This window comes from Pteronotus mesoamericanus, unplaced genomic scaffold (genome assembly GCF_021234165.1).
Source record: "Pteronotus mesoamericanus isolate MK-2021 breed Mesoamerican mustached bat unplaced genomic scaffold, CSHL_Meso_final contig_173, whole genome shotgun sequence".
Lineage (NCBI taxonomy): Eukaryota > Metazoa > Chordata > Mammalia > Chiroptera > Mormoopidae > Pteronotus > Pteronotus mesoamericanus.
This window is the reverse complement of record NW_026555072.1, coordinates 12,624,368-12,768,546: the sequence shown is the minus strand read 5'-3', so window position 1 is coordinate 12,768,546 and position 144,179 is coordinate 12,624,368. Positions and strand designations below refer to the sequence as shown.

The following is a 144,179-nucleotide window of genomic DNA, read 5'->3' as shown; positions in this document are numbered from 1 at the left end:
TGTATGAGTTAATTTTAAGTTGATATTCATGAGACTTATGGCCAAGATGGAGGCATAGATAGACTCACTTCACCTCCTCGCACAATCATAAGAACGATAACAACCAACCTAAAAACAAAAAACAATTAGAACTGCCAGAAAAGTGAACTGTATGGAAGTCTGACAACCAACAATTTAAAGAAGAAACATTCATATAGATGGGTAGGAGGGGTGGGGAGGACTGGTGTGGCATAGTGAGAGGGTGGTGGCCAGAGGAATGGGCAGTACCACATTCATGTGTAGTGGATAAAAACTGGGAGGGACAACTCGGGAGCCAGCATTCCCAGCCCCACGCCAGACTGCTTAGCCCAGAGTTCCAGTGCCAGGAAAATACGGTTTCATAAACTCTAACTATAAAACCAGTGGGTGCTGAGGGGACAGAATAAACTGCCAGTCACTCTGGAGAGTCTGTTTAAAGGGCCCACAGGGCCCTAGAACATTGCAAACCCACCCCCTCGGAGAAGCAGCGCAAGGGCAGCGGCTAGAAGGGCACCAGTCACTTACGGGAAATGACTGGAAACAGGGCAAGAGCCAAGCAAGAAGCATTGTTCCCTCTCTGACCACTCCTCCACATATAGAGCCACAAAGTGGCAAAGCCAGTTGCACCACCCTGGGGAATACCTAAGGCTCCACCCCTTACAACACAGTAGGTCTGCCAACAGGGAGTCAAAGCAACTCTACCTAATACACAGAAACACAGGGAGGCAGCCAAACTGAGGAGACAAAGAAACATGGCCCAAACAAAAGAACAGAACAAAACTCCAGAAAAAGAACTAAGTGACATGGAGATAGCTAACCTATAGATGCAGAGTTCAAAACACTGGTGATCTGCATGCTCAAAGAAATGATTCAGTACGGCTACAAAATAAAGTAAGAAGTGAAGGCTATACAAAATGAAATAATGAAAAATACACAGGGAACTAACAGTGAAGAGAAGGAAGCCAGGATTCAAATCAATGATTTGGAACAAAAAGAAGAAATAAATTTTCAACTGGAATAGAAAGAAGAAACAAGAATTCAGAAGAAACAAGAATTCAGAAGAACCAAAATGGCGGAGGAGTGAGTGAAAGTCACACTGACCTCTTCCCAGGACCAACTTGGAATTACAACTAAATTGTGGAGAAATCACCCGGAACAAGCAACTGAACAATACTGAGAGAGGAGCCTTATAACCTTGGACAGACAGAAGAATTAGCTTTAGCACAACCTAACTAGTAAGGAGTGTGGCACACACTCAAGAAGGTGGGTGGGATGCCCATGGCTGGCAGCGCCAGAAGGATAGTGAAACAGCCAGTTGGATACTCCTGAGAAGAGTAGGGTCTACACCATAAGTGAGCAGCTGACTTCTCAACAGAAACATTACAAGCCAGAAGAGAATGGCAAGAAATATTCCAAGTATTGGAAAGCAAAGGCCTGCAACCAAGACTGCTCTACCCAGCAAGGCTCTCAATTATAATAGAAGGTGAAATAAGGAGGTTCCCTGATAAAATAAAGGTAAAAGAATACATCTCCATCAAACCAGCGCTGCAAAATATGCTAAAGGGACTGCTTTAAGAAGATAAAGAAAAAGAGCCTATGAATACCCAATTCCTTTCACGGTCACCAAGACTTGATATTACCAATATTTTTTAATACTTATTAATCTGATTGTGACAATTCTATATTTTAATTGTTCCTTTATTATTTGTTGAAACTAAACCTGTTTTTGTAGATTTCTTGCCTATTTCTATTATTTTTAAAAAGCTTTAAACGACTTTTTGGTATTCTTTAGCCATTTTTTGATTAAAGGTTTGTAGAATTTTTTCCCTAAAAACAAACCCTATTAACTCTGTTTCAGATGTGCTGCAAATACTTTCCTATTCTATTACTTGTCCTTTAACTTTTTTTATAGGTATATTACTATATAGTCTTAAATGTTTAATATAGTCATATTGTCAATATTTTACTTTGTAGCTTCTGGGTTTGAATATGTTATTTCAGAATAATATTATTTTCAATTTTCTCAGAAAACTCCTTAGATTTTAACATATTGATTTTTAACTCACCTGAATATTTCTTATATAATGTGTAAAATAGGGCTCTATATTGGTTTTATTTCAAGTAATTGTGGTCTATGCAATTTATTTGTTGAATAAGCCTTATTTTCCCCATTGATTTGAAATATCAATTTAATCATATGTTACACTGTTAGACAGATATATATATATACACATTTGTTTCTAGAATGCTCATTTTATTTCATTGATCTACTTGATTATTTCGCTGCTGGTGTCATGTTATTTTAATTGCTGAGACTTTATAATGGATTTAAATTTTTTAATATTTTATAATGGATCTTGACATTTAAAAAAGTAAATAAATAGAACCAGTCTGCATCTAAAACAAAGAAAGAAAGAAAGAAAGAAAGAAAGAAAGAAAGAAAGAAAGAAAGAAAGAAAGAAAGAAAGGAAGGAAGGAAGGAAGGAAGGAAGGAAGGAAGGAAGGAAGGAAGAAAGAAAGAAAGAAAGAAAGAAAGAAAGAAAGAAAGAAAGAAAGAAAGAAAGAAAGAAAGAAAGAAAGAAAGAATCTCCTACCTTTTGCAACAACATGGATGGAACTGGAGAATATTATGCTAAGAGAAATAAGCCAGTTGGTGAAAGACAAATACCATATGACCTCACCTATAAGTGGAATCTATTCAACAAAATAAACTAAGAAACAAAATAAACTACAGGCAAGGAAACATGGAGCAGTCTGAAAGTGACCAGAGGGGATGGGGAAAGAGGACAATGGTGGAAAGAAGGAGAAGGAGCTAAACAAAGAACATGTATGAATGACCCATGGAAATAGAAAACAGAGTGGGAATTGACTGTGGGGGAGGGGGGAGGGGGGTGGGTGGAGGAGGGCAAAGGGGGAAAATTGAGACAACTGTAATAGAATACACATGATTTAAAAAAAGAAAGAAACAAGAATTCAAAACAGACAAAAAAATGAGGAGAGGCTTAGGAACTTCTGGGATAACTTTAAACCTACAAACATCTGAATCATAGGGGTGGGTACCGGAAGGAGAAGAGGAATAGTAAAAAAATTGAAAACTTATTTGAAAAAATAATGGAAGAAAACTTCCCCAATTTGGTGAAGGAAATAGACATACAAGTCTAGGAACCTCAAAGAGTTCCAAACAAGTTGGACTCAAAGAGGACCACACCAAGATACATCATGATTAAAATCCCAAACGTAAAAGATAAAGAGAGAATCTTAAAAGCAGCAGGAGGAAAGCAGAGAGTTACCTACAAAGGAGTTCCCATAAGACTGTTAGTTGATTTCTCAAAAGAAACCTTACAGGTAAGAAGGGACTGGCAAGAAGTACCCAAAGAGATGAAAAATAAGGACCTACATCGAAGATTACTCTACCCAGCAAAGCTATCATTGAGAATTGAAGGGTAGATAGAGTGCTTCCCAGAAAAGGTAAAGTTAAAAGAGCTCATCATCACCAAGCCCTTATTATATGAAATGTTAAATGGACTTATCTAAGAAAAGAAGAAGATCAAACTATGAACCGTAAAATGACAACAAACTTACAACTATCAATAACTGAACCTTAAAAAAACAACAAAAACAAAAACAAACTAACCAAACAACTAGAACGGGAATAGAATCACAGGAATGGAGATAACATAGAGTGTTATCAGCTGGGAGGGGGAGGCAGTACCATGGGGGGAAAGGCACATGAAAGAAGCATAATTGGTAGGTACAAAATAGACAGGGGGAGGTGAAGAATAGTATAGGAAATGGAGAAGCCAAAGAACTCATATGTACAACCCATAGATATGAACTAAGGGGTGGGAGGAATGCTGGAGGGAATGCGGGTACTGGACAGAGCAGGGCAAATAGAAAAAATGGGACAACTGTAATAGCATAATCAATAAAACATACTTAATAAAAAATAAATAAAATAAATTGATACTCATGAAATGCAAAGATTAATTGCACTTGTGAGGTACGTGAGGTTATTTGAGGTTGCTGGGTAGTTTTACTCACACATCTATTTTGTATACTAGACTTTTGGGACTTGAAGCTCCATGCTGTTCTGGACCCATATTACTTGATATGGAAACACACTTTCAAAATGAATTTTTATGAATAAGTGAAAATTTTTAAACATATTTAATTGGTAGGTATGATAACACAAAAGAACTAAAATATCTCCTATAATTTTGATAAATAGTTTTCAATTTGGTTTCAGGCCTTGGTGCAATCCTAACCAAGGAGATAACAATTTCATTATTGAGTGAGACTAAATTTTTTTTATTCTGTACAATTACTTTGAGATTCATCCCATGTTGTAGCTGACATAACAAGACCTTTTTAAGTAAATCTTATATTTATGGTTTTATTTTTATTTATTTAATGTCCAGCACTGGTTGCAGAGGAGGTTTCATTTTTATTTTATTTTGCATTTTTTTGTTAAGTACAGTTTTCTCCATTTTCCTGCTACCACTTTCACCTGCCCCACCCACCCTCACCTCCCACCCTCAATCCTTCCCCCTTTTGGCTCTGTATATGGGTCCTCTATACATGTTCCTTGATGACCCTTCCCCCTTTTTCCCTTCATTATCCCCCTCCCCTCTCCCCTCTGGTTACTTTCAGTTTGTTCTTTATTTCCATGTCTCTGGTTATATTTTGCTTGTTTGTATGGTTTTTTTTTTTTTTTTACAAATAATTGGTATAAGAGTGTAATATTTACAATATTATAAAAATGTGAGAAGACTATATGTGAATATTGATTTCATAGTTGGTAAAATACATAAAATATTGATGAACCCAAGCAGAAGTTCATTTAGAAATTTTTATTAGCATTAGGGGTTAAATTTACAGATGCTGTGAAATCAAAGTTGTACATACACTGTGAGACATTCAAGAATTCTGACTGATGCTAAAATGACAGAGAGAAAACAGTGAAGTAAGTAGTGAATAGAAAATGGTCTAATAATCTCCCCATGGATCATCAGGTATTTTTGAGAGGAGTTTGATTACTCAGTGTATAGGAGTCTTAACAGAATCATAAGTCCATTTCTTCCTGAAGAACAACTTCTGAAGCACACCTGGCATCTCGTAGCCCTTGCTTATAATGAAGTCTTTAAAGGTGATTGGTCCATAAAGATCATCAATAATGTCCAGTTCAAGATGTCTTCCATAGCGCCAATATTCCTCTTCTTGTAAGACCTTGGGGTCAATCAAAGGTTCATCATTTACTAGCTTTTTCCAGGTTTTGGGGTTCAGATACCATGCTCCATACCTTATCTTCACCTGCTTGGGTTTATTCGGATCAGGTGGTTTCCTGAGTTTCCTCTCCCAGTTCCATTCCCCTAGGGAGAACTGTCTTGTCTCAATGTCATCTAGCTGTTTGGTGTAGTTTAGCTCCAAAGGGATCTCAGTTACTTTCTTTATTTTGCCTGTACTATGGGTGGGTGTTCACTTGTAGTCAATTTCAAACAGTTTCATGATGAACTCTTCAATAATGCCCATATCTCCAAAAGTATTAGTCCATCAGCAGAATTCATTAACTTCTCTCCGTTCATTTTTGTACATCACAGGACCTTTGGGGAAACCCTTTCTGCTTGACATCTTTTTTTTTTCCTTTCCTCGCAAATTAACCTGTTTAAATATGACAAGAATGACTCCCTGGGAGCTCTCGGGTTGTCTTGCTCCGGAGGTCCCGAGGTGACTTGGCTAGGAGATTCCTGGTTGTCTTGCTCAGGAGGTTCCGGGTTGACTTGGCCAGGAGGTTCCTGGTTGTCTTGCTCAGGAGGTCCCAGAGTGACTTCGTCAGGACATTCTCCATCAAGCTTTCTAGGACATTGTCGACCAAGCTTTCTGGGGGACTTCTTTCTGAGCCTCGTGCCCTCACGTTCAGCCCAGGCGGCCTCCAGCTCCCCTTCAGGGTCGAGCAGCTCCAGCAGCTTGGCTAGGAGGTCTGCAGGCAGACTGTCCTTCAGCTCCGGGTAGGGAGCCAACGGATGTTGGCTCAGGCTGGCTTCGATCTGCTCTACGTAAGCTTTCCGTGCTCGCTGGGCTGCCGAGAGCCTGGAGAGCAGTTCCGCCCCCTTGGGCAGCTTTCCTTGAGTATTTCTCGGGGGAGGCCGGGGAACTCGATGAGCAATCGTGGGGAGAAAGCCCTCCCGACGGCCCCGAACGGTCGCAGTATCCGCGCTCGGGCGGCCCGCGCTGAAATCGCCCGCCCCGTCTCTCACGAATACCCAGCGCCGGCTGTCCAGGGCGGTGGGGCACTTCAGGAGCCTGTGCCTGTGCTTCGCCAAATAGCTGGGGGGTGCCGGCTCCTTGTCCCTGTACCAGCGCTTACAGTGCGGGCCCTGGGGCACCGGTTCCAGGGGCTCCGGCCCGAACAGCCGGTCCCTGTTCAGCCGAGGCAGGGGCGGCCTCTTCTTGTCCGCCATGGTGCCGCTGGCCCCAAGGCGACCGGCGACGTCCGGGCTTTGTGTCCCGCGCCGGTTGCTAGGAGACCGGTACGCGCCGCTGCCGGACTCTTTCCGGGCGCTGGGCCAGGGCGGGCTCGCTGCGCCCCGCGGCGTCCTCCCAAGATGGGCCGGGAAGACGCACTGCAGGCTCTGTCGTGGTAGAGAACTGTTGCAGTGAACGGACACCCCACGGTAGGCTTATCCACCCACCTTTGGGTGAACTTTTGGGTTGTTCCCCGTTGGAACCTGTTGCAAATCAAGCTGCCACAAACACTTCACGTATTCATGTCTGTGTACACACACTTTCATTTCTCTTGGGTGAATTTTAGCTAGGAATTGAATGGTGGGAGCCTATGATACCTGGGGTTTTTCTTTAATATATGTGCTCACAGCTATCCAGTTTTAATATTGGCCCAAATATGGGTGAGGTGAGTGAGGCATTCCCCTTGGGTATAAAATTTAAGGTGGCTCCAAAGGAAAAAAAACCCTCAGCAATCAAGATCACTTATGTTTTAAAGATAATCTCACCTATAAGTGGAACCTAGCAGACAAAACAAACAAATGAACAAAATAGAACCAGAGACATGGAAATAAGAAACAAACTGACAGGGACCAGAGGGGAAGGGAGGAGGGAGGAGGATAACGGGGAAAGCAGGGGAAGAGTCTAGTCAAGGAACATGTATAAAGGGCCCATGGTCATGGACAACAGGGAGGGGGCTGACGGGGCGTGGGGGATGGGCAGGGGCGAGCAATGGGGGAAAATGGGACAACTGTAATTGAACAGCAATTTAAAAGAATCAGAAAAACTGCCATGCTGAGCCATCTTAATGCCTGAGGACAAAGGATAGACCCATAATGCTACTGATCTGTCTTTATTTGAAACCGATGTTTTGTTCACTGTGGACTTTTGGAAGTAACTTTGTTTTGTTTAAATTTTTATTGAATTTATTGGGGTGACATTGGTTAATAAAATTATGTAGGTTTCAAGTGTGCAATTCTGTAATACATCATATGTACATTGTACTGGGTGTTCACCACCTAAAGTTGATAGGTGTTGGTTTAAATTTTAAGAAACTACCAACCTTTTTCAAAGCGGTTGTAGTATTTAATATTCTTTCCAGTAGTGCATGAGAATTGCACTTCCGGCACATACCCCCCAACACATGGTATGGTTGGTTAGTCATTTTAATTTGGGCTATTCAAATAGATGTGTAGTTGTAGCTCATTGTGGATTTAATTTGCATTTTCCTCATACTAGTGTTGAGCATCTATTTACATGCTTATTTGCCATTTATATCTCTCCTTCGGTGAAGTGTTCAAATTTTTTGTACAATTTAAAATTGTATCACTTTTTATCTCATTGAGTCTTTAAAAAAATTTAGAGATGGGGAAAAGGAAGGAGAAAGAGAGGGAGAGAAATGATGTGAGAGTGAAACACTGATCAGTTGCCTCTCACATGTGCCCCAAACAGGCCTGCACCCAGGCACGTACCCTGACCAAGAATCGAACCTTTTGCTTTGTGAGCTGATGCTCAACCAACTAAGCCAAGTCAGTCAGGGCTCTCATTGAGGCTTGAGGGTTCTTTGTGTATTCTGGATGGAAGTATATGATTTGTACAATTTTCTCTCCATCTATGGCTTGCCTTTTAACATCTTAACAGTCTTTCAAAGAGCTAAGTTTTTATGTTTGATGAAGTCCAATTTATCAATTTGTTCTTTGATGGGTTGTTTTCTGTGTTGTAGCTAAGGAAACTTTGCCTAGCCAAAGGTCATAAAGGTTTTATTTTTATTTTTTCCATTCTGCTAAAAGCTTTATAATCTTAGGTTTTACAGTTAGATCTGTCATCTATTTAAATTTAATTTTTTAGATGAGGTAAGATACAAGACAAGGTTTTTATTTTTATCTTTTGCCTGTGGATATCCAATAGTTCCAGATTTTCATTTGGAAAAGAGATTTCTCCACTGAATTCAGTACCTTTGTTACTTTGTAGGTGTAAGGTGTCTATATTTCTGGGGGTTCATTTCTGAACATTCTTTTCTGTTCCATTGATTTCTCTGTGTTATAACAATTCCATGCTATGTTAATTACAATTTACAATAAGCCTGAAATTAGACTCTATTAGTCCTCCATATCCTTTCTTCTTTTACAAAGTTGTTTTGATTCTTGTAGGTCCTTTGAATTTCCATAGGAATTTTAGAATCAGTTCATCAGTGTCTACTAAAAACAAAAGGCTTTTAGGATTTGATTAGGTTTCTGTGGAATCTATTGATATAAAGCAGTTTTGAGGTAATTGACATCTTAACAATACTGAGCTTTCTGACCCATGGGAAATGTTTATTTCTCCATTTAGGTATGTGTTCTTTCATTTATCTTGGCAAAATGTTGTAGTTGTTGATATATAAGACTTTCACAACTTTTACCTCTAGATTTTTCCCTAAATATTTAATGTGTTTGATACTATTGTGAGTAGTATTATATTCTTAATTTCCATGTTCTTTGTTAATATATAGAAATATAATTGATTTGTATATTGATCTTGTATCATGTAACCTTTGTAAACTCACTTTTTAATTCTAGTAGCCTCATTTATAGTCTGACAAATTTTCTGTATCAATAGTCATGACATCTGTTAATAAAGACCATTTTACTTCTGCCTTTTAAATCATAATAACTTTGTTATTATGAAGTGTAGGCCTTATAGGCCTGAAATTGTTGACTAGAAGTGATGAGAGTGGACATTTTATTCTCATTACTTATGTTACAGGAAAAGCCATTGAGTATGATGCTAGCTTTCAGTTTTTTGTACAAACTCTTTTTCTTTTTTTCTTTTATTTTCTTTTTATTGTTCAAATACATTTGTCTCCATTTTCCCACCACCACTTTCCCCTGCCCCACCCACCCCCATTATGCTAAGTGAAATGAGCCAGGGGGTGAAAGACAAATACCCTATGATCTCACCTATAAGTGGAACCTAATCGACAAAACAAACAAGTAAGGAAAATATAACCAGCAACATTGAAAGAAAAACAGAAACTGACTGCACATACCCTTTTTCAGTTTAAGTTCCCTCTTACTTCTAATATTCTAAGGCTTTGTGAAAAATACTTTGTGTCAGGTACTTGGATTGTGTCAAATGTTTTTTCTGCATCCATTAAGATGCTCATATGGCTTTTACTTTTTAGCTTGTTAAAACAATAAATTACAATGACTGATTTCCAAGTGGTAACAATACCTCAAATTACAGAGACAAATCCCACTTGATCATGTGGTATTATCTTATATATATACTGTTAGATTAGGCTTGCCAAAATATTACAAAATATGTTTTCATATATGTTTATGGGGTATATCTGGTGTCTCCTTCCCTTGAATTCCTTTCTTTAGCTTTTTTTCAGGGTAATACTGGCTTCATAGAATGATTTGGGAAGCATCTCACCCTCTTCATTTTTCTGGAACTGTTTGTTTAGGATTGGTATTATTCCTTACATATTTTGTAGAAGTCACCAGTGAAGCCATCTAGGCCTGAGATTTTCTTCGTGGGAAGGATTTTTAACTTCAAATTCAACCTCTTTAGTAGATATAGGGATATTCAGATTACCTAATTTTTCTTGAATCAGTTTGGTTAATTGTATGTTTCAAGTAATATGTTTTATCTATGTTGTCTAAATTATCGCTGTAAAGTGCCCATACTATTTTCTTGCTAGCCTTTAAATATCAGTGGAATATAGTCACCTCTTCTGTTGTTGATTTTTATAATTTGTATCTTTTTTCTTGTTTTCTTTTTCCCCTAATCAAACTGGCTAGAGAAAAATACATTTTATTGCTCTCTTTAAGGTAAGGGGGATTTTTTGTTCCATTGACTTTCCCCACTATTTTTGCTGTTTTCTACTTGACTGATTTTTCCTCCCTACTTTGAACTGTTTTTATGTTGCCTTTAATGATCTGTTCACATTAACATAGGCTTTTTCCAGCATGCACCTCAAAAGTCTTCTAGCCTCTACTCATCATCCGATTCCAAAGCTACTTCCTTATTTTTAGGTATTTGTTACAGCAACACCCCATTTCTTAGTACCAATTTCTGTCTTAGTCCTTTCAGGTTGCTATAAGAGAACACCATCAACTAAGTGACTCGTATACAAAAGAGATGTGTTTTTCACAGTTCTTAAGGCTGAGAAGTCCATGTTCAAGGTACAGGCAGATTTGGTGTCTGGTCCATAGACAGCCATCCTTTTATTTATTTATTTATTTACTTACTTACTTACTTATTTTTAGAGGGGAAGGGAAGAAAAGAGGGAGAGAAACATCAGTGTGTGGTTGCCTCTCACACCCCCGACTGGGGACACAGCCTGCAACCCAGGCATGTGCCCTGAATGGGAATCAAACTGGCGACCCTTTGGTTTGCAGGCTGGCACTCAATCCACTGAGCCACACCAGCCAGGGCAGACAGCCATCCTTTTGATGGGTCTTCCATGGCAGAAGGGGTGAAGGATCTCTCTAGGACCTCATTTATAGGTCACTAATTCCATTCATTAAGATCCACCCTGATGAACTAATCATTCCCCTAGCATCCTTATCTTCAGATACTGTCACACTGGAAATTACGTTTCAAATATGAATTTGGTGGCAACACAAACATTCAGCCTATAACATGTTGACCCTCATTAGTTTTTATATATTTTATAACCTTTATACTATTTTTTAAATTACTCCTGCTTAAAATTCTTCAGTAGATTTTTACTTATAAAAATCTTATGTATTTACCCATGTAATTCAATTCCATTATTCTTCACTCCTTTGTGTTGATCAATATTTCCATCTGGTATTTTCCTTTAGAGGAAAAGTAAAATGTACTGCACTATACTACATGTTCACTGATGATGAATTTGTTCTTCTCTTATATGTCTAAAACTTCCCTTATTTTGCCTTGGGTTTTAAAAAAGATTTTATTTATTTATTTTTAAAGAGACAGGAAGGGAGGGAGAGAAACATAGATGTGCAAGGGAAACATCAATCAGTTGCCTCTCATATGCACTCCAACCAGGGAATGAACCCTCAACCCAGGTATATGCCCTGACCAGGAATTGAACCAGCGACTTTTTACTTCATGGATTGGTCCACTACCAACTCAGCCACACCTGTCGGGCTTTGCCTTGATTTTTAGAAGATTTTTTTAAAGATGTTTTCTCTGTGTATGGAAGTTTGGGATGATAGGTTTGTATTTTTCTTGCAGTACTTCATAAAAGATGGCTCTACTGTTTTCTCACTTCTTTGTTTTGGATGAGAAGTCTAATCTCACCTTGATTTTTGTTTGTTTGCACCTAATATGTCATTTTTCCCCTGGCTGTTCTCTTTATCATCATTATCAATCAAATTGATTATAATGTGTCGTGGTGTTGTTTTAATTTTTTTCTTGTGACTGGAGTTTGTTGAACATCTTGAATTTGTGTGTTTGTATTTTCCATCAAATTTGCATGTAGGGGGTGGTGAGGGGAGGTATTGCCATAATTTCTTCTGGTAACAATCCCTTTGTTCCCCATTTCTATGAGTCTGTTCTTTCTTTGTTCTGTTATTTTAGGTTCTACACATAAGTGAAACCATGTGGCATCTGACTTTCCCTATCTGACTTATTTCACTTAGCATAATACCACCTAGATACCTTCACATTGTTGCAAAGGACAAGATTTGGTTCTTTTTTATTGTTGTGTAATATTCCATTGTCTATATATTCTACCACTCTTCTTTATCCATTCATCAGTATAGTGCAACAATTTAAATGAATAATCTCATCCTTAGCTTATTTAAGGAAGTCATATTGATGTTTGGTTGCTATGCATAAAATGCTTGTATAAAAGATTTAAAAGTTTATTTTTATTCTTTCAAAAGAAAATCTTATATCAGAGAATCATATTCTACAAATCTGAAACCTGGGAAATCTAAATTTAAGAAAATACAAACTAGAGTGTATCTGACATGAGAATTGCTTGGGTGAATTAATGTAAGGTTGTCAGATGATGAAGAACTATGATTAAGGGGAAAGGGTGGGAAGAAGCCAGTGAAAACTACTTTCATTGCAGACTCAAGCCCATCCTCTGCAGCAGATCAGATATTGTTATTCCCTAACTCAATCCTCACATTAATGCTGACAATAAGAGCAAAATATAGGGATTTCTGGTGGCTCACAAACAAAATTATAATAATAGCCTAATTTACAACAATTAATGCTTTTCATGAAAATGTTTTAGTAATTTGTAGACTGTAGTTCCATTAGGAAACGTTCTGCTTTTAGTTTAAAGCTAACAAACTCAAATACCCACATAGGTCAAGGAGGTCATTTCAATGTGTAAAATGGGTCAAGGGTTTACTAAGAAATTACTAGGATGGTGATAAAATAGCAAGTGCAGGCCTCATATAAAAGCATTCAATGCAAAGTGTTTTTAAAATACTATGCAGGCCATATAAAATATGTCTCCTGGCCAACCACCTTTGTGGACATCTGATTTAATTAATTAGCCATTTCAATGAGGAAGAAAGTTAGTCTGTCTTTATCACACTCAGGCTGCCTTACCTCACATTTAACTTCCACATTTTTGGATTCATGGGGAATCTCTGCATATCAGATCACCAATGGAGAGATACTACAGTCAGCAGTGACTATAAGACATGATGGTTTGCCTCAGGAATTTTTGATCTCAGGAATATTAAAATTAATAGGCAGATTTGAAAAGGGTTCAAAAAGTTCTAAGCAAATAGTTAATTTTACTTTAAAATATGTTACTTTATTCTATTCCATATATGAGCATTCTTTCAACTCAAGAATGGCATCATTAATTTAATACATGTATATATTTTCTCTAAATCAGGAGGTCAGTAAATTTTTCTGTAGTGGTTCATATAGTAAATATTTTAGGCTTGCTGGCCACATAACCTCTGACACAATTACTAAATTCTCTCTTTGTAGTGCAAAAGTAGCCATAGACAATATATAAACAAATGGGTGTGACTGTGTTCCAATAAAACTTTATGAACACAGACTTGGACTTTGCAAAGAAAAGTGATATTTTCAAAGAAACATTTTCAGCATTATTTGTTTTAAAGGTAATCCATTAATAGTTATCAAAATCTTTAATGCTTAGCCAAAATTGACAAATCAATATGGATCTTGTTTTTGAACTTTAAAGTGGTCTCAATTTACCATAAGACTCCCACAGAATACATTCAAGTTGTGTTGGAAAAAAGGCAATATTATGCCTAAAGGCAACCCCAGTGTTGTACAAAGGCCAGGAAATGGAAGCATCTGCTCCCATGGGAAGGCTTACTACTTTCACTGTTTCACTCTGTATTGTGATAATAAAATACAGATAGACTTTAGTTGGTTTCATTAATATTTTAAATTGGCTATAGTCACTAAACTATTTTTTCATGAACTTATTGCCTACCCCCAAGGGGCAGATAGTTTCCACTGCCCCATTCTTGTAACTCTACTAGGGGCCAGCCTACATGGCATCTGCCCACATGGTTAATTTGAGAGCTATAGGAAAGCCTCAAACAGGTATATGATGAATACCTGAAATTCTACCATTAGTGATAGAAATAATAATAATTCTAGAAATGGCTAAGTATTATCATGTGCCACAGTGGTGTTAAAAGCTTTACTTATATTTCAGAGAGGCTGAATAACTTGTCCAATGACACAGAACAAATACCTGGGGAATCCAGGATTAGGTACAGGAAGCAAGGAGGCTGGAGAAGGCTGTGTAGGAAAAAGGATGCTTGGGTGGTGATAAAAGAGAGGGTTGCATGAGAAAAACATGAAAGGATAGGGCTGAAATGAGAGGATGTTTTTTGTTCCCATCCTCCCCCAACCCTCTTTCATTTGGCAGCCATCAGTTTATTCTCTGTATATATGGGTCTGTTGAAAACAGAGAGGGTATTTCACAAGTTTCCCCATGACTACTTTTGTTCCCTAATATATCCTTTTTCTTTAGCAGTTAATTTATTGCTCAAAATATGCAGAATGCTTCCAATATTGCTACTATGATAGTAGCCATGGTTTTGTGTCAGCTGAACCTGAGGAACACTCACTTGTTCAGTTTGTAAGATGTACTACAAACAAAAAAATATAAACCATGATACCCAAAATGATAAGTGATTGTCATATAAAATTGCTTAGAAAGAAAGCTTACTCTGCACACCTTTATGGAGAATCTTTTTTAAAAATCCTCACCCAAGGATATGTTTAGAGAGAGGAAGGGGGTGGGGGAGAGAGAGACAGATAGAGAAAGAGAGAGAGAAACATCGATGTGAGAGAGAAACATTGATTGGTTGCCTCCCACATGGTCCCCAACTGGGGACTGAACCTGCAACCTTTTGGTGTACAGGGTGATGCTCCAACCAACTGAGTCACCTGGCCAGGGCTGAAGAGTCTTAAATAATTATTTAAACCTTCTTAATAAGCACTTTGACACAATATTAAAAAATACTGAAACAACATTCACAAACATCACCATATTCTGTAATAATTAATTACCATAGTTTGTTATTTACTTTAAAACTGATTAATTTTAATTTATTAGAAATACTTTTTAAAAATTATATTTTATTGTTTGTGCTATTATAGTTGTTCCAATTTTTCCCCTTTGTCCCCCTCCACACATCCCCACCACTCCCTCATGCAATCCCCACACCATTGTCCATGTCCATGGATCATGCATATATGCTCTTTGGCTCCTCTATTCCCTATACTGTACTTACATCCCTGTGACTATTCTGTAACTACCAATTTGTACTTCTTAATCCCTTCACCTTTTTCATGCATCTCCCTGACCTCCTCCTATCTGGCAACCATCAAAACGTTCTCTGTATCTATGATTCTATTTCTGTTCTGCTTGTTTGTTTATTTTGTTTTTTAGATTAAATTGTTAATATGTATTTATTGCCATTTTATTGTTCTTCTTCTTCTCCTTCTCCTTCTTCTTCTTCTCCTCCTCCTCCTCCTCCTCCTCCTCCTCCTCCTCCTCCTCCTCCTCCTCCTTCTTCTTCTTCTTCTTCTTCTTCTTCTTCTTCTTCTTCTTCTTCTCCTTCTCCTTCTCCTTCTCCTTCTTCTTCTTCTTCTTCTTCTTCTTCTTCTTCTTCTTCTTCTTCTTCTTCTTCTTCTTCTCCTTCTTCTTCTCCTTCTTCTTACTTTTATTCTTATTCTTTTTCTACAAGACCCTTCTTTAAGGTGGAGGTGATGAACTTCTTTAGCTTTTTCTTGTCTGGGATGCTCTTCACCTGTCCTTCAGTTCTACATGACAGCTTTGCTGGGTAGAGTAATCTTCATTGTAGGTCCTTGCTTTTCATCACTTTAAATATGTCTTGCTAATCCCTTCTAGCCTGAAAAGTTTCTTTTGAGAAATCAGCTGACAGTCTTACGGGAGCTCCCTTGTAGGTAACTGTTTTTCTCTTGCTGCTTTTAAGATTCTCTGTGTATTTTACCTTTGACATTTTAGTTATGATGTGACTTGGTGTGGGCCTCTTTAGGTTCATCTTCTTTGGGACTCTCTGCACTTCCTGGGCTTGTATGTCTATGTCCTTTGCCAAGCTAGGGAACTTTCCTGTCATTATTTTTTCAAATAGGTTTCCAATTTCTTGTTCTCTCTCCTCCTTCCAACACCCCCATGATGCAAATGTTGGTATGTTTGAAGTCATCCCTGAGGCCCCTTATGCTCTCCTCATTTTGGGGGGGTTCTTTTTTCTTCTTGCTGTTCTTATTGGTTGTTTTTATTGCTTCTTTATATTCCAAATTGCTGACTTGATTCTTGGCTTCATCCACTCTACTGTTTGTTCCCTGTAAATTGTTTTTTATTTCAGTTAGTGTATCCTTTGTTTCTGACTAGATCTTTTTATGCTGTTGAGGTTCTCATTAAGTTCACTTATTATTCTTACAACCAGTGTTTTGAACTTTGCATCTAGTCAGTTGCTTGTCTCCATTTGACTTAGTTCTTTTTCTGGAGTTTTGATCTGTTCTTTCATTTGGGCCATGTTTCTTTGTCTCCTCATTTGGTGGCCTCCCTGTGTTTGCTTCTATGTATTAGGTAGAGCTTTTGTGTCTCCCTGGCTTAGCAGAGTGGCCTAATATAAGTGGGTATCCGGTAAGGTCTAATGGCATAGCCTCACCTATTACCCAAGGTGGGTACTCAGTGTTCGCCTACCATATGGACTGTGTACACTCTCCTGTTGTAGTTGAGCCTTGATTGCTTCTGGCACATTTATGGTCAGCCACTGCCTGCATTCTGTCTGGGGTCACACAGCTACAAAGTGATCTGCAAATGGCTGCTGCTTGTGCTGGGCTTGGAGGTGCCCAAGGGAGGCCAAGCTCTGAACCAAGGCTGGCTGCTGCTAGTCCTGTGCCTGGGGTCACTTAGCGAGAGGTACAGGGCTTGCTGATGCCAGATGCTGCTTATTCTGGAGCAAGTGTGGCAAGTGCTACCATCTAATACTCCTACCTAATAGGTAGGAGTTACATTGGTAATTTTTATACTATTATCTACATTTATTTTGTGTATTTGAAAGAGTTGCAGAAAGAAAAGTTACATCTTTGTTCAGGGAGTACGTCACTTATGAACCCTGCTATGAGGTGCTGAGAAAGACTCAGGGCAGTCTGTCATATTGAAAATTCCCCCAAATACTTGACATTGGGGTCCTTTTATTCAGGGGGAGTCTTGTGGAATGAAAGGTCTCAGAATATGTTTGGGAAGCACTGCTTTACTGAATGGCAGACACCATCATCAAATATTCAGTGTCATTATTAGTCACCCCAAATGAGTGAAGACATAGAGTTATGCTTATAAAGGGTGGACTGTCATAGTCATCCTTGAGCTCTCACCCCTGCTGGATAGTAGGAATCAGGCAATTTAGGTCTGCAGGTAGTTCAAAGTCAAGAGGTGTAGCAGGGTTCTCAGTACAAAACCCACATTCAGAGATTCACTACAAGGACTCATGGAAAAAGATTCATGAGACTCAGTATACAGTACTACTCGGAGCTAAGATTTATCACAGCCATCTAGTAAAGATACAGGGCCAGGTCCTAAGGGGAAAAGAAATTGGTGCGGTCTGGAGGGATCCATGTGCAAGCATCCTTATGCTCTCTTCCACCCACTAGGGGTTACATAGAACATCTCTCACCCCAGCTATTAAAATGCAGCATCTGTTCATAGCAGCACAATTTACAATAGCCAAGTGTTGAAAGCAGCCTAAATGCCCATCAGTAGATGATTGGATCAAAAAATTATGGTACATTTACAGAATGGAATACTACGCAGCAGAAAGAAAAAAAGTACTATACTTCGCAACAGCATGGATGGAACTAGAGAGCATTATGCTAAACGAAATAAGCCAGGGGGTGAAAGACAAATACCGTATAATCTCATCAATAAGTGGAACCTAACCAACAAAACAAAGATTCAAGGTAAGTAAGACCAGCAACACTGAAAGAAAAAGAAACCAATAGAGACAAGAGGGAAGGAGGGAAGGGTGGGTGGGGGAAAAGGAAGGGAAGGGGCAAGTTGAGGAACAAATAGCCAGGACTCATGGACAAAGCCAAAGTGGGGAAGGATTTAGGGAGAAAGGGGGGAAGGGGGTGGAGACAAATGTATTTGAAAAAATTGATTAATTTTAAAAAAAGAAAGAAACATGAAGTAAAACTTGCTAGCATTTTAAAAAATGCAGCAACATGTGTGTAGTGTTTCTGCTCAGGGTAACCCTTTGAGCTGCAATTTAGGGGTTTTACTGGAGGCTGGTCACATAGGTACCCTCTGCCTGTCCTGCAGCAAAAGTCCAGACTTCCAGAAGGAAGGTAGGTGCTCAGAATAAACCATATTGTTTGGATAACAAACAGTAGTATGGGCAACAGTAAACATTCTTATCAATTAGGTAGTGTTCAGATCCCTCCTGAAATCCTAGCTCCCACACATTAGCCAAGGGCCAAGTTTGCAAGCAGGCCTTTCTAAGAAGGCCTGTTTCAAACCTGCTATGTTAACTTTTCTGCAGAGGACAGTTGCATGAAATGTCAGATAATGCAATCAAGAGTATTATAGAACCCTATGGAATAGAATGATGAGGTGAAAATAAGAAGGTGAAGTCTATTAAGGGAAAACAGGAGCTTTGTGTTAAAGTCCAAAAGATCAATTACTGGCACTGAATGGAGGAAGGAGACTCGGCTTGACAGCAATTAAAGTGAAAATCACCTGAGGAGAGGGTGGGGGTTGTTGCTCAATATGAATTAGCAATGTGAACTCAGCCATTGGAAAAAACTAATGGAATCTTATTCTAAAGCAATTGGAGAGTCCTGTCCAGATCAAAGGATGTAGAACTCCCATGGTATTCTGAAATGATCAAACATCATTTGGGAAATATATGCATTTCTAAAGTCCTGGTTCTAATACAGATGTAAGTAAATAAGGGAGGCGCAGGGAGCAGTGTGGGCCACTAGAGTAACACTGACACGTGAGCAGTCTCACTGTTTTTGAAATGAGGTTTTGAGAACTTTGAAATGAGTCATAGTTATTCTCTTTTGCTCCATTTGGCAGAAGTGAGAACAATGGGGGCAGCTTTAGGGAGACAGATGCAGAGGCAACAGAAAAAGAAGTTAGAACAGCCCAAGTATGGAATCAGCTGACTTGGACAGAAATGTGTTCCCCATTAGTACAAATATTCACACTGCTGGATTAACATGTATCGATATCTCTAGGCTGGTTGTAAGGTTTTTTTCAGATGATCTAATAATCATAGACAAGAGACAGATTAACAAGAGAAAATGACTACATTCAATTGCATACATATGTTTTGGAACCCTGCCTACACAGGAGAGTCAGAGACCCCACATACATGAGAGCTTCAGAGACAGAAAGGGAAAACGAGGTATGCGTGACATTCCGAGCTAAGAATTACATTGGGGCTGCAGAGAGGAAGAAGGTCATTGTGGTATTTGATGGCTTTTTAAGGTTTGTCATTTATCACAGTTTTTTGCCACTCTGCATAAATCTGATTTTGTGCCTTATTTTGTATTTGTACATTTTAATTATTTCTCTTAAAGAGGAGCCCAAAATTATATAAGATTCGGGACCCAGAAAACCTGAATCTGCTTCTGCTCTGATATCTCATCCCCACTCTCTACACACTTGCCCTGAGCTCTTGGCATACTGTCTGTCTCACTGTTCCTCACACAACTCTGACATTCCCCAGTCTCTGCACCAGTGATTTGCTCTCTGTAGTCCTCTTCCTTCAGACATCCACATCACTTGCTTCCTCCCTCTTTGAAAGTGTTTTCTCAAAATGCAATTTCCCCATAAGGCCTTCCATGTCTTGTCCTTTCCTTTTAAATAGACAGCCCATATCTATACACATTCCCAAAAATTCTTACTGCATTTTAATTTTCTCTGTGCTATAGAATTTTCACACACTAAAGTAGGTGGATTAGTAACAATTGATTAATATATGCATGACAGGCTTTATTGATAATTAGTCACATTATTGTGCTTAGAGTTTATTGCCTGCCCCTCCACTAGAATATACTCAATAAATAATTTGTTAAATAAATGAAGCTCTCCTTATATCAAAATTTGTGGATTGCTGTGGAAGATGGTGGCCAAGTAGGTACCAACTGGGTCCACTTGCTCTTGCACCCAACTCAGACACTTAGCTGATCTTCCGAAAAATGAAGTGAACAGTCAACAGAATCTAAGCTGATATGAAGTTTGGAAGCCAAAGAGTACAGAAGACACTTCAAAATGGGTAGTAAGGAGGTTTTATACGTGGACAGGGAAACTCCCCTGGCATGGCATCAGCAGTCATGGTGCCTGCAGTTGCAGCACCTGCCTCCGGAGGAGAGCCTAGTCAGAGATAACAGCTTAGCGTCGCCCTCCTTCCCAGGGCAGGGGATCCCCCAGACCCAGGCCAGGAGCAACCTAGATACACAAAGTCATCAGAGAGAACGGAGCTACACACACACACACACACACACCCACCCACCCCTCACCCCCCACAGCATGCCCATAGCTGCAGTGGCAAACACCAACCGGGAGAGTGCGGGAGAGTGAGAGATACTATCTGCACCTGGATCTGGTGAAAGAGGGGGAGGGGGACCGCGGCTATCCATGACTGTGATAGACTCTTGATTTTTTGGAGAGGTGGTGTGTATGGAAAGCCGGACAGTGACTCAGCACTGCAGTGGAAGCTCCCAGAGAGATTTTTTCAAAAGGGGAGCTGAAGCACGCTGGGCCGGGATCCCGCACACATAGTTGCCCTGCCAACAAGGATAAAGGATTGTGGGCATTACTTGCTCCCACACAGCACAGCAGGGCAGATTGATCAAAAAGGTGCAAAGCAAGGTGATTCCTCAGCCCCAGCCCAGCGCAGCTGCACAGAATGGAGAGTGTGGGCCGCTACATATTGTGAGGGCACTGGGCTGGGAACTGTGCACCTGTGATTATTTAAAGCCAGACTGGAAGGTTGCGCCCAGCCCCCTACCTCCTGCAGGAGCAAGGGAAGATCTGCAAAACCAGCTCGGCAGGCTTAACAACCATGCAAGGGGCATTTCTGCAAGAGAAAGACAGCAAGATTTTAGGAATGCCTAAAAGAGCCCATTTTGAACTCCTCACACGGAGGCAAAGTACAGTGGGTCCTAGGGCCTTGTTTCACTGAGGCCATCAAAGAAGGGAGTTCAGAAAGTGGTGCAACGAAGGGGATTCAGGGCTCTGCCCAGCCTCAGCGTGCACACAGAGTTGCCATCTACACTAAGCAGGAGAGAGCTGATCCTCTTACGCAGATTGTCCCCCACCCCGTGAAACGGACAGCTATTTAATCAGAAACTATACAGTATTGGAAACAAACTGGGACAGACTAAGGAGGTGTAGGGGCAGGGAGAACACACTCACAATTTTCCCAGAAGACCGAACAGTGCCTCCCGGAGGAGACACCGAGGTCCCAACCTCTCGATTGCAACAGAAGCTCCCTCTAGAGGCAGGTGAAGGAGATACTGGTGGTTATGCAAGAAGTTGGACAACCCACCCTGGTACCTTGAGGTGATAAAAAGACAGATGGATCCAGAAAGAAGTCAGAAGGTGAACACCAACAGCTGAGATGAATTTCACCTTGCTCTTCCTCAGAACTTATGTGTGTTTTCATCTTTTTTCCTTTCACATAGACTTTTAATATTTCTTTAATGTCAATTGTGTTCTAACTCACTCACTACTCTTGGTCTTTTATTTTTTATTCTCTTTATTCAGATTATATACTTTTTCATATTATTGTTATTTCAAATCCCACATACCACCTTTCCCTGGCCTTACTCCATTTTGCCTTTTTCCTGACCTTTCTTATTGCTGCTGTAAACTTTATTTTCCCCCATGCTATGCCATGTTCCTATTCCTTAGTCTTGCTATTTCTCCTCCATCTATCTTTGCAAAAGCATTCTTCCTTCCTTAAGTCAGCTAACATTCTTTTTCCCCCTCTTATAACAGTCTTATTTCCTTTCCACCTTTATAAATTGTGGCTAATTGGGTGAGGATATTATGGTTATTGCTGTTCTTCTCTAACCGTATTCCTATCTGTTCACTATTTGTACTTCAAATCCCATAGCATACTCTCCCTCTGTCTTACTTCATTTTGCCTTCCCTCTGCCCTTGATCAGTTGAGTTAGGAATTTTATTTTATTTTTTTCCTTTCTTATCCTGGGTTCTATTCCTTACTTTTATTAGTTTTCCTCCCCCATCCTCTCAAAATCATTTTTCTTTACTGTAGAAATCTATCATTCATTTTTCTCTTTTGTATAATATTCTTATTCCCTTTCCAGCTTTATTAGTATTCACTCAGCTGTTGTTGTCATTGACCCTGCTCTAGTTTTTCTGCAATTTTGTTCCTATTGGTTCTATACATTTTTAAATTTTACTTCAAACCTCATAGTATACTCTTCCCTTTTCTTACTCTGTATTTGCCATCACCCTTCCCTGTTTTACTTACATTTTTAATTTTATTCTCTTCCTTTCTTCACCTCCTTTCTATTCCCTTCTCTTATTATTTCTCCTCCCTCTTCCCACTCAAAATCATTTTCCCTCTTTTAATCATCTCATACTGCCTTTTTCCTATCTTATATTATTCTTAAAACTCTCCAATTTTATTAATCTTTGCTCAATTGCTGTGGATATTGCTGATGTGCTAGAGTTTTGGTTTGTTTTTTGCTGGTGTGGGTTTGTTTTTCTGATAATGTTGCTTTTTCAACCAATACCTGTATAACAGCATATAAGACAAGACAGGAATTGTGACTACCAGTCAGCCAGCTGGAGGGGAGAACCCATCAATGAATGAGACACCAACAAGCAAAGCTCAAGTACAACAAAACAGCCCACACAAACTGAATAAGGGGCAACCCTAGAGCATCCAGATCAGGAGACCAAACAGATGGCATCACTGAGTCCCCCAGAACTCCTACCATAGACGTCCACCCCATGAAGACAAGCAGGCAAAGAAGAGCATCCTGAGATGCAGAAACAAACAAAAGGAGTCACCTAAAATGGGGAGACAAAGAAAGAACCCCCAGTTGAAAGGAAGAGGGGAATCCCCAGAAAAAGAGTTAATGAAATTGAGGCAAGCAATCTATCAGAAATAGAATTCAAAAAACTGATTATAAGGATGTTCAAGGAACTTAGTGACAACTACAGGGAACTTAGTGGGAACTACAACAGCATGAAAAAGGAAATAGAAACTAAGAACAAGAACCAGGAAGAAATGAAGGCTACAATATCTGAAATGAAAAATACACTGGAAGGAATTAAAAGTAGGCTGGATGAAGCAGAAGACTGTATTAGCGAGCTGGAAGACAAGGTAGAAGGAAATACCCAGGTGGAGCAACAAAATGAAAAAAGACTCAAAAAGAAAAAAGGGTAGTTTAAGGGAACTTCAGGACAGCATGAAACATAACACATTCACGTCATAGAAATATCAGAAGGAGAAGAAAAGGAGCAAGGGATAGAAAACATGTTTGAAAAAGTAATGACAGAACACTTCCTTAACTTGGTGAGGGGAAAAGTCATGCAAGTTCAGGAAGCACAGAAGGTCCCCTTCAAGATGAACCCAAAGAAGGCTACTCTAAGACACATTATAATTAAAATGCCAAATGTAGTATACTACGCAGCAGAAAGAAAAAAAGAACTAAACTTCGCGACAGCATGGATGGAACTGGAGAGCATTATGCTAAGCGAAATAAGCCAGGGGGTGAAAGACAAATACCATATGATCTCACCTATAAGTGGAACCTAACCAACAATACAAAGATGCAAGGAAAATAAGACCAGCAACACTGAAAGGAAAAGAAATCAACAGAGACAAGAGGGAAGGAGGGAGGGGGGAGCGGGGAAAAGGAAGGGAAGGGGAAAGTCAAGGAACATATAGCAAGGACTCATGGACAAAACCAAAGGGGAAGAGCTGAGGGAGGGAAGGAGGGAGGGGGCACGGGAAAGTGGTGGGGGGTAGGCAGAGACAAATGTATTTGAAAAAATAAATTAAAAAAAAAGACAAAGAATTTACATAGGTCTTCAACTATGTAAGCATTTTTATTTGTTGTTTTGAGAAATAAGTAAATGAGAAATACCTCTGCATCTAAACTCCAGAATGAGTTACAGTTTCCCTGTAAATAAAGTTATCAGTGGATAAAAATAAAATAAAATAAAATAAAATGCCAAATGTAAAAGACAAAGAGAGAATCTTAAAGGCACAAAGGGAGAAACAGCAAGTAACATACAAGAGAGCTCCAATAAGGCTAGCAGTAGATTACTCAACAGAAACACTACAAGCCAGAAAAGGTTGGCATGAAAGGTTATCTGGCAAAAGGTTGTCCAGATAATGAAAAATAAGGACCTTCAATCAAGACTACTCTATCCAGCAAGGCTCTCATTGAAAGTAGATGGTGAAAAAAAGAGCTTCCCAGACAAAAGCAGGCTAAAAGAGTATGCCTCCACCAAGCCATCACTGCCAAAGATGCTAAAGGGAGTGCTATAAAAAGAAGAAAGAGAGAGGGAGACAAGGAGGGAGAGAGAGAGAGAGCAAGAGAGAGAGAGAAACACAGGTACAGAAAAAAATGACAATAAGTGCCTACCAATAATAACTTTAAATGTAAATGGATTAGATGCTCTAATCAAAAGACATAGGGTTGCTGAGTGGATAAGAAAACATGAGCTGCATATATGCTGTCTTCAAGAGACTCACCTCAGAAAAAAAGATCTACATGGAGTGAAAGTGGAGGGATGGAAAAATATTCCAAGCAAATGAACACGATGGAAAAATCTGGGATAACAATACTTATATCAGACAAAATAGATTTCAAAACAAAGGCCATAATAAGAGACACAGAAGGACACTTAAGGGAAAAATAATTAAGGGAAGCAATAAGATACAACCATTGTAAACATATGTGCACCCAACATAGGAGCACCCAAATATATAAGGAAAATCTTGGAGGTCTTCAAGAAAGAAAGACAACTCATTTATCATAGCATATTTTAACACCCCACTGTGAAGAATGGATAAATCTTCCAAACAAAGAATCAAGAAGGATATTGTGGCACTGAACAACACTCTATATCAATTCGCCTTAGTTGATATGTACAGAAGCTTTCACCCCAAAGAAACAAAAAGTACATTCTTTTCAAATGCTCATGGGAAATTTTTAAGGATAGACCACATGGTAGGACATAAAACAAACCTCAATAAATAAGAAAAATTTAAATCATATCAAGCATTTTCTCAGATCACAATGGCTTGAACCTAGAAACCAACCTCAAGGAAAAAAAAACTTAAAAACAATCAAATTCACAGAGACTGAATAGCATACTATTAAACAATGAATGGGTTAATAATGAGATCAAAGAAGAAATAAAAAATTTCTTGAAACAAATAAAAATGAATACACAGTAACCCAAAACGTATGGGACACAGTGAAGGCAGTCCTCAGGGGTAAGTTCATAGCAATACAGGCCTACCTTGAAAAGATAGAAAATTTTCAAATAAACAACCTAACCCTGTATCTACAAGAACTAGAGAAACAATAAGAAACAAAGCCCAGAATGAGTAGAAGGAAGGAAATAATCAAGATCAGAGAATCAAATGACATAGAGACTAAAAGAACAATTCAAAGGATCAGTAAATCCAGGAGCTGGCTTTTTGAAAAGATAAACAAAATCGACAAGCCTTTAACCAGACTCATCAAGAAAGAGAGAGAGAGAGGGCCTAAATAAATAATATCAGAAATGAAAGAGGAAAAATTACACTTGATACCACAGAAATATAAAGGATTGTCAGAAGTTACTATGAACAACTATATGACAAAAAATTTGACATCCTGAATGAAATGATAAACTTCTATAAACATATCACTTTCCAAAACTGAATCAAGAAGAAGCAGAAAGCCTGAATAGATTGATAACCACTAGTGTAACTGAAGCAGTAATAAAAAAAAACTCCTCGCACACAAAAGCTCTGGACCGGACAGTTTCACAGGCAAATTTTACCAAACATTTAGGGAAGAGCTAACTCCTATCCTTCTCAAAATATTCCAAAAAATTCAAGAATAGGGAAGGCTCCGAAACTCCTTCTGGTGTGGGATTCATCCCAGGGATGCAAGGATGGTACAATAATTGCAAATCAATAAATGTAATACATCACATAAACAAAAGGAAAGACAAAGCTTACATGATCATATCAATAGATGTTGAAAAAGCATTTGATAAAGTACAGTACCCATTTATAATAAAAACACTCAGCAAAGTGGGAGTAGAGGGAGCATATATCAAAATAACAAAGGCCATATACGAGAAACCTACAGCCAAAATCACACTCAATGGGCAAAATCTAAGAGCTTTCCCCCTAAGATCAGGCATAAGACAAGGGTGTGCCCTTTCATTATATCTATTCACTATAGTGTGGAAGTTCTAGCCACAGTGGTCAGACAAGAAAAAGAAATACAAGGAATCCAAATTGGAAAGGAGGAAGTAAAACTGTCATTATTTACAGATGATATGGTACTGTACATAGAAAACCCTACAGACTCCACCAAAAAGCTCCTTGACCTAATAAGTGAATTTGGCACAACAGCAGGATAAAAAGTCAATATTCATAAATCAAAGGCATTTTTGTGCGCCACCAATAAAATACCAGAAACAGAAACTAGGGAAAAAATCCCATTTGCTATAGCAACAAGAAAAATAAAGTAACTAAGAATTAACTTAGCCAAGGAGGAGAAAGACCTGTACTCAGAAAACTACACTACACTGAAGAAAGAAATTAAGGAAGACACAAATCAATAGAAGCATATACCGTGTTCATGGATTGGAAGACTTAATATCATTAAAATGTCCATACTACCCAAAGTAATCTATAAATTTAATGCAAACCCTATCAAAATACCAATGACATATTTCAGAGATATAGAACAATTATTTCAAAAATTTATATGGAACCACAAATGACCCTGAATAGCCTCAGCAATTTTGAGAAAAAAGAACAAAGTAGAAGAGATTACAATACCTGATATCAATTTATATTATAGGGCCACTGTAATCAAAACAGTCTGGTACTGAGCTCTGGCTGGTGTGGCTCAGTTGATTGAGTGCCGATCTGCAAACCAAAGGGTCACCGGTTTGATTCCGAGTCGGGGCACATGCCTGGGTTGTGGACCAGGTCCCCAGCAGGGGGCGTGTGAGAGACAACCACACATTAATGTTTCTCTTACTCTATTCATCCCTTCCCCTCTCTCTAAAATCAATAAATAAAATATTTAGAAAACACTGGTATTGGCATAAGAAGAGACACATGGATCAATGGGACAGAATAGGGAGCAGAAATAAACCCATGTCTCTATGGCCAATTAATATTCAACAAATGAGGCAGAAGCATAAAATGGAGTACAAATAGCCTCTTGAATAAATGGTGCTGGGAGATCTGGACAGGTGCATGCAAGAAAGTGAAACTCGGCTACCAACTTACACCATGCACAAAAATAAACTCAAGATAGAAGAAAAACTTAAAAAGAGCTCACCTATAAGCGGAACCTAACCAACAATGCAAAGAAGCAAGGAAAATATGACCAGCAACACTGAAAGGAAAAGAAATCAACAGAGACAAGAGGGAAGGGGGGGGCAGGGAAAGGGAAGGGAAGGGGAAAGTCAAGGAACATATAGCAAGGACTCATGGACAAAACCAAAGGGGAAGAGCTGAGGGAGGGAAGGTGGGAGGGGGCAAGGGAAAGAGGTGGGGGGAAGGCAGAGACAAATGTATTTAAAAAGTAAATAAATTAATTTTAAAAAAAAGGGAAAAAAAAAAAAGATGTCATGACACCACAAAAGTCCTTGGGGAAAACATATGCAGGAAAATGTCGAATATCCCATGCAGCAATATCTTCGCCGATAAATCTCCTAGGGCAAGGGATATAAAGGAAAGAATAAACAAATGGGACTACATCAAATTAAAAAGTTTCTGCACAACAAAGAAAACATCTGCAAAATGAAAAGGGATCCAACCGTATGGGAAAATATATTTGGCAATGATACCTCGGACAAGGGTTTGATCTCCAAAATATATGAAGAACTCACATGACTCAACACCAGGAAGACAAACAATCCAATTAAGAAATGGGCAAAGGACCTGAACAGACACTTCTCCAAGGAGGACATACAGGGGAATCAGAGACATATAAAAGGATGCTCATCATCACTAGCCATCAGAGAAATGCATATTAAATTAAAACCACAGTGAAATACCACTTCACACCGGTCAGAATGGCCATCACTAACAAATCAACAAACAACAAGTGCTGGCGAGGTTGTGGAGAAAAGGGAACCCTAGCACACTGTTGGGGGGAATGCAGACTGGTGCAGCCACTATGGAAAGCAGTGTGGAATTTCCTCAAAAAGCTGAAAATGGAACTGCCTTTTGATCCAGGGATTCCCCTGATGGGACTATACCCTAAGAATCCCGGAACACCAATTCAAAAGAACCTATGCACCCCAATGTTCATAGCAGTGCTATTTACAATAGCCAAGTGCTGGAAACAGTCTAAGTGCCCATCAGTAAATGAGTGGGTCAAAAAAACTGTGGTACATTTACACAATGGAATACTACACAGCAGAACAGAAGAAGGAACTCCTACCCTTCACAACAGCATGGATGGAATTGGAGAGCATTATGCTAAGTGAAATAAGCCAGGGGGTGAAAGGTGAATACTGTGTGATCTCACCTGTAAGTGAAACTTAATGAACAAAACAAACAAACAAGCAAAATAGAACCAGAGACATGGAAATAAGGAACAAACTGACAGCAACCAGAGAGGAAGGGGAAGAGGGATTACAGGGGAAAGAAGGGGAAAGGTTTAGTCAAGGAGCATTTACAAAGGACCTATGGTAATGGAAAACAGGCTGTAGACTGACGGAGGGATGTAGGGGTCGGTAGGGCAGGGGAGGGCAATTGGGGAAAATTGGGACAAGTGTAACTGAACAACAACAACAACAATTTGTGGATCATTTATATACACAGACATATACACACACAACACATTCTTCTAAATCAAAATAAAAGCAATTTCTTCTAGGATCTTAAGGAACATTTCACACATATGCCTTGTAAAAATTTAATATTAACATGGTACTTTGGGCCCAGGAATGTAAAAATAAGGAGAAAATGTAAATCTTCAGTTGATAGCCCTAACAAAATGTAAGTTTTGGTTATAATCAATTATTGCATATTCTTCATAATTTTATTGTATAGAGATTTTTTTAAACTAACTTTTAGAGGAGTTTTAGGTTCATAGAAAAATTAATAGAAAGCTACAGTGATTTCCCATATATCTTCTGCCCAGTGGTTGCAATTTCTTACTACGTAAAAATGACAGGACAATTTTTATAGCTGAATGACTTCATGACAAAAGATAGAAGCTGCCTTTGAAATAAAGCTTGTCATAGGCATAGCTCTCAGTTCAGGAAACCAGAGTATTCTACCATGGTCATTATTTAGAACAATGAGGAAAATGAGTACAGCAGAATACTCTGAATGTCAGAAAACTTTGACACAAGCCAAACATTTGAAGTGAGTTTATTAACCTCTTTCCTGCCTGAATTTATTTTTTCTTGACTGAGAAGTGAGGACCATTTTTCTACAACTGCATAATACAGTAGCATGAAGGGCTATATTTCCATCACAGTGCAGGAGGGAATGGCAACAAGATCCTCAGAGACATGAATTTGGCTTATGTCTTAGATCTTCACACTTCAGGAAAATATTCCTGCTTCAGCAAAGTAGGTTACAGTTAACATCTATGTCCCCTGTTATTTTCACTGGGGTGTAGGCTGCTTCAGGCAATTTCTATCACTGTGCAAGAGGCCAGATGAGAAGCCATGTTTCTCCTTTTTGCTGAAACAAAATAAAGAATCAAGGATAATGTTTTCTTCTTGCTTAGTGTTTTTACCAGGGCACTTACATATTTTGCATAGCTGTTCTATGGAAACTTTAAATTTCAAAGCAGGTATTCCCTATGAGGCTCAGTTGTCAAGGTGGTAAACCATTTTTACTTTTTTAAAATTTGTTTTATTGTTCAAGTACAGTTGTCTCCATTTTCCCAACATCACTTTCCCTTCCCCACCCACCCCCACCTCCCACCCTCAATCCTTCCACACTTTGGTTTTGTCCATGTTCCTTTATACATGTTCCTTGAGTTGACCCTTCCCCTTTTTTCCCCCTTACCCCTCTCCCTCTTCCCCTCTCGATACTGTCGGGTTGGTTTTTTTTTTTAATTTCAATGTTGCTGGTTATATTTTTCTTGCTTATTTGGTTGATTAGGTTCCATTTACAGCTGAGATCATATGGTATTTGTCTTTCACCCCCTGGCTTATTTCACTTAGCATAATGCTCTCCAATTCCATCCATGCTGTTGTGAAGGGTAGGAGTTCCTTCTTCTGTTCTGCTGTGTAGTATTCCATTGTGTAAATGTACCACAGTTTTTTTGACCCACTCATTTACTGATGGGCACTTAGACTGTTTCCAGCACTTGGCTATTGTAAATAGCACTGCTATGAACATTGGGGTGCATAGGTTCTTTTGAATTGGTGTTCCGGGATTCTTAGGGTATAATCCCAGAAGTGGAATTGCTGGGTCAAAAGGCAGTTCCATCCTTAGTTTTTTAAGGAAATTCCAACCTGTTTTCCACAGCGGCTGCACCAGTCTGCATTCCCCCCAACAGTGTGCTAGGGTTCCCTTTTCTCCACAACCTTGCCAGCACTTGTTGTTTGTTGATTTGTTAGTGATGGCCATTCTGACCAGTGTGAAGTGGTATTTCACTGTGGTTTTAATTTAATATGCATTTCTCTGATGGCTGGTGATGATGAGCATCCTTTTATATGTCTCTGATTCCCCTGTATGTCCTCCTTGGAATATGTCTTACCTACTAAAATGTAAGCTCCAAGTAGGCACTGATTTTAGCCTTGTCTGTGTTTTTCACTGCTCTAACCCAAGCCCCTAGAATAGCAGTTATAATATAACCATATTGGGCCTCTATACTGGTTTTCCAAGACAGTCCTTGTTATGCCTGTTATCCTAGCATGATTATTAACTTCACTCCCTTCACTGTGCAAAGTGTTAGATGATTATATTTATGGTCACTGTACACAGAATAGATGCTCAGTAAATATATTTTAATTAAGAAGCTGCTCCCTCAGGGGAACCTTCTCTGGGTGTGGGTCAGGTTAATAGTCAGTACTGGGGAAAATGAGAATACCCACTAATACGAAGCAGCTGAGGCTCCAAAATGGTGGTAGAGAACAGCAGTTGGTATTTGGAAAAGTCAGTCTTGGGACTATGGTCTGTCGGTCAGTGATACTAAGGAGTTCCAGTCCCCAGTGAAGAGCACTGTGGACTCACAATTCCTGCAGGAAGACTTGAGGACTAGAAGTTGACCAGAGCAGAAATGCAGAAGAGCATTCCAAACAGAAATCTAGCTTTACAAACTGGGGCTGAAGAGAGTAGCAGCCAGGTAATCACAAGTTCAGTTAAAAACTCAGTGAAAAAAGGGATCCTTAATGGTTTATACCAGTGATTTTCAACCAGTGTGGCAGCAGGAATTTTTAAAATATGCAATACTTGAATGTTTAGTCAGTGGCACTGACCTCTTTTCCCTTAGATTGTCAAATTGAAAAATGACAAAAACCAACACAATAATAGCCATCCGGTGTGAATGAATAAAAATTATACCTACCTTCTTGTCAGGTTGGCAAAAATATATTTTTTGGTGTGCTACAGAACTATAGGAATTAGTTTATGTGTGCCATGAGATGAAAAAGGTTGAAAGTAGCTACTTTATACTCTTGAACAAGCACTTTGAACCCTTCACCTATATTTTAAATACCTTTCTTAATGAAGACTGTGGTTTCATTTTAGATACCATTTTATATGGGACTTTCTCTTTATTTCAAAATATGTGCTTGAATATCTTTTTAAATCTATATTTCACTTGGATTTCTGTTACTCCCTGTATTAGTTTTTTTTTTTATTGCCAACATAACAGATTGCCACAAACTTAGCAGCTTAAGAACACAAATTTATTATCTAACAGTTCTGTATGTCAAAAGCATCGATTGGATCAGCAGGTTTACCTACTCTGGTTCCCACAAGGCTGTGTGCTTTATTTTTCAAGGAGACGTGGATATAGAATTATTTCCTCTTAGGAGCTTATAAAGAAGACACAGTTTCCTAACACCAAATTTGAGTATTTCCTCTGTAAAAGGAGTTTTCATTCCCCAGAATCCCTGGGGATATTTTCAACCTACAGTAACATAGGGTTATACTTAGTGTCCTGAGGCAGAAATATTTAAATTTTGAAAAATTTCCCCCAAGAGATTTTGATCAATTTCATCTTTTCTCTCCTCCTGGTGAAAGCCACTAAGGAAAGAGGGTTAACTTCAGCATTCCACCCAAATCTTCAACCTGAGTTGAATATATACCTAAATTATTCAAGCAAAATCCTTCAGATCTGCCAGAGTTTTGCTCATGACCCAGAGTATAGAGAGCAATGTTACCAATCTGGCTGCTAAACAAATAGTGATGAATAAAATCAGCGGTCTAAACAGCAACAGTGAGCCCTGTCTCTCCGCACAGTGAGTTTCCCCTTTAGCTGAATTTGGATGTGAGGCTGGCATGCTGCCCAGCACATCAGAGAGTGAACAAATTTATTGTGAGTGAATGAGGGAGGCAGAGGGAGTGGAAAAGGTCAAGGACATGGTTGAATTCATATATTGGTCTGGTCACTAAACAGAGAGTAGTAAACCATGTTTAAAGGGATTGAATCTGTCTTCTTTATCTCTACTCGCTAAATAATGATAGACTCCCCTTTTGATGAGACTATATGCTTTTGTTTTTGTTCTGCTTTGTTTAGTTTGTTCATTGATCTGGAAGCTCTAACCAAAAGAAATGACTTTTCTTGATGTTTGTACATTTAAATTTTGATATACCTAAGTAGCAACTCTTGAAACATGTTTCCTGACAGCTGCTTGCACTCCAGCTCTGCCATTTCCAGACTCTGTAAGCTTGGGCAAGTCACTTAGCATCTCAGTGCCTCATCTATGACATGTAGATATAATAGTTCTTACTACATTGGGTAATTTTAAAGATTAATCGAGTTCATAAATGTCAAGCAGTTATAATTATGTCCTGCATAGGATAGGCACACAACAAATAAAAATTATTATCGTTGTTATAGTTGTTTTCCTTGCCCTGCATTTTTCACTTGTTAAAAACCAAATTCAACCAAGTAAATCTGAAGATTTAATTGGTTTTATTAAGCAATTCATGCATTGGGCAACATTTCATCTAGCATCTAGAAGGGTGCTCTGAGGGTTTGTACAAAAAGGAATGTTTTTATACAAAGAAGCATGGGGCAAGGGAGCTATTGACAAAAGAAAGAATTATTTGGGGCCATCTTTGGGGGAAGGGCTTTATCATTCAGATTGCCTCTTCCATCTATGGAGGATGAAGAGGGCCCATGTGATAGATTATTTTACTGGTGCTTATCCAGAAAATTCCAGACTGGTGGATTAAGGTTTGGTTTAATTAAGAGAGGTTGAAACTGCAATTAGATCAGGTATTAAATCTAGATTTGGTATCATGGGCTTTTACCACAAGTGATGCCATTTTAGGGCCTGTGTTTTTTTTGTTTGTTTTTGTTTTTTGGTTTTTGGGGGGTTTTTTTGGACACTGTCCATCCCTCACCCAATATGTATGACATGCCCGGAAAGCATAGCTAGGGAAGAAGAGAGAGCCTATTGATTGAAGGGGAAAAACATTGAGATTTCCCAAAATGCCACAACCCGTCTGTATGCCCAGTGTCCTCTATCTTCTCTCACTGGCTCTGAGTTCATTAGCAAAATGCCAAGAAAGTAAAGAACAGCAAAGAGTAACTTTAATGACTTGGAAATACAGCCTTTAAGCATTTAGAAATGCAAAATGTAGAAACGAGCAAAAACAAATTTTAAGTCATTCCAACATAATGTACAGACTGTATCAGTCAGGATAAGCAAAGTCTTCTATAGTAAAAAAAAGAAGTCCAGCATTATCCTGGACAATGTGGGTCAGTTTGTTGGACCTTTGTCCTGTAAACCAAAAGGTCATGGGTTTGATTCCTGGTCAGAGCCCATGCCTGGGTTATGGATTCAGTCCCAGTCTGTTTGTGCAAGAGGCAACTGACAGCAAGAGGAAGAAGCCCAGCATTGTAGCAACATCTAGCAGCAGTTAGGTCTTATTTTTTGTTCACAAAATATGTCTGTCGTGGGGAGACTGGGCCCCTACTCCATTGCTCTCTTCCCTGGCTGATTTCGGCTGATGGGGCAGCCAGTCTCTGGAGAGTTGCTGCAGTCACCATGGCATACAAAAATGGAGACAAGCAAATCATGTGCTCTTAAAGCTGTAGCCCAGAAATGAGTCACTTCTATTCACATTCCTTTGGCTAAAGCAAGTCAGATGTCTATACTTCAATGAGGTACATTAAATCTTTGAAGCCACAGACTCAAAACCAGAAACATAAATTCTTGCTTCAAAATAAACAATTTAAAATATTTATTATTTAAAAGCATACAGAAAGACAGATCAAACTGAATAATCTCAGCTCTAACTGCAAATATATAAATTCAATTTTTTCAGCCTTTATTGTTTATATAATTAGTATACTCTTCCAAAACCATAACCACAAGCAGAATGATATGCTTTTCAAACATTTCAACTGTCTAAGTAAGAGATGCATAAAAAGATTAGTCTTATTCCCACTTTAGGATAATAGAGAAATAAGTGGAATTTTTTTGAGTTTGTATCATTCCAAATTCATAGATATATAACTCCTAAAGTACATTTATCTGTGATGTGTTTTTTTGTTTGTATTAAATGTGTGCATGTATGTATTTAAATTGCTTTAATCCAGAGTAACTCCTTAAATTGTACTTTGATTAGGAAGTATATTTTTGAGAGTCTACCAAGTTTACTAGGTTGTAAGTATGGACTATAGATTTTTTAAACTTAACGTTGGTAATGCCAACTGTAAAATTCAATGTTTGCATTTAGAGCCCACTCTGACTTATGGGTAGTTATGGAATCATCATCATCATCATCAAAGCAGTATCTTAATTTACTAAGTTTTGTGTATTTGCCTAATCCTTTCAGTGTTTAAAAGAAGGGGCTATTTTTAAAAAATATATATTTTATCTATTTATTTTTAGACAGAGGAGAAGGGAGGGAGAAAGAGTGAGAAACATCAGCGTGTGGTTGCCTGTTGTGCGCCCCCCAAAGAGGGGGTAGTCTTGGAGACTCAGAGCGCAGTCACTTTCCATGGGTATTTCATCTCCATAGGTTTTAATTTAAAAAGCAGAACTGAGTTAATGTGTTTCATCAGAAAGTGGTGGAAAGACTTGGGGTCTCGTCCCTGTTCTGACAAGATAAATAAAACTCCAAATATATTTGCAAGCTGTGACTTTAGTACATCAGCTTGCAACAAACATTTTACACAGTAAAAAACTCTGGAAGGGAATCAGGAAGGCAGTGAATGCACACAACAGAAAACTAAGCAGAAGTGTCATTGTTCCTTTAGCCTTGGGCACAATTATTCTTTGTTCTGAAAATTGTGAGGGAAAAAAATCTAAGAAGCCATACGAAAATCTCCTGTGGACTTTGAAAAATAACAACCAAGGGAGAAAGTGGTCAGAGATAGAGAGGGATCATGTTATTAATGAATGTCTTCTTTTAAAATTACAATAGCATAGTGATGTTAACTACAACATCACTATGTATTTTGTCTAGTCTTCTTTTTAGGTTTTGGAGGACTGTTGAATATTTGTGAACAAAGGAAGGAAAAATATTCACATAGTAAGTTTTGGAACTGAAAACAAAGCAAAAGAATAAAGCAGAGTGTTCACTGAGTTATCACATTAAAAGAAAAGATGCCTGACATCAGATAGAATTAAAATGCCACTGCCTGACATCATATAGGATTAAAATGTCAATTCCATAATAAATATGTTATGAAGAACTTCTGTAGCTCAATACAAAATGTCGGAAAACAATAATGCAGTGTACATCTTCTAAGCACCACTGTAATTTTTTTCTCATCCTTTAAAGCAATGCAACTTTTCAGTATGTATAAAGTACAGTGTTATGACAGTGGTTAACACATTTTATAGAGTTTCACAGAGTGTTCCCAGAAAATGAATAATCATTTAAGAAAGAGATTTAATCTATTGAGAGTATGGCTCAAAAGTCTTTTCCTTTTCTCTAAGATTCCTGTGACATTTTTGCATCTTTAGCATCTGCCTCCTTTTTTGTCCCCTTGCTACTCACTTACTGCTTTATAATTAACTTTGTTTTTTTCATACAAACTAAATGACTTTTTAAAGGAAGAAAAGTTAAAAGACTGGCCTTAAGCAAAATGGGTTTTAAGAGGAACCTGCAAGAGGATAGGAGGTTGATTGCAGGGTTTAGGAGGGTATAAGGGGACTAAATGTAATGGGAAAAAATGCCACAAAAAATTGAGGGGAAAAAAAGAAAAGTAGTGAGAGTGATAAATAGTTTGAGGACAATAGATTTTTAACACTGGAATGGAGTTATTCTAATTGTAATGTGTAAACCTGTTGAAATTATCTGTCATTAAAATAGAAGTGATATGACAAATAATTATGTCTATCAAAGAATTTTAATAGTGTCATAAAAATGATTATTTCCCAATACTCTCAGCTTACAATATATAAATCATTTGTAACAAAAAACATTTTTATTTCTGTTACATTTTTCACAATGAAGGTGAGAGGACTTAAAAATACTTTCTACTAAGACTTTAAACTACTTTAAGGAAGGGAAGTGAATCAATTACTCTTTACTTAGATTCTTCTCCCTATATACTGAGACTTCTGTCATTCATTGTGATGTCATACATTGTGAGGGTATTTTTATTTACTTCCCTGAGCGTAACTAAAATAGTTGCTTTATTCTCTCTCTCTCTCTTTTCCCCTCTCTCTCCCCCTCTATGTGTGTGTGTGTGTGTGTGTGTGTATATATATCTCAGAAAAATATCTTCTTTAATATCCTTGTCTAATAATTTAGACAATTGGGTCACCTTAGGGTTGATCTCTGTTGATTGTATTTTCTCTTAAAAATTATGACACGTTTTCCTGTTTTGTTCTGTAATTTTGGATTTTACCCTGGATATTGTGAGTGTTATATCATGGAGACTCTGGATTCTGTTATAGGATTCCTCTAAAGAGTTGATTTTTATATATTTTTTGTATGTTTTTAAATCAGGTGTATCATTTTGTTGGTTTCAAATCTCATGGTCTGAATCTTCTGAGATCACAACATCTCAAATTTCAGTTCCTTTAGAATTAGCTGTGTTAATTTAAGCCTACTTCAGCACAGGTGTGGTTCAAGGGTCAGTCACAGAATTGAATGAAGTTTGTGAAGAGGAATTAGTGCACTCCTCTTCTGTCTCCTTTCCAATGTCACTCCTTACTTTCCAGTGGCTGTGGTTGCCCTGGACTCTGTTCTCAGGTTCTTCAGGCTGGAAACACTACAGATTTTCTATCAGTTTTAGCCACTCCATGCAGAGATATCTTTATTCTGTCTGCAGGCTAAAAGATGGAAAACTGACACTGTGCCCTGTTCCTTCTTCCAAGTTTCAAATCCCCTCCAGCATCTACCTTTGTTGTTGTTGTTGTTGTTGTTTATTCTCCTATGCTGCTCAGTCACTGTTTTGTGTTATTTGGGGTATTTTCAATTTTCAATTGTTTCCTACAGCAGGGTTCACTCTCACAGAGCTACTTTACTATATTAATAGGAAAACTTTATAGCTCTATGAGATTTCAAATATAATAACTGTAAAATAAGAATAAGTGGTGTTATAGAACATAAAGTGAGAAGTAAATACAAAGACAGTGGCCTTGATTCTAAGTCATTATAGATAAAAGTAATGGACCTCAGTACAGGTTTTCTCCCTTAAAGTCACATGTTTTGGCAGGGGCTCTCTTCCATTTAGTAACTTAGGGACCCAGGTTCTCACCATATCGTGATGTTGCCATGTGAACATGTGGCTTACATAACCTCTACTATAGGGAAAGAAATAGAGAGTTTCTTGCACCCTGGCTTTTTATAGCCAGACCAGGAAATAGAATGCTGCTTCTGTCTGCTTCCCATTGGCTAGAATTCAATGAAATGGTTCCAATCCATCGGAAAGGGAGTTTGGGAATGTTGTCGTCCTGTGTTTCCAAGAAAAGAAAATGGTATGGTGAACACATAGCATTGTGGATGCCACATCCTGCTTTTAATCAAGGCTATTAGAAAAAATATGTATAATTTTTACTCCACATTTCCTTTCTTAACAGGAGAAAAATACTACTTTCTTTCCACAGTCACTGCGTCTTGCATATTACAGGAATATTGATGAAACCGAGATTACCACAGAAAAGTATTTATGTATTTGATCCAAAGGGAGCAAAAGGACCTACTTACAATGGAGAATAATATATTTATTTATAGACAGAATTATATTTGGGGTGTTTCTGGTGTTTTAGATGTTATTTCTGCTTCCTTTTCTCAGTGGCCTTACCAACCTGCTCTGTATTACAAGGGCAGTAAGGAGTATGTAGTTGTTGTATAATAAGAGATATAATATATATAGTTTTTATACACAAGAAGATCATATACACCCTATATGAAGGGTAGGAGTATGAGGACCTGCCATTGAGGGTTTGTGCAGCTGGGACTGCTTTCATGCTGATTACCCTTTATCCCCAAGGAGGCTAGTGAGCTGGGCTTCAACCTTTCACTCTTGGGGTTCTTTGCCCTAACTTGTGGGAGAAGCCTACCTGTAATCCATTCTGGAATCCCAAAGTCTAACAGATTCTTCAATGATTACTGATTCTCCTTTTAAAAGTATTTCCAGCATTGGACTTGGGACTTAACTGTGCATGGATTGTTTTATTGTTATAGTTGGGGTTTAGTTTTTTTTAAAGAAATTTTGAAATTTCTTAGCTGATCTTTCATAGTTTATCTGGTGGGTTTCTTTGTATTACTGTAATGATCTAAATTTAAACTCCTCAGTTTTGCTAAGTAAATATTTAACATACTTGGTTTTATTCTTTTAGGTCCTTTCAAATATTTATACAGAGAAGGAGAGAAGTGGAGAAAAACTAAAAGATACAGGAATAGACAAAGACTTCTATGTACAATGTAGTAATTTTGTGCAGAAATTACCGAAAAATATTTTCTGAAATAGCCATCATTTCTGTTACGATAGATAATTTTAGCAAACAATATTTTAATGTAATATATAGTATTTTCTAGGATTATGTAACACATGATACATTATAACATAAATTAATTTAATGCATTATAAATTATATTAGTATTTTCTAGAATTTATACAATACAAAATATATGAAAAATAACCCAAAATCTCAAAAGAAAAAGAATAAAAATAACTCATAGTCCCATCATTCCATTACTGTTTACAATTTAGAAAACTTTTACACTAAAAACTAAGTGATACTTGTAAGTAGATAGACAATGAATCCACTACAAAGTCATAAACAGCTGGTTAGAAGCGGAGAAATGGAAGATTTGAGACACTGACATTAGAAGAGCATGGAGCAACTAAATGAATGAAAAGAACTAAAAAATATTATAAAAGTATGTAGTTCTAACATTTTTTTAAGGGGAGGGAAAGGAAGTGATAAACCACAAGAAAAATCTCTTAGATCAAGAGAAACTCCTTGTGCTACTAGTTCCTCGACAGAAAAAAATCAAGAGATAGCTCATAAACCCCCAATACAGAAAATCTGATGTCACCCCAAAGGCTAATAACACTATCCCTACGAGACCTATGGGAGAGTAGCCCAAGTGCTTCAGTGTTCTTCCAGATGGAAATCAACAGCATGGGGTAAAACTAATTAATTTAATTTTATGGCCCATGTTGGGAGAGAACAATCTGGTAAATTCCTTTACTAGATACAAGAAAAATAAATTTTTCTGTTTATATTTATTTTCATTATACATTTGATATGTAAGTCTAGCATCTTTCTTCCAAATAAATACTGCCCTTCCATTTATGATTGATAACAGAGAAAAATGCACATTCAAGCAGGGATTTTATTTACCATTGAGTTCAAAATTGAATAAGAAATTACCATAAAACTCAAGAACTTATACAGAATCTTTAAATAATTTACAGAGGAGCATAACTGAGAGAAGAAAGGGAAAAGACTGGGAAGAAGAGAAGAGCAAAAGAGGGGAAGAGAGAAGGCAGGTGGGAGGCAAGTGTTTTTTTCTTTTTTCTTTTCTTTCTTTTTTCTTTACCCTCATCCAAGGACATGGTTATTGATTTTAGAGAGAAGGGAAGGGAAGAGGAGAGAGAGAGAGGAGAAACATCGATGTGAGAGAGAAACATCAATCAGTTGTTTCTTGCATGCGCTCCTACCAGCACCAAATCTGCAACCTAGACACATGCCCTGATCCAGCACTGAATCCGTGACCTTTCGGTTTACTGGACAATGCTCCAACCAGTTGAGCCACACTGGCCAGGGCACAAGGTTTTTCTTTTTTAAAGCTTTAAATACATATTATTTTTTAAAGGAATGAGCCATGCATACAGTAAGTTCCCAAATTCAGTCTGAAAATCTCCATTACCAAGGTTCTTAAATGGCTTTTAAAAGTTAAATTACTGCTTAATTTCTTATCGTTGAGGCATTTTTAGACATCCCTATTTAAAACACTGACCTAACTAGTTTTTCAGTTTACTTTTGGAAATTAGTTCTTTAGTCTCTAATTAAGCCAAGCATGGCAGGCTGAATAATGACCCTGAAAGATATCCATATCCTAATCCCAGGAACCTGTGAATATATTGTCTAACAGTAAAAGTGTCTATGCAGATGTGATTAAGTTAAGAAACTTGAGATGGGGAAATTGGCCTGCATTATTTAAGTGGGCCTTAAATGTAATCACAAGAGCTCCTATAAGAGGAAGGCAAAGGGAGATTTGGCAACAGAAGAGGAAATGCAACAATGGAAGCAAGAGGTTGGAGAGAGGCAAGACACTGGAGTGATTTCAGGAAGGGGATGAAAGGTACCACTAGCCAAACAATACAGATGATCTTCAATACTTGGAAAAGTCAGGAAACAAAGTCTCCACTGGACTCTTCAGAAAAAACAACACCTTGCCAATGACATGATCTTTTTTGTTGTTTCAGGTCAGTAAATTTGTGTTAATTTATTATTGTAAGATAGGAAACTAATACAGAAAGCCAGTTTGAGTAGATCTGAAAGGTCATTAAAGGGATATATATATATTCGTTTTAATATATGCATATTCTCATATAAAGGCTATGTACAGGGTCTGGCAGAAGTAAGGCCTGCTTGAGTGTGGATGTAATAATTTATGGTTTTAATGTCAACATTTCACCTAAAATGTCCTATGGTGTGCTTGAGTGTTATATTGTTATGTTACAGGATTACATACTTATGATTTTGTCATAAAAAGTTTGTAATAAAAAGGGGCATTATTTGTGCCAGACCCTATATCTATTAAAAGCTATTGATATATTCATATACTAGAAAGTCTATTCATATAAATATCTACATACATATGAAGTCAAACATCTGACATGCTAGACTTTTAATAAACATGGAAAATACTACACATTCCTCTGGAATAATCTAAAGGTACCATTGTGATATGAAATACCACTATACCACTTATACTACACTCAATCTTAGCCCAAGGGCTGAGGCATGATTAATTATACCGCTTGTGATTGTGGTAAAACACAGATGAAATTTAAAGACGACAGAAACTCTCTTAAACTGACCTCCTCCTGAAGGAGTTATAGGTTAATTGATGATCTCTATTTCAACTGTAAAACATATTAACTGATGCCACAGCACATTGAATAAGCTTTGGCAATACTTCTCATGCCTGCTTCTGATCCCACCAGTTAAGTTTTCTGCTCTAAGAATAGCTGTGTTTGTTCCCAAGCCAATTTATTTCAATTATACAGCCATAATTTGATCACATATTGCAATTCTATGTGGACAGTTTAATTCCATCATTTGACAAAGTATGTCATAAACTGATGAACTATAAATTGAGAAAGAAAACTGTTTTCATGAAAATGCTTTGGAAAGATTTAGATTGGTTTATTTTTCTATGAATTATAAACCTCCTATAGGTTGATTTTTCTGTGAATTATTAGCTTAAAAACACATATATAAGACCCAAATCTTATGAAATTCCAAGTTCCAGCAAATAATTATCACTTTACTCAGTCCTTTCTTCACATACATTTTTTGAAAGATTAAGAGTCAAAAACAATAAAACAATCTGCCTGTGGCCCACAGCATTCTGTATCACTCTGGCTCTGCCCTTCACTGTCCATGTACTGTACTTCTTATACTGACCAAGGTCTTTCAATCTGAGACTGTCTTCTGTGGCTGGTGCAGGGGGACTCCCTTTACCTCTGCTTTTCAAACCTTTCAGTGCTGTTGCATTTCAGTTGTTATGTTACCTTACAAGATCATATTGAAGTAGATGATGTTAGAACTATACTGAGACCTAGTCTATTATATTGCCCTGGGTTATCTAGAGGGGCCTATCCACCAGAGGGGATGGAAATGAATCACTACCTTCTGACAAAAGGAACAGAATTTCCTTTTTTATATAATCATGAATAGTTGTTTAAAAGATTTTATTTATTTTTTTTTTAGGGAGGGGGAAGGGAGAGGAGAAAGAGAGGGAGAGAAACATCAATGTGTGGTTGCCTCTTGAGCACCTCCTACTGGGGACCTGGCCCACAAGCCAGGTGTGCGCCCTGACTGGGAATCAAACTGGCAACCCCCTGGGCTAGCAGGCTGGCACTCAATCCACTGAGCCACACCAGCCAGGGCAGAATTTCCTTTTTTTATTTATTGATTTTAGAGGGAGGCGGAAAGAGAGAGAGAAATCCATTTGTTGCTCCACTTATTTATGCATTCACTGGTTGATCTGACTTGGAGATTGAACCCACAACCTTGGTACATTGGGACAACACTTTAACCAACTGAGCTACCAGCCAGGGCTCCTTTTTCTTATTTGGGATTATAATAACTTAATAACTATGCTGGTTAGATAATAAAGGGCTAAAGTGAAGTGGGTAGTGGAATCCCAGGTTGCTTCTAACAGAATGTCTCAATGTTTTAATAATTAGGACTCAGGTTTTCTCAAATGTCTTATACTGATAAATTTGTAATTATTTTGGGATAAAAATGTTCCCCATTTTTGGATCAGATTGGGGACAAATACTCCAAAGTCTATAGCTGTTTTTGAAAGGGAAGACTAAATGGAAGGAGGCAAATGTCACCATAATATTTATGGTTGTGCTCTGTTGAGCTTCTTCCCAGAGATTACAGAGAACTTGGTCCCTCTTCTCCCAACAATAGTAGATTTAGGAGAATCCACTCACATTGTGGTAAAACAATTTATATTAGACCTCAAGACAAAATGGTCAACAAACATTCAAACTAAATAGGAAGCAAATAGAGAACTATGGACTGTCGCCTCTGTTTTGCTGTTTGAAAGCTGGATGTTTGTTTGACTAAAGGAATCAAAAATATTAGATTAAGAATCATAACTTTTATCATTAAAAGAGATAGTCATGGTTTAGAGGAAAGGAAGTAAGGTGTCAGAAGACCTAGATTCCACTCCCAGCTCCATTGCATATTGAAGTGAAAATACTTTACCTCACAGAGTGAACTGGGACCAGACAATCACCAGGTTCTAATCTAGGCCCTAAACCTTACCAGCTGTGACCTTGGGCACAGTACTTAACTTTTCCTAGTCTTGGATTTGCTGTTTGTAAAACAGAATCAAACTCTTATGGGTAGAAGTGATGATTATGTGGAATAACTATGTAAAGAACAGAATAATATTGTGTCTGGCATACAAGTGCTCAACAAATATTAACTGTAACTTACTTATTCATTTGTTAGGAAGAAGGTTAGCAAGGCTAGTAGGAGGAATGAGTGTCGGAACTGGTGGCATTAACTCATTGAAAGGGAACTATTTTTAAAAGTTTACATTTTTAATTTACAATTTTTTTCAGCCTCCAAAGAATTGTTGGTACCCTAGGGCAAATCCCAGGTGACCACATCCTAGTCAATCAAATGTCTCATCACAGATCTTGTTCTTTTATATGAAGATCCAGGGTCTTAGAATACCTTTTGTGTAATACTCATTCTGTCAAATCATAAATTAAACAATTAGCCTTGAAAATAAAAGAATATGCAAACATATATTTTATATGGATGGTGATTATTTTATCTTTTATTTTAATATTATAAATATGGTATAAATATTGATTATCTTTCCCCAACAATTGAGAACCGCTTAGCCACCAAAGAGATTATCCAAATTCCATGAGGTTAGGTCTTAGAGAGTACATGTGTGGGTCCTCCAGGAAGCAGACTCTGAGACAATCAGGATTACAAGATGCTTCTGGGAAGTGGGGAAGAAGTAATATTTGTGAAAAGTAAATGGGGGAGAAAGCAGGATTGGGCAGAAAGAACATTGAGCTTGAGATGCTGACTTGACACTTTTGAAAGGAAAGTGGGGAAGAAGCAGGTCAGGGAAACCTCAGACCCAAATGCAGATCTGATAAAGTATCAGGCAACCCAAGGGGGAGCTCCTGAGCAAAGATTGTTCCTTAAAGGAGTCCAGCATTGGGCAGGAGTGGTTCGGTGCCAGTGCCCCACCGTACTCAATCACTTGGTGGGAGGTTGCCCTGGAAACATGCATTGCTCCCCTTTCTCATGTTGAGATGTATCCTGAAGGTGGTATATCTGGAAGCTGCCACTTTACTCTACTCCTTGTAGCTGAACAACAATTTTCTTTCTTCAAGGAAGATATGAGTGATGTACCTGAATGGCTGTCAAAGAGAGCTAAGATAATATACATTCCCCCAATATATTTTATTAGAATAAGCATTTTGCCAATTTTCCATGCCCTTACATAATTTAAAATTTTTATCATTTAAAGCTTTTATATCTTTTATTGAATATACAGGGCACAAACAATGCCCCTTTTTATTACAAAATCATAAGCACGTAATTCTGTAACATAACAATATGCCACTCAAGCACACCATATAACATTTTAGGTGAAATGTTCAAATTAAAACTATAAATTATTACAACCATAATATTGCCCTACCAACCGCCCTCAAGCAGGCCTTACTTCTGCTGGACCCTGTATATTATAAGATTCTTGAGTTGTTGATTTTTAAATAACAAATTACAATTACAATAAAGGATTTTAAATATATATAGAGAGAAAAGTTGATTTACTTTATTTGTAGAGACAGTTATGTAAATATTCATTCCTGTGTTCCCCAATATAGCAATGAAGTTGGCACTAAAATTGCTGAGGTATCTAATCATAAAATTTCACTCATATTTTGCATCAAATTAAAATTCATAATTTTGACATCATATCTGTATTGTGGCAAGCATGTGTTAGATATAAAAACAGCGTTCTCTATTAGTCTTCAGGTTCTTTGAGGATTAGCATTTTATCCCAATTGCCAAGTATATTCCAAGAGGCTCTGTACTGCCCAGTTGTAATAACTGATGAATCACCTCATATTTCCTGAATGTGATGAAGGATTATTTAAAATATAACTTTTACATCAGTGAGCTATGTAAAACATTCATTGAAAATGAAATGTTCTCTACATATTGTTTTTACTGAATTCAGGAGGAGGATAGAAAATGTTTTTTAGTTACTTTGTGATATAATGAAAGTTGTAATCACAACAAGTCATGGGCATTGGAAATACAAAGCCACACCCTATTCATCGTGACAGTAAACCAGAGGATATTATCTCAAGTATATTTTTACAGAGGTATATGAACAGACAGACTGAATTCTGCAGATATATACAGGAATTTCAAGTTCATCTTAAGATATTTTTTAAAATATGCATATTGGTTCCATGGATAATCTAAAGATTAAAATAAGTTAATCTCCACATAAAAGGCAGTCATAATTATTATGTAACTACCTCTGGTATTCAGCAGCCAAAACTATGAATAGCAAAAAAAAAAAGTTCATTTAACATCTCCTAAATATGCCATGCTTTACTGGATATTTTTCTAACATTTTACTGTAAAAATTTTCAACCGTACAGAAAAATGGGAAGAATTTTACAATGAACACTCACGACCTACACCCTACAAATAACATTTAATTTTACTTGTTTTATCATACTTATCTATCCATCTATCCATTTTTCTACCATTGTATTAGCCCAAATTATTTTAATGTGTTTGGAAGTACATTGTATACATAAGTATATTTCTCCTAAAATACACTAGAATTGATTAGATTTAATATGGGTTGTATTTTCTTGAGGTAAAATTTCTCTGTAATGCAAATGTCTTGAGTGTACCACTCAAGGAGTTTCCACAAATGCACAAGTCTGTACAACCAGAATTCAGAATGTTAATATCACCTCATAAACTTATCTTGTGCCCCCTACCACCTCTCAATCTCCCAACACTCCACAGGAAAATGACATTCTCTTTTTTCCCCACCATTGATGATGTTTTCCTGCTCTAGGAATTTATATGAATGTAATCATAACACTTTTCCATATAAGGTTTTCTTTACTCAGCATATTTTTTTCAGATTCATCCACATTGCTACTTGTTTCAGTAGTTCATTCCTTTTTATTCCTGAGTAATATCTCATTCTATGAAGATACCTCAGTTTGTTATCCATTATCTTACTGATGGACACCTGTGTTCCCAATTTCAGGCTGCTACGACCCTTCTTGTACTAGTCCTAGTCTTGTACTAGTTTTTTGGGGGTATATATTTTATTATATTTCCCTTGAGTAAATTCCGATAAGGGGAATTGTTAGGTTTCACTCCCATCAACAATGTATGAATGTTCCATTGGCTCTATACCTTCACTAACATTTGGTGGTGTGAGTCTTTTCAATTTTGGCCAATCTAGTGGATGTGCTTTTTTTAGCTAATTGTGCTTTTAGTTTGCATTTCCCTAATGACTAATGATGTTGGACACATTGCCACGTGCTCATGGGACATTTATATCTCATCCTTTGTGAGGACTCTACTTACATTTTTGGTTCATTTTTAAATTGCTTTTTTCCTTTTATCACTGAGCTCCGGAATTCTGTATGTATACCAATACGAATATTTTAAAACACATATGTTTTTTAAATTTTCCATCCTGAAGGTTGTTCATGAATTTTCTAAATATCTTTTGGTGAACAAAGGTTTTTATGAAGTCTAATTTACCATTGTTTTCATTTATAGTTATTGTTTTTATTTTTGTTCTGTTAGAAATCCTTGCATATCTACAATTCACAAAGATACTCTGTTTTCAAATAAAAGATAAGAGTTTTACCTTTTACATTTAGATCTATGTTCCATTTTAAATTAATTTTTATTTATTCTGTGAAGTAGGAATCAAGCTTCATTTTTTTGCATATAAATTTCCAGTACTTCCAGCATTATTCAAAGAAAAGCCTTTGTTGTTCCCAATTGATTACCTTGGCTATTTTATCAAATATTAAATGACCGTACAAGTTGTGGGACATGTCTGGGTTCTCTATTCAATTCTATTGATATTTTTATTGATCTTTATGCCACACTGTCTTGATTACTATGACATTATAGATCTTAAAAGTCAATTACCATGAGTCCTCTAAGTTTGCTTTTCCTTTTTAAAATTGCTTTGGATAATCTAGGTTCTTCCTTTGTATTTCCATATGCCTTTATTTTTCTATAAGTATTTTACAATCATTTGATATTTTTAAAGTCTTCTGGGATTATTATTGGAAGTGTGTTGGCTTTAAAATCAAAATTGGGGGAAATAACACTATTGAGTCTTCCAATCCATGGAAATAGTATCTTTCCGTTTAGTTAGGTCTTCCTGAATTTCTAATGAGCAGTGTTTTGTAGTTTATAATAAAGAGGTCTTGTACATCTTTTTAAAATTTTTTCTAATCATTTTATGTGTTCTGAAATGATTGTTAATAAAAATGTTTTAAAATCTTATTTTCTAATTGTGTGCTAACATATAAAACAGCTTATTTTTATATTATTTAATTTCCAAATATATCTATTTTCTCTAGATATATTTATTTCTAATTTAATTTTATTTTTGTCAGAGCACAGACTCTATATGATTTCAATTCTTTTAAGTTAATTGACCCTGGTTTTATGGCCCATCATATAATCTATTATGCTACTTATATGTTTATCAAGATTTTTTAAAAGCCACAAAAGAAATACAAAAGTTAAACCTTTCTTTCTTGCATTTTACCAGCCACATAGGAATTAAAAATGTAAACACATGGAACACTAGGAGAAAGTCAGGATAAACTGAAATGATATCATCAGTATGTATTAAACACATAAGGTGATGAGAAGTCCTATAGGAAAGTACTTATCAGAGTATGGCCTCAATCAGGGTGGGTACCCCTAAACTCTTTCTGGGCATGAATGTTTGAACCAATTATTGAAACAGGTATTGGGCATAAACTATTGGACTGCAAGTTGGAGAACTAATAAAAGAAATGATTGTTAACACAAGGGGTTAAAAATGATCTGGCAAGCCATGAGCAAAAGACAGCATGAAATCTCCTTCTTCCCTTTTTTCCACAATAATTTTTTCTTGATCTAGTATGTGTCAGACTTTGTGATTAATGTTAGAGCCACATTGTCCTTCCCCTCAAAGAGATTTCAGTATAGAGGAAGATTCGAACATAAATGCATTAAGGCATAAGGCTTAAGAATCAGGAGGATGCCCTATGTTCATTGCAGTGTTATTGACAATAGCCAAGATTTGGGAGCAGCCCAAGTGTCCATCAGTAGATGAGTAAATAAAATGCCTTGGTACATTTACACAATGGAATGCTACTCAGTTGTCAAAAAGAAGGAGATCTTACCCTTTGCAACTGCATGGATGGACCTGAAGAACATTATGCTAAGTGAAATAAGCCAGTCAGAGAAAGACAAGTACCATGTCATTTCATTCTTATGTGGAATCTGAATGAAGTAAAAGGCAAAATAGTGGCAGACTCATAGATGGAGAGAAGGATATGGGATAAAAGGAAAAAAGAGAAAAACTCATGGACAGGGACAACAGCGTGGTTATTGCCAACAGAGGGGGCTGGAGGGAGGTAAAGGAGGCTATTAGGGGGCATAAATGGTGCTGGGCAAAGACTTGACTTAGGATAGTGAACACAAAATACAGTGTACAGAAGATGTGTTGTAGAATTGTGCACCGGAAACCTGTATAATTTTGTTAACCACTGTCATCCCAATAAGTTTGATAAAAAGGGGGAAAAGAATGAGAAAGGTGTAAGTACTGGAGTGGTAAGGGGTGTAGCAATAACTAATCTACTTTGTGTGGAGTGGCAGTGGGAAGACCTTGCACAATGGTGTCTTTTGAGCTGGGTCTTTAAAAACATGTCTGCCATACAGAGAGAATAGGAAAGTCCTAGCAGGTTGAAAGTATAAGGCAAATACAGAGAGTAGATTCGGATGCATATGATGGGTAGGGGGATGAGTTTGCAAAGATGCACTAGAGCCAGATAATTAGCAAATTTGTGCTTAAGAGTTTGTATTTTATGTTAAAATGGGTGTGAGTCATGAAATGTTTTAAAGAAATACTGTGGCTTATTCATATTTCTGTTTATAAAGATATCTGGCTGATTTGAGAAGGGTGGATTGTATTTGGGAGAAACTAAAGACAGAGAAACTAGTTGAGAGATCAGGTTATAGGTCAGGTGATTGATGATGAATGTGAAGTAAGCCTGGAAAGAGGAATTAATATGTGAGACATGTACAAGGTAGAATGAATCAGCAATTAAAGATGGAAAGGAAGAGCTCATGAGTGACTTTACCATTTCTAGCATGTCACCTGGTCCATAATGGCTTCATTAAGAAGGAAAGAAAATGAATAGGTAAAGGCAGAGTTTGGAAGAAAAATTGAGTTTTGTTTCTTATAAATTGAAGAGAAATGATCCATTAGTCATCTGCAACTATAGATCTGAAAATAAGAAGGGTGAGGGCTAGAGACTTGATTTATAGGTCATTAATATTTACTTGACATCAGTCAAGCAGAGAACTGGATCTACTCCCAACATGTGTGTCCTAGGGAGACTGGACTATTGAATGAGGATTAGGCTAAGATGACTTGTGAGGCTCCTTCTGGGCCTTTGAGTAACTATTAAGAGGAAGATGAATGGAAGGATATGGGATAACCAGGAGACAGGGTGCTAGTGAATTAGACATATTTGGAATACCAATTCTGACAATTTGGTTCTTAAACTTGCCCTATTTCCCAAAGAGGCATCTCGTAAAACGATAATTGGGAGAAAATTAAGCTCACATTATATATTAATTAGAACACTTTGGGGTTTATGCAAGAGAAAACAACTTGAAATAGCTTCAATAAAATAGGAAACCTTTTAAGAATACAGTGGTACCCCGTAGAAGCCTGGGGTAAGAATGTTACTTAACCAGGAGGCAGATAACCATTGAGGATCTAGTCTCAGCTCCCCTCTGTCTGCCTCTCTTCTCTATCTTTCCCTCTCCAGGCTTGTTTTTTCTTACTTCTCCTGATGGCATAAGCTCCTAAATTGATATGCTATAGTTCCAGACACCCAGTTTTACTAATTCTCCCTTCTTATTCTATTACATCCCCATGGAGATTCTCTGATTGGCCCAGCATGGGTGAGAAGCTCCATCCTGGTATAATCAAGTGTGTGTGTGTGTGTGTGTGTGTGTGTGTGTGTGTGTGTGTTTAGAGGGCCAATTCACTCCGGGCCAATTAAATAATATATAGGGGTGGTATCCAGACATCAGTATTTTTACAAGCACTTCAGTTTGGGAAACAATGACTTACACTCTGTTGTTTTTATGAAAATAAAGACAGTGACAGGATAATAATGTGTCCCTCACCCCTATGTCCATGTGCATTATAATACCCAGAACCTACGGAAGTTTTATGTTACATGGCAAAGGGGAATTAAAGTTACGGGTGGAATTAAGGTTGCTAATCAGCTGACCTTAAAACAGGGAGATTATTTTGGATTATCTGAATGGGCCCGATGTGATTCCAAGGGTCCTTAAATGTGGAAGAGGTAGGCAGAATTGTCAGTGTATCTAAGTTAATTTAATTACTGGCTTTGAAGATGGAAGGGGACAATGAACCAAGGAACATAGGTAGCCTCTAGAATGTGGGGCAGTCAAGGAAAAGGATTCTCCCATAAAGTCTCCATAGAGGAATTCAACTCTGCTGACACCTTGATTTTAGCCCAGTATGACTCTTTTCAGACTTCTGGTCTCTAGAGCTAAAATAAATTTGTGTTGTATTAAGCCATTAAGTTTGTGGTAATTTTTTTTACAGCAGCCACAGAAAACCAATAGAAATATTATTAAGAACACTGGTTAATACTTGAATAAGAGAGAGATAAAAGATAGTTCCAAGGCTATATTCCTTAAATACAGGTGTTCCATGTGAACATTTTTTTTTTCTGTCCAGCACTTTTCTTTTCTTCTGGAAAAGCATCTCCCCCTAAATTGGTTTTCATTTAGAAATTTTCTCTTCATTTTTTTCTCCACTATATGGTTCTACTGGGGGTATCATTTTTATGTCACATATGCACTTTTTCCCCAGGAATGATTGTTACGCAGTTTCACCTAATCATGCTCTTTATCTGATGGTACACAATTGGAACTGAGCGTAGAGAGGCACATTCTGTCTGGTAACAATTTGGTAGGTGTGAGCTCACAATTTGTCAGAGGCCATGGTTCTAAGCCTAAAGAACATGACTTTCAGAGGTTCTGAAAGAATGACCCTGCTGGGAGAGGCCAGGTTGAAAGCCTGACCTGGAATTTGAAGCATTCCCGTTACTGGTTCAGTTTATTCCTAAGGCTAATCATAGATTTGGCCTTTTGCAACTTGGGTTACACAATAACTTTCTCTTTTTGCTTAAGCCACTTAATTTTACTTTTGATCACTTCAAACAATTTATCCTGACAAACTCAGACATAAAAAATAAACTCAGTAATCACATGAAAGGTAATAAACATATATACACGTGTATTAAGAATGCAAACATTTCCTTTATTGACCCAATAAATATTTTTAGCACCTTCTGTATGTGAAACATTTTATTAGTGAAATCAATAGGACAAGGCCCTACTTACTGGCACTTACAGATTTATTCATCATCCTCCAGAGTCTGTGTCTACATTTACCAATACACATACCCTCTTGTAATCTGTCCTCACTACAATCCCTCTATGTGTATTTGACAAATGAGAATTAGGAATGAGTTCAAGAAAGTCTGGTTCATAAAATAAACAAATGGAAAGACCACAGAGGTTTAATAAAGAATGTCAAGATATTCAGATCTTTAACAGGCTCTCCCCCCAAAAATGCTCCTGTCTCAGTCAAAATACTTGCTTGGAAGGACTATTGGTGTGATTCCTTTAAGCCAAATCTTTCTCAATTCCATCATAACTAAAGTAAAAAGAAGGGAAAAATAATTTGGAATAAATCACTTTAGGCCCACAGGCCAATTCACTTTGGATTCACTCAGGTGTATTTCTTTTAATAGCTGACCTGAAGGCATGTGAGATTCTCGCAGCTGACCAGATTCTAAACAGAAAAGCAGAGAACTTAAAACTAAGCACGCATGCAGATGGAATAATAATCAAGTCAGGCTTCTTAACATGCCAAATGCCAGAAAACCTGAAACCAGTAGGGCAAAGTCCACACAACAACACAGGTGGAGTATTCTGTTTCTCAGAGGGGCTTTTAGAAGGCTCAAATTCTAAGATGGCTACCTAAAAAGCAGGGTCAAAGATGGATCTTATTTGACAACCCATGTTCTTCTTCCCAAGATATTTGGATATATTTGCTCAAGACTCTTTTTAAGAAAAAAGCAGATTGTTGTCACCCAAAGTCCAGAAACAGCAGCAATAGAGTTTGTTCTCAGGGTAAGGGCTGAGTTGTAACTGTGGGCTGTGGTTGCATAGTCACCAACCATGTTCTGGGCTTGAACACAGCAAAGAGACATGTTAATTAGGATGCTCTGTACAGGAGGCCTGTGGGTGAAAAATCTGCATGCCCCTCACCCTTGGAGGGCTGAAAGCTGTGCACGACAAGGAGAAATGCCCTGTAGTAGATAAAGTCTGGGGAGACAGGTATGCAAAAGAGGGAAAGGCTAGTGAAGATCTAAGGCAGCTCCAGGGAAAGGTGTGCTGTCCCGGGGGCTAGCTTGGCCAGGCCAAGCCGGGCTTTCTCGACAGTGAGTGTGGAGGTGCACGGAGGGACCTCGACGACTTCTCTTCCAGTGTTGTTGTAAATAGACCCCAAGTGTAGAAAGCTCTATCTAGCCTACTGTTCTGAACGCTAAGTCTTCCCGACCAAGGCGGCGGAGGCCCCGCCCCTCCCTTTCCCACCCAGCCTGGCTCCGCCCCTCTCCTAACTCCGCCCTGGCCCCGCCCCCGCCCCTTCCCACCGCCCTACCCAACGGCTCCTGGCTCCAGGCTCAGACTGGGCTCGGTGGCACTGGGAGCGCGCAGACGCGGCTGGTGGTACGCCGAGCTCGGAGTAGAGGCGCGGGGCGCGCGGTGAGGTGGCTGCGCGGGGTTCGCAGCTGAGGAACGAGGTTCGGGCCGAGCGTAACCAGAGGGCTTGGGGTGTTTACGGGTGGCTGTCCTGGGAGCTTTGGGTCCTGTAAGGAGAAATCGGCCAGCCGGGAGGCAGAGGGGTTGGCCGCGCTGCCTGAGTGTCCGGCGGCCCCGGCCGCGTGGGGAAGCGGAGTGCGTGGTGGCGGGAGTGGGTGAGGGTAAGTGTAAGGAGAAAAATTGAAGGACTCCAGAGGCTGAAAGACCGTACTCAGGCTTGGTAGGATGGCGATGCTTGCCAAGTGCACTGGAGGGTGTCCCAGCTTCAAGTTCAGTACCCCTGCTTGGTGCCCCTGAGCGGCGCGTCCCGGGCCATCCCTTCCCCCGCGCTGCCGTCACAGAATGCGGAGTTGCCAGGAACGTTCCCCGTCGCGGGGAAGAGGATTTAGGGGACATGGGCTGTCGCCCCAAGCTAGTGCCAACGAGGGCGTGGTGTTCGTGTGACTTTCCTTCACCCAGCCCCAGGGAATGTGTCCCATCTTCTTCTGGTCCATTGTGCTCGTGGGCATTTTAACAAAGGCGATGACTGTTTTCTAAACTGTGGCGAGTGACAGCGGGGGCGGATCGGTGGAGGGGGGTCGTATGAGGTTGCGGTGTGGCCTTGGGGGGCGGGGAACCAAGGAGGCTGGTATGAGGAAAGTGGAAGGAAGGGAACGACATTCTTGCCTCAGTTTTTTTTTTCTTTCTTCCTCATCCGCTCATGTTGATCAGTGGTTGGAACAGCCTTGAGAGGGATATGATTGGAAATTAGTGTGTTCAGATTTTGGCTGCAGCCGTTGGTTTTGTAATTGGGCTGTTTATGTCTTCTTTAAGTGTCCCTTCAGGAGAAATGCGAAACTAATGGTATTTAAGAGGAAGTAATTGAACGAAAGGGTAAGGGGGTAGAGTGTCAAAACTTAGAGCTAAATTAATCCCTGTGATAGTCATACTATAAATAAAGCCAGATTTTGAAGGATGTGAAGGTGCTGAAGTCAGGCTAAGTGAAAAGTTGATTAGGGTACTGTTGACTGTTTCAATCAAGAGTGAATTATTGGATATGTGTGTGTAGGTGCTGCCAAGTTCTTGGGCAGATTCACTTTAGAACCCTTAAGAATGACACTGGGAATATAAAACACTAGGACAAATATTGCAATATTTGATAAAGTTCCATGGCTTTCATTTTCAAACCTAGGATCTTTATGAAAAATAATATATGTGTTCTCGATCATGGATGTTGCTTTTGTTTAACTTAATACAACAAAAACTGAACTTCCTCCCCCTCCACCCTTTTCCCTTGATTGTGAATTCTGTTTTATAAACATTTACTTTCAGATCTGAAGTGTATTTAAAGGTACAATTCCCCCCAACCCAAGCATGAAGTGAACAGGTTTCTGTGCCTGCAAAGCAGAGAACGTATCCTGGCTATAACTTATATTTTTTACCCCTCACTTAATTTACCCCTTCTCCACCTAAATATAAAAGCACTTTTTCTTCATGTTACTTTTTATTAAAGTTCTCATTCTCTGTGGTCTTTAGACTCACTTACTGAAAAAGCAAATTCCAAACCACTGTGATTATAACTTCTTAAAAGTTTCCTCACCTAGACTTCCTCCCCGTATTTCAGGGTTTTCCTCTAAGTCTTTGACCAGCCAGCCTCAGTTATTTCCACTGAGTCTTCTTAGGGTTCTGTCAGAGACTTTCCCATTTTATACAAGAGACAATAATGTAGTGGTCAAGGGCACAGAATTTGGAGGCAACATATTAAACTTCTTTCTCTAAGTGTCAGTTTCCTCATCTGTGAAATGATAATTATAATATTTACCTGATAACTGAGTTAAGGTATATTAACAGCTCATCATAATATCTAAGTATATTATCATAATACCTAAAAATGGCAGCTATTTTTATTTGCTGTGTTTCTTATAAGAAATAATTTCAGTAGCAATTAACTTCAAAATCTCGATATGTCAACATCTCCTACCCTGTTCAAGCTCCAGTGCTGTATTTGTAGATTCCACCCATATATCTTCAACAAGTGGCTTAACACGGTGGTTTTCAGACATCAGTCTGCACAATAATCACAAGAATGTGCAGATTTCTGGGCTCCACTCCCCAGAATTTCTGATGTCTGGGATGAGACCTGAGAATTTTCATTTCAGCAAGTTTCCAAATGATAGCTGCTCACTCTCGGATCACATAGTGTCGCTGATCAAGTGGCATTAAGACAAGTTGGCAAGAATAAAGGGAGAGGGGACTGAGAGACCAGAAAGTTATGGAAGTTAAGAGAGGAGTGTGCTTAAACCTGATTGTATCAGATATCATGTAAAATTTGGAAAGGATAGGTCTAAGAACACAGTTGGATTTGGTGACCAAAGCCTTTTTGTTTGTTTTTGTTGTGTGTCAGGTGCAGAGGGTTTATTTAATTATACACCCCGTTTGGTGGGACATTATCATTATTATGACCAGAAAAATACATGACAGGTATTTGAGATAATGATTCTTAATCTGGGGTGTGCATTAGACTCTCTTAGGGAGCTGTTTTCACCAATATACTTATATTTAGTGTCCCTCCCCCTAATATAAACCCATTAAGCCAGAGTTTCAGAGATGTGAAAAAATTCCAGGACATTTTGATGGGCATCCTGGTTAAGAACCACTTCTTTAGTAATGGTGGTTAGGTAGTGGACACAGAGGAAAGAACCTAATTCGTGTCTTATCTCCTTTTTTCGTAGCGTGGCTAAAGGGTTATTGATTTTATAGATCTTTTCAAAGAATCGGGATTTGGTATTGTTGGTTTTCTTTGTTGATTACGTGTTTTCAATTTCTTTCATATCTGCATTAATTTTTACTCTTTCCTTTTGATTACTTTGAATTAAATTTGTTCTTTTTCTAGTTTTCTAAGGTGAAAGCTTAGATTGTTGATTTTAGGTTTTCCTTCTTTTCATATTAGATTCAATGCTATAAATTTCCCTCTAAACACTGCTTTCACTGCATCCCTCAGTATTTGATATATTGTATTTTCCTTTAGTTCAAAATATTTTTGAAATTCTCTTAAGAGTTCTTTGACTCAAGTGTTATTTACAAGTGTATTGTTTAATCACCATACACTTTGGGATTTTTTAGTTATTTTACTGTGTTATTGATTGCTAGTTTAATTTCATTGTTGCCTGCTCCAGACATTGCATGATTTCTGTTTGTTAAAGTATGTTTTATGTCCCAGAATGTGGTCTGTCTTTGTGCATATTAAATTGAGATAGAGAAAAATATGAATTCTGCTCTTGTTGGGTAGAGTAGTCTATAGATATCAATTGTAATCAATTGATTGATGATGCTGTTGAGTTCAACTATGTACTTACTGAATTTATGCCTGTTGGATCTGTCCATTTCTATTAGAGGGGTGTTAAAGTCTACAGCTGTAATAAGTGATTCATGTTTTACTCTTTGTACTTATATCAGTTTTTACCTCGTATACATATTTTGAGTCTTGGTTGTTAAGTGCATACGCATTAAGGATTGTTATGTCTTCTTGGAGAATTGACCCCTTTAGGGAAGTCAGATGGAATTCGTCTTTACTCCCATATTGGTAAAGGTGTCCCACCCCCATATTCTTTCAAGATTTTTATCTTTTGATTTTTCTGCAGATTATCTATGATATATCTAGATGTGGGTGTTTTTTTCTTTTTTTAGCATTTATTCTGCTTGCTCTTCTCTGAGCTTCCTGGGTCTATGGTATGTTACCTGCTGTTTATTAGGGGAAATTCTCAGTTATTATTGCTTCAAATATCGCTTCTTTTCCTTTCCCTATTTCCTCTTTCTGGTATTCTCATTATGCATACATTATACCTTTTGTAGTTCTCCCACAATTCATGGATTCTCTGTTTTGCCTTTTCAGTTCTGGAAGTTTCTACCATTATATCTTCAGACTTAGGGATTCTTTCTTCAGCCATGTCCAATCTACTAATGATCCCTCCAAAGGGCATTTATTTGTTATAGCACTTTTGATTGGTAGCATTTCTTTTTGACTCACTTTTACAATTTTCATCTCTCTGATTGTATTATCCATCTGTTCTTGCATGTTGCTTACTTTTTCCATTAAAACCCATAGCATACTAATCCTAGTATTTTTACATTCCTGATCTGATAATTTCAACATTCCTGCCATATAGGACTCTAGTTCTGATGTATGTTCAGTCTCTTCAAATTCTGGTTTTTTGCTTTTTTTGTATGGCTTGCAATTTTTTGTTGAATAGTGAATATGCATAAAAGGAACTGTAGTAAGTAGGTCTTCAGTAATGTTGTAGTAAGGTGTGGAGGCAGGGGAAGCATTCTATAGTCCTGTGATTTGGTCTCAATGTTTGGTGAACCTGTGCCCCTGGACTGTGAACTTGATCAATGCTTATCAGTCCACGCTCCAACCCCTACTGAGTGGTACAGGATGGCTAGAGGGGGCTGGAGTGGTGTATTTCACTTCTCTGGGGTAGTTAAGGCTATGATAGTATCCTAGCTTGTTATACTCTGGTAAAATATGTTCTCCTGACAGCAGTCCTTGTTAAGAACAGAATGTTCTAGTGTGTTTAAAGATGGTTCATTCCTTCTTCCCCACCAGAAGCAGGCGGCGGGGTGGGGGGAGTGGTTTCTTTAATATTTAACGTGAGAACCAGGTCCACCTCCTGAAGGTAAATCTCACGGAAGTGTGGGCCTCCCTTGCCTGGGTCCAGCTGAAAAGTTGAAATTTTCTGACTTGTCTTTACTGTGCCTCAGCAATTAATCAATTAGAGTTCAAATTTTCCTGCCTTGGCACTGGTTCTCTCAGAGGTTTCTGCTCATGGGGTTCTGCTTGGTCAAGTTGTGATTCTCTGTATGTGCATGTTTGTCTTCAGTTTGGGGGGCAGGGTTTGCCTAGTGACTTCATTTCTCTAACAGATTTAAGATGAGTTGTTTTTATCAGTTTGGAGAGCTGTTTACTTGTTAGGTGAGAGTTGAAGCTTCTAAACTTCTTGCATGCCAGACTGGAAACCTGAAGTCCCCCGTTGCTTTTCTTGAGACTATCACCTACCTGTCCCTAAATATGTTATTTTTGCCTGTTTTGAACTTTATATAAATGGGATCATCCATATAGCCGTACTCCCTTTGCTCATCATTACGTTTGTGGAATAAAATAATTAGTTTGATATGTTTCAAACATTGGTATACATGTGTATCCCCTGGGGATCCTGATTTAGGAGGTCTGAGGTAGGGCCTGAGATTCTGCCTTTCTAACAATCTCTAATATGATACTGATGTTGCCTTTCCACGGACAGTACTTGGAGTAATAAGATGTTCATTCCATTTTCAACTGTTTAGTATGCTTTGAATACTTCAGGTGATTTACTCTATGAGTTTTCTCCTGGAAGAGGAAAAATATAGAAAACAGCCCTTTGTCTGTCAAGTATCATTTTCCACAATTGGGAGCTAGAAGGGAACAAGTTATTTCATATTTTAAAAGGATATTGTCATCACTATAGTAACCCAAAGATAGTATCTAAATAAAATATTAGCAATATAGTCCTGTAAAATTTCTCGCATTGCATTTTTAAAATGTTCAGTCAACTCTGTTCTTTACAGGTAAATTGTAGGTAAGGCAAAATTAAGAAGGAAATATCGGTGCACGTGTGTGCTCACCTAGCTATGTATGGGAGTAACAGACAAGATAAAAAGCTTTCTTTTAGGGCTTTTGAGAGGAAATAAGTGCAGTGTTTGGTTTAGATTTTTTCCCTATTCACAGTGCTTATAAGACAACCTTTTGCTATTGTAACACCTTTCCTACAATGGCAAAGTGATTTATTTGGTTATCCTGAAAACCTTGGGGACCATAGAAATAATATTGTCATTGCAAGTTGACTTTTACAGTCTCCTAAGGAAATGGCTTTATACAATACATGTCAAGCTTTATTTAACTAAGCATTTATTGAACACCTTTGCTGTGTAAGTGGTGTGTGTACCAGCTTTACCCTTTTTGACATAGAAACATAAATACTCCTCAAGAATGTTATTAAGCACAATGTGAGAATCCAAGTGCCATGAGGCAGGGATAGATAATCAGAGCTCTTAAAAATCCTAAATGATTGCTTTACTTTCTCCATTATTGAGTAGTAGTAACTAATATATACTTATTTTCAAGCTAATTTACATACTGATGAAGAATTTTTATATTTTTAAATTGACTTTTCAATTAGAGTTGATGTACAATATTAGTTTCAAGTGTACAACATAAGTGATTAGACATTTATATACTTTACCAAGTGCTCTCTTCGAATAACAACATTCTCAACAAACTTTTACAGTTTACTTTCAATTTTATTTTGTATTGGTTTCAGGTGTTGATGAATTTTTGATTATCTTCTTGAAAGGCTTGGCAATTAAATGGGCCAGAATTTGAATAAGGATTTGATCTTCTTAGGTACATTTTGCAGTGCCTCAGAATTTAGAACCTAGTATTTCTTCAGGAAAATCTGTTGTATTTTACATTCCTGACTTGGACTAAGTTCCTCGTGTTCTATGATTTTTTTTTTTTGGCCTTCTTTTAAAGCTATGTATTTAGGGGATATGTGTTATTTTCTGGAGTGCTGGGTAACCAAACTTCTCCATCGGAGTGACAAAGCCTTGTTATTCAAAGCACTGTGCATTCTATGTATCTGCCCCAGTCTGTCTCCAGTGTGCCTTTTCTTTGTGGTTTGGTTTCTGATGTTATGCATTCCAATTTTGTAAAAAAAAAAAAAAATCCATATGACTAACTTGCCACAGTAATCCTCTCTGACATGTTTGCTTCAGGGAGAAAGCTGGCAAAGTTAGAAACACATGACTAGTTTTAAAATTTGCTGTCACTGCAAAAAGAAAGTTAATGGAATATACTCCTAGTTTTTTTTTTTCCTCTGTGTTAGCATTACTCATGGGACCAGAATAATGATTTTGGCAAAGATACATTTACTTTCCTGTGTAATTTTATCATGACTTCAGTATCTAACTCATTTTTCCCTAGGATTTATCCCCAAAATATTATTATATACAGAAGTAAAACTATTTATTTCTTTAGGCTCATAAGAAGTCTGAAAATGCAAATGTTTTTGTTGTAATGATAGGAATTATATTGCAAAAATCATTATGTTCTTTGAATTTTAAAGTTTCTTTTAAATGAAAATGTAAACATTAACATTTATTAGCATTTACTTTATATTTCTTTCTCTAAACTATCAATATTCACCCATTTTATAGAATTGACCTTTGCAAAGTTTTGAATAGTCCATTCCCACTGCTCTTGTCAAAGTTCAGGGTTTATTACTTGTTTCCTTGCACTTTAATCATGTCCTTTTTACAGGTCTCTCCGGTCATTCATTTATTACCAATCCCTAATCCAAATCTGCTCATCCACAGATACTGAAAACGTCTCAGTTTGCAGGCACTACCCTTCATAGTGCTTCTAGAAAGCCCCATCCACCTCTATAGACATAACCACTTTCTCAAAGGTTGTATATGCCTAACCCTTCTGAGTTGGCTTCCACTTTTTCTGTTTGTGTTCCTCATTTGCATTTCAGTTCTTAACGGTTTAATTGGGACTAGCTCTCTGCCAGATTCTCAGCCTCATTAGCCAGGAGTCACAGCATCTATATTATCTTTATTTACTTGGCCTCTGACTGGTTCCCAGCACCAGGTATCAGGATGCTGAATATTCCTGGACTCTTTGTCACTAGAGTGGGTGGACTTTAGTCTTCTTTATCAGGGCTGATAACAGGAAGAGGATAGCAGGGCCCTCAGAAGAGCAGGAAGGGGACAGTGGAAAATCCTATGTAGAATGCAGTTTTGTTTTTTTTCTGAAATCCAAATGCACTCTTGGCAGCTCTGTCCTTCACAGGAGTACAGTTAGAGTTCCTTATTAAGAAGATTGCCCAAATTACTTTTTCCTCTCTCTACATGCCCTGACAGGTGTCGCTCAGTGGGTTGGGTGTCGTCCCGCAAACTGAAATGTCCCCTGTTTGATTCCTAGTCAGGGCACACGCCTGGGTTGTGGGCCAGGTCCCTTGTTGGGGGTGCACGAGAGGCAGTCAATCAGTGTTTCTCTTGCACATCAAAGTTTCTCTCCCTCTCTTTCTCCCTGCCTTCTCCAATCTCTAAAAATGAATAAATAAAACCTTAAAAAAAAGAAACTACAACACATAGATTATCTTCCTTAATAATAGTAATAATAACAACAATGATGACAACGGCCCTTCTAAATTATGCCAGATATTTTCCTTTCATTATTTTTATTACTCTGTATGGACATGACATGTATCTCCAGTTTATAGGGAGGACACGTCAGAGAGGTTAAGTGCCCCAGGTCACTTTGGGGTATGTGGTAGAGCTGGAATTCTAATCTAGGTCTTTCTGACACTAAATCTTCGAACTTTTGTTTAGGAGGCCCCACTGCAAGAAGCCTCTCCTCATTCTCCATTTTACACATTTGGGCTGCCTCTCCCCATTGTCCATTTTACACAGGAAACACAATGAAACCCTGTGTTTAGAAGATAAAGTGTATATTAAATACTTACTATGTGTGCATTTCAAGCATCATATATGGTCTAGCAAGCATTAAGTACTTAATGAATGTGGAAGGAAGGAAGGAGGGGAGGGAGGGAGGGAGGGAGGGAGAGGATTCCATGTAAACTAGTTAGAAAGGGTAATCTCTCTGTGCTTAACACAGTTGCAAGCATATGGTAAGTGCCCAAAAATATATTTGTTGAATTGATGAGATTTTGCATTCAAATGTCATTGAATTATATTATCTACTATACTCTTATGTTCAAACAGATGATGATGATGATCATAAGTATTTGAGTCATAGATCTAGTTATCTGGTGATGAAAAGATGGGTTTTAATGGATACTTTTTCCTTTGTATCCCCCCAAAGAATAATTGATATCATATCATGAACTCTACAAAAGAAGCTTCATTTATCCACTTCATCTTACTGGACCTTCTACTCATTCACTCCCTAAAATGCCTTCCTTGACTTCTGCCCTTTCCCTGGATAATGCCATCCATTTCCATGATTTCAGTTTCATTCTGCACACTGACAACTCCCATAGCTCTATCCAGTCATAATTTTTCCTTGAAGATCCAGGGTCCTATAAATGACTGTCCATATTAAACTGAAGTGTTTTAAACAGAGCTTCTTTCTCTGCCCACTACATATATATCTGCTGCTACTGCTGCTTTGTGTCCCATATTGTTAAAGGGAAAGGAAGGTCTATATTCAGATTGAAGACCTTGGGGTAAAAAGCAGCCTGAGTATAAGCATGAACGTGACCAGATGGGGTTCCCGTAGCCACTTTGCCAGACAGCTCAGTCCTCATTCTAGAGTTTAAGTCCCCTAAATTAAGAGGTTTACAGTAGTCTGCATCACTCTGTCCAAAGGAGTTTTTGTCTTTCAGCGCTTTTCTGTGTCAGCTGACTTTCTACTACTCTTATTGATACAAACAGGGATGGCAGGGGAGAGAGTTCCCCTTCTCATTACCTCCTTTTCTCAAGCATCACGTATGAGAGAATATATTCTGATTATCATTTATAACAAGTCTCATTCTAAATTTATCAAAAACACAAATCTTGGGATTAAAATATTTTCATATAACATTTAATTGGCTATAATAATCATTAAACTTAGTAAATTACTTTGAGAGATTATATTACATTATAGGGTTAGCTTATTGCTGTGTCTATCTGTAGCCCTTAATTAATGAAGACAATTTATATTATCTTGAATTTTCACTGCAGTTTCACATCTGTAGAACTCTCTGAAGGTTTTTGTGGACCCTGCCATGCCCTGTTTCTTTCCTAGATGATACTGACCATAAGTTGTTTGGTGAGTTGTTGTTTTTTTTTCCTGTTACTTCCAGTCCTCACAGAGGTCCAGCCCAGTGGTACTGTGCAGTTAACTCTTACCTACTTCTTGGGCCTATCCATAGTTCCCCCTTTCTGTGCTAGAGTTACTGGAATTCAACTGATAGTGTTATGTTTTTTCCTGTTACATTACTACAGTGGTATGTGGTTTTTCTTCTTTTTTCCCTCATCACACACTGTGCAGGATCTATTGGTCTAAAACAGTATGTGAATTGTCTTCAAACAGCCTTAAGCCAGATGTTGTCTCTGTGTAATTCTGGCAAAGAAATCTTAAGCATTCCTTTCCTACATTTAATCATACTAAAGAGAAGTTTATAACTAGTATTTCATTCTTTTTATTCCAAAAATGTCTTTTTTAACTTCTATGTAGTATTGATGGACTCTATTAAGATGACCCAAAGTTAATGCACTTCTAGTCTCCATTTTTCATAGGTAAATCTTAGTTGCTGTATTATCATTAACTATCTTTATCAGTATTTGAAGAAATAGAGTTCAAACTCATTTTGTTGTAGGCTCCCGCAGCTAGCCAGGACTAAGGCAGACTGTCTCAGAGAGCTCTGATATAGGTTTGTTTACAACCTAAGGTCCTGCTACTGTCTGGGGTAGATGTTTCTGATTATAGTGCACTGGTTGTTTTAGAACCATAGCCTTTGACCTGATCTTACTCTATTTGACCAGAAGCAGCAGCATTAATTCCAGGGATTTTTAGCAGACCCTTCTGTAAGACCAAAGGTGAGTGGTTAGGGAAGTTATACAGCTAGTACAGTGCTTCCTTCATTGTGCACTACCCATACTTCCCACAAATCAGCCCCCTGCTTCAAGGGTGCCTGTGTGTATTTGGAGTGGTTAATTCCATTAGTCTATATGGTAGACGACCGAGGATGGGTATTCTGTTATAAACTTTACACTTAACCTACTCCATCATCGCTTTCCTTTAATTAATTCAGGGCCCAGCTGAAATACTCGGTGTCACCTCCTACTAAGAGCTTCAGAAATCTTGGCGTTGAATATCATTCCAGTAATTCTGGTTTACAGAGAAGTAAGTGAGTTCAGCATATTGTAGAAAAGCTTCTCTAGGCAGCACCCTGGCAACCTTGCTCATCTTCATTCAGGCCACCCCGGCAGTACTTGACCGTAGTCTGACTCAAGTCTTGGCAAAATGCCGTGTGATTCCTTTAAGAGCAGCGGTCCCCAACCTTTTTGGCACCAGGAACTGGTTTCAGGTTTTGTGGAAGAAGGAGGAGAGCACAGGGGACTAAGCTTGGAGCCTGGAGCTCAGGTGAGCTTCACTCCCTCACCTGCTGTGGATGGTGGGGGAGGGGGGACTCAGGTGAACTTCATTCACTGCCCCCATTCCTATCAGGCTGCAGACTGGTATCTGGGGTTGGGGATCCCTGTCTTAGAGTAAGGGGAGATGAGCAACCTGGTGAGGAGCTGCCATGAGGCAGTTTCTCATAATGTACCTTGTGGCAAACTGCCATATAACCATTTCTCACCCATCTCCTAGTTTCAGTTGAGTACAGGACTTTCCAACTTGTATCCTGTGGGGTACAACTTTAGGTATCTGTAAGTCTATAAAATTGCTTGGGTTTACATTAGAGGTGGATCTTCGACAGAAGCATGCCACATCCCTTGGACCATCTGTTATCTGGTTTCTTCTATTTGATGTCATCATGTGGGACTAGGGACTTGGTGCACTGAAACAATGCAGATTTTGCTTTTGCTGTCTATTTTGTCTAAATCCACTTGAGCTCATTGTCTTCTTACCATCCGAAAACTGTGGAAGTGTGGTAAGCCAACCACGCTGAGGTAAGCTGTAGTAGCAATATTTGTGGTCCTGGTAGCCTCTGTGTTGCTTCTTTGGGAATGTTTGGCTCTGTGACACAGCGGGGCTTTCACTGGCCAAACATTCAGCTGCTGTATTGATCATGGGAATGCACTTTGAACCTTCTACTTGTCTCTGGGTAGAATGGGGCCCCCAGTTTGGAGGTGGACAGAAGTCAGTGCTTTCTGTTGGAGGTATCCTTTTCTCACATTGCAAGCCCAAGGAGAATACCAAGCCCTGTTCTTTGGAAAATCTTATTTATACAACTAGAAAGACCACATAAATTCTGACGTGTACACACACACACACACACCCACCCACCCACCCAACCACCTCCCCCCCTAAGTATGGTAGGAAGTAAGGCATAATCACAGTCTTTGGGTCCACGCAGAAGGGTATACTTTAAATGGGGCATAGTCCTGCTCAGGAGGTGGTTGCCTCCTGCACATAGACCCTGCGGTCTCTTCAGTCTGTGGTATTTTGGTTTCCAAATAAAACTAATATTTCACCATACAGGCATCTATAAAACATTCCTATTCTGGTATTAGATCTGGGAAAAACAGAAGATAATGTGGAAGGTAATTTCTACTTATATATTTTTGAAAAATTTTTTACAGTATTTGTTGAGTTTACATTACGATCTTTTTAAATTTAGACATTTAAGGGTATAATTTTTCCTCTAAGTGCTACTTTAACTACATTTCACAGATCTTAATGTATTTTCATTACCATTTAATTCAAAATGATGTCTAATTTCTCTTGTAGTTTATTTTTTCATTCAGTGATTGTTTAGAATTTTATTATTTTCCAAATATGTATGGTTTTCCTGGTTTCCATATTGGTATTAGTGGGAAAAATGTTAACATAGCAGGTCTGGTTGCAAACTCCTTCATTTCTCTAAGGGAACCTAAAAACATGATTGACTCTTGGCCAACCCCTTGGAATGTAGGCCTTTGAATGTTTTTATGTTATGGTTGATTTTGTTTTGTACACCAGGAGCAATAGACCATGCTGTAAGTGTTTATCAGAATTGCCTTGTACAAACATCCAGATTGATGATGTGTACTTGGTTTCATTGTTAGGGTCCTGAGCTTTTAGTTACTGTAGCTGGTTGCATAGCACAATATACCTACATAACTAGCCCTGGAGCCATGGTCACGGAAATACAAATGTTCTTTTTGCTCTAACCTGGGCAGAGATATTTTGTACACGTTGCTGTATTTTGCTTCTAGACAGAAAGCATGTATAAGAAGCCTGCGTCTGACCTGTCTGAACTCTACCCAGTGCATAGCTTTTCCCTGCTGCTTTTACTCTATACCCTTTGCTGTGATAAATGAATCTCAGCTATGAGAATAACTACTACTGAGTCCTTCTGGTGAATCACAAACTTGAGGGTGATCCCATGTGCCCTAAAACTCTATTCTATTTTACTTCTATTGTGGTCAGAGAACATACTCTATGATTACAGTTTTTCTTAAAAAAAATTAGACTTGTTTTATAACCTAGAATGTGGTCTCTCCTGCCAAATGTACCACGTAAACCTGAAAGGAATGTGTGTTCTGCCATTATTGGGCATATTGTTCTATAAATATCAATTAGGTAAAGTAGCTGATAATGTTGTTCAGATCTTCTATGTCTTTGCGGATTGTTTCCCCTAGTTTTCAGTCCATTGCTGCGGCAGGAGCATTCAAGTTCCCAGCTGTGATGGGGGACTTCTCTCTTTCTCCCTTCAGTTTTGTTACTTCTTGGTTCATATATGTTGAACCTCTGTTGTAGGATACATTTGGGATAGTGCTTTCATGTTGAATTGACCCTTTTATCATTATGAAGAGCCCTGTTTTTATCTCTGATTATGTATTTGGTTTTGAAATTTGTTTTATGATATTAATGGCCATACCAGCCTTTGTCTTACTATTTTTAAGGTATATATTTTCCATCTGTTTATAAATACCTGTCTGTGTATTTCTATTTAAAAGTGAGTATCTTTTAAAAGGTGTACATGTGTGTGTTATTTTTACCTTCTGACAATCTCTGCTGCTTAACGTGTTTAGTCCAAAAATCATTAATGGGTTTACTGTCGTGATTGAGCTTAAGCCTAATACTTTTTTATTTTTTGTACATCTTTTCTGTTTTTCCTTCTTCTTTCCTGCCTTGTTTTTACAGTATTTGAATATGTTTTCATAATTTTATTTTATCTTTTCTATTATTTTAGCTATTCTTTCTTTTTACTATTTTTATGGTGGCTGCACTAGAGATAACAATATAGAAAAAAATGATCACAGTCCACTTAAGTAGCTAATAATGTACTACTTCATACATTCGTTAATAATGTACTACTTCAAGTAAAACATGAAAATATTACAAACTTATAGGCCCACATGTCCATCCTTTTTGTTACACTTGTTATAAGTACATATAGCACAAAACATTATTTTAGTTTCAAACAATTACTGGTTTATAAAGGAATTTAGAGGAACAAAGCAAAAAATTCTTTTGTATTTGCTCAGCCATTTACCATTTCTGGTATCATTTCTCTTCCATCTAAATGACTTCTAGTATTTCTTAAAGTTCAAATATGCTGCCAACAAATGCACTTATAGTGCAGATCTGTCAGCGACTAATGCTTTTAGTTTTCTTTTATCTGAAAATATTTTTATATTGTTTTCACTTTTCAGTGAAATTTTGGCTGGGTAGAGAATTCTGGATTAACATTGCCTTTTTTCCCTCAAGGCTTTAAAGATGTTGTTCCAGTCTTTCTGTCCTCCATGGTTCCTCATGAGAAGTTAACCAGTTGATCATTATTCTCCTGACTGTAATATGTCGTTTTACTCTTGTTAGTTTCAAGGTTTGAGCTTTATCTTTGGCTTGCAATGGTTTACTCTGTCCTTTGGCTGGGCTTCTCTGTGTTTATTCTGCTTTGTGTTCATTTAGTATTTTGAATTTGTGAAATTTCATCAATTTTTGGAAATTTTCATCCCATTATTTTTTCAAATATTTTCTCTCCTCTTCATCTGGTATTCTAATTACATGTATTTATAACTGTTTAATATCACCTAACAGGTCTCTGAGCTTCTGTTCATTTGATTTCAATTTTTCTATTCTTCATCTTTTACTCTTTCCATTGATTTGTTTTGGAAGTTCACTTACTCATTCCTCTGTCATGTCCATTTGACTGTTAAGGCAGTCTAGTCATTTTTTTTTTCAGAAATTATCCCATTTTTTTAATTGTTTCTATTTCTCTGCTGAGAGTCCTAATTTCTCTGCTGAGGTTTTCATGAATTGATCATTCTTAACATCGCTGCCATAATTGAGTCTGGTTCTGATGCTTTCTCTGTCTCATCACTATTTTGTGGGTGCACATTATTATGCCTTAATATCTTTTGTTGAAGGCTGGACATGATATACTAGGTAAAAGGAATTGGGGAAAATTAGCCTTTAGTGTGAGGTTTTATATTTAGCTAGAGGTTAGGATGTGTTTATTGTTTTCCGTAGCCGCAGGTGTCAGGATAAAATTCCTCCCAAGTCTTTGTTTTTGACTCTCCTGTTGTCTTTGGGTTCTCCTAGCGATTTGTTTTTAAATAAAGTCAGAGATGGGCAATTTTTTTTCTGTTGTATTTCCCTATTACCATATAGGAGTTCTATTGATATGGGGATAAGGTGTGGGGAGAGAAGTGTTCTAAAATCCTATGATTGGGTCTCAGAGAGCCTGCGCCCCTGGGCTGTGACTGTCATAACTGCTTCTAATTTTGTTTTTCCCTCTTAGGTGAGGCAGGAAGGCTAAAAAGGGGTAGAATTGGGTGTTTACCCCGCGTTGAATGCTACAGGGGTTTGGAGCAAACTGGGTATTTGGGTATTTTAAGCCATTTTGGGAATTTCACTTCCCCAAGGCTGCTTAGGCTCTGGTAAATAATTTCTCTTCAGGACGGGCCTTGTGAAGAAGAGAATGTTCTGGGCATATTACGAAATGGCTACTTTTTCACTCCCCCTGTTGAAAGTGAGGGAATTTTCCTTTGATCTTCACTGTGGGAACCTGCTAGGGCTCCTAGAGGTAAAATTCAACGAAGTGTGAAGGTCCTCCTAAGACTGGGTGCCCCTGGAGTTTTTAACTCTCAAACTTGACCATGCTGAGCCTCCAGGAATCAACGACAGTTTAGGTTTTCCTACCCTGGTACTGGTTCTGGAGTTTTCTGTTCCTGGGCTTCTGCTTTGGTAATCTGGATTTTCTGTATCCACCTGTTGTCTCTATACTTTTGGGAGCAGTAGTTTGTCCTGTGAGCTCAATCCTCTACTGGATCTGGGAAGAATTGTTAATTTTCAGTTTGTTCATCTTTTTTTCTTATTGTAAGAATGGGAACGATGACTTCCAAGGTCCTTGTATGCCATACCAGAAACCCGAAGTCAGGTTTATATGAATTGAAAACATGCCTCTGTCTTGTGTTTCATTGAGGATAGCCACTTAAACATTCTCATCTATTACTTCCAATATCTGGTTCATCTTGGAGTTGAACTAGAATGACTTTATTTTCTTCTGATAATGTGTTATATTTTCTTGATTATTTGTATGTTGGGTACTGTTCAATTATATATTCGATATTATGAATGTTAACTTGAGATTCTGAACTATGTTATTTTTATCCAATAAGTATTACTTCCTTTGTTTTAGCAGTTAGTTTTCATGGCTCAGCTATAACAGCTGACTTTCTTGTGCAGTGGCTTCTTGTCTTTGTTCAGATCTGTTGTTTTTGGATGGGCTGCTAAGAATCTAGTCTGTGCAAGCATTGTTCAGAGTTTAGTCAGAGATGTGGGTAATCAGGGCTTATGCATCTACCCTTTGGCTCTTTCTCTTAAATGCTCATGATTTCCTGGATTCTTTATATCTGTTTTTCCAGGCCTGAATGGCTGGGTTTTTCACATGTGTTCATTTTTCTGTGAGCACTTGGACTACACCTAGCCCCAGATTAAAAGGCATACCATCTCCCATCGTCCAAGTGAGTATATACTCTGCCAATGTCTGTCTGCTTTTCTTCACTCACCAGCATCTTCTGGGTGGCAGATATAGTCTTAATTCAGAATTTGTTCTTTTGCTTTGCATTTTTTCTATACCAGCATGGTTCAGGGTTCAGTGAGAGATGTGGGTAGACTGTGTTTGGGGATTCCCTCTCTGGTTCTCTTCCTTCTGGGAGTCCCCACTCTCCTTCAACATTTTACCAGCTCAATCTTTCTGGTGTCCTAAGCCAGAAAAATGATGGTTTTCGTTATTCATGTGTGCCCCCTCCTCTACTAGTTGCTGTTTACCACAAGTGCTTCACTTAGCCCAAGGGTAAAAGACATGGTGATGAAAACCAATTTGTAAAGTTCCCCATCTCTATTTCTTCTAGCAATTTTGAGTTCCCTGTGAAAGTCTGTATGCTTTTGTTCACTGTCCAGTACCTTAAGTTCATTTCCATTTCTATTTTATCCAAGTTTTATAGTTGGTGTGTGTGTGTATGTGTATGTTTGTGGAGGAGGGAGAGAATCCTATAGATTCTGAGTTTATCATACCCAGAAATGGAAAGTTTTGAGGAATATTTCCATGAGAACAACAAAACCCAATTTGCTTTACTGAATAACCTCTTAGAAACCAAGACCATGTGTTCCTTTAGTGAATGTCGGTAAGGTAGAATCTTGTGATGTCCTAGCCTCTTGTTTTCCAAACAAAAGGGAGTAAGAGAGGGAGACATTTAGTTATAAGCAGGACCTTTTGGGGGCTATGGGAAACCTATATGATCCCACATCACTAAGTTGTGCTGACAACAGAATAACTTTTCACAAAGCCTGGGGATTTTAAAAAGCTTATCTATGGCTGACTTGAGCCAAATGCTAGATTCTACTTTGCTTAGTACGTTGCCTGTCACAGGTATTCAGTAAATATTTGAATCCATTGCTTATGGGTTCACCACAATAAATTACTTACCATTAATAAATTAGATGAGTGGACATTTTGATTATCTCAGAAATAAGGTGATGAAAGAAAAATATTTGTATATTTTTCTTCTTGAAGTCATGTAGATACACAGCTAATACATTTCAAGCCATTTTAAACGAAAGATTAATTTGTTCATGATATACTTTTTTTAAACTTGTTTTGAAGATTTTATCTATTTTTAGACAGAGGGGAACGGAGGGAGAAAGGGAGGGAGAGAAACATGAATGTGTGGTTGCCTCTCACACGCCCCCTTTTGGGGACCTGGCCAGCAACCCAGGCATGTGCCCTGACTGGGAATTGAACCAGCTACCCTTTGGTTCACAGGCCAGCACTCAGTCCACTGAGCCACACCAGCCAGGGTGATATACTTTGTTATTTAGTGCTATATAAGTGAATGGTTTAAGGGGAAGTCTTGTTATGGTTATTTCTTACTTCTGCCTAACTCATTTGTTAGACTATAGGGAATAGTAAGCTAGGTAATTAAATAAAGTTTATTTTGTAGTTTCTACCTCATATGATAACCAAAGTAAGTTGGATTATTAACTTGAACACCTTAACAATGTATACAGTAATTAGGAGGTTTATAGAAATCATCAAGGAATTTAGGCTAAAGAGTAGCAAAGAATGAAAGTTTCTTTAATATCGGGGTTAAAGTGTTCTGGAAAGTATGTCTACAAATGAAGTATAAAATTCCTCAAAATACAGCTTGCAGCACTTTTGGCTTATTACCTACTTGTAAATTCACATGTAAGCAGTTACATGGGACCTTGATTATTATTATTATGGTAAATCATAGGCTTTACTATAGGTGCTACTCACTATTGAATGGGAATGAGATCAAAGCAGCCATGTTTGTCACTAAAGTTACAGATCTGGCATTGACTTGTAAAAGAGATATAGTATGGAATTATTTCCTGGGATTAATCCAAGTATTGAGCATCATAACTAAGAAACTCACTTTAGTTCTCTGCCCTAGGTCTCCATTTACTCAGTGCTGCGGGCAGACTGGTGAACCTTGAGAAGGCTCAGGGCTTCTAACAGGCTGTGGTAGCTATTTGCTGTTGGCTCTAGTGACCTGTAACTATGAATACCCCTGTATGCAGCCTCTTTCTTATTCAGGTAACCTGGATTGAAATCCAGTGCCCTGAAGCTGCTTTGAGGTCTTAATTGCATGAATGAGCACCAAAAATGTGAAAACCATCAAAGACCAGAATAACAAGGCAAAGTAAGGCCAAAGAATGTTTTCATGGATATTCATGCATGTTGCTAGCAGGATTCAGGTTTTTTCCAGATGATTCTGAAATATTCATTTATAGTTTAACAAATTCTTGTTTTAGTCTTCTGAGCACCCAGATGCATTCCTGTTGGTTTTGTACCAGACCACATCAATTACTATCCTTTGTCTTAATCTCACATCTCTGAGGTAGATGAATACGTCAATTGAATGGGAGGTAAGGAACTGTATTTTCAAGGTAACTTTTTCATGTTTCACAGTGTCTGTGCAATGAAAAGGACAGGGAGAAAGTCTGTTTTAGAATAAGCTGCATGAGGTATTAAAATCCTATAAAGCAGGGGTCCCCAACCCCCGGCCCATCTATAGCAGGCAAGCAAGCAAAGTTCACCTAAGCTGTGCTTCCTGTCCTCCGCTGCCCCCCCATGTCTTCCATGAAACTGGTCCCTGGTGCCAAAAAGGTTGGGAACCACTGCTATAAAGCATATATGAAATTTGGTGAAATGCTTTTCCAAAGAGAATTTTCTCCTCAAATAGTAACTAAATTAGTATATGGGAAGGGCCTTCCCTAAGATTGACTTTCTTGATAGCTAAAGCTGCAGCTAGAAATTTCAGAAGCATCTTCCAAGAAGGCAAATAGATGGTGAGGTAATTTTCTTAAGTACTTGATTCCTGATTGTCTTTGGAGGCTTTGAAGCTGTGAGTTACAAAATAGACTGATTTGATCTCCTGGGATCTTTTCCAAGTTCATAATTTCACTGAGATTTTTAATGATCACGAATGACAACATGATGTCCTTCCCTTTAGGAGAGAGGCGATCTCTAGATGATATGGAATAGAAGTATGTTTCAGTTTGGAGTAATAGACTTTTTATAGGCCAAACACAGCATTATATTTAAGATATAGTTATGCAGCCACTGAGTTGTGACTATTTGTTTTATTGAGACAGCCTTGAAAATGTTCATTAGACTGTAAGTAACATGAGGGCAGATTTTACGTCATTTTAGTAATCCAGTTCTGGTACAGTTTGTTGAAAGAATGGGAATTATGTTGTACTGCCATGTCCTAGGTTTCTTTACTTGTTCTAGAATAGAGGTGGCAGTGTTGGAGAGAAAGCAAGGCAGGATAGTCTTTCCTTTCTGCTCCTGGCAAACAATCTTTATATTTCTAAACTCTCAAGTGTTGCCTTGTCTGTGAAGTCTTCCTATCTTTCCTGGGTACCATTGACCTAAGCCCTCTTCCTATAATGTATCCTTTACTTCTTTTATTGCATCTATGACATTCTTATTGCATTTTTAGTGTGCCTCTGTCTCTACTACAGTGGAGAGCTCAATTTCTATTTGTCTGTCCACCCTAGCATCTTAGTAGGAGTGAGTTTGGCTGCAATTAACAGGAAATGCAATTAATAGAGGTTTAGACAAGGGTGTAGTTATCTCACAAAATAAGTTTGCAGGTAGGCAGCTTACAATGTATGCCTTCAAGGACATATATCTTTCTGTTTTTCCAATTTACCAAGCTTAGCATGTGGTTTTCATTTTCATGATGGTACAACTCCACACCTCACATCTGTATTCCATGCAGGAATAAAGGGGGGAAATGGCAGAAGGGTTTGCCAGAAGTATATTCTTGATACAAAGCCTTTGCTCTTATATCACATTGGCTAAAACTGGGTCACATGGCCACCCTTAGTTGCAAGGGAGTCTGAGAACTTTTCCAGCCCTTTTCCTATAGAAAGGCAGGGGGCAAAGCCATTGTGGATGGCATCTGTGTAGGCAGTTTACAGTGTCATGTCCGTGATTGGGGTCTCTCTCAAAAATATCCTGGATACAGGATACAGGTACAGTTAATTATGTCATGTGTTGAACATATTTTAGCAGTAGGTTTACCATCTTAAGTACAAGGGCAAAATCTGTTTCTTTGCTATTTCTTCAGATTCTTTGTATCTATTTTAAAAGTGTGGTCTGGCTCATGGTTTTACATTAAACTTACTTTGACCATTTTTAAGATGTAGGATATAGTCAGAGATAGAAATATGCAGTGGTAAAGAGAATATGGTTCCGGGAACTTGGCCCCAGCAGTATGGAAACTGTTGCTCTGTAAGTAGTGGACTCCATAAATCATCTGTCTATTGCCTAGGGTTCTGTGATTTCTAGATATCCTTCAGCATTCAATTTCTCTTCCTTTTGTGAATTGCATTTGATAGAGTCAAGGACTGCAGTACTTGATGTGTTCCTGTATTTGTAGTATGAGTTTATTTAATTTCCATATCAACAAAAAGTTCCTGGGTATCCTCTTCTTTAAGCTGGATGGAATGAAGCTGAGGGCAGCTGGGAACCCTTAGGATCCTCTAATCTTGACCACATCCCCCCGCTTTTATAATCTCTTGTGTTCTTAGGGTCCTCCTTCCTGTGATTTATGAGTTTACACATGTCCCTTACTGCATTCTCTAGATAGTGATGAATTTTAATGTCTCTTTATCTAAATACAGAACATTTGTTTTCAGCCATAAATTCTCTTGTCCTTACCACAGCAACAGGAAAAAAACTATGGTCATATGTATTAGATGAATTCCTTTCCTCAGGAACCAAGCTTTACTCCACAGGCCTTCCATTTAATTGCACTAGGAAAGGCAGGAACTATTCTGACGGCCTCTCTATTCTTTAATTGCTTCTAGGAAATGTATGTCCAATTTGGTAGTGGAGAAACTTTTCCCTTTGAGGGCCACATATATAAGCAGAAAGATAAAATAAGGACTACATATGTAAAGATTTTACTTAGAGAATAGTTCTTTAGGGTAGGAGTTTTATTTTTGAGAGAAAATGTTCTTTATGCATGCTTCTGAAATTAAAAACAGAGTGCACACACAGATAAAGAACAGAGGTCACAACATTTTAACTAAAAGCTATAGGTTCATAAAAGAAGACATACCACTAGCTCATATAAACATTACGTATTACCTATTGGACCTGACGTGTGATCAAGGAAAGAACTATAAAGCAATGAAATACCATTTTTAATATATTGAATTCACAAATTTGAAAAACAAACTGCTGGGCTCACTGATGAGTATGGGGAATAGACAGTGTTTAAAAATGTGTTATTAAATTTTTATAAAAGATGAAGCATACCAAAAAAGTAGAGAGGTCAATATAATGAATACTTCCATGTGTACCATATGATTTCACATCTTTTTTTTTTTTAACTCACATCTTTTTTTAAAGACATGATCCTCCCTATTTGGTTCCCTTTCTTCATCTCTCCTTCTTTCACTGTCAATCCCCCTAAAGCCAACCTGAGGCAACCCCTCTCTGTCAATAAGCACTTTTGTACATTGGTGGTGAAAATGAAATTGCTTCAGACTTTCTCAGCCCTAGGAATTTAATATCATAAAATAATGAGATGTGCATAAAAAGTTAGGTAGTTACATTTATCAGCATTATTTATAATACAGAAATGGAAACATCTTAATTGAACACCAATAGAGGACTGGTTAAATAAATGGTAAATATTTATATAATGGATTATGAAGCAGCAGTGAACATTTATACATGCCTTAAGTACATATCAATTTAGTGAATAGGAAATATTTCCCAGCCCTGGCTGGCGTGGCTCAGTAGATTGAGCACTGGCCTGCGAACCAAAGGGTCACTGGTTCCATTCCCAGTCAGGGCACGTGCCTGGGTTAGCGGGCCAGGTCCCCCGTGGGGGGCATGTGAGAGGCAACCACACATTGATGTTTCTCTCCCTCTCTTTCTCCCTCCCTTCCACTCTGTCCAAAAATGAGATAAATAAAATCCTTAAAAAAAAAGAAAAGAAAATATTTTCCATAGGTGTCATGCAAGAATCTGCAATTGATCCACTGTTACAACATAATTTGGTTTTGTGTTATGAACAGTTAAAATAGAAAAAGAAAGGCAAAGGGAAAATGGGATGGTAAAAGATTGGTTGAGGTTATAGTGAAAGAAAGACAGTGAGGTAGGCAGCTAGTTTGTTTAAATTGTTTTGGGGCTAGCCATCAGAGTGTTTTCTCTGTGTCAGCTGGGTGCTGGATGCCATCATCAATGCAGAAAGGCCAAGTGATGATGGACTCATCCCTCAAGTAGCTTGCGATCTTGGGGCGATAACACACATGCAGTTGGAAAATTGGTGAGTACACAAGAGGGAATAATATTTGACAAATGAATACTATATATTTGAATGTTATACACATCTGGAGGACAGAGAAGGTATGTCCTCCAGGGCCGATGAAGTTGTATTCTTAAGGATGTGGGAAATTATGTGGTCATTAACAATGGCATTAGGATTCAAAGGAGTCAAAAGTAAGGGACATAATACCGTATTGTGCTGTGTATAATGTGCACTTTTTCCTCAGTTTTTGAGGGACAATAAGGACAAGTGTTATACATGGCAAAATATGGTATTTAAATTAAGGTGAATGTGTGAACAAAGTCTTGGAAGTGGGAAAGTATACAGCATTTGTAGAGAGCTTCACTTGATTTATAGGATTCTTTTTGGAGTGGAAAAGCAAATAAAAGGGGCCAGAACACAGCCTAGAATGTCAACCTTGCTTTAGGACCTCTGATTCAGGTTCGCATGCATTTGTTGTTTTTAATTGCAAGTTGCAAAAATGGCCATTTTAGTATTAGAAAATCCACTGTAGGACAGGAAATTAAGCTAAGAGCTGAAAATTTTCCATTATTGGTTCAGTGTGATAGTGGGGATAGCGTAAGAGTGAGACTCACCTAGAATGTGCTGCAGTTTCTACAAAATAGCCACTCAGCAACCAAATAAAAACCTTGGTTTCTTAATCTGTAAGACAAGTATATTACCTTACTGGATCCACCAGGTTTCTAATGTGAAGATCAAGTAAAATAACGCAAACATTCTTTGTTTTTTTAAAGATTTTTTTATTGTTATACTATTGCAGTTGCCCCACATTTTCCCCATTTGCCCTCCGTCTATCCCTCTACCACAGTCAATTCCCACACTATTGCCCATGTCCATGGGTCATTCATACATGTTCTCTAACTAGTCCTTTCCCCTTCTTTCCACCATCCCCTCCCCGCTCTGGTTCCATGTTTCCATGCCTCTGGTTCTATTTTGTTTGTTAGTTTATTTTGTTCATTATATTCCTCTTATAGGTGAGAGCAAACATTCTTCTTGATGTAGTGCTTGAGGAAAAAAAAAAATCTTCAGATAGATCCCCTATGTACCCTCTGCTCCCTTACCTCAACTTTGATGAGAAGGTATGTAACTAGGAGAAATGAAGGATTTATGGAGAAATTTGAACCCACCTGAAAATTGAATACTGAAGTGACAAGAGTCGAGAAACATGCCCTGCCCCTCAGTACCAGAATCTTTAGTGCTTTGTCCCCAGACAGCTAGACTCCAGGTTAGTTTTTAGCCATCACAGAATGATAACAAACATCCTCTTTTGTTTTGGTTGATTGATCCCAGGGCTATACTGATTTGGTAAATCAACTTGGCAAGCTTTCCAGAATTTACTTCCAGGGAGTAGTAATCCTTAAGGACCTAAGGCTACTCCCAGGTGACCTATAGTCCCTTATCCTTAATTATTTAGAATGGAATGATATGCTGAATTCTCTTGGCCCATGGGATTGCTTATCAGCATTTCTTTCAGGGCTGCTGCTCTTTTTTTGGAGAAGGGCCAACAGAATGAGTCAGATCTTTTATGTTTTGTTTACAGAGTGGCTATCAGGATATTTGTCTGGATCAGCCAGGTGCAATGAGTTTCCTTTGGCACAGGCATTCCACTGGGCCTGGTGTCTTTTCAATTGTATCTAGGCAGTTTTAGGAAGCCATTTCAGTGAGTAGATTTCTAAATATATTATACAAATATAGGGTACATTGTTTTTGTGCTGTCTTGCCATTGGCCTACTTAAGACAAAGAAGCTCTAAGAAGTTTTGTGCTATAAAATGCTGTGTTGTATTTACTCTGTAGATTATTGAAGATACTGTTCATTACATTTCTTCTTTTGAGGACACTAGGGATAATTTTTCTAATCTGAAAATCATAAGTAATTAAGTTTCTGAGCAACTGGGTTGTTTTTTTTTTTTTATCTTAAGGACACCATGGCTCATGTAACTAATTGTGTTTTTCTCTTGGCATTGACTATTAGCAGGTTTATCTGTTCCTTTAACAAAGAAACAAAACCTTTCAGCAAGTTTTTTTGTATACAAATCTGAGTCGTCTCTATTCAGGTTATATTATCCTGAAACTTTTCTATTCTCGCTTTTCCCTTTGTCACATTTTCCTAAAATGCTTTTTAATTTAATTTTATATTTTATTATCTGATTTGTTATAAATTATCTTTAATTCTTTCCAGAACTAGGTAGGGTATTAGTAAATAAAATTAATTTTATACTGAAATGTTAAGTTTAATGTGTTGAATTGATATCCATTTTACTTTTTGCTTATTATGATTTGGTGATGATTATGGTTCCACATTAGGTGATATCCAGAAGTATATAATAATTGAACTCTTAGATAAGATAGCATGAGAGGTAAAGCAATAAGTAATCATATGCCTACAATAACCACTACAATGAATACCTCAAAGTATGCACAGGTTATATCTTGGCTCTTTACTCTCAAGCTTCTTTGAGCCTCAGTTTGTTTTACCAGGAAGCCTTTTATAGGAGAGCAAGGAAGAAGAGTCCCAGAAATATCTTAAAACTGATGAAGTAGTGGAATGAAGGACTAGCCCAGTGCACATTCCCTGGTTGGGATCAGTTTTTCCACACCCATCCTATAGAATTCAACTCTCACTGTCTCAACTTTACTTAGGAAAACAACAATTTTTGCAGTCTATTTTAGCTAGGTATTAAGAAAGTGAACTGATTAAATTAATTTACACATATGTGAAGAGCTGATAACACCCTCTAATTTTCCTAGTAATGTGTAGTTGTTTTCCCAAAGGATAAGAATGCTCTATCTCTAGATGTCTAAATCCAGGTTTTCTATTTATCTGTCCCAATGAAATAATCAGGCATAAGAATAACACTCTATATGTTAAAATATATACTGCTATGTTATTTATAATAGCAAAAAGTAGAATCAATTCTTAATGGATGAATAATTTTTTATTGTATGGATGTAAAAAAAAAGTTTATTTCTGAATGGTCGACCATTTAGAGAATGGTTAAATTATGATACGTGAATATAATTCAGCCATTAAGAATCATGTTTATGAAGTATTTGATTTCATAGGAAGACTGTTACAGTGTATGAATGAAAAAAAGTCAGACACAAAATGGAATATCATAGGAGCTCAACTTGTAAAACACAGTATTTATTCACAAATTTTTTATTCAATAAAATTTTAATGTCTAGTATGTGTCAAGTATAGTGATGAGTTTGAGGATACATGATCCCTGCCAGCATTAAACAAAATAGGACATTATGAAATTAAATCTCCCTTTGGGAATTGATGATTTCTAGTTAGATGTAATTAAGCTAATTTTCTAGTTCATGGACTCTCCAGGACCTTGGTTTCATTTCTCATATGCTTTTTGTCTGAGAATGCATAGTTCTCCAGTTCAATTGGATTGATCTGTAGAGTTGAAAAACAATAGCGACAGACAATTCAAGCCTAGAGTTCCCTATCATCTTTAGATTTTTTTTTTACCTATGTGGCCTGTGTTACCCAATGACATCAGTGTAATACCTTCTCCTAGGAATCCATTCTAGTGATTTTTGTCTGGACTGCTTCTGCAGGAGAAGATAATAGTTTGCAAAAGAAAAAAGCATTTCTTCATGGGCCTTTTTATTTTACCTTGTAAACTTATACTCATGCTTTTATAGAATGCAGTCTTATTGTCCTGTAGGGTTATCAGCTTAATTTTGTTATTGAGACAAATTTCCTTTATAAACTTGAATGATACTTAGAGGAAATGGACCTATACTCATAAATAGTTTTTTTGAAGAAGGTATATATCTTGTTTATTTAAGAACGTCATCCTGAAAAATATATCTTCTTTAGAATTGAGGCTAGTGTTTTTAATTATCTGTGTCAGACCATTAAATTTTGGTTCTCCAGTAGCTTTAATGTAATATCTTTGAAACACGTTCACTTCAGTGATAGTGCTGCTTTGTTAGATAGTGATGCAACATTATTACACGTCATAGAACTCTTCCTTCTAAAGCCTGAGAGCTATGTCAGTTGTGTTCCATATACTATTTGCGATGATTTCTCAATTTGTGATATATATGCACAATAGGACAATAGGAGTATTATAAATTTGAGAACCTCTTTTTTTCCTGATTGATTTTTTAAGTGTTGAGCTCTTGAAGTTATTTAGTATATCTGACCTCATTTAATTAAAAATATATAATACGTGAATTTTTTATATGATCACATTTAAAGCACCAGTTTGTTACATTTGGGGCTAAAATTATGTGCCGTGGTATGCCTAAGATAATACAACCAAAGCCACATTGTTTATTCTTCTTTTTCTCTCACACATGGTGTCCATTATGCATTGATCTTGTCCAGCAATATTAACTTTCTTTAACAGATTGTTCTGCTATCTGAAGAACCTCATTAAAATTTAATCAGTAAACTAAAAATAAGCAGCTAATGTCATGGTGCATTCTGGTAACTCATAAAAAAAAAAGAAAGTAAAGCATAATATAGGCTTGTGAGGTTAAAGGAAGGTGAGTATATATTTATTGGCTATTCTAGGGTATGTATAAATTATCATGCTTCCTCTCTTGAGAAGTGTGATGTAATGGTAACATACTTGTAGGTGATAACACATTTTCATTTACAGAATATTTGCTGTTTTTCCTACAAGCACTGAACTGCCCTGAGTTATATAACACTATATAATAGGCTTAAAGCCCACCTGTGAGCCTTGTTTTCTTCAGAAAAACTTTTCTGGACAGTGACTGGCTATCATGATTCTTGAGCTATGTCCTGTATGTGGTACACTTCCCACTCATCAAAAGGAAGCAAATCCTACCCACATACATCGTATTCATAATAGCCTTTCCTTTTATGTCTCATTTCTACATTGAGGGTTCTTTCTGTCTTACTGCTTTTCTTGTTGCTTGTCCCAAAACAGTTCTATATTTAGAAGAGACACCTAACCATATTCCTACTATTAGTTCTATCTTTTTTTTCCATGACTCTCTTCTGCTATGACTGTTTTCACAGTACCACAGAGAATCCACTAGTTTTTAAAAAGTAAATTCAATTTTAAATATATTAAAAGTAATATTTACTTCAATGAACAAAAGACTTGAAATAGACACTTTACAAAAGATTCCCAAAAGGCCAGTTAAGATAGAAAAATCAGGAAACTGTACAATGCAATACCACTACCACCTACCAGAATAGCAAAGATAAAAAAGACAATACCAAGGATCTGCAAGAATGTTGAGCAACTGGGACTCCTCCATACAACTGCTCAGAGTGTATATTGGTGCAGCCAAATTGGAAAACTATTTATCAAATAATGAGTACAGCTGAATATAGGCATGCATATGACCCAATAATTCTACTTCGAGGCACATACACAACAGAAATAAGGTATATAGGTTCACAAAAAGACCTGTACAAGAATGTTCACATCACTGTTTGTAAGAAAACTAAACTTGAGACAACACAAATGTCCATCAGAAGTAAAATGAATATATTAATGAGGGTGTGTACCTAACATGGAATCAGTAGTGAGAATGAATGAACCATAACTACATACAACAATATGGATGCATCTTACAAACATGATGTTGAGCAAAAGAAGCTAGATCCAAATGAGTATACACTATTATTCTATTTTTATAAAGTTCAAAAATACATAAAACCCATTTATGCTTTAAGAAATCAGGCTAGTGGCTTCCCTTGTTGGTTGGTAGTGACTGAACAGGGGGCACAAGGGGGGCTTCTGGGGTGCTAATAATGTTCTGTTCAATGTCTTGATCTGGGTACTTGTTACATGTGCGTGTTCACTTTATGAATCAACAAGAATGAAGTCTATATGTATCTCTAGTACTAATGATATTCTTATACCTAACTCATAAAATTGCAAAGATTAAAGGAATTCATAATATACATAATAAAGCACCATGTCATTGTCTGCTGTTGTTGTTCTCCTGGGCTCTTATGCTAAAAGCCTAGGTTCTCAGTCTCTCCTGATAATATTAAAGCTATGCATTGATAGGGCTCTGCTTTCAAATATCCTACCAGCACTTACCTCTTCCTTTCACTCCTACTTCTGTATCATTTCCTTCTGAGCTCCTTGCTAAAGGTGAAGAAAGGTATGTTTTAAATGCTGTCCTCTGAATTATTTGGATAATATCTTAGGAACATTTTATATGCTGAGATATACTTAAAATAGGATGTTTTAAAAACCCCTGAGACCTTGTAAGTCAAGATATCAGACTTCCACTTGCATTTCTACATTGAAAGTTATTAGTGATTCCTTTGATAGTAGTGATTATACATTTACAATAACTATTCCTTGAATACATACAAAGTATATATCCTATGAAAGATCAAAAGAATTGAAATATTTCCTGTCCTTTGGAAGCTTACTATCAACTTGAAGATATATGATTAGATTTGGTAGTGGTGAATATGGAAATCCCAGTATTACAGATACAGCAAAGGAAGAGTGAGTGGGTTTTACTAAGGATGCTGCTAAATACAGGTAATGGGTGTGTGTTTTACTATTTTCCCTAAACTGGAAACAACTCAAATGTCCATCAGTGGTAGAATGAATATATAGATAAGAAAATATGTCTAATAGAGAGTCAGTAGTGGGAATGAATGTACTACAACCACATACAACAATATAGATGAAGTTCACAAACATGAAGTCGAGCAACAGAAGCTAGCTCTAATATTACACAGAGTCCATTTGTATGAAGATCAGAAAACATGCAAAACTCATTATGGTGTAAGAAATCAAGCTAGTGGTGACTGGTGCATCTCTCTCCTTTCCTCATTTCCTCATCTTGCTAATTCCAAGTACAGGGCTTGCCTTCATCATCATCACCCCCGTGGAGTGTCAAGGGCTCTGTTGTTCTTCAGTGCTTATGGTCCAGGGAAGTTGCAAAGAGGGTTGTCTACATGGAGCAAATTGGATAGGGACCTATCAGGCATGGATAGGAATCCTAATAGCAGGGAGGTCATCAGCAAAGGATGATTACTGTCCAAGAGAAGTCTTCACCATGCACTACCAGGAAAGCTTCTGTTCATATGCTTGCTCTTAAGGTCCGTTGATGCTAAGCTCACTCCTGAGGGATTCCTGGGCATTCAAGCAATGCTCCTCAGCAAAAATGACCCATTGTATTGAATGAATTTGGTCCCTTCAAGTCTGGACCTTCTATCCTAGGCTTCACTGACTTCTCCCTTTAAACCAGGGGAGCCTTTCTAGCCTGGGAAGGAGGAATGAGCAGATGAGATTGGAGGTGGAACCCTAGACTCATTATTTTCTTCAATCACATCATCTCTGCTAGAAGACCTCTTGTTTCCCCCCAAGTACCTTGGAAGGCAAAGTTAAGAGAACTGTTTTTTTTTCCTCTTTGTCCAAGCTTATCTTTCATTTGAAGCAATAAGCACAGAATAGTTTAATTACTTTGGGGAGATGTGGTAGGTAGGTAAGAAGTAAGAAGGTAAAAAAGTGAGCCCTTGGGAGGGAAAAAGCTTTAAATATTTAAAAAATCTTCCATCTCATAACAATTTGGTTGAATGAAATAATGAAGATATCAATATAATTATGGAATTTAGAAGAGAAGCCACTATGTGATGAAAAAAATGGTTTTAGATCCCTGATGATTCAGGTACTGGCACAGTATCCAGGTGTAGATTTTGCTGGGGCATTTGGAACTGTGGAAGTTAGGGGAAAGGTCGAGCCTGGATATATAGCTCTGTGTTTTTTGGGGATGGAAGTGATAATTGAAGTACCACTATGGACGAAACAAACTATTTCTGTTAGGGAATAGAACTGACTTCAAGTCATTTTATAGGGCATCTATATTATTTAATACACTTTGTGATAATGATTTCTTATTCACTGAGGTACTTCTAAAGTTTAAGCATGATTTATTTAGATAGTTACACCATTTTCTTTAATATTTTATTGTGTACTTGAATTATAAGTCTCTATCATATAAAATATCTCAAATTATTAGAGATTCTGTTATTATTGATAGTGCTGGATTTTTTTTATTGTATTTTTTTCATTACCATTCAGCCCCCTTATATCCCTCTCCCCCCTGCAGTCACCACATTGTTGTCCATGTCCCTGGTCTTCCTTTTTGCTCCACCCCTCCATCCCCTCATCTTCCCCCTTCCATAGTTGTCATCCTGCTCTCTTAAGAGTCTGCCTCTAAGTGCTGGATCTTTATGTTTCACTAATGTATACCCTATGCTTACTTGTATTTCTTTTTTTTTACTTTATTGTTGACACTATTATAGATTTCCCCATCCCTCCTCCCCCTGCTTTGTCTACATCTGCCCAGTCACTGCCCCCCTCCCTCTGGCCACCACACTGTTGTCTGTGTCTGTGGGTTATGCATACATGTTCTTTGGCTAATTTCTTCACCTTCTTTCATCTAGGTTTATATTTCTTTTGACTTGTTCATTTATGAAAACTCAGTAAGCTATTTCATTATGTACCCCAGAGGTTGCAAATAATGCCTTGCTGCCTGTTTTGTATAGCCCATGAACTGAAATTGGTTTTTACACTTTTAAATGGTTGAAAATTTTTAAAAGAAAATTGCATGACACGTGAAAATTATATAAAATTTCAATTGCAATATCCGTAAACAAAGTTTTATAGAATATAGGCACTCACAAATTCATTTCTGTGGCTGCTTTTGTGCTACAACAGCAGAGGTATGTAGTTGTGAAAGAGACCGTATGACTCACAAAGCTTAAAATATTTACTCTTTGGCCCTTTACAGAAAGAGTTTGCTGACCCCTGATACATACCAACAGATGTGTCATTGATAAACTACTAAAAGACAAGTATTTATAAAACTGCTTGTCTTACACAGATGATAACTATGTAAATAATTCCTGTCCTCCTCTTCTGACTTATTATTTTTCTCCTTGGCATGTACTTCTTTTTATCATGATTTAACGTGATAGACAATTTGCTTGTTTAAATAAACAAGCATAGGTTATTTCTTCCCATTTTTATTTTTTTTTTAATTTTTTTTTTTAGAGAGAAAAGGGGGAAGAGACATCAATTTGTTGTTCCACTTATTTATGCATTCATTGGTTGATTCTTGTGTGTGCTGTGACCAGGGACTGAATCCACAATCTTAGCTTTATTGGGATAATGCTCTAATCAACTAAGCTACCCAGCCAGGGCTATTTCTTCCCATTTAGATTGTAACTTTAATGAGGGCAGGGATTTTTGTCTCTTTTGTTTGCTGCTGTATCCCCAGCACCTAGGCATGTAGTAGAAACACAATATGTATTTGAGTAGACACACAGTACATATTTATTGAATTGAAAAGATAACTGTGTTAATTCGGCTACATATTACTTTATCCAAAAACTGAGGATAACTGGACAACAGACTGAAACAAGGCGTATTTCTTCATTTGCCTAACTTTCATAACTTTACTCTCCAGATTCTAAAAGGTAAGCATCTAAGGAATTCAATATATGACAGCACTTTTTTTAAAAAATAAGAAATTCAATTACAGTTTACATTCAATATAATATTGTGTTAGTTTCAGGTATACAGTATAGTGGTTAGACAATCATATACTTTATAAAGTGGTCCCCTCAAGTTTCAAGAACATACCTGGCACCATACACAGTTACCACAATATTAACTATAGTCCCTATGCTATACTTTACATCCCCATGATTATTTTTATAACTACCAATTTGTACTTCTTAATTGTTTCATCTTTTTCACCCATTCCCTCAACACCCCTCCCGTCTGATATCCATCAGTCTATTCTCTGTATCTGTGAGTCTGTTTTGTTTGTTTATATTGTTTGTAAGATTCCATACATAAGTGAAATCATATAGTATTAATATTTGTTTTCCTCTGACCTACTTCACTTAGCATAATGCCCTCTAGGTTTATCCATGCTGACACAAATGGTAAGAATTCATTCTTTTTTATGGCCAAGTAATATTCCATTGTATATACTAGGCTGTCCAGAAAGTATCTAGCCATGTAATATGAAAAGTAAAGACATTTACTGAAGAAGATACAAGAAACTGTACATAGGACAATGATGCTTCAGTCGCCTTCAAAGTAGGCACCTTGGGACCTCAGTCACACAGTTCTCCCAGTCACCATCAGCTGCTCTGTTGTATTTTCCTGAATCTCATTGATGGTCTGAAATCTCTTCCCTTTCAAAGGTGATTTTAGTTTTGGAAAAACCCAGAAGTTGCAGGGCACCAAATCTGGTCTGTAGGGGGGCTGAGTCACCTGGGTGATTTGGTGTTTCCAAAGAAACTGCAGAAGATGTGATGCATAAATGGGCATGTTGTCGTGATAAAGCTGCCAATTCCCAGTTGCCCATAGCTGCAGCCTTCTGAATCATCTGAATAGTTTCCACGGAGGAATGTTCAAGCTTAATGCAATATTTGATGCAGATTCATTGCTCTATGTGCTCAGTCATTTTTTAATGTGATGGGTACACAGTCCACATGCTCACTCAAAGGCATCTACCACCCCCATTGACTAGTACAGTGAAGTTGTCATTGTTCATGCCTGCGCATTCCAGTCTACTCTCTGTGGCTGCCAGGTTACATCAATGTGGAGCAAACCATTCTAGTTATATTAACAATGGCTGGACTTTTTCTGGACAGGCACAGCAGGAGATATTTATCTATATATCTATATGCACATATGTGTGTGTTCGGCATAAGATTTGGGGGTGGTCTGCTGCTTTCAATAAAAGGTGGAGAGATAAGAAATCATTAGATCATTTCTAAAGTTTCTTTTGGCTCCAAAATTCTCTTAACAATCCAACACCCTTGACTACTTTCTTGATTCATATTAAGTTAATTTTGTTCCATACACTTAATGCATTGTCAGAGAATAATGAAATTTCAGAGCTCAAGAGGTTTTACAAGTTATTTTGTTCAGTTTTCCAAACTGAGCTCCAAGGAATACAACTTCTGGGAAATACTGATTGCTTACAAAAAGGTTTATGTAGCCAAATATATTGAGAGACTATACTTTTGTCACATTGCTAATTATCATTTTTAAGGTTCTGAAAAGTTTTTTATAATTAATTGATTTTAGAGAAAGGGAGAGAGAAAGAAACATTGATTTATTGTTCCACTTATTTGTGCATTTGTTGGTTGATTCTTGAATGTGCCCTGACTGGGGATTGAACCCACAACCTTGACATATTGGCGCAACACTCTAACCAACTAATCTACTTGGCCAGGGTTCTGAAAAGTCTTATAATAAAGATACCTGTTTAACTTTAAGACTGCATTTCTTACATTTATTTGATCAGAACCTTTTAACATCCTGCAGAAATCAATTTGGGAAACACTCATCTAGTTCATCACCCTCCTTTTGCAAGGAATTTGAGACAGAAAATGATTTTCCATTGTCACACAGCTAGTAAGCAGGTCTCAGTATCATTTATTCCATGATTGTCTCTATTCATATATGCTGATTGTTTTCCAGCTTTATTAAGATGTAATTGACATAGAACATTGTGCAAGTTTAGGGTATACGATGTAATGACACAGGTATATATTGTGAAGTAAATGCTACAGTAAAGTTAACAGATCATCACCAAATATAGTTATAATTTTGTGTATATGTTGAGAACTTTTAAAGATTTATTTACTTAGCATCTTTGAAATATACAATATTGGTAACTATTGTCACTGTGCTGTAACTTGCATACCAGAACTTACTCATCTTAAAACTGAAAGTTTGTACGTTTTGACCACCTTCACCCACTCCCCCCACCCCTGGCAATCACCAGTCTAGTCTCTGTGTTTATTAGTTTGTTTTTTTAGATTCTGCATATAAGTGAGATCATACAGTATTTTTCTTTTTATGTCTGACTTCACTTAGCATAATGCCCTCAAAATTCATCCATGGTGTCACAAATAGCAGAATTTCCTTTTTTATGACTGAATAATAGTCTATTGTGTGGCTCTGTGTGTGTTTGTGTGTGTATCACATTTTCTTTATCTGCTCATCTGTCAGTAGGTATTTAGGTATTTCTGTGTCTTGACAATAGTTAACTAACGCTGCAATGAACATGGTAGTACAGAAATGTCTTCCAGACATTTTTTTTTCTTCAGACATATACCTCAAAGTGGAATTGCTGGATCATATGGTAGTTCTGTTTTTCTTGAGGAACTTTCATGATGTTTCCATAGTGTCTATACCACATTACATTCCCACCAACAGAGTACAAGTGTTCTCCTTCCTCTGCATCCTTGCTAGCATTTGTTATCCCTTGTCATTTTGGTAATAGACATCCTAACAAGTACAAATCAGGAAGTCAGTCTCTAGCCTTGTTTATCTTTTCCCTCAGGATTACTTTGGTTATTCAAGTTATTTGTGGTTCCATATACATTTAAGGATTGTTTTTCTATTTCTGTAAAAACCACCATTGGAGTATTGGTAGTTATTGCATTGAATATATAGATGTGCATGTTGTAGTATGCACATTTTAACAATATTCTTCTCGTCCATGCACATGGGATAGCTTTATATTTATTTGTGCTGTCTTTGATTTCTTTCATCAGTGTCATAGTTTTCACTGTAGAGATCATTCACCTCCTTGGTTACATTTCTTCTAAGTATTTTATTCTTTTTTATGCTATTATAAATGGGATTGTTTATTTTTTCAGATAATTCATTGTTAGTGTATAGAAACACAACTGATGTTTGTATGTTGATTTTTGTATCCTGCAACTTTACTTGCTTTTTTCAGTTTTGGGGGGAGTCTTTAGGATTTTCTATACACAATATCATGTCATCTGCAAATAGGGAATTGTATTTCTTCCTTTCCAAGTTAGATGCCTTTTATTTTTCCTTCTTCCCTGATTGCTCTGGCTAGAACTTCCAGTACTATGCTGAGTAGGAGTGGAGATCATGTGTACCCTTGTTCCTGACAAAAAAAAAAAAAGCATTGAACCTTTCATTGTTGCATATGACATTAGCTGTGGGCTCCTCTAATATGACCTTTATTGTGTTACATATGTGTTGTTGAATTTGGTTTTGCTAGTCTTTTGTTATGAATTTTTATACATGTATTCATCAGGAATATTGGCCTGTCATTTCCTTGTAGTGTCCCTTTCTGGCATTTGTATCAGGGTAATGCTGGCCCCATAAAATGAATTTGGAAGTGTTCCTTCCTCTTCAGATTTTTTAGGAGTGTCGTCCTGTAACCAAGAAGTTGCAGATTCAATTCCTGGTCAGGGCACATACCTAGGTTACAAGTTCAATCCTTGGTCTGGGCATATATGATTCCCTGTCTGGGTATGTAGGAGAGGCATCCAATTGATGCTTCTCTCTCCCATCAATGTTTCTCTCTCTCCCTTCCTCTCTCCCTCTCTCTCTAAATCAATGAAAAAATGTCCTCAGGTGAGGATAAAAAAAATTTTAAAGAATTTGAGAAGGATGTTTTTTTAAAAAAATGTTTAGTAGAATTTACCAGGTCCTGGGATTTTATTTGTTGGTGGTGGGGGTGGGGGTGATTACTGATTTATTTCCCTTGTGGTTGTTCTGTTCAGATTTTCCATTTCTTCATTATTTAGCCTCGGTGAGTTGATCCACTACTAGGTTGGCTATTCAATTAGTTGGTGTATAATTGTTCATAGTAGTCTCATGCTCCTTTTTCTCCTCTTGCATTTCTGATTTTATTTATTTAGGTTCTCTTTTTCTTGGTCTAGCTAAAGGTTTGTCAATTTTGTTCATCTTTTCAATGAATCAACTTTCAGTTTTGTTAATCCTTCCTATTGTTTTTCTATTTTATATTTCATTTACTTTTGCTCTAACAGTTAGTATTTACTTCCTTGCTAACTTTGGACTTCGTTTATTCTTCTTTTACTAGTTCTAGAGGTGTAGAGTTAGGTTGTTTTTTCGAAGTCATTCTTTTTTCTTGAAACTTTATCGTTGCAGAATTCTCTGTTAGAACTGCTTTTACTGAATCCCCTTGGTTTTCTTATGTTGTGTTTCCATTTTTGTTTGTCTCAAGATATATTTTTATTTATTTTTTGGTCCATTAGTTGGTCTGGAATGTCTCAATTTTCATGTATTTGAGAATTTTCAGCTTCTCATTATTGATTTTTAGTTCATATCATCATGTTTATAAAAGATACTCAATACAATTTCTATCTTCTTGTACTTGAGTTTTATGGCTTACCAGATGATCTATCCTAGAGAAGCTTCCATGTGAGCTTGAGAAAAGTATTCTGCTTTCCTGCTGCTGTCAGATGGAATGTTCTGTGTGTCTATTCTGTCTGTATGATCTGTAGTGTTGTTTAAATCCACTGTTTCCTGATTGATTCTCTGTTTGGATGATCTCTCCATTGTTGAGAGTGGGGTATTAAAGTCCCCAACTATTATCGTATTGCTGTTTTCTCCTCTTAGCTGTGTGCTCCAAAGTTGTATGCATAAATATTTATAATTGTTATATCTTCTTGATGAATTGACCCATTTTCATTGTATAATGACCTTCTTTGTGCCTTGTTACCATTTTTAGCTTAAAATCTATTTTGCCTGATAAGTATGGTGATCCCTGTTTTTTGGGTTTGTTTTTTTTTTTGTTTTTTGTTTTTTTTGGTTACTATTTGCTAAGAATGTCTGTTTCCATCTTTTTACGTCATTCTATATGTATCCTTAAATCTCAAGTGAATCTCTTGTAGGCAGCATATTTCTGGGATATTGGTTGTTTTTTTTTTTTAAATCTATTCAGCCATTCTGTTTCTTTTGATTAAAGACTTTAATCCACTCGGCCACCTCGTCTGCCACTTGCACTTGAAATTGTGTTATTAATTCACTTGAAAAAGTAAACTATATGCATGAAAATGAAGCATTGACATAAACTTTAAAAACTTGCCAATCCATGATTTTGTAACTAATTTGCTCATATGAATGAAATTAGTCTTTATTCCAACTGTCTTGACATTACTGTAATTTTAAAAAGTGTAATATTTATCTACTAGGTTGAATTATATGTGTGTATGCAGTTTTGTATACTGTCATAGCATAAATAAAGAATTTAAAAACAAAAAAACAAAAAAAAGACTTTAATCCATTTACATTTAAAATAATTATTGATAGGTAACCACAAATGTTTTGTTCTATTGAATTCTTCATTGTATTCTTTAGCTTTAAGGTTTCTGGGTATTTGTAGGGTTTTTTTGATGGTTTGTATTTCTTTGTTGACCTTCTAATTTTGTTCATGCATTGTTTTCCTAATTTTGCTTAGATGTCTGTCTGTGTGTTTCATAGCTCACTGAAGTTCTTTAAGAGAATTATTTGAATTCCTTTTCAGATAGTTCTCCATTTCTTTAGGGTCAGTTACTGGCACTTTATTAGTTAGTTTGTTTGTTTGTTTGAGTGTTATAATGTTTATCTGTTTCTTCCTGATGCTTGATTACTTGCATTGGTATTTGTGCATTTGTCTGTCTCCCTCATCAAGACTTAATTTGTTCACTTCTGCAGGGAAATACCTTCACCGGGTACTGCAGCTTGGGGGTATTGGGGTACTCATTTGGTAGCCTCTGTTGGGAGGCAGGGTTTGTTATTGGGGTCTGTAGTAGGGTGAGACCGCTGCTCATGCTCTGAGTTGGGGGGGTTGCCTCTGGCTGCACTCCACAGCTGGGTGGGCTCTATTCAAGCAGGGCCACTGGGAGACCATATCCCTATTTGGGTGGGGCTATTGATTGTGCTCTGCAAGTCAGGTGGGCCACTAACTAAGCCCTGCAATCACCTCTGGTTGGGAAAAATCCCAGGCTACGTTCACTGGCAGGATGGTACCACTGGTTGAACTCCACAGTTGAGTAGGACTCTGGGCTGTGCTCTGCAGCCTCCAGGACTGTGTGGGATCTCAGACTGTGCTCTACAACCAGATGGTGCCACTGGGTGGACTCTGTGTGTAGGTAGGGCTGCAGGCAGGATTTAGTAGTCTGATGTGGCCTCAGGCTGTGCTCTGGGGTCAGGCAGGGCCACAGCTGTGCCCTGAAGTTGAGTGGGGCTGTATCCTGGTCTTTGTGATTATCTAAGCCATTGTCTGTGCTCTGCAGGTATGCAAATTCACTGGCTGCACTTTTCTGTTGGCTGGGGAAGTAGGTTATGTTCCTGATTGGACAGGGTTACTGGCAGGGCTTCCTGCCTGGGCAAAGCCCCAGGTCATGTTCAGCAATTGGGCACGGTCAAAGGCTGGCCTCATCTGCATATTAGGGTTGTAGATTGGGATCCTCTGTTGCCCAGAGTCACCATTCAGACTCCCTACTTAAGGAGGGCCAGAGGCTATGCTTAACAGTTGGGCAGGGCTGCCAGTTTGCCTCCCTGACCAAGCAGGGCTGTAAGATCGAGCTCCACAGGCTGTTTTAGTTCTCTGGCCAGGCCTCCTGGGTGGGCAGAACTAGAGGCTACACTCAGCACTTGGGTGGGGATGAGAATTTGCTTCCTTTCCTGGGCAGGGTGGTAGAACAGGCTTTACTGACCATATGGCCCACTGACTAGGGATCAGAATCAGGCAGAACTGCCAACAGAGCTCCCTAGCCAGAGGGGTCACTGGCTCAGCTCTGCAGATGGACAGAGATCTGGCTGGGATCTCCGCTCAGTGAGTGCTGCAAACAGGAGTGTTGTCTGCCAAGACTTAAGCAGTATTTTCTGTAACCTCCACCCCCCTCATCCACATCTATCAAAGCCCGGCAGATTCTTCCAGTGACTCACATGAGACAAGACGTGAGTGAGCCTCCTGGGAAGCATTTCACATGCTGGGGGAACTCGGATGTACACCTCAGGCTCTCTTTTCACCCTGCAGAAACCACAGGTTCGGGGTACCCTCTTGGTGTGGCACCGTGTCAGTGTGGAGGAGGAGCAGTGTGCTCAGAGCATATATAGTCCTCTTACCCTTCTAATGTGGGATTTTTACAGTGATGTCTTTTCTATGGATAGCTGCTAGTTGATCTTCCTGTGAGAGGGACTGAAGTTGGCCTATGAAGGAGATTTGCATGGCCATTTTGATGACATCACTTTCCCCTGTGTGCTTAGCTTTAAGTAGGTTATGCATTCCTTAATGGATTGAGAGATTATATCTTATAATTTTGCCTTTCTGGTACTTAGCTCCATATTGGGAATGTAGCAGGTAAACAATAAATGTGTGATCATTCTGTGATTGAAACCTGTAAGAAAAATGAAGCATTGTGGTATGAAATGGCTTCTGTGTATGTATTTTCATCTTTTAAAAAGAGAATTGCTGCTCCTCTGTGTATGCTTGCTCTTGCAATACATATTTTTTTTCCTCCAAAGCTTTTGTTGTCAGTAGTTCATGGTTATTGATTCATACTGTTTATGGGTAATAACTCTGTGGGCTGCTTTGCCTCAGGGATAATTTCATTAGAGGCACTGCTGTTTAACACCATTCAGGAAGGTGTTACACTATAAAGGGTATTGGATTTGTCACAGAATGACATTGAAGAGAAGCCAGGGATAGGCAAACTAATAACATGATAGCCCAGTTATTAAAATTGGGCCTTTTGGCATTTTTATCCACCAACTTATATTGATATCACTGCCTTTTCCTAAGGGATAAGCATGTGACCAATTCGATGAGTCTTATTTGGCCAGGGCAGAAACTAATGCTAGATAAACAAGGTCATAGTAAGTTTGTATAAACCTCGTGCATCCAGAAAACTGTGTTTCTGTCCTTTGAAGTTAAATATCTGTTTGTGATAGAGAAAACATTTTTGTAAAGGGGCAAGATTAGAATGTACTGAAATGAAATGCTAATGTTGACCTCATCAAGTTTAATGGAAATTATTTGATGTAGTTTAGTGACTCAGCCTCTGTGAACCTGACTGTGTGTATGTGCTGTTTTAACAGGGAATCATCGTCCAGGAATCTCCCAGGGACCACAAGAAAACATGGGGAGGAGTAAGTTTCTCTTCACTTTTAAATAATTTAGACTCTTTCCATATTAATCAACTGTATCCAGAAAATTAGATTTGCAACTCCGTTTTTGTTTTGTTTTTTTGTTTTTGTTTTTTTGGACACCTAAATTGTATTTCTGGTTAGTGTTAGAAAGTTTTTGTCTGAAGCAGGGCTGTGCAGAGAAAGACCAACAGACCACATGTTGCTTGCTGGCAAGTGGGCAAGGGTCTTTTTTTCCTTGTGCTCTTTTCTGGACATCTCTCAGTACAAGGGGAGAAAGCTTAGACTTGATACTACATAGGCCCGCCCTAATCCAAGCTTCTTTACAACTCTTAGCAAAATTACCCACATGCTTCCAATGGTTGCTAAGCCTTGTTGATAATAACATCAACAACAACAAAAAGAAACAATTCTACCATGCAACTAATGACAGTATTAAAAAATTTATCTGTGAGGCTGATTTATAAATGGTTTTGATTTCCCCTAAAATGTTAAAGCTTGGCATTAAGAACCATTAAATGAATCTTTTTGTTTATTTTTGTTTTCTCATAAGGCTATTTATGGTCAGTGGTTAATAGACAAATTTAAGCTCATTTTGTTGTAAAGTTAATCTAAACCAGCCACTAGTGACTTCATAAATAATCCTAATCAATGCACACTATAAAATCAGATGCTATAAAGGACATCACAGGGAGACTTGGTGTTGTGTAGTGTAGTGTGAAGAGTACTGGACATAAAGAATCACAGGTGTCTACCTCTACTACCTTTACTACCTTAACCAAATCCTAGAGCTCCCCTAAACGTGTTTGTTCATGTCTTAGGTGGGATTAATACATTGTGTACTTCTAGCCCTAGGAAAGTGAGATTGGCATAATGTAATAATCTATATGAAAAGTGTGTTGAGAACTCTATGAATTATAATGGGAGAGAGCAGTGGTATCTGCTTATTGCTATCATTATTGAATACATATATCTTCATTGGTTTTGATTTTTAATAGTTAAAATGAAGTTATTTAATCAGCAGGGCTGACTAGGGTTGTGCAAGTGATAGAAAATGCCTCTTTGTATTTTGTGCTCTAGGCACTTTGTCCCATTTTAGTATGGGCCCTGGTTGGCCCTTAATTAATCATGCAAAATACCTTCCTGAACCTGTTGAGTCAGATTTTGCCTGTTTTTGGTTTTGGTTTTTGTTTTTTTTTTTTTGCCAGAACTTTCCTTGAAGACTGACAGATTCCAGGGATTCTGCTTCTTTCCCAGACTTCAGAAAAGAGATTACTATCTGATGATTCAGAAAATTTTAAAAATGAATAAATAAAGAAATCTTGTCAAAATTTTGTGACTAATCCATGCCATGTCCTAACCCCAAGTCAGTCGTCAACAGAAGCTTCCAGAGTAACTAACTCATTGTGGTTTGGTCCTCACCTAATCTCAGGCTTCAGGTAGATTTCGAGAAGAGAGCTACAGTGATACAGGGCAACACATTTCTTCTTGTTTCCTCTCTTCCTTTTCAAAATGATCATCAGGTCATTAGCAAGGAGATCGTTAGATGCTTACTTTAAAAGTTGCCCCAGCAAGTGTTTATTTAAATGGTCAGGCAATTAATAGAGTCCTTGCTAAAGGACAGGGCCTGGTAATGTAATCTGCAAGATGGGCATGCTTCCAAGTGGAGATGAGATAAAGAAAGTGCTCCAAAAAGTGCTCCTTTTATAAACACACAGAAGCTTGTAAAGTGGTCAGCTGTTTGTGCTCTATCCTTTACTCTCCAATCTTTACTTAGTTGGCCTGATTATACGTGTTAATTGCTGGCACTGCTAGTGAAAAAAATGTTACTGTGTGCTCATTTTTTTTCTTTTCTGGAAATGTACAATGAAGTTTTACTGGATTTGATAAAGCTTCTCACAAACAGCTCAATGTATCAAAGAAAGGGACAACAGAAGAAAATGTTACAAAGATATGCCACTAGCCTCATTAAGGAATCACAAAAACAACAAAGCTGGAAAACTATACAGTGTAGGTGGAAAATTAAAATTGAGGTGAATTTTTTTGTATTCTTTGATGAAAAAATCATAAATATGTGTTAGACGAATCATTTATTTTACATAAAAATTATAAACAAAGTCTTAAAAATGGTGGGGATTGGGATGAGAACAGACTTGTATATTTAATTTCTTATTAGACCACCATCAGTGTCCATTGTATGTGGCATTGAAATCCCATCTACTACATAGCCCATTTTCCGAGCTAGTATTTAGGACTCTTAAGAATATGTAATTGATATTAACAAGTATCTGAAGAGCACTTCATAACTCACAGACTCCTACATTATTTTATTTGAGTTGTAAGACAACCCTATGATGTAAATAGAGATTATTATCTTCATTTTATTTATTACAAAACAGAGGGTTGTGAGAGAAAGTCTTGTGTAAAGCCCACAGCCTATAAACGGAGAGCCAAAATGCAAACCTAGATCTCCTTATGTCATAATCTAGTTTTTATTTTCTTCCAATAAATCATGTTTTGAATACCCTATTCATCAGTAGTGTATAAAAGTAGATTAAAAACTTAGGAGCTATGCTCTGACTGGGTTGCTCAGTTGGTTAGAGTGTCATTCCCTACCCCAAAAAGGTTGTGGGTTTGATCCCCAGTCGGGGCACATACAGGAGGCAACCAATTGACATTTCTGCCTTACATCAATGTAAAAAAAAAAAAAGTTGCTGTGAAAGGTGTGGAAGAAAATATTTTCCAAGATCTATGATGATGTTCATATATTTCTCATAGCATGGAGGACTGGATAGGTAGGCAAAGAGAAATGGCTCAGTGTTCATCACCGTTTATAGTAACAGCTAAAACACGTTATGTAGCAGATAGTGGATTACCTCGAATATCAGTATCCTCAGAACTGTGGGCGTCCCTAGATGCAAAGGCAGTAGCACTGATTGGCAGTCACCAAAATAAATAACAAGATAATTCAACTCAGAAGCTTGCTGTACACAACCCACAGTGGAAGGCTCCCTAAAGTAAGGGGCCAGAGACACTTTGCAGGTGAAAGTCGTCCTTCTTCATCAATAGGTTTTTATCTTTATGGTTTTTCTTTTTTTTTTTTTTTGACTGCAATATATGCATTTTGTTTTATTTTACAGTTAAACAGTTGAACAGGTATAGACAGTGACATTCATGTTCACTGGCCATCATTCTCTTATTGAATGTTCTAAGTTCTATATCAGCAATTTGTGGTATTGACTAGCCTAAAATGCAGCTATTGATGGCTAATTTCACTATCTTTAACTTAAGAACATAGCTCCTGGAAGAAATTCATCCTGCTGTTACAATCATAACTAACCACATGATGCTCCTACTCCTTTCTTATAAAATAGGAATGATATTTAGCCATGAATCTTTGAAATGATTAATTTTACTTTGTTTTATAGAAAATAATATCTGGAATAGCTGAATGATAGCAAGCCAACAGTTTTTATTTGTAGAGAATAATTAAAATAAAAATATGAAGATAACTTAGCACTTTTTCTGTTTTTCCTTTTCCAGCATTTAGCCTTTGGAAATAACTTTTACCTAGCCTGGAAAAAAAAATCCTAGGTCTATAAAAATGGTAATCTAAAAAGTCAGTTTCCATCCGCATTTCCCATACTTAATATGGTGGCATGCCCCTGATGGTCTGGTATGCATGAACATATTGCCATGCTGCAGAGTAACACTGGCAGTGCTGCCAGGCACAGCCTTTGATTTGTTTTTGTTTTTGTTTTTTATAAACATAGTAGCTTAATTCCTTTGGGTCCCTGAATGTGCCTGGCTCCTTTAGTCCAAGGGACCCAAACATGTCCCCCCACTTATCAAGACTTCATGGAAGGAAAGATGGTTTATAGCTACCACAGTAAATCTCTAAGCTCTTTTGATTCACTGCCAAGCTACCATTTGGTTGAGACCAATCCTGAACTTTAGCTCTGAGTATACAGCTCCATATTTTCAAATGGAGAATGGGATGTTCATATTGACAAGCCTTGTAAAGTGACTGTCTCATAATGTATGGCCTAATTTTGTTTGACAGCTCCCTCGTTTATCGTTCAAGTGCAGGCACACATTTAAAGACAATTATTTCATTTTCTGGACTGTGTTAAATCTGTGAATTTTTTTATTACAGTAACATATTCATACCTCTGCAGTTTAGATGATGTCACCAATTTATCATAAATCCTTATCTTCATAATTTTATAACAGCAATATCAAATCTGCTTGGGGCTGACAACAGCCATTATTTTTTCCTAGCAAGTCTTTCCCACCAGGAAAAAAAAAAGGGTGTTTATTTAAGGGTCAGTCTTAAAAAAACAAAAAAAAAAACCCTCATTGTAGTACTTGATGGTTTTTGTCTTTGATTGCAATCTTCTCTGATTTTTAGCTATTTGAGACAAAAACAACCTTTGGTGTACCTATGTTTAGAATGGTTTCTCAACCTCAGTGCTATTGACATTTTTTAAATTGAAGCAAAAGTCACATAACGTACAATTGACCATGTTAAAGTATACAATTCAGTGGCATTTAGTACACTCACCATGTTGTGCAAGCATCTAATTCTAAACCATCTTTATCACCTCTAGAGGAGACTCTGTACCCATTAAGCAATCAGTCTCTATTCCTCCCTCTCTCCAGGCCCTGACAACCTGCAGTCTGCCTTATATCTCCAGACATTTACCTATTCTGAATTTTATATAAATGCAGTAATACAATATGTGACCTTTGGAGTCTGTCTGTATTCACTTCACATATGTTTTTTTAGGTTTATCCATGTTGCGTTACTACCTTATTCTTTTTTGTGGCTGAAAAATAACCCATTATATGATTATACAACATTGTGATTATCCATTCATCAGTTAATAGACGTTTGTTTAGATTATTTCCACCCTGTGGCTATTGTGCGTAGTGCTGCTATGAACGTTGACGTACAAGTTTTTATTTGAATATCTCTTCAATTTTAGGGATATATACCTAGCAGTGACTGTTGACATTTTGGGCCAGATAATTCTTTGTTAAGAGGGGCAGTCCTGCACATTGTAAGATGTTTAGCAGTATCCTTGACCCTTCCCTAGTAGATTCCAGTCGCACCAACCCCTCCAAGTTGTGACAGCCAAAAATGTGTCTAGACACTACCAAGTGTTCCCTGGAGTGCAAAATCACCCAAGGTTGAGAACCACTTATTTAGAATAAAGGAAAGGAAGTCTTTAGACATAATATGGCATTTGCATATTAGAATGTTTTTAATAGAAGTAATTTGAGTCTAAAGAAGAGCATTATATGGTTCTGGAAAACCATATAATCAAGCAGCTGTGTCCTTGGATTAGTAACATAACCTCTGGATTTCAGTTTTCTTGTCAGTGAAACGAAGGGATTGAAATGGATCAGTGGTTCCCAGTGTGCTCAGTGAAGCCCCAGGTTTTCTGAAGGCAGCCACCATGAGGGAAGGAAAAGTGAAGTACTCCTGGTATATTGCAACTCCCCCTCAGACAGAGCAAGCAAAAGTCTGAATTTTGCTATCATTTCAAGAGCAAATCCACATATAAATAACATTGATTTCACCAGGCAGTGAAAAGTCATTTCTGAAATTTGGGTGCTAATTTAAAAAGGCACCAATTTGTCAATGAGACTCCCATTTCTCATATCCATTATGTTTGCTACTGTTGTGGGCAGGAGAGAAAGCTGAATGCTATCTTTGAATGCTATCTTAATAGCCACCTCTGGAGTGTAGCTTTTTGATTAAATGTAGTATGTGTTCTATCAACATAATTACCTACTCCTAGAGTCTAGATCCTAGTTAACTATCACATAGATAATATCATAGTGTCTATGTTGACAAGCTGTAAAGCATTCATTATAACATAGAATTATGTATTTAAAACTATATTTCATTTTGGCGACTTCTCTGTCTGCTTTTATTCCCCCATTAAATGGTGATTATTAGTCATAGTTATTTCCAGACAGGATTGTAATCAGTGTAGATAGGATCCATAAGCTAAAGAGAAAGTTTTATAGTTGTAACAACTGTAAACACTAAAACTAATGATATTCTTGCTGATATCATTCAGGCAATAGTAACGGGAGAAATACCTATCTTTGGAATATTTCTCTTTTCATGATTCCACCAGATTATGTGCTTAATTTTGTGCAAATCAGATCATTTGCTAATTCCATATTTGTTGGTTCCTTGTGGGTAAGGCATAGCTCCTAGTCCATAAATCAAGTGTTAGAGTACATTTAAATCAGTTGTTGCCATTGCTAGCAACTTGATTGTTGTCATCTACCAATTCATGAAGAAAGAGTTTTGATAAGAAGGAGTTATAAATTGTAAAACTCTGTCAAAGAAAATTTGGCCTTTTTTCTTCCTTTGTGGGAGAAACTATTAGACCATTTCTCTGTATCTCATTATTCTTTATAGAGCATAAAATCATTAGATAAGAGACATCTAAATATATGATCCAAAATTTAGCTTTTAAGAAAAACCATATTGAGTTAGTAAGACTTGCCCTGGGGGGACAGGTTTGTTTTGTTTTTAAAGAATATTGACTTTGTACATTACCTCTTTTGTCTTCCCTTGTATAGAAATCCATTTCTGGCATTTTCTCCACACTTATTCCCGGAAACCTGCCTGTTACCATCTGGCATTTCATTGCATTACCTCCGGTAGCACAAAGATATCCTTTTTAAAATGTCTTAGGTAGTGATCATAACCACCACATTGTCCTTAAGAAGTAGGTTCAGGATATTAGAGATATTAATAACAATTATTTCTTCTTCCAAACCCTGAGACTTCTCAACTAGCTCAATCCTGTAACTTTAAATATTTTTAAATATCTGAGTTCTTGAATGGGTTTCAGCTCCCTAATTGCTGTCAACACATACTACATGACATTCTAACTGAGCTGTTAGATTGTGACAACCTGATAAAGTACATGAGCACCACCATACAACAAATTCTGAATTATAAACCTACCTGTTATGAAAAAAAGTAACCTTTAGTTTTCACAAATAGGTTACAGTGGTGAAATACAATTGGGAAATATTCTGTTTTTTCCATCTTCCTAAGTAATAGGAGAATGGTCAAAATAACATCGTGTTTTCTTTTTGTAAGTGAAATGTTGCTTTAAAATACGAGGCTTCATTTTTTGAGGGAAAGTTATTCCTATCAATCTGTGATAAGAAATACCTATTTTGTACCTATTTCAGTAAAAAAACAAACCTGATGGCATTGCTTGTATGCACAGCTGGGTAAATAGTAGTATCAAAATGGCTTAGAAGCAAAAAAACAAGGAATTATGAATGTGACACTTCATAAGATTTTTAAATATAAATCTGAGCACAGGGTTGGATGGGGAACGTGCATTGTTGATTTTCTTTATTTTTGTTGTTGTTGTTGGTTTGGGGGATGATGGTAGCTTGCCTGGAAAATACTGTATTCATATCCCAAAAGAATTTGGTACAATATATTATTCCCACTGAAAAAACATCTTTGCAATTATAAAACTCTTCACAGTTATAACAGAAAGGACCTAAGAAATATACAACTCCTTAGTTTCACAAATCAGGACACAGGCCTTGATAAATTAAGCAACGAATGCAGAATGCTGCAGCCAGTTTAGTGCCAGAGCTGGAACAGGAATCTGCATACTCTGAGTACAAATTCAGGACCACACTCTTCTCTTTTCCTGCACTTTCATTTCTCTCAGTACAGGGGTGGAAAAAGTGGTTAATGGATATTGGCTTTTTTAGACTTCAACAAGATAGTCTCAAAAGGCAGTTTTCATGTGACAAACAGAAGGTTCAATGAAGTGGCTAGCTTAGCATGTTCTGCAGTCTTTATGAGAAATACACAACTAAACAAGAGATTTATTCATGAGGGGAAAAAACAGCTTGCTGGTTAGCATGTGGACTCGTTATAGATGGCCTGACGCACCGGCATTGATACAGTGATGTCTAGGATCAGACTTTCCATTTGAATAAATACATTTTGCAGAATGTTCACACTCACCTTTTTGATAAATGTGAAAAGCTTTTTAAAAACTATTTTTATCAGAATAGTTCTAAAATAGATCGAATAATTCACTGCCTTCCTAAACAATATCCTGAACCTCATATGGTCCTTTCTTGGTGACTCGGATTCACCGTTCTGAACATAATCATTGGTGCCTACAGCTTTAGGAGCTGTTAAGGGTGGTTAGTGCCTACCCTAAATAACCCTCAAAGGGCCTCTGTCTCTCTTCCCTTGCCTTCAGATTAATCAGCTTTCACTTCTTGTTGCTGTTAATGTGTTGATCTAGTTCAGCCCATCCCTGCCCTTCTACTTTTCAGCATTAATGTGCAATGAGGCTTCCAAGTCTCAGCCAGGTTTGTGGATGCAGGTTGAATAAATTGATCCTTGATTAGTCTAAGGGAGCTGGAGCTCCCCTATAGGTAAAGCACAAGGTAAGTTATAATGCATGCCTTTGGTCATCTTTTTTTTTTTAAGTTCATGAAACTGTTTCATGAACTTAGAAGTCACTCAAATAAATGACTTCTGCATATTGATGTATTACTGTCATTAATATCTACAGTGATTGTGGAAAATATTGTCAACAGCTACCTGACCTATTAAATGACCTAAAAACCAATAGAAAATGACTATTTAGTGTATTCTGTTGTAGCTACTCATGCTTTCTTTAAACATATATGTCATACATGTAATCTCATTTCTTAACCTGTCCTTCTTAAGAGCTCCTTGGTAGTCTATTGCTAAAATTCTAATGACAATAGCCTATTAACATGCATCTGACCAAAACTGAATCTAATGAAAGTAAGCATGTAAGTTATGGTAAAGGATGCTTCCCGGAGTACATTATCAGTACCAGGTCATTATAAATAAGGACCAGAAATAGGTCTTAATTTACTCTCTGAAAGATTTCTGAAATTTGAAAATCTCATGATATCCCCAAAATATTTATCAATCATCAAAGTATATTGTAGCCACTACATGATGTTAGATGATTGAAAAGACCTATGAGGCTCTCATAAGGCTGTAATAATGGCTAAAGGTTCAGTGCAGCAGGAGAAAGATGGCACCTAAGGCCATTTCTAATCACAAGGGACATGCTTTGTCTTCTAATTGTGAACTACCAAGGTATGTGCTAGATAACCTTGGTTTCAGGGGAGGCAAGGCACAGGTTTACTGAGAATCTTTGATACCCCACTCATCATGTAGCTGAAAGTAGGCTGCATACTCAATTAAATCAGATACAAACCACAATCTATACATTTTCCGTAAACAGTATAGACAAGCTAGTACAGAGTGTCTCCAAGGGAGTTTCAGACTTAAACAGCACTTTATAAAGCTCTACCACATTTCATCTCGAACTTGACCGAGAGGACCAAACTCCCAGGCATCCTTGGAGTTAAGCATAGGGACTCAGTGCAAATTAACCTTATCCTTTCTCATATATTCTGTATTTTCTGAGTGCATTACTATTATCAGCTTGGTAAATCTCTTGATTTTTCTTTCATGGAATAACTATCGTTGTGACAGTGGCAACAAGTCTATTAATTAAGTATCCATTCTTTGCAATTAAGCATCCATTCTTTGCCAAGCAAAGTACTTTATGTACATTACCTTATTTGTAACTATGAGATTGGTGCTATTACTCCAATTTCACAGATGAAGAAGGGAAGCTTAGAGTTTTTGCTTTCCTCACATAGCTATTTGCTCTAACAACTCTTTTTCTTACTTTTAAAATGTATAACTGATGTGCAGCACTTAACAAGCTTGGAATATCAAAGACCTCATGTCTGTTAGTCAAATTAAACCACCACAGCCCTTGGTAATACAAGAACTCCCTGACCAACAGTGTTCCTATGAGAAATACACGAACTCTGGGGTTGCATATTAAGTCTAGAGGAGCAGGCCATGACTCTTACATTACAGAAAAGATAACGAAATGCTAGGTTCATTTCTAGAAAGTCCCCAATTTCTCTTGCTCTTGATAGTATTGCCACTGTTGCTGGTATATAGTCTTACATCAAAACCAGGGAGCCCAAACCAGGCTTTCTGGCAGCCAGAACAGTTCCAAAGACACTAAGGGAATCGTTATGAGGCATGTATTGCCCCAGCTGGGCTTGGAAAAGAAAAGGATATCCTTCTGCCTAGCATTTCACTCATCAGTGCTCACTCCATAATACAGTAGTCCTGATTCCCAAATGCTTCAGCTTTTGGTGGTCCTGTCTCCGTTTTTATATTCCTTGCCTCTTTCCTAAACTCCTTGAACCATAGTAGCTAATTGAGGGTAAACAACAACTGAGTGATGTAACGTGATAGTGCAGAGAACTGCTCTGTGTCCTTTTCCTGATACTTATAACTCTAATCAGGACAGCAATAACCCACCTGACAGGCTTTGGTAACTCTGATCTTTCAGAAGGGATTTTGGTCTCCTTTCTCAGAGAAGGGACTTCGCAGTCTGTTCAAGCTTGGTGTGCCAAATGCATTTGGGAGAGAGTGGCAAGGCTACATCTGTCTCCAGAACCCCTAGGTCAGAGGTTCTCAAACTTTTTGAGTTTACAGTGCTCTTAGTTGTCACAGTGATTTTTTTTTTCATAGCAGTTATAGGCCAAAAGAAATACTTAATAGTTCTATTAAGTAGTTAGGTCCAAACAACTTAATAAGTATTTATATCCTGACAGTTTAGAAGCCATTTGAAAAATAAGATACATAAATTGCAAGAAAGCAATATTTTTATTTCAACCTTAAATGGCCATTCAGTTACTTACTAATATGATATATGTGCCTGAGGGGCACTGCACAAGTTCTCAAACCTTGGGCTCTGCTTGGATAGTGGAGAATGTTGGATACAAAGGATACCACCTTCATTTCCTATTCTACAGTGATTTTTCACATAGCACTTTTTTTAATCACAGCCAAAAGTCCAGCTTCACAAAGGAAATGAATGTAGAATTATCTAATGATGAAACTGTTGTCAATCAATTTTGACCAAGAATTGCAAGGCAAACAAAAGCTTTACTTGGGGATCTTTTAAAGGAATTGCAATCCAGGAAACACAATTTTTGGTAGAAACTCTAACTGTGTTCTGAGAAGGAAAAAAATGAGTTTATAAAGGCAGAAAAAGGGGTGCTTTCAAAAGGATTACATAAGTTGCTTTGAAAGAGCTGTGATTGGTACTGGCAAGCAGATTTACACTATGCTATGATTAATTCCTTATGTCTATTACTAGATGAAAAATTTATTTTTTAACAGAGAGTTCAGTGAGACAAAGCCAGTTCTAGGAACTGTATCAGGATGTAGCTGTTTGGCTTAGTACAGTTTGAAAGTTCAGTTTCACTGAAAAAGGGGGTGAGTTAACTTAAGTTTCCCAGAGGACTCCTGGCTCCATTTTAGATTGCTCTCTTAACAGTATCAACTCCATTTTGCTGTTTTTCTTTAACACTGTGAGCTACCTTAAGTTAGTAGTTTGTGTGGTGTCCAACAGCTATTGAGTATCAGTGCATTTCCTTCAAAAATGTAAAATATCCTGCTCATTCTCTATGAAATTGCTACAGCTCCCTGCGGGAGAGGGGCCTTGGTGTACACTTTGAGGATCAAGGTGCTGGTTCCTTGCTAAACCAAAAAGCATCTGGCTATGCCCTCTTCCCAGAAGAGTGTTCAGCTAGTCTACCTCTACACAGCTATTAGGGGAAATCAAATGGTACTTACAGAATTAAAAATGCCTTCCCTAAGGGGAGCACCAAAAACAGTATTCTACAAATTTCAAAAGGTAGTTTCTTTTTGCTAAAAATAGGATATTCGAGTGCTGTCTCACTAGAAAGTCTGCTGTCAATGTATTTATTTCACAATCACATAGTAAGCTTGTGGTCCTGTTTCATTATTAGAGGCATTGTCCATGGCTTCCCAGTTTCCAGTCGCTCAATCATCAAGTTTCTCCCATTCTGCCTTTTCATTCATGCCATACTTCTTGAATCCTGTTGTGTACCACGTTCTTTACTAGGTGTTATGAAAGACAGAGATTGAATCAAAATATTAATAATACATGAGCCCTGCCCTCAAGAAGCTTAGTCTTGAGGGGGAAATAGATAGGCATACCAAAATCATAATACAGTTTAATTGCTATAATTTAAGTATATGTAAACATTGAGTGTATAAGCAGCTCTAATGAAGCAGGGATTAGACTCTGGGGAAGGTGTTTAGAGGCTGTTACATCTGAATGGAATAAGAGTTCACTAGGCAGAGGAAATATTAGGTACAAAATTATGGAGGCATTAAAGAGCCTGTTTGGAGAATGGTAAAATTTGGTCTGACTGAGAAATAAGTTGCATGGTGGCTGTAGTGGCCAAAGAAATCACCCAGTGTCTGCATCTTTCACATTTGTCCCTTTCTTTCCATTCCTATTACCACCATTCTAATGCACGATCTCATGATTTCTTAACCTAAGCTATTCTAAGTGGCCTTTTACCTAGTCTTTCCTCCTCTGTTTTGGGGTAGGATGAGGAGAAGATGGAGGGGAAGAGGCTAAAGGCCAGGTAAAACTATATATCAATATATAAAATAATTTTCTAAGTTATTCTCCCTGAGGAATTGGCCTAAAATCTTGAATGCTATCAAATAGTTTAAATATCTTACCCTAACATTGAGTGCCTCCGTGACCTGGCTATTGACCTGTTTCCAGCTTAATTTCCTACTCTTTCTATTTTGAGTCTTGTACTCTGGCCCTACTGACCAGCTCACTGTTCCTCAGTTATGCCCCTTGCTTTATTCAATTCCAAGCCTTCTTACTGTTTTGTTTTTCTAGAATGTCTTTCCTCGTCCTATTCCTTCCAATCTTTAAATGGCCAGCTCAAATACACTTCTTTGGGGTCCTTCTACAGGTCCCTCCCCCAACCCCAAACACACTTATCCAGTAGAAATATGCCTGCCCTTTGACCTCAAAAAGCATCCACCATGTTCAGTCTTGCAGTAGAGCTCTTTGTGCATCTTTTAAGTTCCTATCTCTTGCACTGAAGAAACTTGAGGGCAGAGGCCATCTGCTATTCATCTTTGTGACTTGTCATCATCTCATTGTACATAGTCTGTGCTCAGAAAATATGTCTTAAGAAAAAGAATTTTCACTTAAAAATGTAAACATGTGCAACTTTAAATAGTGACTCCTTTATTGATATAAGACCAAAGTTGAGAAAACTGATTAGACAATTGGAGTAGAGATTTTTCCAAGTCAGCTGTTAATTTTTAAGACCTTATCATCTTCTGCTTTTCAGCAAATGTATGGACATGATTTCACTTGGCTAAAGATTTTTGTCATTAAAATATGACTCTTAGTATCCTGCAAGTCATTAAAAAGTATAGTATACAACTGCGTGGTTTGATTTAAGGCAGTAATTTAGGGGGTTCCTTGAGAAACCATCTTATTTTATCTATTTTTATCATTTTATTTTGAAGAGAAAGCATAGGTGACAGCTATTTATTTTGAAATTATGAAAAAGTAGTAATATTTTTTAGTGTGTGTGTGTGTATATATATATATATATATATATATATATATATATATATATATAGTGGCTGTATGTGTGTGTATCAGTCTTAGATTTTAAGTATTTTCTTTAATAAGGATTTCCCTAACTATCTAAAGAAAACAGTTTAGTTTGTCTTTATTTCCTTTAATGAGAAAAGTACATATTTTGAATAACTCCCCAGTGTTGTGTTCTCAAAGTATATGCACATTCTGTATACTACTTGTCACATCATGTAATCTCTGATGAAGGCACATACGGTTCCAGGTGGGGGTGTAGTGGCCGAAGAGCTGCTTGGTGTTGGCTAACTCATACAATTTGATGAGAAGGAAGCAGAGGGAAGTGCTGAACTTTAGTTTCAAATATCACTGCTTTAATGTTAGAAGTTCCAACACAAGCCCTTGCATCATGGAAATTACCTAGTGTTTTAGAAAGAGATAACCTAATTTAATCTTATTCTGTAGGTCCAAGCTACCACTTTCCCCTTTATTTTGTTTCCACATTAAAAATACCCTAATTCTGTTATCATCCATTAGATTTAAAAATTACTTCGATGAGGACTAGTAAGTACTCTGCCACAACTTCCTGTTCCCTATTATATGGTAGACATAACTAATCTGTAACAGTATCTTTCTTCCTAGTCAGATTTTTATTCCAGGCTGTTCTTCTAATTGACCAGATTTGGCAAGTGACATAAAATCTACTTGCCAGCTTATTCTAAGGAGAATTCTCACTATTATATTACCTTGCCTCTCGGTATAAGAAATACACTAAAGGTGTTTGTGTAATGGTCTTGGTGATTTGATTAGGCTGGGATTGGAAGATCTATGTCCTGCTGCATTACTTTTTAGTGGCTTAACCTGAATTAGCCTGCTTTCTGTGGCTTACAAGAGTTAGCTACATTCCTTGATTCCCCTTTTCCATGTAGATAGCATATAAGAAAATTATTTTCTCTTAGGATAATTTCACTTTTTTGTCTTAAAAGTGCAAAATACGTTATTATTGTTTGATTTATCTTCAAGAAAACTGTCCCCAAAGCCAGGGATATCTTAGATTGCATTAACATATTTATTGTGTTTTATACGAAGGAAGTAGACAGGCCCAATCCATTTTGCCCCTGTCAGACTACACTTAGAGTATTGCACTCAGTGTAGAATACTGTATTTTATGAGATAAAGATGACACAGAGACTCCTGTACATTTTATATAACCAATAGATGAAGGAACTAGGCCTGTTTATCCTGGAAAATAGAAGAACCAAGAGAAATCAGTTACTGTCTTTATGTACTTGTTGGCCTTGATATATATAGAGACCAGACTTGTCATTTTAGAGGGCATAAATAATTTAGAGGGCTAGGTATTTGTTAATTCCGTGGAATGTCCCTCAAAAGAGGGCGCTATAGTCAAATAAATATGACAAAGGCAGGTGTCATGTTCCTTTTCTGGAGATTTACAAATATATAGTAAATATACATTAAGGACCCCAAAATTCACACAGTAAAATACCTTTTTAAATATGTTAATCCCAGCATTCTCTAAACACTTTCCTCAGAACTAGTTTTCTAAGGAACTCACATTTGGGTAGTGGTTCTCCATTTCTTTTTTTAATTGATGAGACAGAGAAAGAAATCAATTCATTGTTCTACTTATTTATGCATTCATTAGTTGATTCTTGTATGGGCCCTGACCAGGGATTGAACCGGCAACCTTGGCCTATTGGACTGACACACAAACCAGTTTAGCTACCCAGGTACCCAGCCAGGCTCCTAGTTGGTGGTTCTCAAACTGTGGTAGTAGGACCAGCAGCACCAACATTACCTGAGAACTTACTAAAGTGTAACTTGGCCCTACCCAGTCCTATGGAATCAGAAACTCTGGGAGATGGGCACAGCAATCTTTGTGATAGTAAGTCCTCTAGGGAATTCTGATGCTGCTAAACTGTGAGAAGGACTGCTAGAAAATTCTACTGGTATTCTTCAACTCAATACCACCATTTATTTTCCTTCATAGAACTTATCATAATTTTTACTTTTTAAAAAAGATTTTATTTAATTTTGGAGAGAGGGGAAGGGAGGAAGAAAGAGAGGGAGAGAAATGTCAATGTGTGGCTGCCTCTTGAGCGCCCCCCTGGGGACCTGGCCCCCAACCCAGGCATGTGCCCTGACTGGGAATGGAATCGGCTACCCTTTGGTTTGCAGACTAGCACTCAATCCACTGAACCACACCAGCCAGGGCGTATTTTTTAAGATTTCTTCTAGTGATATTTTGTCACTCTGATTCACTTTTATAGATGGTTACCTTTCTGAGGTACAAAAGGAAGGAAACACTTATGGAAGGCCATAATTTTTAACCTAGTATAAGTGCCATCTAGCTGGTACCAATTTGGATACTTTAAATAATCCTCAGTAATAAATCCCTATTTTGTATAAAGTGAAAGACATATCTCTATAATGAGGTAAACCTTAAATTTGTTGCTGTTGTCGCCATTTTTCAAAGAGCATTTACTGTTTTTCATTTACTTCAAGATGTTCTTTGCAAAATATAGATTTTCTTTATTTTACATTTTATATTGTTTATATTATTAGTTGTTCCTGCTTTTCCTCCCTTTCCCCACCTCCACCCAGCCCCACCCTCTAAGCCAGTCCCCATATTGTTGTCCGTGTCCCTGGGTCATGCATAAATGTTGTTTGGTTAATTCCTTCATCTTCTTTCACCCCATCCCCTCTTTCCCCTCCCACAACTGTCAGTCTGTTTTTAAAACATCTTGAAGTATCTGTAATGTGCCTTTGCCCATGTCAGGAGCCTATCAGATTGGGGGATTTTCTAACTTCTTTGCATTAGTGGAGATTAATTTCTAGTAGCATTGTATTTATCTCTGCAAAGAAGCATGACACTTGTAGAAAAATGTAATTGAAGTATAGTTTTAACTGAATCTGTTTGTAAAATAAAAATAATTCCCCATAACTGTGCATATAATTCTTGCCTTATTTATTTTATTGGGTATCATAAATGCATTTTGAATGTTTATATGAAATGCCTCTGTAAGTCATGCAGAATTTTCTTCTTCTGAAGGACAGTGAAATGGAGTTGAAATATATTCAAGGTCACAATTTAACTTAATTGAATTTAGAACAAAATTATTAGTAGTGTTCCTTGGAATGAATTATGGCCAATTTATCTTAATTTCTTGATATTGTTTTGTCACCTCTTCTTTTTCATACAAGTAAGGGTCCTCTGGATTTATATTATTAGGTCAATTGGAATTTTATTTGTTTGTAGTTAGGGACAAAGACTGATGATGTACAAACTGGATTTTGATTTGCTTGCTGCTGTCCAACAGCAGAGTGCCTGGGGGTATCCACTAACTAATAGTTATGAGTGGTGGTATCACTGTTACTATATTTAAACACCCATGTTGGCAGGAATGTGCTAAACTGTGAATGTAACATATTTATTTTACTTATTTTATTATAATGAATTATGTCACTGTCCCTGGTCCAGGGCAACTGCTACTGAAAGGACATACTCACAGGATGAGGAAGATGGCAGATGTGGTGGTTTGGAGCTAAATGGAAATGTTACTTCATTGCTGACTCACAGAAAGAGGTTTAGGATGTTGGCTCTGTTTTCTAAAGAGCATCTAGCAGTTTTCACCTTGTATATTAACTTTCCACATGTTTTTATTACAATTTTATACTTATTATTGTATCTCTTTTTAGTTTTCCTCACTGGAGAAAAAGCCAATTCAGTACTAAAACGCTACCCAAGAGCAAACGGACTTTTTGAAGAAATAAGACAGGGCAACATTGAACGTGAATGCAAAGAAGAAGTCTGCACATTCGAGGAAGCAAGAGAAGCTTTTGAAAATAATGAAAAAACTGTAAGTATATTGGCTGTTTTTAAAATTTTTCACAGATTTACCTACTGTTTTTAAAATGTTTTGATTGTTATTCTATTATAGTTGTCCCAATTTTTCCCCCTTTGTCCTCCTCTGCCCAACCCACCCTGCCACAGTCAGTCCTACACTGTTGTCCATGTCCATGGGTCATTCAGAATTGTTCTTTCACTAGTCCCCCTTCTTTCCACTATTACCCCCTCTCCTCTCCCCTCTGGTCACTGTCAGTCTGTTCCACATTTCCATGTCTCTGGTTCTGTTTTGCCCGTTAGTTTATTTTGTTCATTAGATTCCCCTTATAGGAGAGATCATATGGTATTTGTCTTTCACCGACTGGCTTATTTCACTTAGCGTAATAGTCTCCAGTTCCATCCATGCTGTCACAAAAGGTAGGAATTCCTTCTTTCTGCTGCGTAGTATTCCATTGTGTAAATGTACCACAATTTTTGGTCCACTCATTTACTGATGGGCACCTAGGCTGTTTCCAGCACTTGGCTATTGTAAATAGGACTGCTGTGGACATAGAGGTACGTAAGTCCTTTTGAATTGGCAATTCAGGGTTCTTAGGGTATATTCTCAGCAGAACTTAAACCAAACATCAGAATAAACTCAAAATACATGAAAGACTTAAATATAAGTCATGACACCATAAAAGTCCTAAAGGAAAACATAGGCAGGAAAATTTCAGATCTCCAACGTAGCAATATATTTGCCAATATATCTCCTAGGGCAAGGAGAATAAAGGAAAAAAAAAACAAATGGGACTACATCAAATTAAAAAGCTTCTGCCCTGCTAAAGAAAACATCAGCAAAATGAAAATGGAATCAACTGTATGGAAGAACATATTTGCCAATGATACTTTGGACAAGGGTTTGATCTCTAAAATATATAAAGAACTCATCTGACTCAATGGCAGGAAGACAAACAATCCAATGAAAAAATGGGCAAAGGACCTGAATAGACACTTCTCCAAACAGGACATACAGAGGGCCCATAGACATATGTAAAGATGCTCAACATCACTAGCCATTAGAGAGATGGAAATTAAAACCACAATGAAGTATCACTTCACACTTGTCAGAATGACTTCTATCAATAAATCCACAAACAAGTGCTAGTGAGGCTGTGGAGAAAAGGGAACCCTAGCGCACTGTTGGTGGGAATGCAGACTGGTGCAGCCACTGTGGAAAACAGGTTGGAATTTCCTCAAAAAGCTAAAAATGGAACTGCCTTTTGACCCAGATTTGCCTACCTTTTTGATGTATGTTTGAAATCTGTATTCCCAAATGGTGTGCATTGCTAGCAATTAAAAATTTCCCTTGTGAAGAACTCTTGAAAGTGACATCTAACTAAAAATACTGTGTGGTTAGCAGAGTTAGATTCACGTCCCTGTGTGATACTCTGTCTGCAGGTCCCATTTCCATAGGACTCTTGTGTATGAGATTTGTCATCTTAGCAAGGAGAAGCATATAGATAACTTTCCCTTACTCTGCCTAATTTGAGAGAAAGTGTGAAGTAAGCTAATAGATGCTGACACTACTTTAAAACATTTTACTTCTCCTACCAAAGACATACCTGAACTCCTCTTCCTACTCTGTGAGAATAGTCCGCATGCTATTGAAGGAGAGCAGGAACAGGAAAGCACAAGCCAAAGGTGTAATTTCTATAGAACTGCTCTGCACTTGAAGTTACATTACCAGAGGTATCCATTATGTGAAGATTCAATCCTATGCACCATGTAAATAACACTAGGTGCTAAAGAAGGGATGTCACATTTGCTAGGGGCACATCAAAATTTATTACAGAAGTAAAATTTTATTGCAGAAGTTTTAAAGAAAGGGGGTTTGATCTCTTGATAGATAGAGGAGGACCCAGGAGTAAGAGGAAAGAGCTCTACATTTAAGAGCTCAAGGTTTTGTACATTTCTTAGGTTGGTTCTTAAGTATTGCTCTTAGCTATTGTAAATGGGGTGTTCTTTTCCATGATATATTCTAACTGGTTATTATTTGTGTAAGCTAATGATTATTTAAAATCTTACTGAATTATAATTGACATACCATTAACCATACATATTTCATGTACACAATTTGGTAATTTGTGATATATATGTATTTGGTATAGGTATGTATATATATATCTAGATATATATAGATATATATCTAGATATATATCTCAATATACCCATAAAATCATCACCACAATCAAGGTATTGACAAGAGAGAACTTGTTCTTCTTACTGACGCATATAGACAATTACAGATCAGCATGTAAACAATTACATATCAGCAAATCTATTAGAGTACAATCAGAGTTTATTAGTGATCCGTTCCCATGGAAGAGAACAGGCCTAGCTAGGGGGGTGGGGTGAAAGGCAGAGGTTCAGGGCAAAGCAGGGTGGCTAAAAGCAAGGGCAGCTAAAGGCTGGGGTGGCAAGCCCCTGGCTGGCCAGAGAGCTGAGAGCCAGTCCTTTGTTCTAAGGACTTACATAGTTGGCATAATGGGACTAAGAACTTACATATTGATTGACAGATAAATGTTGTGCCATCTTTCCCAGGGGGACATGACTGCCCAAAGTTGAGTATAGGAGTCTGCTAGCCCGAATCCTTATCTTTCTCCAGACTCCATTTGTTCATCCTGTTGTAAAACAGACACATGACAGGAGGCAGTTAATTAAAGTTGGGGCTGTTATCCAAATTTATTTATGGGCTGCTGCTTTGGGCACCGTGGGCCACCTCCCACATTTAAGGCCTTGGGATGAAAGCACAGTTTCAATGCTTTCTTCTCCAGACAGTGGAAGTGCTACACAGCATTTCAAGGACTTCTCTCCTTCCTTGCTAGCAGTGTTCCTTGTGATGCTGGAACACCTGGCAATATTATCGGACCAGGCTCAGGGCTGCTGAGTTAGTGGGTGAGACATGTCTCCCTCTTCCTCCCTGCCTTGATTTGCTACTCATTCTATCTAAGTGCAAAAACGTGTTTCCTGACAACCATGATGCTAGACACTGGCCAGCCTCAGAGTTCTTCCTATGCTGTCTCCTGCCTCACAGATAGTAAACAAATTCATCATCCCTTAAAGTTCCTTTTTGCTCCATGTAATTGCCTCTTCTCACCTCACCACAAACAGTACCCCTCAGGCAATGACTGACTGATTTCTGTCACTATAGATTATATTTTCTAGACTTTTCTATAAAGGAAGTCATACATTACGTACTCTCTTTTGTCTGAATTCTTTCACTCAGCATAACTATGTTCAGATGCATCTATATTACATGTTCCAATAGTTCATTCATTTTTATCGCTGAGTGGTGTATCATTGTATGTATATGGACATTGGAGTTGTTTCCAATTTAGGGCTATTACAAATAAAGTTGCTATGAACACTTACGTACTAGGCTATACATTTTTTTAAATTAAAGAACCATATATTTAGCTTGACTTGAGTTCTAAGAAATCCCATAGTCTTAAGTTATACTTTCAAAGATACATTGTGCTTTTAAACATTTTTTTCATTTTTAAATTTTATTATATTTTCCCATTACCATTTGTGCCCCCTATTAAGCGTTCAATTTTGAGATAGTCACAGAAACTTGCAAAGGTAATACAGAGTCCCCTTGTAACCTTCACCCAGTCTCCTCCCAATGGTTATGTCTTATATAATTATAGTACAATATCAAAACCAGGAAACTGACATTGGTACACTCTGTGTGTACAGTTCTGTGCCATTTTATCACACATGTAGATCCTATAATCACCATGAACAGTAGAGGTGAAGAATACTTTCATTACCACAAAATTCTTCCTTAATAGCCACACCCCCTCCCCCCACCCATCATCCCTAGCCTCTGATAATCACTAATGTGTTCTCTCACCTCTATAATTGTCATTGCTGGAACATTATATAAATGGAATCATATATCCCACCCCCCACCTCCTACCTCTAGCAACCACTCTTTTGATTATTTTCTAATTGGATTGTTTGTTTTCTTTTATTACTGAGTTTTGAGAGTTCTTTATATGCAAATCCATGATCAGACATGTATTTTGTAGGCTGTTGGTTTTGTGTTAAATACCTCAGTGACCTCTTTCATTGCTTGAGTTAGTTTTATCATTGACTCTCAAGGTGAACAATGTTTTCAATGCTTACGTCGCTGGCCTTTATGCATCTCAATGCTTCTATCCTTTCCTGCCTGCAGAGACTGGGTGCTGCATTTCAGCAGGCTTTGAAACTACCCCTTCAGCAATTGCTCAAGCAGTTCTCTGCACTGTCCAGCATCATCTTTTCCTCTCTGTAGCCTCATTTTCATTACCCTCACACCTTGTAGGAAAAAGACTCTCCACCACACACACCCCCCTGCAGCAACCACCTCCTTTCTTGATACTCTGCTTTCTCTATACTCATTCCCCATTTTCTTACTCACAGTGCTTGAAATGCTAATAACCCCCAAATTTATTTATATCCTGGAGGGCTACTATGAACTGCAGAGCCGTATGACTAACTGACTACTAAGCATGTACTCTTTGAATTGAATATGGTTCTCAAACTGAGCAGAGACAGATTTGGGTCCTTTCCCCCAAAATCTGCTCCTATCACAGCCTGAACTCAGTAAGTGGTAACTGTCCAACCATCTCTTTGCTAAGCCCTAAACCTTGTTGTCATCCCCGACTCTTCCGTTTTTTGTCTCCCATACCCACCTGCCAAAAGTGTTGGTTCTAACATGAAAATCTATTTAGAATCTGTCTACCTTTCAGTCTCCATACTTGTTACTACTTTACAAGCCACCATCTCTCTCATCTATCCTACTTTAAGTTGCAACCTTTGCCCTTTCTGTGAATTCTTTTTCTTTCCAGCACTTATCACCATCTGACATCTGTTTGTTGTATCTGTTCATTGGTGCTCTCCCCCTAGAACTGTTGGCGCTATGACAGCATCATTTCTCATCTGTTTTGTTCATAACTATGGTTTTAGCATATGAAACAGTGCTGGCACATAACAGGAATTAGTAAGCATTTGATGAAGCAATGAAGGAATGATCAAATGGATTGGCATATCACAAAGTTCATTTAATTCATTAGAAGTGATTTAAAACTTATTCTCAAATTAGCTGATAGATGTGGACTTAATTTAATTTTTTTTTATTATTGTGGTTATGTTCCTTCCCCATTATTTATGGTTTAAAACCTAACATCTGAGCTTGCTTTATGCCATTGAATCCATACCATTGGCAATAAGATATGCCCAAGGGCTTTTAGTCTCATAAGTGTAATAGAAATGGCATTCTGATCCTTGATCTATTTCAGAACAACTACTTCAGAATAGCGTTTGTTATATGTTAAAAAGGATCTGCTCTGTTGTTAAGCATTGAACTACAGAGTTTCACCTTTGAAATTCATGCTTGATTAATCCTGGCAGTAAGGAAGATGATTGGCTTTTGGGATTTTCTTTCAACTCTTAGACTACTTATTAACTATTCTTTGGTTTACTAAAATTTATCACGCAGATTTACTCATACATATGTATGTCCATCATCCCTAAATCTGGACTGTGTGAATTTAGAAGTCTGCTTTCAATATAATGTGTTAGGTTTTTTTGGTAAACTTTTACCTAATTTGGAACAAAAGTCTAATTATGTTATACAGTGGAAGAAAATGTGCTTTGCAGTTCTCATTTTCACCTTGTAAAAATTTGGTCAGATTTCAGACATCTGCTGAGTGCCTACTATGTAACACACACAGGACATACAACGATGAATAAGCTGACCCTTCCCCATGGTATTTGAGACCTGGTAGAGACAGCAGGTATACACACAAAGGCTTACAATAAGCCATAGTTATCAGAATGCCTTGGCAAAATCCTCTGCTTGGAGAAGCAGATGGACTTCATTTGGTGTCTCAGCTCTGCCATCTACTGACTGTATTATTAGTGGAATTTTTCACCTGTCTAGGCCTCACTTTCTGTCTTTTTTTTTTTTCTCTTTTAGTTTTTTAATTTTTAAATCATGTTTATTCTATTACAGTTGTCTCAATTTTTCCCCCTTCCCCCCCTCCACCTATCCCATGCACAGCCCCGCTCCCACAGTCCATTCCCACTCTGTTGTCCATGTGCATGGGTCATTCATACATGTTCTTTGTCTAGTCCCTTCCCCTTCTTTCCACCATTGTCCTCCTTCCCTATCCCCTCTGGTCACTTTCAGCCTGCTCCATGTCTCCGTGCCTGCGGTTTCTTTTGTTTCTTAGTTTATTTTGTTGAATAGATTCCACTTATAGGTGAGATCATATGGTATTTGTCTTTCACCGACTGGCTAATTTCACTTAGCATAATATTCTCTAGTTCAATCCAGGTTGTTGCAAAAGGCAGGAATTCCATCTTCCTCCCTCCCTCCCTCCCTCCCCCTCCCTCCCTCCCTTCCTTCCTTCTTTCCTCCTTCCCTCCCTCCCTCCCTCCCTCCCTCCCTCTCTCTTTCTTTCTTTCTTTCTTTCTTTCTTTCTTTCTTTCTTTCTTCCTTCCTTTCTTCCTTTTATGCAGATTGATTTTATTTTTTAAATGTCAAAGTCCATTATAAAATATTTTAAAAAATTAAAACCATTTAAAAGGGAGAGATTATACCTACAGCATTTGGTTTGGGACTGTGCACTTACCATAGTGCCTAGAACAAAGAAAGTCTTCAATACATATATTTTGTTTTAATCTTTTGGTATTAAATTAGAGCCACTTATTTTGAAATGACTTTTTTAAAAATTTTTACCATTGTTTTCTCTCTTCCTCTCTATGGGCCCATGAGGAATTTTCGCATTTGGGAACTTTTAATCTTAAACTAACATGAAGAAAACAGCAGTAATCTTTAAAAACAATTGTTTCAGAATTTTCCTTTACAAATTATTTCTACTTTATTTGTGCTTGACTCTCCAAAATGGCTGCTTATCAAAACTGCATAGTCCCATTCAGTGCCCAGATCTGGGTTTTTAATACCATTCCCCAATAAAGGAAACCAAAAGTCGTTGGGGAAATGGCTGATTCTGGACCTGGGGCAAGGAGAATACAAAATGAGATAGAGTATATTATAGTACCAGAAAGGAAGGAAGTGCTCAAAGAAACAAAGAATGGTCAATGGCCAAAGCTTGAAAAACTTGAGGACTGGATTATATTACAGTGTTGGATTATAACCCAAAGCATAGAATAAATACAAGAATCCCAAATGAAATGAATGAAATGAATGAATGAATGAATAGGAGAGAAGAGAGAATTCTACAGTAAATAAGAATTCCAAATTATGTATGTAAATATTCCTCTTCCCAGAAGGCAGAGCTTAATTCTCTGCTTCTTATGAGTGAGGCTTGGATTTAATGATCTTCTGAAGAATGGAGTATGGAAGGTGGGAGGAAATAAGTTTACAATGGAGAAAACTGGCAAACACTGCCTTGTCCAGGTGATTAAGGTTGGTGTCATCAGTGATATGTTATATATATCATGTAATGGGAAGGAACTTCACTTCTGTGGTATTTTTTCCCCAAAACCCCATAACACGATCTCAGGGGAATCATGATAAAATTACCAAAGACATCCAAACTGAGAGACATTCTAGAAAATATTTGACTCCTCAAAACTATCAAAGTCATGAAAAAGAAGAAAAGACTAAGAAACTGCCATAGACCAGAGGAGACTAAAGAGACATGATGATTACATGCAATGGGGATTGTATTCTGGAACAAAAGGTCATTAGTGGGAAAACTAGTGACATTTGTTGTTAGTAGTCATGGACCACTTTTGGTTCATTAATTATAACAAATGTACCATCCCAATGTAAGATGCTAACATTAAAAGAAACTGGGTGGGGGATACAGGGGAATGCTCTGTAATATCTTTGCAATTTTGCCATAAATCTAAAATTATTACAAAATAAAAAAAATTATTTTAAATATGCACATTTCAGGGTCCACAGATCTCCATGGGGCCAGGGAACCTGCTTTGCTGGTGAACCTTAGGGATTTTAATGTAGGTAATCAGCAGATAACATTTTGTTACATTGTAAAGCAAGTGGTTTAACTAAAACTGCTTAGTTAAAATACTCAGAAAGCTTTTCAGTGGGTGCTATTTTGGGGGTTAGAGCTGACTTTCCTGTCTGGGTGCATCACCCCAAGCCTTTCTCTTATTTCCTTATTCCCTTTGGATGTCTTTGGTAATTTTCTCATGACCCACCTGAGATCATGTTATGGGGTTTTGGAGTAGGAATACCACAGAAGTGACTCATTACATGATATATATGACTTATCACTGAGGTTACCAACCTTAATCACCTGGACTCCATTCTCTATTCCACCCCCAAGTTGTTGTTGCCTTTTAGAAACTGAATTAATAATATCCAAGGATTTTAGACCTAGTCCAGAGATTTCCTTTGTAGATATACCTCTTGTTCCAAAGGGATGCCATTTAAATTTGCTTTTGTGTGGAAATTGTTGTAAGAGAAATTTAAGAAAGAGATACACAGTGCCCCTTCATACAAGGGCATGTTACAAAAGCTACATTGGAAATCTCTGAGTTCAGAGCCCTTGGTAGGAACTAGCATGTCAACACTTGTGTGTAGAGACAGTGATTACAAGAGATGCTCAGTGTCTGAGGTATTTAAGAGTTGGTCACTAATTTCCTGGAGATTACTCATTGCTCTTACAGGCAGAAACTCAAATTCTTTGGCATTGTTAGAGAAATTCTTATTTCAGTTAGCTTCTCATGATCCATTGATGGTACTCTAGCCACTGATTCAGAACTTTGCCCTTTGAGGGACAATGGAATCCAGGAAGAAAGGGAGGTGGGATCTGAGTCGGGGCATAGACATGTTGAGGGGGGCGTGCAAATGTGGGGCAGTGCTGTGGCCATCTCCCAGCCATACTTGATGCATTTCCATTCAAGTCTTCCCACACCTTCCTTTCCCTAGACCCATCCCAGATCCTCTGGGGGGGGAGGGGCCAAACATGAAGCTTCCCTTCAGCCACATGGGGGGGTTGTTTCCTGGGGCTCCCACAGGCTTTCTCACTATTTCTTTTTGGGGTCTCTTGAGAATAAGTCAAACAGGGCCAAAGTATGTTACTTCATGCAATTGGTATTCTGAGTTATGGAGAGATGCAGAAGGCGTGACTTCTATAGGCAGGTATCACTTTGTCCATTATGTGATTATTTAAAGTAAATGTTTATTGATTATATTTTGATATTGTTTTTAAATTAGTGAACTTCATTCTGTAGCAGTTAGGCCCTTTGTAGACTATACATCCTATGTAGTCTCAGTTCTGCTTTTCACAGTATGATAGTAACTTAATTTGGAGGATTTCAGCCTGTGTATTCCCAAAACAGTGGACTTGGCTCCAGTGTGGATCTATCCTGCTCATGCCAGCAGTCTGTGAACCTTGGCCCACCCAGTTTCCTCTCCTTGTGCCAGTTCACCTTTTTCAGACCTGCCCTCAGAGGCTGGGCACTGTGGGACTGACTGGCCCATTTTCTGTCACTTGTAGAGTCATCTACACCACAGCTTTAATTTAACTCTGCATATTGTAGACAGCAATGTCTAGTCAGTGATGCCCTGTTTCACCTCCAAATATGCTGCTGTTTACCCATAATTGAACTGAAGACACATGCAGAATTTCAGATTTCATCAGTGCTCCTTGTTAGAATTAATTTGCTGGAGGAGTTCTTCTAATGGATCTGGTAGAATCCCAAGGGTTCCACTGCAATACTGCACCAGAGTTTAAGGTCACATAAATGATGAGTCGCGTGTCTAAAAGACCTTGCCTTGTGTAGCCACTAAAAACTGTAGCCACAGTTTAAATTACTTTCATTCCTTAGAGACAGACAGATCTCATACCTATCTAGGCACTTTGGGCATAAAAACACCTATTCACTCTCTTCCATTCCAAACTTTAGTTTTGGATTCACTTTATGCTCACCTTTTCCTCTTCCACCCCTCCAGCTCCTGCTAAAGCTTGACCTTAGGATCATGCAGTGAGGACAGAGGCATGATCTTCTCTTTATCCCTTATCCCCTCCCACTTCTCTCTCCTCTGGTATTTTGAGGACTGGAGGGAAGAAAGGGGAAAGGGGACAGATGTCTCTAACTTAACTGGTATTGCTATAGCCACTTCTTGGCTATAACTAATTTTGTGGTGGGTCTAATTACAAGTTGGGTGGGAGGTATACCATGTTCAAGGGGTCCTAGAAGAGGCCTCCCCATAACACAGTTCCAGAAATAGGAGTTATGATTCCTGTAGACCTCTTTTGCCTTATTTTGTAGCTGGCTCCTATCCTGATACGCACACCTCACTTCCTTGTTTCGGAGGCCCTTTGCCTGGCAAATAGACCTCTGGGTCAGAGTAGCAGCAACACAGCTGAAGTTTTTCCACAGTATCCACCTAACCTATGGGGAATTCGGACAACTCGTTTTAATTCTTGGAAAGGATCTGCTCCATTGTTGATGCCACACTCTATCTCACTTTCCTTCAAATGTACCCTGCCCTTGATATGGGCATAGGGCAGGGGAGCAGGAGTGAGGTACATCAACCAGTCCACTGCTTACGTGGAAGTCCACTCAGGGAATGAAATGGCAGTATCCTACAAATGGCTTTCTTGGAGCTCCCCTCAGTAGTTCAGAGTCTTAGGGATAAACGGTCACTTTCAATTTATAAAAGTGTGACAAGCCAACCTAGCATGTGCATTTGTGATGCTAGTGGCCCTGTCAGCCACTGGGCTGTTGCTTTAGAATGCTTGACTACTTGATGGGCAGTACTGTGATTGTTAGAAATGGCTCCTATTATCCAACAGTGAGCTGCAGTCGGTCAGTGGGATTGATGAGAATAAAACCTTCGCATTCAAATTGGGACTTGAGGAGAACCCTTTATCAGCAGCTTTGCTTGGTAAATGATTAAGTGAATCTATTTTTTCATCTTAAATATGTCATGTGCCTCCCATCGCATGCTAGGAGGGGGTTAGTTAGGAATTCAGAGAACAGGGGTTTCTTACTGGTTAACCCAAGGAATTGCATTCCATAGCCTAATACTCTAAACCCACATCTCCAAAAAAAGAAGAAGCAAGAAGAAAGTCAGAAACCACCCATTTCTAGGATGAGGCTGAAGGGTTGTTAAATAACGCACTACTCAACAGAAAATGCCAATTTTTCCTTTATTAATGTTTTCTATCATTGTACATAATGCTGTAGACTACTGTGGACATAAATAAATTACCAAAATATATATAATTATGAATAGTAAAAAAAGTAGCTACTTTAAAAAAATCCTCACTTGAGAGCATGCTTATTGATTTTAGAGAAAGGGGAAGGGAGAGAGAGGGGGAGAGAAACATCTATGTGTGAGAGAAACATCAATCAGCTGCCTCTCACACATGCCCAGATGAGGGACCAAGCCCGCAGTCCAGGCATGTGCCCTGACTGGGAATCAAACCTGTGACCTTTTGGTTTATGGGATGATGTTCTAACCAACTGAGCTGCACAGGCCAGGGCAAAAAGTAGCTATTTTTATATTCAGGCAAGTGTATGACAAAACCATATTTCATCAATTCTCCAATCATGTATTCACATTTTAACTTCTCTGAAATTGAGGTACAGTTTACAATCACTGACATGTTATGGATTGGTTGAAAGCACATATCTTCTTTTTTTTTTTTTAAATACATAAAAACAGTATGCTATTCAATCCATGGTATATTTGATAAAATACAGCAACCAGTCACCACCCCCGCCTACTCCTTAGAGATTCCCACCTGGGTGGGACCACTACTTTAAATCAATTTCTGTTACAGTGGGTAGCTGCTGATTCCTTTAATATTGGTGGCTGTCACTGGTTCTTTCCCCCAGTGCTAGGGCACAGTCCCTCCAGGGCAAGGCTTCTGACCATGGATGGTTCTCATAGTTGGAGTATTAGTAACTATAGAAATAGAATACAGTTTAGCCACTTCCAAAGTAAAATAAAATCAATGGCAAAGGAAATTGGAACTTTGTGATAGTTGGCCCTAGGTCTCCGGTACCATTGAGCTCAAACAGGATTTATTCTCCCACTACACATACAGCAACCAACAGAGCAAAGAGGGCTCTGCCTTTTCTTGATTTGTATGCTTTAGAGGGTCGCTCTAATGCCATAACTTAAAATAGCATTATTATTTGAATGTTAAGATATTGTCTCATTCCAAAGCTAATATTTGATACCAATCACTGCCCATAATGAATAGACTAAAAGCTGATTTTTCTTCCCATTTCATTGTCGAAGAAAGACTGATGGAATAGGCTCCACTCATCTTTTAATTTACAGGGTCCATAAAAACCAAATAGGTCAAGCTCTTCATTCCACAAATAACAGCCCCAGAGAAGCTGTTGATTTGCACATTTTCCCATAGCAAGTTATTGATGGATGCAGTCCAAAATGGGACCCAGTCTCCTAATTCAGTGTCTTCCCTCCTCTTCCTCAGCATTGAACGCAGTTCCCTCCTAATTTAACTGGTGATGGTTATGCTCGAGTTTGTACAATAGGACAATTTATTTCCAGACCTCTTATGGTGGTTCTTACTAGGTTATTAATAAAGACATATCACAGTGTACTTATTCAAGCCCAGTTATGATTGAAGTAAAAAATCGGGTGCTGGTACTCACCCACTCTTAGCTGTATTATTTTTACTGTTTTAAAATGCTTTCGTACAACACCTAGTGGAACAAGCAAAGCAGGTGATTTTCTTTCCATCTTTACACAAATATTGTGAGTGCCAACAGGACCAATGATGTGCCCAATTTCCAGCTGGGATTGGAACTCCTGGCCTTTGATTCCTAATCTGGTACTCAAGAGCATCATACCCTGTAGAGGACAAACATGGATGTGGCAGGATGTCTTGAAGAGAAGAAAACTTACTAGAACTTGCAATATAATTGGGCCAATGAGGAAGGAATATAGAGGTAGGCTGAGATTTCTTGTTATTTTCAGAGAAGTGACAACCTGAACTTTTAGACAATTTTGAACTTTTTTGGTTTGATGATGAAATCATTTTTCAAGAGAGCTGTCTTTAGGCTAAGTAAACTGATGAGGTTTCCTTATAATTCTAGAGTAATGCCTGAAGAGATAGAGGAGATGATAAAGAATTAGTTCTATGAAAAGTTAATGAAACTTCAATTCTATAGAGATACATTTTTATACATTATAAGGATCCAGGTGCATACTAATAACTACAATGAGGTAAGCTAATAAAAATAATAATTCCCCATAACTCTAGAATTTGTATTAGTTTTTCATTAAAACTGTTATATTCCACTTTGCTGTTTTCTATTTTAAAATATTAAAATTTAGGGCAAACTGTAGACAAAACAGAGGTAAGTAATTATCTACTAGGGATTTTAGTATTCCTCAATTTACCACAAAAGGATACTTTGTTCCAGCATACACCATTCTGTCTGCTTTGTCCACTCTACCACATCTTCTATTACTCACATTATCCTAGAAATCCTGTATTCATTGCAGTGTTTATGTATTGCCCTACCACCAATATTTTTTGGGAGAAAGAGTAATCACCTAAATTAACATATTCTAAGTTGCTAATGATAAGTATGGCAGACACTGTTTATTACTGATCTAAAAACCATTTTACCCCCTTCTTGCTAAAAGAACCCCAATTTGTAATAATATGCCCAGCTGTAATATACCCAGTTGCTAGAGGTAAATCATAATTAGTCTAATTGAGTCATGGCACTATTGTTCCCTTTTCATGATCTGTTGTAATGTCTTCTCTCTCATTATTGATAGTGGTAATTTATGTTTTCTGTCTTTATTTCTTGATTGGTGTGTCTAGAGATTTACTGTTATTTTTAATCTTAAAGAATATGTTTGGTTTTATTTATATTTTCTATTTTTTTTATTTTCTGTTTTACTGAATTCTCCTTTCTTTGTAATTTCCTGCCTTCTGCTTTATTACAGTCAGCCTTTAGGTGTGTGCTTAATTAGAAGCCTACCCCTCAGGTTGCAGCTATGAAGATAAGCTAATTGGCCTCTTTCACAGAAAGACTTAGCACCTCAGTCTGTAAGAGTCTGGCTGTGCCCTGGGGGTGGTAGCTGATTAAGAACATTTTCTCTCATTGGTCACAGTCCTATAGGACCTATGAGCATAGGACCTATGAGCATAAGCCCTACGTGCCACCAGAACCAGGTGACTTCTGGGTGACAGGTGCAAAAATCAGGGTGCCAGATGAAGATACAAGCTGCTATCTGGGAGAGACCAGTGAGCTGAAACACGGCAGAGAGTGCAAAGATGGTGCTGCTGTACTCCATACCCCAGAGTACTTCAGCAAGCCCCTCTATGTGTGTTAAATTAAATGTCTGCCCCTCAGGCTGATATTTTAGGGTAAGCAAGTAAACCTCTTTCACACAAAGTCTGGGTGCCTTTCAGTGGGCTTCTAGTGCTAGGCAAGTCTGCCTGCATGAACCCTCTAAGAACCACTTCTCAGTTTGCTATAGCTTTGTGGGTCTCCTGGACATGAGCCCCATTGGCTTTCAAAGCTAGATGTTTTAGGGGCTCATCTCCCTGAGGCAGGACTTACAAGTTGCAGTGCCCAATATGAGGTTCAAATCCTTTGCTCCTCAGGGAGAAGCTCATGGTTTTGAGTTCCCTCCCAACTGGGGATCACTGCACCAGGGTTTGGATTTATGGCAAGACCTTGTCCCAGCCTCTTTTCTCTCCTTTAATGTGTTTTTTCCCCTTTCACCCAATATGTAGGAATTGCCCAGGTAATTCTTAGGTTTTTTTCCCTTCCACAGGAATTTGTTCCATATGTAACTGTAGATTCAGTATGTCCATGGGAGGAGTTAAGTTCAGGGTCATTGTATATTGCTGTCTTATACTAGAACCCTGAAAGAATGAATTTTTAGCATCAATTTTTAATAGTGGTCATAAGGGATATTTTGGGATTTGACATTCCTCCTGCTGCGTCTTACACCAGTACACTATCAATTCCCCCCTCAAGTATGCTGAATCTAAACCTTAATATTTTCCAAATAATTATAGCTACATTATAGAGGTTTTACTTTATGTAAGCTGTGTTGTCACTTTGCTAAATAATAGTCCTCATAATTATTTTTTAAAACACATGAAACCATACTCTGTTCTTCATCCCCCAGCTATATAGTTTTTAACTTACCATAAAATAAATTGAATTGGCACAATACTCAGCATAAATATTGTTTCTTAGCAACTTGTCTATACCCTAATGGCAGTTTTCAAAATAATGCCTTACTTTTTATATAGTAATTTACAAATGTTTTATTTTCCTGTTTTCTGAGAAGTTAAATCTACACATTCCTAATCTGTAGACAAAAGAATTAACACAAACATGTTAAGTGACTTATGTCAGTCTAGACATTTTCCCCAGAACATCCATCTTGATAAAGAATCTTAAAATTTTTCGACAACCTCTTGCTGGCATGCCCCAACTTGTTTTCAATTAGGCAGCCTTTTGATCTAGGATTGTGGTGTTTATTTTCCCCCTCATCTCTGATAGCCTTTCCTTCCCTTTCTGTCATCCTTGTTCAAGGAAAGGGAGAAGCCACGTGAGCGCTGGATATAAACACTGCAGGGCCCGCTTCAGCAACACAGGTGGGAACATTACCCACTTCCAGACTTCACAGGGTAGATTCTGAGCTAGTTGATCAGAGACTGCAGAACATTCTCAGTTCTACTCTGAATTATGAATGCTCCTTCAGGCCTTGAAGCACTCATATTCTTATAAATGGCAGTGAGAAAATTCAAAACAGAAAGTCACATTTTATAAAAGCAACTAATGTTGCTTAATAGAATCCTGCGCATACTGAATTTTGTTCTAAAACCCACCTATTGTGATAAAACATCTAACTTTTGCAGTTCTTCTCTCTCAAATGGTTGTCAGGCCTCTTTGGAACATTCAGATTACATTTATTATTTGTATAATTTTAGCCTGCTCTAAAATTACTGAGAACCTTTAATGAGATTTTTCTTCATTAAACAAGTTTTCATTCCCTCTAAAACACTGCTTTACCAAGTCTTGGGATCATTTGCTCTTCCTGAGTATCTTTTGGCTGCTTTCAGTGAGATGAAGAACTTTTTAAATAGCTTTCAGAGACATAAGCTGAGTTGGGTTTTTTTTTGAATGACAATTATATTAGTCTTGATTTCGAGTGAATTTTCATCTGATTCTCCGGCCTAAAGAACAATGTAAGTCTAGTTCCCAAAGAAATCTGTCAGTAAGTACCTTTCTATCAGATCAATGTTACTTTAATTGAAAATATTTAATTTATAAACCGAGCCAGCTCACTTTTGACTAAAATTTAACATGGCAGATTGAATTTTCTAGGAAAGTAGCCAGACAGGTTCAAAATGCTTTATACATTAAAGTAGATTGCTTTTTGGTTGGCTTGGATGCCAGGCCCCTTGGGTTCAAATTCCAGCTCCAACATTTTTGTGTTAAATGACCTTGGGTATAGTATTAGGTAACCTCTCTGGGCCTCCATTTCCTCATCTGCAAGTGGAAATAGTACTTACACCTTCATTACTGAGTGTGGATTGAGTTACTATAGGTAAAGTAAAAATCTGGTTTTATAATTCCTTTTTGTCTAGGCTTTCATTTTAACCATGTAAAAGAAAAATCTGGTTATTTTCTTTTAGTCTGTATATTTTTTTTTTATTTCCAGCATGTCAAAGAAATTAGAGAAGTCAAAGTATTCAGCCAGCCATGAAAAAAAATCATTTTCATGTGCATTATTGATGCTTAATTATCCCAATATGATGTGGATAATATAAAAGAGCCACTTTCTAATGTGTTTATCTAAGGTTTTAGAATTATATAATTATTTGACATCACATACTTGTTAATTTTCATGGATGAGATTACATGGGGGAAAAGGAGACAATGACCTGAGAGATTAGGAAGTGACAGGAGAAATCCCCATCTGCAGATAAAAGAAAATTGAATAGGTATCCATAAGTATATGATTAAAAATTTTATTCCCCAGCGTGATGTCAGTGCCATGGAGAAGTGAGTCATTTCCTTGGTTTCTTGCCTTTAAATTACAACCAGTAGGACACCCATTGCTTAACAGAGGATCCTTTGCATAACACACCAGGATGCCCAAGAGATCATACATCTGAAGGTGGACAGATTGGACCTCATGGAGGGGATGGAACCAGAGAACAGCAGTGGCAGAGCCCAAGACTGGAGGCTCCAGGAACCACCGCGGCACCCAAGATCTGTGTGCACCATCTATCAGTGGTGGTAACTGCAACCTCAGCCTTTCCTAGCAGTAGGGGCTGCATCTAAGAACCTGGAACCCTTGGTGGCAGCAGCACCTGTGACCTGATGTTCTAGGAATTGTAGCAGTGCCCACAACCCAGGTACCACCCCATGGTGGCAGTGCTGGCAACCTTAACTGTCCCAGCAGTAGGTGCTACAGCCAAGACCCTGGTACCCTTAGTAACAGCTGTGGTTATAATCTGAGGAGCCAGGAACAGTGGTGGCGCCCACAATCCTGCAACACCAGCAGTGGCAAAGCACCAACAACCTCGGAGACACAAGCAGCAATGAGGGCACTGGTGATGCCAATGGCAAAAGCAGTGTTGGGTGGAAAGTGCTAGCTCTCAAATATAGCTAGAGTCAACTCAGAAAGATATTCACTACTTCACTATCTCAGATGTGCTGGAAGAGGAAAAATTCATCAAGCACCATGAGAAAGTGCAGTAATATGGTACCGTCAAAAGAAATTGACAATTCTCCAGAAACTAAATTTAAAGTCAGGAGAGTTTGCAATCTAACTGATAGATAATTCAAAATAGTTATGCAGAAACTCAACACCCTATAAGAAAATTCAGAAAGACAGTTCAATGAGCTCAGGAATAAAATTAATGAACACAAGGATTAATTTACCAAAGAGAATGGAACTCTGAAAATGAACCAAAGAGAAATTATGGAGCTGAAGAACTCAAGAAATGAGATAAAGAATGAATTAGGAGGCACCAGAAACAGAGCTTACCATATGGAAGAAAAGAATAAGGGAACTCAAAAAGATAGAAATTTAGAAATGTTTCAGGTGGAAGAGGAGAGAGAACTAAGATTTTTAAAATATGAAGAAACTCTCAAGAGGAGTATCCAGCTCCAGTAGGAAAAGCAACATAAGAATGATGGGTATTCCAGAAGAAGGAGGGGAAAGGGAACAGAGAGCTTATTTAAAGAAATAATAGCTAGCAGAACATCTAATTGCCTCAGTGCAAAAAGACTTCCAAAACACATTATATTAAAACTGTTAAAAGTCAATGATAAAGAATTTGAAAGGGAGCCAGGGAAAAAACTGAGTAACCTATAAAGGTACCCCCACTAGGTCATCAGCAGATTTCTCAGCAGAAACTCTACAGGCCAGGAGAAAAGAGGATGACATAGTCAAACTATTGAAAGTTTAAACCCACCAGCTTAGAGTATCCAGCAAAGTTATCCTTCAGATATGAAGAAGAAATAAAGGCTTTCTATGACAAACAAAAACTGAGGGAGTACACCACTACTAGACCCGCCTTATAAGAAATGTTAAACTACTTCTTGCACCTGAAATGAAAAAAGCAAAAGTATATAAAACTTTGATTAATATAATAGAGAGAATCAGAGAACTGCAAAGCTAGTTCAGAATATGATGTTAATCACTAAAGTTTAGCATTAAGGTTAAAGGAAAAAAACACATTAAAAAATAACTATAGCTACTTCAGTTTGTTAAAGAACTAATAACAGTTTGTGATAAGAAAAACATAAAAAGGATGGAAGAAAAGGACAGAAGCTGCATAGGCAAATGAAGATAAGACACTACCAGCATAAAAAGAACTATTTTTATCTATGGGACATTTTATACATAACACATGGTAACCACAAAAAAAGATCTAGAACAGAAACAAAAAAAAAACATAAAAAGGGGGGGATCAGAAAAAAAATCATAGAAAATCACCAAACTAAAATGGCAGACAGAAACAAGAAAAAAAGGAGATATAGAGCAAATAAAACAAAAGATAAAATGGCAGTAGTAAGCCCTCATATATCAATAATTACCTCAAGGCAAGTGGAATGAACCCACCAATCAAAGTCACAGAGTAGCTAGATGGATTAAAAAATAAGACCCTACTATATGCTACCTCAGCAGACTCTTCTGGGCTCTAAAGTCAATCACTGGCTCAAAACAAAGAGATGGAAGGTGATACTCCAAGTAAACAGTAGTCAACAGACTTCAGCCAAAAACGGTAACAAGAGCCAGAGATGAGCATTATATAATGATAAAGGGGACAAGCCACCAACAACACCTAATATTTATCATTATGTAGATACCCAACATAGGAGCACCAAAATACATAAAGCAACTATTAACATACCTAAAGGGAGAAATTCACAGCAACACAATAATAGCAGGGGGACTTCGAAACCCCACTTACATCAGTGGATAGGTCACCTCCAGGGATGTCCAACATGTGGCCCAACACAAAATGATAAATTTACTTAAAATATTATGAATTTTTTTTTGTGTGATTACATGTTGTAATGTATTTAATGTGTGGCCTAAGACAGCTCTTCTTCCAGTGTGGCGCAGAGATGCCAAACAGTTAGATACTCCTGATAGACAGAAAGTCAACAAAGAAACAATGGCCTTAAGTGGCAATTAGTACCCAATAGATATATACATTCCCTCTAAAAGCAACAGAATACACATTCTTCTCAAGTGCACACAGAATATTATCAAGGATAGACCAGATGTTAGGACACAAAACAAGTCTCAACAAGTTTAAGAATTAAGTCATATCAAGTTGTTTTCTGACCATAATAGTGTGAAGCTAGAAATGAGAAGAAAACTGGAAAAGTAGAAAATATATGGAGATTAAAGAACATGCTACTGAACAACTTAATGGATCAACAAGAAAATCAAAGAAGAAAATTTAAAAATACATGGAGACAAATAAACACGAAATTATGAAATAGCATATGAGATGCAGGAAAAGCGGTACTAAGAGGGAAGCTTATGACGATACAGGCTTACTTCAAGAAAACAAGAAAAATCTCAAACAATCACAAGAAACTAGAAAAAAACAAATGAAGCTCAAAGTCAGTAGAAGGAAAGAAATAATAAAAACCAGAGTGGAAACAAATGAAATAGACACCATATAGACAATAGAAAATATTAGTGAACCTAAGGGTTGGTATTCTGAAAAGATAAAGTTGATAAACCTCTGACTAGACTCACTAAGAAAAAACAGAGAAGGCTGAAATAACTAAAATCAGAAACAAAAGAGAAGCTACAGTAGCTATCACAGAAATGCAAAGGATCATAAGAGATATTATAAACAGATATATACCAACAAATTACAAATCTGAAGGAAAAGGATACATTTTTAGAATCCTACAACTTTCCAAAGTTGAAACAGTAATCAAAGAACTCCGAAAAAACAACAATACAAGATCACATGGCTTCATTGTGAATTCTACCAGGCATTAAAAGACAATTTAATATCTATACTTCTCAAACTCTTCCAAAAAACCGTAGAGGAGGGATACTTCCTAATTCATTTTATGAGGACAACATTACTCTAACATTAAAACCAGACAAGGACAATACACACACACACACACACACACACACACACACACACACACAAAATTACAGGCCAATATCCCTGATGAACACATATGTAAAAATTCTCAATGAAATATTAGCAAACCAAATGTAACAATACATTAGAAGGATTATATACCATGATCTTGTGGAATTTAGTCCAGGATTCAAGGTTGGTTTAACATCTGCAAATCAATCAATGTGACACACCACTTTAACAAAGTGAAGTATACAAATAATATATGTCATCTTAGTAGATGCAGTAAAAGCATTTGGACAATGCAGCATCAGTTTATGATAAAAAATTCTCAATAGAGGAAAGTACCTAAACAAAATAAATGCCCTATGTTGACAAACCCACAGTTAGTATCATACTTAATAGTGAAAAACAAAGTATTTTATAAAATATCAGGGACAAAACAAAGATATCCACTCTCACTGCTATTATTCAACATAGTATTCTAAGTCCTAGATAGAGCAGTCAGGTAAGAAATAAAAAGCATCCAAATTAGAAAAGAAAAAGTAAAGCCATCACTATTCGCAGATGACATGATTTTACTTATAGAAAACCCTAAAGACTCCACAAAAAAATTATTAGAAATAATAAACTGATATGGTAAATCAGTATACAAACATCTGTTATGTTTCTATACACTAAAGTGAAAAAATCAGAAAGACAAATTAAAACAAACCCATTTACAATTGCATCAGAAAAATAAAATACCTAGGAAAATTTTACCAAGGAAGTAAAAGACCTGTACACTGAAAACTATAAGAGATTGTTGAAAAAAATTAAGGAAGACATAAAGAAATGGAAAAGTGACCATTGCTCATAGATTGGAAAAATTAACGTCATTATAGTGTCCATAATACCTACAATCTACAAATTCAATGCAGTCCCTATCAAAACCCAAAGGCATTTTTCACAGAAATAGAACCAAAAAATCCTAAAATATTACAGAACTATAAGAGACCTTGAATAGCCAAAGCAATCGATAAATAGAACAAAGCCAAAGGTATCACACTCCCTGATTTCAGACTATACTACAAAGCTACAATAACTAAAATAGTGTGGTACTGGCAGGAAAACAGACACAATGATCAATCAATGGAACAGAATTGACAGCCCAGAAATAAACCCACACTTTTATGGACAATTTACAATAAAGGAGTCCAGAACATACAATGGAGAAAAGAAAAGTCTCTTTAATACATGGTGTTGACTTGAACAGAAGACACAAAACCAAAGAATACACAGAAGAAAGCACAGTCAATAAGCTTCCTGACATTGGTCTCAGCAGTATTTTTGTGGATTTGACTCTTATAGCAAGGGAAACAAAAGCAAAATAAATGGAACTACATAAAACTAAAAAGCTTTTGCACCGCAAAGGAAACCATCAATAAAATGAAAAGGCAACACAGCAAATGAGAAAAGATAATTTGCAAATCATACGTCCAATAAGGAGTTAATATCCAAATACATTTTTAAAAACTCATCCATTTCAACAACAAAAAATGACTAAAAAATGAGCAAAGGATCTGAATAGACATTTTTACAACGAAGACATACATATGGCCAGCAGGCAGGTAAAAAGAGCCACTGTCACCAGTTACTAGGAAATGCCAATGAAAACACAATGCGGTATTACCTCACACCTGTTAGAATGACTGTCATTAAAATGACAAGAAACAAGTGTTGGAGAGGATGTGGAGAAAAGGGCACCCTCACACACTGATGATGGGAATGTAAATTACTACAGCCACTGTGGAAAACAGTATGGAGAATCCTCAAAAACTTAAGAATAGAATTATAATACAGCCTAGCAAATCCACTTCTGGATATTTAGCCAAAGAAATCCAAAACACTAATTTAAAATGGCTTCTGCACCCCTATGATCATTGCACCATTGTTTACAATAGCCAAGATATGGAAGCAACATGAATGTCCATCGATGGATGAATGGATGAAGAAGAATTGGTATATATATACAATGGACTGTTACTTGGCCATAAAAAAAAGAGAAAGAAATCTTGCCGTTCTTGCAATTCCCTTGGATGGACCTAGAGGATATTATGCTAAGTGAAATAGGTCAGATAGAGAAAGACAAATACCACATGATTTCACTTATATGTGGAATCTATAAAACAAAATAAATGAATAAAAAAACCCATGGATACAGAGAAATAATTGATGATTGACAGATGGGAGGGGGTTGGGGGTGGGTGGGTGAAAAAGGTGAAGAGATTAAAAAGTACAAACTGCCGGTTACCAAAGCAGTTACAGCTATGTAAAGTATACCATACGGAGTGTAGCCAATAATATTGTAATAACTATGTGTGGTGTCAGATGGGTTCTAGACTTATTGGGGTGATCACTGTAAGTTATATAAATGTCTAATCACTATGTTGTACACCTGAAACTAATAAAGTACTGTATGTCAACTGTAATTGAAAGATTTAAAAAAATTCTATAAGTGAAAAAATAAAATGCCATAGCTGAAGATATAAATAAGTCCAAGTCTTGAAAAAGAATCATGTGCTGACTATTTTAGGAAGGATCCAGAGTGCACACCATGATTTATTTGTAATTTCTTGTTACGAAAAATGTTGGCTGTAGGTCATTTAAACCAATAAATCTGGTTTGGGGTTTTTGTCCATTATGTTAATAGAACCCAGACATTTGATATTTCTTATGTTTTGATCATACTGATTTTCAATTGATTTTGTCTTTTATTTTCAGAACGAGTTTTGGAACACCTATACAAAAGCACAACAAGGAGAGAGTAACAGAGGAAGTGACTGGTTTCAATTTTACCTTACCTTTCCATTAATCTTTGGCCTCTTTATTATTCTCCTTGTCATTTTCCTAATCTGGAGATGTTTCCTAAGAAACAAAACTCGCAGACAGACAGTGACCGAAAGTCACATCCCTTTCCCTCAGCACCTTAATATTATTACTCCGCCACCCCCACCAGATGAAGTGTTTGATAGCAGTGGAATGTCTCCAGGCTTTCTGGAATATGTAGTTGGGCGTTCAGATTCTGTCTCCACTCGCCTGTCCAACTGTGATCCTCCACCAACCTATGAGGAAGCCACTGGCCAGGTGAACCTTCAGAGGAGTGAAACAGAACCTCATTTAGACCCACCACCGGAGTATGAGGACATCATCAACTCCCACTCAGCCAATGCCATTGCTATGGTGCCTGTGGTCACCACCATCAAATGAAACGGCAAACCTCTTTTTACTATAATCGTTTTTAGAATACTAATGAAAGAACTTTCTAGCACTTTACCACTACATAAATGTGCGTTGACTTATTTTATTGGACTCTGACAGCATACCACTTCACAGTTTCTGATTTTGATTTTCATTTGTTTTATTTCCTACTATAAAATCATTATTTGTGCCCATTTTAGCTAATGGAAATATGTGAAGAGGGGAAACTGTGGAGGTCTTCATGTGATGAGTTCTATGTGTCATGTGTGTATACATATATACATGTGTGTACTTCAGCCCAGCACATGTGCAACTGTCTTAAAAAGCTATTAACTTTTGTCTAAATCATCTGTAAAAAGAACCTTACTCACCAAAATTGGAGGGGGGCACCAATTTGTGTAAAAGATAGCAATAGGCTGTTAAGTTTTGAAGATAAGGTGAACTTAGTATGTTTTCTAATTCTTACTGGCTTTTGTTAACTTTTTTCTTCAACTATCTTAAAAGGAAAAAAATGCACGTAGTCTGTCTTGATTTTTGGAACATCTCGGAAAGACAGGAAGGGCACAGTAAACAGTAACTTGTTTATTGTGTATAGCAAGAAAATTATTGGTCATTAATGGCATTTGGCTAGTTTTGTAGGAGGGGTTTTTGTTGTTGACTGTCCCACCCCCAATTAAACAGTGTTTGCTTACTATCTTTGAATGTCTCATGCTATTTGTATTAACATTTTGGTGGAGAGGATTTCCTGCCACACAATAATTTCTAAAGTAAATAGAGGTATTAATGACAATGAATAGATAAAGATTTCTCCTTTGCTCTTTGGTGACAATAATTATTTTCTTCTTTCTGTTTCATTGCCTTTTACTCTACTTTCTACTTCCTCTCCTACCACCACAAAATCTTCAAGCACCTAAGAATTTAGTTAAAATAAAATTATGAAATAAAATTATTTTCTTAATGTTTTTGTATAGACTGAAGTCTTTGCCTCAAGATGATTGAGGCAATTTCCCATTAAATTAAGAACTACGATTTTTATATTGCTCTCCAGTTGGTGGAAGAAGATTGCTAAGTGTGTTGTGCCAGGTGCACAATAAATCTCATTATAATAACTTCATAGAGCTGTCATTATTGTTGCTATTTAATCTTGTACTTTCATCAGATATTTTTTAACTGCAGTATTTTTACTTTTCCCTTGGAGCAGAACGAACAGGCTGTGAATGAATTGCCAACATAAACTGGCTCAGAAAGAAAAAGTAAGACAGTTGTTTTTGTATGAAATTCCATAATGTATGCACTGGTGGAAAATTCATTACGTCAGTCAGGGAGATGTGTCTGCCACTCCCAAGCCTCCTCGGTGTTGGGTAAAATGGTGGATGAGGCCACGGAATGCAGGTTTCAGAAGTGTCATACACTGTGGCGGGCATCTCCATCCCCACTAACCTCTCCCTCAATCTTGCTCTGGAACCAAAGGAAGAGGGAATGCTGAGGAAAATCCTGAACTAGGACTGAAATGACATGAATTCTAATCCCTTTCTGCAATATAGTTGCCATGGTACCTTGGGAAACACCCATTTCTGATTCTCAAATTCCTTAACTCTGACACGGCAGTAAAATCATTTGTTCTGCCCTTCTCCAGTGGCTTCAAAGGATCTAATGGGATGGTGTGTGTGAACATCATTTGTGAGATGTGACGAGTCATCTAAGTGTAAGATCATAGCATTGTTCTTATTGTGCTTGAGGGAGAATTTTCTCCCTCTCTTCCCTAAAATTTATCAGAATTTTAACATAGTGAGAAATAGAGCAGGCTGCTCCATAAATTGCTAACATGTTCTTAATCAGTGTGAGGTCTATTAAACTGTCATTCTCTGGTCTATACTAAGACTGTGCCAACTTAGGGACCATAAGCCAGCTCAGCACAAACAGGATCAAGCAAATGTTAACAAAGGGAACTAAAATGTGTGTATTTAGTTAATAGGTTTTGTAGCTTTCATGGGCTAAAAATACATCTTGACCCTGGTCTCAGCAGAAATGACAATATTGTTTTGAATTTGGCCATGAGTACATGGTGATCTTTGACTTCCAGTGAAAGCTGAAAGTGGAAGTGTTTGCTACAGTGACTACTGTGTGCATGTGTGGATATTTTGATTTATTTTAAAAGGAAAATTAAGACTTTTTGTGTAGATTTTTTCAGATCATTCATATCAGGCCTAAGATTAAACCAGCAGTTTTCAAAAGTGTGGCCCATGAACTCTTGGGAGTCCTTCAGAGCCTGATTTCAGGGGATCTGCGAGATCACAACTATTTTCATAATAGACATTATTTGTCTTGTCACTCTAACGGACTCTCTCAAAATAGTTGAAAATGTGAAATAATGCCATCTTCCCACAGTCCTTTTTTCTCCTTTCGAAAATATAGCTATTTCTTAAAAATGTTCCTTAACATGTAATGGGTTTTTTAATATTAAAATGCATAAGTACTTTTAAAAATTTTAGTTTCATTTTCTAGTGTGGCAAATACAGATAGATGTCAACTCTATAAACGAAAGTTCTTTGGCATCCAGATCCCCAATAAATTTTAAGACTATAAGGAGGTCTGGAGACCAAAAGTTTGAGGATTGCAAGATTAGACAAAGGAGCAGAACGTTCTATTACTAAGTATATATTCTTGCAAGTTTATTTTACATTTTAAACTCCTGATAATGGATTTAATGCTGCCTCTTAGAGATACCTGAATTGCAATATATGAATGAATGTTGATCCTTGAGGCAAAAGCCAAATGCTTAAACTGATCAATGACCACAGCTTTTTAGATGGTTAGTCAAAGAAAGCACTCTACTCCATAGTGGTAACTGGCATCAGCCCCAGGTCTCCTGGCAGCATTGGCATCGTGATGACAGGATAAACAAAATACCACTTTCTTCAAGAAGTGTTCTCTTAGCTTTGTTTGGTGATTTGATTTTGCTTTGGGTTTTACATTTTTAAAAACCCTTTGCTACCCCAGCTGGTTTTATAGACAATTTCTTAACATTTGTTATAATTAAAGGGGCTTGTCTGGAACAATATATATTTTTATGCTTTTGCCTTTCTTACCTGATTGATATTACATTCGCCTTTGGTCATTTTTAATAAAGGCTTATTTTTGCAGATATATTTAGTACCTTTCTTAAGCAGTAACTAAATTGAATCAACCAGTTTGCATTTAAATGAAGAATGGGCTTAATGGTAGGTCTCCCAGTGGAATGGCTTCCAAACCTCCACATGCCGTGGTCGTGTCTGGAATCCTAGAACTGGCACTATCTGCCTCCCTGCTTTGAATGTCATAATGTATTATATCCATTTAAAGTAAACTACATGATTTCTTTTTTTCTATTGAATAGTACAAATACTGATACAATGTTTGATTCATTGTTAATTATGACTTCAAGATTGATGATCTGATATAGTAACTGGAGATTGCTTTAACTTGGTTCTGTGTAAATAGCATGTATTTTATTATAATATTTCACATTTTGAAACACCTGGTTTACATTAAATTATGGTATTTAACTATTTTTATGTTTATACTAGGTAAGGTTTTTCTTATGTTTCTATGTTTTTGGTATGCTAAATAAAGCTATTTTTAAACCCAAGAGATTTCTTCTACCATGTCTTAATTATATCATGATTAGTTAATAAACATGCTACATAAGCTCTTATTAATTATGGTCTATTTAACAAGGCAAAGTTATGTTTCTTTTTTTCTTATGAATGTAGGGACCATTGCTCAGTAAACAAATCAAATTATCTGGTGACAACCCTCAGGGTGTTATCAATGAGAAATAACTTTCTTCACTGCTTTTGAGTGATGTTTGCATGACACAAAATGGGAACACTTGCTCCAAAGGATAGACTGAACTCTGCAGTAGTGTAGTTTGTCTGCAGATATCAAGGAACTGTTTTCCTCCTTAGCAGAACAGCTTGTACTTGACATTTAGAAGATGAGAAAGGAAATCATAAGATGGAAACATTTGTAACCACAGGGAAGCTTCTTAAGTGTAGTTACCTAAGAACTAAAAGCTAATGTGATATGTCACTAACCAAGCAAATGTAAATGTGAGTTGATTTTTAGGGTATAAAAATTTAAATGATTATATTCAAGGAGGAATTTTAAGTATAAATTTTAAGTCTAAGTATCCATTTTGTAAGCATCAGGCCCCAGAGCAGTGGTCAAAATATCTTAACAAGGTACTTTTAAAAATATATAGCAATTTATAAAACTTACAGAAATTACATATTTATGAATACATTAATCCCAATTATGAATTTATGAATCCCTGAAACCCAACACCTAGATCAAGACATTTCTAGCACCCCGAGAAGGCTCCCTCATTCCCCCTCCTTAAAGATAACACTACTGTCACATATATTATAATAAATCAGTTTTTACAATTCTATGCTTGGCTCTGGCTGTATGGACTTGCCTCTTTTCCTTTTTTAAAGTCGAGGTATTTCAGAAAAATTCAAGATAGGAGGTCCAGGACTGTTTTTCCATGTCTTGGCCCGCCTTGAAATCACCTACTCATCCTCTCTAAGAAAGCCCTTTGTACATACCTGAAACTCTTTGAGGGCAAGAATTGTATTTAACCCTTTGAATTCCCTTCCCCAAATATATCAAATACCTAAAAGTGAGGGCTTTTTTAAGACTGTGAATTGACCAAAATAGCAGTAGCTTTCTGGCTGGTCTTCTTAATGCTTGTCTTTCTGCTATAATTCTTACCACCTGCTATTTCCTTAAACTTTTTTTTGGTATGATGACATTTTGTTCACAGTAACTTTAATCACTTTTTACACTTCAAAAATCACTAAAATCTGGTTCTACAGACTTATCTGACCGTATTTTCTTCTATAGCTGAGATGATATTTACAAAGCACTTACCTTGAGTGAGACACTAAGAGGATTAGAAAGTAATGGTGCCTACAGCCCTTGTCCCTGGGAATTTTGCAATCCGATTAAGTCTGGGAAAACCCTCTAATCTAATTTAGTGTAACCCTAATTCCACTCCAGATCACAGTCTCGTATGTCAGTCTATGTTGTGATTTTTATAAGTTTTTAGCAATGGAAATCTATTTTCAATTTTTTTTTCATATATCCCTAATACACATATTAAACAGAGGAGACTTGTGGTTGACTACAGGCATGGGAAGCTTGTAACCTCGCCATCTGTGACCTTTCAAGTCAGTCCCCATTAGTCCAAGTCACCTTGGCAAATGTTAAAATTTGATGAACATATTTGGAAAACCACTGTAATATGACATCTATTGATGTCCAACTTCACAGTCCCTCATCTTTCTACAAACAAAAATAATCTACAGAATCTCCTCCACTGACAATGCTTTGGGGTGAAAATGCTCTTTTTTAGCCCAATTATTCCTAACTCACAACTACACTATACTAGCCACTAACATACTCTATTAAAATTATGTTTGAAGAGAGAACCATGGAATGTTAATAGTTCTGATTCTTTGTTTACATCACTTCTATCATCACTATACTTCTTACTACATTTTCAATACTCAGCCCTTTTACATTTTTAGAAAATGGTTTTAATGTACTCATAAACCATATTTAAAAATAAGCAGAGTGATGTCAATGAAAATAGTGTAGCATAGGGAATTCCAAAAGTGTGTTCTTCCACAAACGCAACAAATGAACTGGGAAAAAGAAAAAGAAAAAACAAACAGGTCAGAATCAACTTCATCAGAACTCTGAAAGGTGAAATTAACAGTGACCAGCCAAGAGAAAGAAAAAAAGAAAAAAACCTTTAACTTATCCTGGCCTTATCCTATTTCCTTTTCAGTAGCCTCTTGGAAAACAGCCCACATTCCAGGTGTTGGTTTCTAGTACTAGAAGGAGAAAAATGGACCTTATTCCAAGACTTGAGGTTGGTTGGTTGGCCCTGTATTTTGGCTTTCTGAAGTATCAGCTCAAAGGGCTTTCCTTTATTTTGCCTTACTTGGAACTTTTCCAAGTTGGAGGCAATTACCTGGGGGAGTGTTTTTGAAAATACTTAAATGCATTAATAACAATTGAGGTAAATAACAGACAAACTGAAAACCTTAGGAAGAAATGCTGGGAGATACAGAGAATAAGGACCTTGAAAAACTCCCACACGGTTTTAGGAATTGAGAAGGCCAAGCACATATCCAGAGCTGGGTGCATGATCAAAAAAAATCTAAGAAGACTCATCTCTCACCTTTGTCTGACCTTCAGGTTCTCCATTAGAGTAGAGTTTGCATATTGTCTGGCTAGAAGTTGAAGGTTTGCCCCAACACACAGAAACTATCTGCAAAAGCTAGGATACCATTTGGGGGCAGAGGGGGCTTGGTTTTCAGTTTAGGAACTCTGATCACTACAATAACAAGACTTCAGTAGTCACACATGACAAAGAATGCAAGCTACAAAATTAGTTAAAAAGTCACTAAAACAACAAACAACAACTAGAACAAGTAGCAAAAACAAAGCCTGAGAAGGGAGAATCTGATTTCCAGAGTTGTCATTCTATAATATTAATAAATAACCCCACCTACTGTTTGGTACCCAGTCCTGACTGTATAGGAGGGCTGACCAGAGAATTCAGGCAACTACAGAACCCATCCTACAGCCTTCTCTTAGGCAGGGAACCATGCCAGCAGTCTTATTCAACTGTACTCAGCCAGCGGCACCTACCTCCCAATGTCTCAGCTCAGGCAGTGGACTCACCCCAAAGCAGACCCTGATAGCAAGCCTACCTGCCCAAAGACATTGCCAGGAGACACATCTAGAAATCCAAACTGAGCTGCCTGGTAAAGAACTGTCTCTATCAAAGTGACCCTGTAAAGTCTGGAAGAGGATACCACTTATTCAAATGTGCAGACACTAACATAAGGTATGAAAGATCGTGAAACTGATACCACCAAAGGACACTAATAAAGCGGTGATAACTGACCCTAAAGAAATGGAGATCCATGACCTGTCAAACCAAGAATTCAAAATAATCCTTTTATTTCTTATTGATTATAGAGAGAAGAAAGGGGGAAGAGAGAAATATCAATTTGTTGTTCTACTTATTTATGTATTCATTGGTTGTTTCTTGTATGTGCCCTACACAGGGTTCAAATCCCCAACCCTGGTGTATCAGGACGACATGCTAACCAACTGAGCTACCAGGCTAGGGCCCACAATAACCCTTTTAAAGATTAGTGAAATATACACACAGACCACAAAATTAGGAAAACAATACATAAACAAATGAGAAGTTAAAGAAAATAGAAACAATCTTTAAAAACAGAAATTGTAGAGCTGAAAAATACAGTGACTGAACTGGATAATTCAATACACAGTTTCAAAAGGAGACTCAATATGCCAAAGAAAGAATCAGTGATCTAGGAAACAGGATATTTTAAATTACCCAGTCAGAATGAAAAAGTGAATAAAGCCTACAGGACATATGGGACACAATCATAAGAAACAATATATTCACTATAGAAATTCCAGAAGGAGACAAGAACCACAAAGGGTCAGAATGTATATTTCAAGCAATATGGTTGTAAAAACCCCAAACTAGGGGAGAGAAATAGATAGCTATCCAGATCCATGAGTCCTAAAAAATCCCAAATAGGTTGAATCTGAATAGGGCTACACTGAGACACATTATAATTAAATTGTCAAATGTCACAAAGATGAAAGAATTTTGAAAGCACAAAGAAGAGAGAAGTTATACACAAGGTAATCCGCATAAGACTGTGGGAAGATTTCTCCATTTCAGGCCAGGCATGAATGGGATGGTATATTCAAAATATTGAAAGAAAATATAACTCAGACAAGAAGTCCATACTCAGCAAAGCTGTCCTTCAGAAACGAAGGAAAAAAAAAAAACTTTCCTGAACAAACAAGCTGAGAGAGTTCATCAACACTAGATCTGTCTTATAGGAAATGCTAAAAACAAAAAGAGTTCTTTGAGTGGAAGTAAAAGGATGCTAATATCATTTAAAAAATAAGAAAGCAGTGTAAAACTTATTGGTAATAGTAAATACAGGGTCCAGGACAAATAATGCCCCTTTTTAATACAAAATCTTTTGTTA

General features: G+C 37.5%; 2 protein-coding genes across 4 annotated transcripts; one reads left to right on the top strand and one right to left on the bottom strand.

The window, feature by feature from the left end:
• Window positions 1-5,055: 5,055 nt before the first annotated feature.
• LOC129065062 (putative protein FAM47D) lies at window positions 5,056-6,476 on the bottom strand. The gene is made up of 2 exons (XM_054566334.1): window positions 5,677-6,476; window positions 5,056-5,479 (listed from the first exon to the last, which is right to left on the bottom strand). Exons 1-2 carry the CDS (start codon window positions 6,474-6,476, stop codon window positions 5,056-5,058), a joined length of 1,224 nt encoding a protein of 407 aa, XP_054422309.1.
• A 47,187-nt stretch (window positions 6,477-53,663) lies between these two features.
• On the top strand, window positions 53,664-136,995 carry PRRG1 (proline rich and Gla domain 1). 3 transcript variants are annotated; one of them, XM_054566571.1, is made up of 4 exons: window positions 53,664-53,701; window positions 94,751-94,801; window positions 112,060-112,220; window positions 135,604-136,995. In XM_054566571.1, exons 2-4 carry the CDS (start codon window positions 94,792-94,794, stop codon window positions 136,087-136,089), a joined length of 657 nt encoding a protein of 218 aa, XP_054422546.1. In that variant the 5' UTR covers window positions 53,664-53,701; window positions 94,751-94,791; the 3' UTR covers window positions 136,090-136,995. The 3 variants fall into 3 exon arrangements, with proteins under 3 accessions (XP_054422546.1, XP_054422545.1, XP_054422543.1); XM_054566570.1 differs by having other exon boundaries at window positions 53,664-53,737; XM_054566568.1 differs by having other exon boundaries at window positions 53,664-53,775.
• Window positions 136,996-144,179: the final 7,184 nt, after the last annotated feature.

Coding starts and splice junctions, on each gene's coding strand:
- LOC129065062 (XM_054566334.1), bottom strand. CDS start 6,476: ATGGCGGACAAGAAGAGGCCGCCCCTGCCTCGGCTGAACAGGGACCGG. Junction 5,480..5,676: donor TTCTTGTCATATTTAAACAG/GTTAATTTGCGA, acceptor ACCCACCCATAG/TACAGGCAAAATAAAGAAAG.
- PRRG1 (XM_054566571.1), top strand. Junction 112,221..135,603: donor TTGAAAATAATGAAAAAACT/GTAAGTATATTG, acceptor TTTTATTTTCAG/AACGAGTTTTGGAACACCTA.